Here is a 144179-nt window from a genome sequence, read left to right as displayed (position 1 = left end):
CCCTGGGTGCAAGTTTCCTTGGACCCTTAAAGCTTAGGACTGAAGAAGCAAAGTACATGCTTGAAGAAAGGGGGATGCTGGTGTGTCAGAGAAGGGCCGCCCAGTCTTTTTAATTTTATCCATTCTGATAGGCATGAAGTGATATCTCCTCACTGTGGTTTAATACAGGGTGGGGCAAAAGTAGGTTACAGTTGTTTGTATGGAAAATAATACAATAATTAATAAATAATAATACAAGAATAAACTGTTTCATGTACTCACAACTGTAAACCTACTTTTGCCACACCCAGTATGCATTCCCTTAAGAACTAATGATGGTGAACATCTTTTCTTTTTTTTTTTCTCCTCACCCGAGGACATTTTTCCATTTTTTTGTTCAGATAGAGTGGGAGGGAGAGAGAGGAAGAGAGAAAAGAGAGAGAAACATCGATGTGAAAGGGACACATCGAGTGGTTGCCACCTGCACGATCCAACCAGGGCCGGGGACAAACTGCAACTGAGGTACGTGCCCTTAGCGGGAACCGAACCCGGGTCTCTCTGGACCGCAGGCTGACGCTCTAACCGCTGAGCCAAACTGGCCAGGGCTGAACATCTTTTCATATACTTATTTGCCATTCATATATCTTCTTTGGTGAAGTGTCTGGTCAAATCTTTTGCCCATATTTGTACTGGGTTATTTGTTTTCTTATTGTTGGACATTGAGAGTTCTTATGTACTCTGGATACAAGTCCTTTACCAGGTATATTCTTTCCAGAGATTTTCTCCCAGTCTGCGGCTTGTCTGTCACAAGTGTCTTTTGAAGAACAATTCTTAATTTCAATAAAGTCTAATTTGTTTGTTTTTTAATGGATTATACTTTTGTTATCCTAGCTAAGAAATCTTCACCTAACCCATGGACACAAATATTTTCTTCTATGTTTTCTTCTAGAAGCTTTATAGTTCTGTTTTACATATTGGTATATAATCCATTTTGAATTAATTTTGGTATATAGTGAGTATGTGGTATGAGGTATGGATCCAAGTTCATTTTTTTTTTCTGCATGTAGATATCAGATTACTCCATGACCATATATAAATATGAAAAGGCTATCCATTCTCCACTGCATTGCCTTTGCAGTCATAAAAAAATAAGTGGTGGCCCGGCCGGTGTGGCTCACTAGTTGAGTGTCAACCCATGCACCAAGAGGTCGCTAGTTCGATTCCTGGTCAGGACACATGCCCAGTGGGAGGCATGCAGGAAGCGGCCAGTCGGTGTTTCCATCTCTCTCTCCCTCTCTCTAAAAATCAATAAAGAAAAAATATTAAAAATAAATAAGTTGTCTACAAATGTGTGGATTTAGTTCTGAACTCTCTATTCTGTTCATTGATCTATTTGTCAATATTTTATACAAAAAAAAATCTGCTAGGACTTTGAGATTTCATTGAGTCTATAGGTCAGTATGACAGGATGGACATTTTAATGTTGAGTTTTCCAACCCATGAATTAGGTATATCTCTCCATTTTCTTTGATCTTCTTTAATCAATCTCAGCAATATTTTGTAGTTTTCAGTGTACAGCTCTTTCACATCTTTTGGCAAGTTTAGCCCTCAGTATTTCATATCTTTATGCTATTGTAAATAAAATTGTTTTCATATTTTCAATTTCTAACTGTTCATTGCAAATATATAAAAATAAGATTGATCTGCCTTCCTATCTCTCTAAATATCAATAAACTATTCTTTAAAAAAAAAAAGCTTAATTGAGATATAATTCATGTGCCATACAATTCACCCATTTAAAGTATACAATTAAATGGTGGTTAGTATATTTATAGCGTTATGCAAACGTCACTGCAATCAATTCTAGAACATTTTCATACCCCAAAAGAAAACCTCATACCCATTGGCAGTCACTCTCCATTTACCCCTATCACTACCCCCAGCCCCTGTCCTAGGCAACCAACCATCAGTCAATTTTATGTCTCTGTAGATTTGCGTATTCTGGGCACTTTATATACATGGAGTCATGCAATATGTGGTATTTTGTGTCTGACTTCTTTCACTTAGCATAATGATTTCAAGGTTCATCAGGTTGTGTCATGTGTTAGTACTTTATTCCTTGTTTCCCCCTTTTTTTACTATGATAAAATATACATAAAATAAATTTGCCCTGATTGGGTTTGCTCAGCGGTTAGAGCGTCGGCCTGTGGTCTGGAGAGACCTGGGTTCGGTGTCCGCTAAGGGCATGTACCACAGTTGCAGTTTGTCCCCGGCCCTGGTTGGGTCGTGTGGGTGGCAACCACTTGATGTGTCCCTTTCATGTAGATGTTTCTCTCTCTTTCTCTCCTTCCCGCTCTGTCTGAACAAAATATCAAAAAAATGTCCTCGGGTGAGGATTAAATAAATAAATAAATAAATTTGCCATCCTAACCATTTTGATGGTTAAGTACAGTTCAGTGGTATTAAATACATGCTACTATCTCCAGAACTCTTTTCCGTCTTGTAAAACTATAACTCTATACCCATTAAACAGTAACTACCCATTTTCCCTTTACCCCTAGCTCCTATCAACCACCATTCTATTTTCTGTCTCTGTGATTTTGATTACTCTAAATATTTCATATAAGTGGAATCATACAGTATTTATATTTTTGTGACTGGCTTCTTTCACTTAGCAAAATGTCCTCATGTTTTATCCATGTTGTAGCATGTGTCAGAATAGCACTTCATTCCTTTTATTGTTGAATAGCATTCCATTGTATGGATATACCACATTTTATTTATTCATCAGTTGAGGTACATCTGTATAGTTTTCACTTTTTGGCTATTAAGAATAATGCTACTATGAATAGTTGTGTACAACCTTTACCCTCTACCTCTGGAAACCAATGAGCTCTGTTATGTCTTTATAGTTTTGTCCTTTTCACACAGTGTGCAGATTTTTGAGCCTAGCTTCTTACCATAATGCATTTGAGTTTCTTCCTTGTTGTTGCATGCATCGGTAGTTCATTCTTTTTCATGGTGAATATTATTCCTTTTTGTTGATGTATCACAGTTTGTTTATTCACTCCCTAGTTGAAGGATATCTGGGTTGTTTCCAGTTTTTTACAATTATGAATAAAGCTATCATACCTATTTGCATGTAGAATTTTGTCTAAGCGTATGTTTTCATTTTGCTTAGGTAAATATCTAGAAGTGGGATTGCTGAGTGGTATGGCAAGTTGAATTAGTTTCCTATTGCTGCTGTAACAATTTATCACAGATGTATGTAGCAGCTTAAAACAATACAGATTTATTCTCTTGCAGTTCTGGAGATCAGAAGTCCAAAATGAGTCAATAAGTGGCTAAAATCAAGGTGTCAGGAGGGCTGATAACTTCTGGAGGCTCTGAGGGGAGTCTTTTTCAGTCCACTATTCCTTTTTCAGGTGGAATACAGGAGAATGGATGGAGGCCCCTTCTTCCATCTTCAAAGCTCATCACTTCAATCTCTGCTTCCATAATCACATCACCTCCTTCTACCCTGACTCTTCTTGTGTCCCTCTTATAAGGACCATTGTGATTCCATCAGGCCCACCCAGATAATCCAGGATAATCTCATCATTCCACTATCCTTAATTTAATCACATCTGCAACTTGTTCCCTTTGCCATTCATATATCTTTCACAAAAGCCAAGGATTAGGATGTGGGCATATTTAGGAGGCCATTATTCACCCTACTTATGTTTCACTTTAAAAGTGTGTGTTTAACTTTATAAGAAACTGCCAAACTGTTTTCCAAAATGGCCATGACATTTTACATCCCCCCTGTCCCCAAGCAACCTATGAGAGTTCTAGTTGCTTCACATTCTGCTTTGCACCTGATATTATCCGCTTTTTAATCTTAGCCAGTCTAGAGGGAGTGGAGTGGTATTTCATTGTGGTTTTAATTTGCTTTTTGTCATCCATATCTTCTTTAGTGAATATCTGTTCATATATTTTGACCATTTTTTAGTTGGGTTGTTTGTGTTCTTATTGAATCTTGAGAGTTTATTGTGTATTCTACTTACAATTCTTTTATCAGATAGTGTTTTGAAAATATTTTTATCAGACTGTGGTTTGACTTTTTCCTTTTCTTAATTGAATTTATTGGGGTGACATTGGTTAATAAAATTATATAGGCTTCAGGTGTATAATTCTATAATACATTATCTTTTTCTTTTTCTTAACCGTGTTTTTCAAAGAGCAGAATTTTGGTGAAGTTAGTAAGAACTTAGTAAGTTCTTATGGATTGTCCTTTTAGTGTCCGATAAGAAATTTTTGTCTAACCCAAGTCACAAAGATTTCCTTCTGTGTTTTGTTCTAAAAGTTTTATTGTTTTAGATTTTACATCTAAGTTTATGGTCTATGCTTAGTTTATTTGTGTACATGATTTGAAATATACAATGAGAAAAAAAACAAAAAAGAAATATACAATGACGTTCTTTTATTTGTTTGTTTTGCATATGAATGTTCAGGGTCCCATCAATATTTGTTAAAAAGAATATTTTTCTTAAAATTGCCTATGTACTTTGGTCAAAAATCAATTGACAAGCCAAATATGTGGTGAGGGAAGATAATTTGACTTTGGGTGGTAGACACACAATACAATATGTAGATCATGTATCATAAAAATCTGCACTTGAAACCTATATAATCTTATTAACCAATGTGACCCCAATACATTTACTTTTAAAAATCGATTGACCATATATGTGTATGGATATGTGTGTGGGTTTACTTCTGGACTCCTCATTCTATTCCATGGGTCTATGGGTCTATCTTTTTGCCAATCTGTTTTGATTACTCTAGCTATCACACCTTGAAATCAGGCACTGTTTTGACTATTCTAGTTTCTTTGCTCTATTATATAAGTTTGAGGGTCAGCTTGACAATTTTTATAAAGTCTTTCTGTGATTTTGGTGGGGATGGCATGGAATTTATTGATCAATTTGGGGAGAATTAACATTATATTATCTATTACCACATAACAAATTAGCCCAAAATTAAGCAGTCTACAACATCAAATAGTTATTATCTCACAGACTATGTGAGTCAGGAATCTGGGTGCAGCTTAGTTGGGTGTCTCTGCCTCAAGAACTTTCACTAGGCTGCATCAAGTTTTCAGCCAGGGCTGAAGTGAAGGCTCAACTCAGGGAGGTTCTGCTTCCAAGCTCACTCATGGGGTTGTTGGCAAAATTCAGTTCCTTGCGGCTGTTGGCTAGAAGCATTTCTAAGTTCCTTAACCTATGGATCTCTCTGTAGAGCAGCTCACAGCATGGCAGCTAGCTTTCTTCAGAGCAAGAGAGTTGAGAGAGTGCTTAAGACAAAAGCCACAGACTCTTTGCAACGTAATCCAGGAAGCAACATTATTTTTGCTTTATCCTAGTCATTAAAAATGCATGACTGTGTAGCCCATACTCAAGGGGCGGGGGGAGGAGGGATTATACAAGGGTATGACTACCAGAAAGCAGGAATCATTAGGGGTCATCTCAAAGGCTGCCTACTAAGGACATCTTAACAATGAATCTTCTGATTTATGAAGACTGTATATCATTATGTATTTAAGTCTTTGATTTCTTTCATTGATGTTTTGTAATTTTCAGAATACAGATCTTGCACATATTTTGTCAGAATCATACCTAAGGATTTCATGTTTCTGGTGCTCCTGTAAATAGTGCTGTTTTAAAATTTCAATTTCCAATTGTTTATTGCTAGTATACAGAAATACAATTTATTTTTGTATATTAACCTCATGTTCTATGCCCTTGATCTAGTAGTTTTTTGGTAGACTCAGTTTTTCTACACGGACAAGTTGTTTGTCAATATAAACTGTTTTATTTCTTGTTTTCCAATATATATGCCCTTTATTTCTTTTTCTTGCCTTTTTTTTCACTGGCTAGGACTTTCAGTACAATGTTGAAGATTGCTCACTAATACTTCCAACATCCCAGATGTTCCTCCTAGAATCATTTTTATCCTTCTGGCATATGTTCTTTAAAAGTTATTTTAATGATATCTGTTTATATCTGAAAATATCTTTATTTCACCCACATTCATAAAAGTTTATTTTCTGGGTATAAAATTCTAAGTTGACAGTTATTTCTTGTGCCATTTCAAAGAGATTATTCCATTATCTTATTTTTTTCTTTAAATCCTCACCTGAGGATATTTTTCCATTTACCTTCAGATAGAGTGGGAGGGAGGGAGAGAGAGGAAGAATGAGAAACATCAACCTGAGAGGGATACATCAACTGATTGCCTCCCCGCACGACCCCGACCAAGGCTGGGGACTGAACAGCAACTGAGGTACATGCCCTTGACCAGAATCGAACCCGTGACTCTTTGGTCCTCCAGCTGACACTCTAACCACTGAGCAAAACTGGCCAGGGCTCCATTATCTTCTTTTTATTGATTGATTGATTTCGGGGGGGGGGGTGGGCATTGCTTTTTTTATGCGTTCATTGGTTGTTTCTTGTATGTGCCCTGACCAGGGATCAAACTCACAACCTTGGTGTATAGGGACAATGCTCTAACCAACTGAGCTACCTGGCCAGGGCTTTCATTTTCTTCTGACTACCATTATAGGAAAGTTTTCTGCTTGTCTTTGGTATTCTGCAGTTTTATTACTATGTGTTTAACTGTGGATTTATTTTAATTATTCTGTTTGGAATTCTTGGGTTTCTGCATCTGAAGTGTCTTTCATAATTTCTGAAACTTTTATCTCTTTGTTATTGCTTTTTCCTCTATTATTGTCCTCTTTTTCTGGAACTCCACTTGGAACATACAAGAGTATTTTGGACCTTCTCTATGCTCTAATTTCTCTTAACCTCTAATTAATATTTTCTATCATTCTGTCCTTTTGTCCTATATTGCCCATTTATTTAGATATATCTTCTAATTCTCGAATTTTCTCTTTAGTTCTATCTGCTGTTTATAACATCCTTTGCATTTCTAATTTAAATTACTTTTTTATTTTATAAACTCCTGTTTGATTTTCTTTCAAATCTGTGCCCTCATTCAGTCAACCCTGTCTTTAATTCTTTATCCACAATAAACATCATTATATCTGACTATCTCACTATCTATAATTTTCTGTATGTGTGACATTGTGTGCCTGATTCCGAAGTGTGATATTTCTGCTGACCCTCATGGATTTAGTGATTTATTTTTCTGAATTTATAATTCAGAAAATATGGTAATTCTATGAAGTCTATAAATGTACACTTTCAAAGAAAAAACTTTTTTTCTTCTGGCAGTTTTCTGTGGGCACTAGCAAGGACCACTTTGAACTCTGTCTTTGACATAGGGTCGATTTGGAGCTGCAGATTCCAGTTCCGATCTGGCCCACACCCATGTGAACTCGCCTGTGCCTGGTTGTTCCCATGGAGTTGACTTCTCCCAGCGCCATCCCCAGGGTGGGCTTTTCCAGTTGAACTTTTTAAGGCTGTTACTTTTTAGCTCTCCTGCCTTAATGCAAGGGTGTCCATCCTGACCTCTCACACTGCTCAAGCTCTAGGCTTTGTCTCCCATCCCCCACAGCAATTGCTCACGAAAGTCTGGCTCTAGGCCATCAGGAAATCAGCAGCTACCTCCAGAGTAAATATGATCTTTAGCTCTTGTGGATTTGTGCTTTCCTGTTATTCTGTGCCCCCTCCACCACTCTTAGAATTCCCTTTATCATGACTACTCTATGTATTAAAATATTAAAACTGATTTTTTGGCATTTAATGTGTTCTGAATTAGAAAGAGTTTCTCTAAACATCTAGTCTAGCATACTGTTGGAAACACAAGTCCTAATGTTAAAATACTAGTGTTTTCCTTTGCATTTTTACTATGCAGATATACAAGGTTGTGAGTACATGAAACAGAGTTTATTCTTATATTATTATTTAATAATAATTTTATTATTTATTTATTAATAAATAATATTAATATAATTAAATGTTTTTAAATAATTAAATTATTTAATATTTATTAACTAATTAAAATTATTTATTTATTATTATATACTTATATTATTAAGTATTATTCACTATTATTAACCTGCTCCTGCCCATGCCTGTATAATCGGTATAAGAAGAAGACACCATGATTTAGCAATATATTTTGAACACATTTTTACATGAATACATGTGTCAGTGATGCTGGGGGTAGGGTTACCCAGGAAACAGACTGAGACAAGAGATTTGAGTGCAGGAAGTTTATTAAGCAGTCCTCTTAAGAGCGACACAATCGGGAAAGGCACAAGGGGAAGTTAGGCAATGGTGCAGTAGTCAGAGGGGCCCCAGCTATGGAGCTGGGAGGGCCCCGCGGAGTTGTCCCAAATTGAAGAAAGAAGGCTGAGCCTTTATACTCCTATAGGCTGCCTCCCAGGAGGGGATGTGACATTGGGCAAGGCGGCCGACTTCAATGAATGCGATTCCTGGAGATTGCTGGCAGGTGAAAACTGTCAGCCTGTAGCACCCAGTGTCTGGAAGTCCTGGGGGGACCTGGGGAGGCACATCACAGCACCCACCATAGTTAGGGACTCTTTGGGCACCAAATACAGAAAACCTAAACAACTCTCGCTTAACAAATAGTTAATGGTTCTCACTTAATATAAGGTCCTGCAATAGATGTTTGATGGCATCGACAGCATCTTTCCCTTCGATTAGGAAAGCAAAAACTTTCTCAAAGCCGCCAGGAGACTTCTCCTTACATTCCATTGACCAGAACCGGATCACATGGCTGCTCCTGGGTGCAAGAGAAGGTTGGCAAGTTGGAATAGGACTGTCTTGATTTTGTGCCTGGAGCGGTGAACATTGCTGCCCTGAACAGTATCTGGGTTCTGTTACTATAGAAGAAGAGGGGAGACCAGCTGGTGTGGCTCAGTGGTTGAGCATCAGACCATGCACCAAGAGGCCGCTGGTTTGATTCCCGGTCAGGGCACATGCCCAGGTTGTGGGCCAAGTCCCCAGTGGGGCTCATGCAGGAGGCGGCCAATCGATGTTCTCTCTCATCAATGTTTCGATCTCTCTCTCCTTCTCCCTTCCTCTCTCTAAAAATCCATAAAGAAAAAAAAAGTTTAAAAAAAAAAGAAAGGAGAAAGTTTTAGTCATGCAACTAACAGAGCCTGCCACAAACAAACCTCTACAAAATTATTTTGAATAATTGGATATGGCTATGATTTACTGAAACAGTCCCCATGTTGCTGGACATTTTGATTGTTTCCAACGTTTTGCTATTATCCGCTGTGCTGCAATAAACATTCTTGCCTGTCCATATCCTCAGTTATTTCCTCAGGATGAAATGCCAAATATGTCCTTTCTGGGCCAAGAGAATGTACATGTTTAAGGATTTTGATCCAGATTACCAAGATGCACCTGAGAAAGATGCTACAAATTTATGTTTCCAGGAACAGTGAACAAAGAGGCCCAGTTCCCCTAGATCCTTACTGACACTGGATATGATCATTCTTATTAATTTTTATCAGACTTATAGTCTGAAAAAAAGCACCTTATTTTAATTATTATTATTTTTTAATCCTCAACCGAGGACATTTTTCCATTTTTTGTTCAGATAGAGCGGGAGGGAGAGAGAGGAAGAGAGAGAGAGAGAAACATCGACGTGAAGGAACACATCGAGTGGCTGCCACCCGCACGACCAACCAGGGCCGGGGACAAACTGCAACCGAGGTACATGCCCTTAGCGGGAACCGAACCCGGGTCTCTCTGGACCGCAGGCCGACGCTCCAACCGCTGAGCCAAACCGGCCAGGGCAAAAGCACCTTATTTTAATTTGCATGTTGATTACTTTGTATTTATCATATTTATTCATTTTTGAATCACGGTTTAAAAATACAGTTTGTATGGTTACAGCGTTTTGGAAAGTATTAAGATAGACTTTGTGCTTTGCTATGATGCGGTAAAGCTTACTCACCGCAGGTCTACAATTAACCTAAGCTGTTTGGTTAAATTAAAGCTACTGCCTGACATGACTCCTGGTCAAAGCACAAAACATTGATGTATAGTGTCTCCATGTAACTATGAGTCTAAAGAGTTTCAGGGGAGTTTGACCCAGCTTGTCAGCATTATTTATTAATAACAATGAGCTTGGAGAGTTGCACCTGGTCTGGGTATGATACTCACCAGCCCCCTGCCCCAGGTTCTGCTGGGTCTGCAGCAGGGATATGCCTAGGTAACAAGCAAAATATAAACAACCTCAGCAAAGACTTCATTTTTGTCTCCCTGGTTCTGCAGCATTCTGCGCACACACCAGGGGTTCCCCATCCACAGACATCTGGCCTGGCCCTTAGAGAAAGAGGACAATAGGAGTCTGCACGTGGCCTCTCCAGACCCCTGCTGTGAGTCACATGCTGTGATGTTTATTCTGATTTTCAGGCTCTTGCTGTAATGTGTCCTTTCCCTGTAATAAACTACACATTTGAAAACTTTGTGCATTTGGATCCCGTGATTCTTGTTCAACAATTAAACCCTGTTGAAATGCCTCTGTGAGTGCAGCTATATATTCTATTTTTATAAGTGTTCCGTGGAAAAAAGGTGTATTTGTCTAGTATGCATGTTTCTTTCCAGGAAGCTATTAAATACGGCATTAATTTTATTATTAAGTGAATCTATCCTTATTTTGGTTTTATACATTAAAATGCCATTTTATTCAGTTTATTCTACTAACTTATTTTGATCTTTGGTTTCCCTTCATTTGTGTGTTTTGCATATTTTCCCGATTCTCTTACATTGATCTTGTGCCATTTTGTGATTCTTTTAAATATCATAGAACTAATTTTTAAAAATCCAGTCTGGGAAACTTTGTTTTTAAATATGGGTGTAGTTTCCATTTATATTTATCATTATAACTAATACATTTAGCTTATCATGTTTTCTCTTTTTAAAAAAGATTTTGTATTGATTTTTAGAGAGAGGAAGGGAGAGTAAGAGAGAGGGAAACATCTGTCACCTGCCTCCTGCACGCCCCCTCACTGGAGATCGAGCCTACGTGTGTCCAAACTGGGACTCGTACCAGCAACCTTTAGGTGTACAGGACGACACCCCGCCAATTGAGCCACGTTGGCCAGGGCCATCTTTTTCTTTGTGATTTCTTTTGCTTTATGATTTCTCTGAGTATTTTCTTTTTCTTTATTGATTTTTAGAGAGGAAAGGAGAGAGAGATAGAAACATCGATGGGAGAGAACATACTGCATACCCCCCACTGGCCATCAGGCCCACAACCTGGGCGTGTGCCCTGGAATCGAACCGGCGACCTCTTGGTGCATGGGTCGACGCTTAACCTCTGAGCAACACCCACCAGGCTTATGAGTATTTTCTTTGCCTATATCTTCTTCTTTGCTTTGGAAGGCATATATACACCTTTTAGAATGTCATGGTAAAAGGACTCAGGAGCCAACTTCAAGTTCCAGCTAGTCACAGTTGGGATAATTTGACCATCAGTAAAGATAATTGCATGGATTAAACACACCAAATAAATTTGAATCCTTGAGTTCATCAATTAAAAAATCCTACTGTTTACCTTTCTTTCAAAAATACCTTATTGGCCCGGCCAGTGTGGCTCAGTGGTTGAGTGTCGACCCATGCACCAAGAGGTCGCTGGTTCGATTCCTAGTCGGGGCACATGCCCAGGTTGTGGGCCCCATCCCCAGTGGGGGGCATGCAGGAGGAGGCCAATTGATGTTCTCTCTCATTGATGTTTCTATCTTTCTCTTCCTCTCCCTCCCTTTCTCTAAAATTAATAAAGAAAAAAAAAATTTAAATACCTTATTGTTTTCCTGTAGAGGACTTTATGGCACCAGCTATATTTAGAAAACTGCTAAAAAAATATTTAAGCAGAATAAAAATTTAAAAAGCATTCATTCTGTGGCCTATATTTCTTAAATTACTAGACTTTTAAATCTGAAATGGTGCCCAGCCAGTGTGGCTCAATGGATTGAGCATGTCCCATGGACTGAGAGGTCCTGGTTCTATTCCTGGTCAGGGCACATGCCAGGGTTTTAGGCTCGAACCCCAATAGGGGGCGTGCAGGAGGCAGATGATAGATGTTTCTATCTCTCTCTCTTCCTCTCTCTAAAAAATCAATAAAAAACATTTTTAAAAAACTGAAATGGTAATTTTGTAGTTCCTCCTGATTCAGCCAAGTTGAGCTCATTTTTACTTTCCATCTTCTCTGTTAATAAAATCTTAGATTTATAATCATTGAGAGTTTTAAAAACTAACTTTGTAGTTTGCACATGATTTTCTCATTTTTTTTATCTCTTATTATTGTGGTGCATACTTTCATTAAATTTTTTTCAAGAAGTGGGTGTTGGTGGTATGCTTTTGAACCCTGGCCATATGGAAGAGCAGTTCACAGCCTGGGCGCAGATCAGACAGCCTAGGTGCCACTCTAGGTCTGAGATAAATTTTCTCTGGACTTCAGTTTTCTCATGTAAAATGAGGATAATAAAAATTCCTGCCTTACAGGGTTATTCATGGAATGGATCTCTCTCTCTCTCTCTCTCTCTCTCTCTCTCTCTCTCTCTCTCTCTCTCTCTATATATATATATATATATATATATATATATATATATATATATATCACTTAGAGCAGTGCCTGTCACATGGTGGGTGTTTAATACATGTTAGTTGTTGTTGTGAAAGACAGTCTGGTGGAGTGTATGAATCTTTGGTTACAATCTTTTTCTCTAAAAAGTCTAGCTGTTGCTCCACTTTCATCTGAAAGCTGATGTTGCAGAGAAGTCTGAAAGCAAAGTGACTTCGTGGTTAAGCACTCTGGTCAGACTGCCTTGGTGTGTATCCTGGCTCCTCAACTTACACTGGATGCATGACCTTGGGCAAGTTACTTGACCTCTCTAATCCTTACTGTCATCGTCCATGCAGTGGGGCAACTCATAGCCCTCCCCGTTGTGGATGTTTTGCATTTCTTGGTCAAACCTCTTTTATTTTTTTTCTCACTCCACACTTTTAATTCTGGTGGGATTTCTACTCATAGTACCCTCAGCCCCTGGCCAGGTATCTTACTCCATTCTCTTGGCCACTTTGATGGATCCAAAGGCGAGCACAAGGCATCAAGACAACCGGAAACCTTGTATAGTGAAACCAGGCGGGAGACTCCATCTCTTTCTTTTGGGGTTATTGAGCTGGGATAATGTGAGCCCGGAGCTGAGCTGAGCGTGCCAGGTCTGCAGGAAGCCTGTCTGCCCCCAGGGGGAATGAAAGAGAGCTCAGGCAGCTGGAGACCAAAGGGATCCTGTCAACATGGTTTGAGTTCCTGAATCTGGTTACCTTAAAGGCCAGCACCACCCTTTATTGGAATACTATCAGGTCTAAATGAGAGAATTCATGTAAAGCACCAAGTAGCGTGTAGAACAAATGATGATTTGTTTTCTCCTGTCTTGATGATGCAAGGTTGTTGTTCGTTCTTTTGTAGCTAAAAATTGATGCCAAGTGTGTGTAGATAGTTTATTCTCCCTGAAATGGGGTAAGTTCTTTCAGTCCACACATAGAGGTCTCCCTTAAGCTTAGAAAACCCTTTTTCTAAAACATCTCTCATGCCCTGACCAGGTAGCTCAGTTGGTTAGAGCATCATCCCAATCCACCAAGGTTGCAGGTTCAATCCCTGGTCAGGACACATACAAGAAGCAACCAATGAATGCATAAATAAGTGGAACAACAAATTAATCTCTCTCTCTCTCTCTGCTCTCTCTCTAAAATCAATAAATAAAAATTTTTAAAAAGCAAACACCTTTCATCATGATCTCTTGGCCAGGAACATCAGGCACCTGTGATTTGTTGTTCAGTGTCCTCATACGTGTCATCTCTCTTACTATTTTCTCTCTCCTGCACATCTGAATGTTGAGTTCCTAGGTACATGGACGTGGGTGATACAGTGTTGATACCAAGAGCTGTTGACTCCTTGTTCTTCTCTCAGCCTTCCTGGGCCATATCATGCCCACTGGAAGACTCTAAGCCACCGGCTGCCACAGGCTCAGCCCCAAATGGGTTTCTGCCTTGTCCTTGTCCCACATCTTTCCAGCAGCAGTGCAGGCAGGTATTTGCACTACAGAATTTCTCAGTGACAGACCCTGCAAAGTCCGAGTGAGAAGCAACAGTTCTGCAGGGTCCCAGAAAGCCCTGCTTCCTCAGCACTGCCCTGGAGCTCGTTGGAAATGCAGACCCTCAGGCCCCATCCTGCATCAGAAGGAGCATTTGCACAACGTCCCCAGGGGACCTGTGTGCCCATTAAAGTTTGACAAGCTCCGCTCCAGTTTAGCCTCTTATTCATGATCCATTTTTTGGTCTATTCACAAAATCATTATTTTCAGCAAAAACCTTCCCAAACCCCTCACCAGACCAGATCATGTAATGCTCTGACACTTGACTACTTGTCATGTGAATTTTCCCTCAATATAATGTTATGACCATAAAGTGGGGGTTCCACTGCTGGGGCAGCTACGAGTCATATGCACAATTCACACTTTACAGAAACCTTAACTCTACTTGCTCTAGCTGTGTCCTCAGCTTGCAAGAATTCCGGACCTTGCTGTACTTGTGTCCAGCAGCTTCTGTTTTGTTCTCTCCACAGAGCTCAATGATTTGAATTCTTTCTCCTGAGTTGATAAACTTAACTCAGTTTGTTTCCATTCCCTAACCCTGATATATTTTCCTTCTCTGATATTGGATCAATATTGCCCACCACAAAATAACAAAATATTAATGGCTAACAATGGTTACCTCCCACTGTGACATGGTTAATCTCATGTCATTCTCACCAGAACTCCATGAGGTGGGTTAGAATATTCCCATTTGTCGGATGAGAAAACTCAGATTGGCGTAGTTTGGATTTTTCTCTTTTTCTAGACTTACCATTTTCATGGCAAGATATTATTTGTACTATGATGGGGACATAAGAGATTCAGTATGCTATTTAGTCTACTTTTGTGTGTCTTTGACTATTTCCATAAGGAAAGGGTACATAAAACCCAAATAAATAAGTACTTTCTGTAATAGTGGATGTCAGTTCTGACCTCTCCCTTGAGCTTCATCCAAATTTATACGTCCAGCAATGTTTTTTACCTCTTCACTCTTGAACACCTCACAAGCATCTGAGACCTAATGAGCCTGAACCTGCGCTCCTGCTATTCCCTCCCCAAATAATCCTACCCATTTTTCCTATCATAATTAATGCCAACATCATCGGCCCTGTGTTTAAATGGACCCAGGAGCTGTTTGAGGCCTTCCGTTCTCCCATATAGTGCCTCCTATACTCAGGTTCATACCCAAGTTCTGCCAGTCTCCTGAGCATGTCCTAAGTCCTTCACTTCTCCATCTGTAGTGTCAGCCACCACTTGTGTCCAAATCATCACCCCCCTTCACACTGCCCTGGCCCCCTCAGTGAGCTTTCCAATTTCATCTTTACCCCGATTCCGGGACCAGATGACCTTTTAAAACATACATCACATCAGCCACCTACTTAGAAGCCTTCAGTAACTTTCCATTTCCCTTAGAATACAATACGAACTCCTCACCCAGCCTTAGATGGCCCTGCGATCTGGCCACCGTGGCTTTCTGGTCACACTTTGCACCGCATTCCCCACTGTCCTCACCTCAACCAGACTTTCAGTCTCTCTGCTCCAAGTGCTTTTCTGCTGTAGGCTACACACTCCTGCTCACTCTCTATAGTTTTTCTCTCACTCATCCTTTCTCTCTCCAGCTGTCTGTTCCTTCTTTAGAGAGACCTTCCCTAACCACCCAGTTGTAACTGGTTTCTCCTACATGAGCAATCCTTATTGTGCCAGTTTTCAGTTGAGGCAACCACATCGATTAGCAATTACATATTTATTTCAGTTTAAGGGTTTAATGATTGCCTCTCACACTGAGGATAATGTGAAAGCCTCTAGATCCAGCACCTAACACAGTGACTGGCACATAGTAGGTGTTCATGAAGCACGTGGTGAACTGAATCTGTCGTTTTCATCTTCACTCTGGGAAAGCATCTCAAGGATGGCTTTCACAACAACAGGTGGATTTTCTACACCATCTCTTCTATGCTTTACTGGCTGCATATGGATTTGAGTTCTGCTGCTGCCTTTGGAATGTTTTTAGTCTTCCTTTGAGTCAACTACCTTTTCGATTTTTGCTCTTCATCTACCTATGACCTTTTGCTTCTCGTGCAATCTTTTGAAGATGCCTAATGATTTATCTCTCCCTTCTGGCTCTGAAAGCAAATAATTTTCCAGAAGTACATTTCCTTTCTCTGGGTCTTCCATTTCTTTTTCCCTATAGTCTCTTTGTAGACTCCAATTTATTTATTTCTCTTAATTCATACACAAACGAGGGAAGACTCTTCCAGACTCAGTGTGTCAAAGGAACATGCGGGTTGCCTTTAGTCCCAAGTTCTATCCATTTGGGTAGCAGATCAACCCCCTTGATAAATCTGCAACTGGAAAGGGGGTGAGTTAATGGGCACAACATCCAGTCTACATTTCAGCTTCTAGTGGGCTTTCTGTTATTGAACCTCTTTGTGCTCTGGTGGTTACTGCCCTCCTCTCATTGTCTCCTTCTCTGGTTCTGAAAGCCAACAGCAGTGAAATAGCTCTTCCTATGCCTGCGGTCACCTATAGTGAGTGAGTAATGGGGGAGGATATGCTTTATACCACAGCCAGTCTGCCCTTACTTCCTGCCTAGTTGATTACTGTGGTTGTTCTTTTTCAATGTAAAAATGTAAAAAGACAGTGGATAGACTGGGGTGGGGGTCGGTGAGGGCTGCTGGAGAGAGTGGGGGAGGTATGGGGGGTGCTGTGGGGTTTCAAGATGAGGGGCAAATCTTGGGAACAAAACTGGCTCCTCACAGTAGAGCTCTTTGGGATCAAAAGAGATGAATGCCCAGTCCCCCGGCTAGTAAAGGCCTGAATCTCTGAGTCAGGCTTCGGGTGGTGGAGCAAGAGCAGTGTACCTTTAAAAAAATCTTTCTCTAATTGCTCTCTTTCATGAAGAAAGCCTGAGTATTCCATAAGGTGAGGAAGTATGGGTCTATTTTTCTCCAACTCCATTTGCCTTAAGATTATTTTCAAGGCTGTTCATAATTTTATATTATGCTGCCTGTCAATTGCTCATTATTTTTCATGGGTTTTTATTCTTTTCCTGTAAGGTCATGGGATATTTTAGTGAAAAGTTGCGAAGAGTTACACTGGAATGCTGTAAGATCCCATTTTTCTCTTACCCTCTTTCAACAAAGAAATCTGCAGATCCACAGAATATTCATGAATGATTTTTTTTTTTTTTTTTTTGCTTAACATCTGCTCCCATAGCTCTGTCAGTGAGGAATTCATCATTCCCAAAGCATTCCATATGCTTTTCCACTCTGCATTTACCCATACAATTTCCCCTGGCACAAATCCTCTTCATTTTTTGGCCTCTAGCAACTCAAGAACAGGATGTTTCGATCCTCCTCTTGTTTTGAGCCTGAGGACACTGTGACTCCATGTATGTGAGTAAAAACACCCTAATCAGAATCATGCCAGCATTGATGAAATTTTATGAAGAACACATTTTCTTGAGCAAATTCAAATAAATTTAATTCCTTGATATCAATTTTCCATGTAATTCAGCTTAAATGTATCTAGTATTTTTGCTTTTATTTTATTGAAATTATTTTCTTTTGTTTTAATTCTTATTTTTCTATTTCAGTTTACTTTCACTATTATTTTGTATTGGTTGCAGGTGGGCAGCATAGTGGTCAGACAATCATATACTTGACAAAGGGTTCCCCCTGATATTTCTAGTACCCAACTGTCCCCATACATAGTTATTAGAATATTATTGACTATATTCCCTATGCTGCACTTTACATCCCCATGACTATTCTGTAACTACCAATTTGTGAAGGGATTAAGAATTACTGAAATTATTTTCATCTGAATAATGTTTATTCATAAAAATGTCACCATGACGACTTGCTTTAAAATTAGTCCAAATAAAAATTCTTAAATTTTAACCTCTCACAAGTGAGTTTACTATTATGGCAATTATGTCTACCAATTTCCTGTGGTGCAAATTTTTTGGGCTAAATTTTGTCAAGATGTGATGTGATTCTTCCCATAGTTTTGAGTCAATAACAAATGTAGCAGGTAGCAGTGGTGGCCCACCCATGCCCTGTTGGCACGTATTCTTCAGTACATAAAAATGGTGGTTGGCTTCTGAGTGCAAAGACCTGCAACTCCCCACCTGGGCTTCCTCTCAGCCTGGACACCCTGGGCCAGAAGTGCTGGGAGTTAATGTGACAATGTCAGATGGTACTTGGAGGATAAACACCCCAGCTCCCTCATCCTCTGATGGGATTACTCTGAGGTATGTTCTATGCCTTTTTCACCCAGTTACCCAGGAAAGGGGTATTGAACCCATTCTCCCCCAATGGAAAACTGCTTGATGATGTACCCTTTACTGGCTCATCCCAGTCCCTGTCTTATTCCCCCGCCCCCTGCTGATGCTTTCTGGGATGACCTCTCAAATAAATTACTTATACTCTCAAAGGACCCGAACAGATACTTCTCCAAAGCGAACATACAGATGGCCAACAGACATATGAAAATTGCTCAACGTCACTAATCATTAGAGAAATGCAAATTAAAATTACTGTGAGGTATCACCTCACACCTGCCAGAATGGCTGCCATCAATAAATCAACAAACAAGTGTTGGTGAGGATGGGGAGAAAAGGGAACCCTACTGCACCGTTGCTGGGAATGCAGCCTGGTGCAACCACAGTGAAAAACAGCATGGAGTTTCCTCAAAAAATTAAAAATGAAACTGCCTTTTTACCTAGCAATCCCACTTCTGGGAATATATCCTAAGAACCCTGAAACACCAATCAGAAAGATTGTTCATAGCAGTGTTATTTACACAATAGCCAAGATCTGGAAACAGCCCAAGTGTCCATCAGTAGATGAGTGGATAAAAACACTGATACATATACACAATGGAGTACTACATGGCTGTGAAAAAAAAGAACCATTACCCTTTCCAACAGGATGGATGGACCAGGAGATTATTATGCTAAGCAAAATAAGCCAGTCAAAGAAATACAAATACTAATATGTGCGATCTAATGAACAAAATAAACTGATGAACAAAATAGAACCAGAGCCCTGGCCAGTTTGGCTCAGCGGTTAGAGCGTCCGCCTGCGGTCCGGAGAGACCCGGGTTCAGTTCCCGCTAAGGGCATGCACCTTGGTTGCAGTTTGTCCCCGGCCCTGGTTGGTTGTGCGGGTGGCAGCCACTCGATGTATCCCTTTCACATCGATGTTTCCCTCTCTCTTTCTCTCCCTCCCACTCTGTCTGTAAAAGGATGGAAAAATGTCCTCGGGTGAGGATTAAAAAAATAAAAAATAAAAAAAAAACAAAATAGAACCAGAGGCATAGGCACATGGAACAGACAGACAAATGTCAGAGGGGAGAGGGATGGGAGGAACTAGATAAAAGGTGAAGAGATTAGCCAAGAACATATGTGCATAGCCCATGGACACAGACAACAGTGTGGTGAAGACCTGGGGATGGAAGGTGGCAGGGGCTGGGTGGAGGTGGGGAAAATAGGGGATATCTGTAATAGTGTCAACAATAAAATAAAAAATAAAAAATAAAAATAGCCTTGGCTGGTTTGGCTCAGTAGCTAGAGCATCAGCCCATGGACTGAAGGATCACGGGTTCGATTCCCAGTCAAGGGCATGTACTTGGGTTGCAGGTTCAATCCCCGGCCCTAATCAGGGTCATGTGGGAGGCAACTAATCAATGTGTCTCTTTCACACAGACATTTCTCTCTCCCCCCTCTCTCCCTCCTCCCTTCCACTCTATCTAAAAATCAATGGAAAACTATCCTTGAATGAAAATTAACAATAAATAAATAAAATAAAAAATTACTTACACTCTCATTCTCATCTTGGAGTCAGCTTCCAGGGACCCCAACTTTGCTACTGTCAGTTTTACTTTGTTTTTATGGAGTCTAAATTTTCCATGGTCAGCATTTTCTTTTCTTTCTTTTTTTTTTTTTTTGTGGTATGTGCCCCTAGTGGGAACCGAACCCAGGACTCTCTGGTCCAAAGGCCGATGCTCAACCGCTGAGCCAAACCGGCCAGGGCTTTTGTTGTTGTTGTTGTTGTTGTTGTTGTTGTTGTTGCTGCATGGTCAGCATTTTCTTTCTTTTTTTTTTTTTATCCTCACCTGAGGACATTTTTCCATATTTTGTTCAGATAGAGTGGGAGTGGGAGAGAGAGAGAGAAACATCGACATGAAAAGGACACATCGAGTGGTTGCCACCCACACAACCTAACCTGGGCCAGGGACAAACTGCAACCGAGGTACATGCCCTTAGCAGGAACCGAACCCGGGTCTCTCTGGACCGCAGGCCAACGCTCTAACCGCTGAGCCAAACCGGTCAGGGCCATGGTCAGCATTTTCTATAAATTTTTTAATGAGTTAAAATGGGTCTTCACCCATTTTTTAAAACATTTTTTCTTTTTGATTTTAGAGAGCGAGGAAGGGGGAGGGAGAGAGAGATAGAAACATCAATGAGAGAGAATATCGATTGGCTGCCTCCTGCATGCCCCCCACTGGGGATTTGGCTCACAACCTGGGCATGTGCCCTGACTGGGGATCGAACCAGTGACCTCTTGGTGCATGGGTCGACACTCAACAACTGAGCCAACCCGGCCGGGCGGTCTTCACCCATTTTTGTCATTCATAACAAATTTTACTAGGTGCTATTTTTTGTTGATTATTTCCACTAGTACTGGAATCCACTTGAAAAGAAGACTGATAGATTGGATCTGGGTGCACACCTAGGTCAGAACCTCCTGCCTCGTATAATCTCCTGTGCTTTTTTGCACATCCTTTCTTGAGAACTCTTCTATATTCTCCACCTATAGAAATCCTATTTGATCTCTATGACCAAGTAGAAATCCCCATACCTCCATGAACCTTTTCCTGATTCTCATCAAGAGTAACTTTCTGAACTCCCGCAGCATCCTGCTTTTTCCTCTTTCTCTTGCCTTCTTTATTTTTATTTCTTGCCTTGTGATTTTGGTTACTTATGATCCTTAGACTGAGAGAATGGATCTTGCTTTTTTAATTCACTCCCACTAGTATATACAGCAGGTATTCAATAAAAGTTTGAATGCATGTTTCCATTACAAAAACCTCCCATGCCCCAGATGTAAGGATAATTCTGTTAACTTTTGAATAGGGGTTTCTTTTGACCTTGTAATGTTTACCATGCTTTTGTCAATATCTTTATCAGCCGTCTCTATCTCTTAAATATATTTGATTCTTTTAAAATGTTTTTATTGATTTTAGGTGAAAGGAGAGAAATAGAAACATCGAGAGAGAACATCAATTGGCCACCTCCTGCATGCTCCTCACCGGGGATCGGGCCCACAACCTGGGCATGTGCCCTGACCAGGAATCGAACTGGCGACCTCTTAGTGCATGGGTCGATGCTCAACCAGTGAGCTACACCAGTCAGGCAATATATTTGATTCTTAATCATTTTCCTCCATCAGTATAATTTCCACCCCTTTATTTTCTCTAAATGATTTTATTCACTTTCCACATTTAATAAAATTTAATTATACCATTTTCTAATATATCTCAATACTTAAAGATACCTAATTCATCTTTTGGGATAGTATATAGGGTGTCCCTCAAAAATGTATACATGGTGTCTGTAGATTCTATTACATTTTGAAAATAAAATGTATTTTAATAAGCACTGGCTTTATAATTATTCAAAGTTGTGTATACATTTTTGGGGGGACACTATAGTTGATGAGGAATCCTTCCAAATCCATAACAAAACACCAAAATACCATTGAAAATGCATCAATGACATGAACAGGAATTCACTGAACATATTGGCAAACAGATGTGAAAAATTACTCAATACTTATTATAATCAAAGAAATAAAAATGAAAATACAACTTTGGATATAGGTCTATTATACAACTTTCCTGGAGCTTAATCTAGCAGTATTTGTCAGGAATTTTAAATAGTTCATTTTTTATTCCATCTTTAGAAAACTACATTTAAGAAATAATCAGAAGTATAGATAATATATAATACATAAATCAAATAAAAGAATTACTTTTAAAATGAAGTTATGTCCCTACCTCTATGTCTCTGGGTTAATTTTGTTCAGCACTTTGTTTAGTTCATTATATTCTACAAATAAGTGAGATCATGTGATATTTGTCTTTCTCTGCTTGGCTTGTTTCGCTTAGCATAATACTCTCCAGGTCCTTCCATGCCATCTCAAAGGATAAGAGATCTTTCTTTCTTACAGCTGCATAGTGCAGGCTGACAAGCCTCAGAGGAGGGGGGGTTTGTGCGGGAAGAGATAAACCACAGAACTCATATGCATGTATGCATGACCAATGAACATAGACAACAAAGCTGGGGATGGGGAGGTGGGGGAGAGGAGGAGGGTGTCAATGGGGGAAAAAAGAGAAACATCTGTAACAAAAACAAATTAATAAATAAAAAATTTTTTAAATAAAAGTCAATAAATATAGTTTTAAAAAGTGAAAAAAAAATGTAGTTATGTCCCACAGTAGGGGCATGATTAGATAAATTATGATATAGCCATATTATGGAACACTAAGCAAACACTAAAAGTATTATTTTCACCTCTGGCTGGTGTGGCTCAGTTGGTTGGGTATTGTCCTGTGTACCCAAAGGTTGCCAGTTCAATTTCTGGTCAGGGCACATGCCCAGGTTGAGGGCTCGATCGCAGGTAGGAGGCATGCAGGAGGCAGCCCATCAATGTTGTGCTCTCACATTGTTGTTTCTCTCTCCCTCTTCCTTCCTCTCCCTAAAAATCAATAAAAATATTTTTAAAGTGAACCACAATTGACTTTTAGTTTTTTAATCCTCATCTGAGGACATTTTTCCATATGTTGTTCAGATAGAGTGGGAGGGAGAGGGAGAGAGAGAGAGAGAGAAACATCGATGTTAAAGGGACACATCCGAGTGGTTGCCACCCGCATGACCCAACCAGGGCCGGGGACAAACTACAACCGAGGTACTTGCCCTTAGTGGGAACCGAACCCGGATTTCTCTGGACCGCAGGCCGACACTCTAACCGCTGAGCCAAACCAGCCAGGGCTTGACTCACTTTTAAAATATATATGTGTGTGTGTGTGTGTGTGTGTGTGTGTGTGTGTGTGTGTGTGTGTATAATTTTCAAAGAAATCGTAATGACTTGTGAAATTGTTTATAATAAAATTCTATATGAAATATAGGATACTAAACTAGAACTACACTGCTCTCCATAACACTGATCCCTCAGAGGCAGCTTTCTATTGACTCCTTATTTTTCAGGGTATGGGTCACATTTTCCAGTTTCTTTTCATGTCTCAATTTTTTGAAACTTGACATTTTAGATAATATATTGTAGCAATTATAGATTCTGTGTGGTTTTTGCTATTTTTTGGTGTGGTATGTTTGTTTAGTGATTTGGCTGGAGGAATTCTGTGCAGTTTATCCTCCACTCACTTCCCTCCTCCTCCACCCTAGTATATGGCCACCGATATCTCTGCTCAGCTTGTTTTTTAAAATTCTTGTGTTTAAACTCAGATTCCAAAGCATCACCCGAGTCAGCATAGCTTAGGGGTCAGCCAGTGATTGGTCAGAAGTTACACGTAAACACCTTGAGGCAGTAAGGCTTCCTTCTACCCTTTGCTGATAAATCTGTGTGTGGTCTGGGGAATGTATTCAAAGTTCCAGGTTTACAAGTCTATTCCAGGTATTCTGTTTGTAAGACCTCACATCCAGCCAGGGACAAGTACCTTGCTATGGCCTTCTCAGCTCTTAGGTAGGTCTCCCGTTAGGTGCACACAGCCTTGTCCATGAGCACAACCTTCCAGACCCCAGGGATAAAGTACGCTGTCTCATTCCCAAGATCTCCTGTTAAATTTCTTGCTGGTCTGTCTGCCGGTCTATTACTAAACACAATCACTACTGAGACCTCAGGCAAGCCGCAATGTCAGCTTCAGTGACTTACAGGATTCACCACACTCCACTCCAAATAAAGGAAGATCCCTGCAATGGCCCTGGTAGAACTTGTGCACTACAGAGGAAGGTTGGGGTGGAAACAGCCCCAAGCAAAAATATCACAAACTCCCACAGCTCTCATTGAGGTTTAGTACATTTTCTTGAATAACACTTCTCAGATTGTTTGCATGCCTTTGGTCAATTTCCAGTCTTTATTAATTTATTTTACAAATTTGGTCAATTTTATCATTGCTTTTTAGGGAGAGGATTTACTGAGCTCCCTTGGCCATTCTGGAAGTCCTGCTCTCTTTAAACCATACAAGTTGTAGAAATAATTACACAAATTCATCTGACTTCTAGGTAGAGAAGGTGGTACCTTCCTTGGGATGTGAAATCCTCAGGGTAATGTCAAGTTGGCTAAGTGTTGACTAAGTGGACCTGCAGGAGGAAGTGTTATTTTGTAGACATGAGTACTTGAATTAGTGGTCCTCTGTACTTGTTCTCTTTTACTTACTCTTTAGCCTGGCTTTTTTAAGAACATTCATATATATTCCATGTGAAAAAGAGCTCAGGGGTCAAATGTTTGGTTTACACTGAACTAAAGAAAATCAAAATGAGTTAACATCAGGATTTCTCAGAGCCTTTAGTATACTGTTTAAAAGAAAGTTTATATAGTGTTTCTCAAAATTACTCTGACCACTGAACACTTTTTTTCTGCCACAAAGCATTTCATGGGATTAATGATGTGCTTTTGGTCTATTTCACTTGAAACTTTCAGCCTGGATCAGAAATACTGAGATGTTAAGGGAAGAAGTATCTGTTGACAACTGTGATAGCTGTATGCATCAACCTTCCAGACATGGGAGCAGTGGTAGTGAAAATGAATGGAGAGAATTCCTCAGGGAGGTCAATTTTGGCAGACAATCAAGCTCTCTAATACAGCTGCCCCTCCTCACCAGTAGCATTTCATTGGTGACCTTCCAAGTTTCTGGGTTCTATTTTTATTAAGGAGGATATACCATGTGCCAGACGTTAAGTCAGACTCTTGGAAAATAAAGATAAAAAGACAGTATCTGCCCTCAAAGAGTACAGTTAAAGGTGGGATAGAGAAGACAGTTATAGTCAAGTGTCAGAGGTGGGAGCCTCGGTATCCACAAGGTGCTATATAGTAAGACCAAGGGCACGGTTAATCTGGCCCAAAGGGTTAAAGAAGACTTGACAGAAGCCATGATGCCCAGGATGGTTCTTGAAAGCCAAGAAAGGCTTAGCTAGGAAAGGATGAGGGAAGAACATGTACAAAGGTAGAAAAGGTGGTGTGTTCAGGGAACTCTAAGTAGCTTGCATTACTAACATATGGGGTATACGAGACCAAACAGGTACAAAGGGAGTAAAACATGAAGGACCTTGTATAATAGGCTACGGAGTTTGGATCTTATTAAGATGAAGGGAGACTATTAAAAGCTGTTGAATCTCAGGATCAGATTTACGTTTTCAAAGCTCCCTCTGGCAGCAGTGTAGATCAGAAAGAAAGCTCTTAGAAGCCAGCAAGAATGACAAGGGCCTAAATGAGAGAAGTATGAATGAAGAGGGGAGGGCAAGTAAGTTTATCCTCACCTGAGGATATGTTTTTCCATTTTTTGTTCAGATAGAGCTGGAGGGAGAGAGAGGATGAGAGAGAGAAAGAAACATGGACGTGAAAGGGACGCATCGAGTGGCTGCCACCCGCACGACCAACCAGGGCCGGGGACAAACTGCCACAAGTAAGAGTTTAAACTGATAGGAATGGACGAGCCAAGATGTTGGGATGAAGGAGAGAGACATTAGTAGACAATGCCCAGGTTTTCAACTTGAACAATCCCAGGCAATGCTAGAACCACATCATAATACAGAAACTACAGGACACGGGCAGGGGTTTCGGAAGGGAATAATGTATACAGGTTTGCACTTGTTCAGTTTGAAATTCCGATAAAACATGTGAGAAATGTTCAATGGTTGGAACTCTGGGTTGAGAAATATAGATTTGACAAAATAAAAGTTGTAGGTGAAGCCACAGGTATGGATGAGACTGGGTAAGAAGTGAGTAGACAGAGAAGGAAGCAGAGACAAAACCCCTGGGGAACTAATATTAATATCTCCCTCTCCCAAATGCCTACAGCATCTATCTGGAACTCATGGAATTTGTCACATGCTGCAATAAACATTTGGAACTCGGTGCCTATTGTGTATAAAAAGTATCATGCTAGATATAAGAGTAGAAAGAATAAAAGAAGGTCCTTTCATCCAAAGAGACTATAATCTAGTTATGGAGAATGAATTATACCCAGCTATTATGCAAAATGAAATAAGAACTATAAATGTATTGAGTGTAGAAGAGGCAAGTAATTCAATAGGAGAGAACAGGTTGCAGGAGGGGAGGAGAACCTTTGAGTTGGGCTTTGAAAAAAGTGGATTTTGCAAACAGGAAAGGGGAAAGTAGGCAAGTAATTTGAGGCTGGAAATTAACACACAAAGATCATAACAGTGGAGTACAGGAAGCGACAGAGGGAGAGGCTGGAAAGGTAGCTTGAGGCCAGGATCCAAGGAATCCTGCTGAGGTGTCTCAGGAGTCCATTAAAAGAGGCCCAAACTGGCCTATGTATTATCCAAGTGTTTGTGATATAGCAGATTCATTCCTGCGTATTTCCTATTTTTAGAAATACCTTTAAGAACAATGAATCAAAAATGCTAAAGGAAATCTAAAAATTACCAAACTAAGGCTTGAGGTGTGTAAATGCTTTCTCTCAATCCTATATTTCCATTCTGCAAAACTGTTAGTGGAACTTTAATTACTTGGCTTCATTATAAAATTTCCATAGCATGTATGTGTAAATAATTTCACTCTAATGCTCTCATTTGAATCTGTGGCTGAAAGCATCAGTAGAAATCACATTTTTGTGGCATTTCCTTGGCACATTGAAGGAAAACAAAACAGATACTGCTAATCAAGTCATGAGTGACTTTGAAAGTGATGGATTATATAAAGATGGTAAATAATAAGAGATAAAGTATATTTTAAAGATGAAAAATATTTTATTTAAACTTTTCTTCATAAACACTTTTAACATTTTTTTCAATTTAAAAACAGAATGGATAGCATAAACATGTTTGAGATTATATTCACGGCTTGGGAAAAATTACCTGACAAAAATGTAAAGGCTTTCAAAACAGGTATAAAAGGCAAACTTTAAATTATTCTAAGATTTTTAAATTGGCCCTAGGATTATTTGACTGTTGGCCCAAAATGTACCTAAAGGTCAAAATATTTTTCTAATAGACAAAGTATGCCCAAGAGGTATAGGGCATATACAAGTTAGGTAGAAAATAACCTCTCCAATCACCTCACTGGAACATTCCTTCAGAAAACAAACTCCTAATCCTAATAAACTGATTAATAAGGTTTCAATGCAGTTGTTCCCAAAGATGTAAAAAGAAAATCCAAGAATATTAGGGGGAACAAACAAAGCTGATGGCATTCTCTCAATGTTATTCATGAAATATTGAAGTTATACTGGTATACTGAAAGGATATGACTTCCATGAGTTTACCTATTCTGGTCTATGTCTATTTGAGTATTTGACTTTATAAACTCTCAATAAACTAATTTTCCAGGATTTTGTATTTAAGATAAATCTCTTTTTAGAAGACATTTATTCCCAAACCAACTCTAATCCAATCAAACAGATATATGATCCCTAAAAATGTTCAGAGTACAAAAAAAATCAAAAATGTATAATAGGCAAACAAAAAAATGGCACTAGCAGTTTTACTGCTATATAGCCCTCAATTATATCTAATTTCACTATTACCTATGTTGTGTTTCACTTCAATCTAAAACTTTAAATTATGTATTCTCAAAAGAGCTAGTCTTTTTTGAGAGATAGCTTATAAACTGAAACAATTTATATTATAAACTGAAATGTTATGACCTACAACCACATATACATATATAAAAATAGTCCCACTGAACGTTTGACATGTTTAGATTATGCAGCTCAAATAATTTGTTATAAAATATTTTAAAGCTTAGTTTCTTGTAATTAAGACAAAACTCTCCATTTTTACCACTTCTCCCCATACAAATGTGTGTCCTTTACTATGACTCGAGCAGGCTTCCCAGAATGAGGTGTCCAAAGGTGCTGCTTTAGAAAAGATAAGTGAAGGGCTCAGTCAATATTTCACAAATTATAGTAACACTCACACAGAGGAGAGTAATGAGGACACAGAGAAAGCTGTCTCAAGAAAAGCTAATAATTCTATTAATTAAGCTTTGCTTTTAAAAAACCAGTAGTATTTCTTCCGATACAAAACCTTCAATGAGACAATCTTGAGTTTTATGAAAAGGTTGTAGTGCAAGAATTTTCTTTAAGCAGATTAAAGTTAAAACTTAGGTCAAAGACATGGAAGAGAACAAACATTTCTAATTAAGATGCAACTAATGAAGATCAGCTATTTTTGTAAAGTGAAAATTAACACACAAAGATCACAACAGTTGCACTGAATAGTTTCAAATCTCTTAAGGAATTTTTTAAGAACTATGATCTTGAACACATACAATGTACATAAACAAAAATGATTCCAAATGAAGCACACAAAAAATAAACTTGAAAAAAATCTATGAAAAATTTTTCCATAGTTTAGTATAACAAAAATAAATCTCTTTTAGCAATTAAACCATAACTTGAAAAGGGAATGTAAGTTATCATGGATTTAAAAGAACCTAAATTAGCGCTACATATAAACAGAAGAATTTTCTCATACATTCATAAAGAACCCAAGCAATAGCAACTATTCTTAAAGCTCAAAAGTGACCACAGCTAACATCAGGTCAGGCATGATTTACATGTGAAGGTGAACCCAGAGTTAGTTCAAGTTAAGATTTCACAAATTTTTCAAAATATGAACTCTGACCATGGCCTTCTGTCTTTAGAATGGAAGACCAATAATTTTAACTATTTGCCCAGATCTTGCCTTAACTAGGGCTATGAAGTCATATCTAAGTAATTAAAGAGAACCACCACTGGAGTGTAAAAGCCTGATGAGGGGTACCCTGTCTCGGTCTTTTCCAGCAAAAGACAACAACGAGGAAAATAATGAAGACATTATTGTCATTTTCTTTAAAGCAAGACAGCAGACATACAAAACACTAAACCAACTAATATATTAGAAAAAGAATTAAATGACTAAGCTAATCCTAGTTTTCAAAAATAAAATGATTAGAAATGATTTTTTAAATGTAGAAAAAGACTTTTACCCATGATTACCATGGGAAATGCTATTGAGTTTCATTTCTAAAAACAAAGTAAATGATAGAATCATTTAATAAAAATTTAAATCTCATATACAAAAGAACACTAATTTAATTTCTAAAACCAATGCCAATGCTTTTCTTTTTCAAACACTAACTGATTGTTTCTTAAACCCAAACACCTCCAGTTTTGGGGTATTAAAATCAGGGGTTTTACTAGTTGTCTCATTAACTGAAAAAAAAAGTCTTCACATTTCCATGACTTCACTCTTCTATCTCATGTTCAGTGGTGGCAGCAGCAAAAAAAAAAAAAACAGAGAAACTAGAAAATTTATACAACAGCCATACAGAAGGCATTGCAATATTGCACCAATATCCTAAGATCTGGCAAGTTTTGCCAGTGTAGATCTAGTCTGTATCAGCTATAGACTCTACTCAGGAGAAAATGGCATCAATTTGAATGAGCCATTCCCTGGTTATTCTTGCTTAACTTTTTCAACTTATGTTTTTCCTTCGAGTTGAAAGGTGCGGCTAATCCTAAAATACTTACTACAAATGCTTTTAAACAGTTATTCTCGATCCATTCTCAACTTTGAGGTTACCATCCTTCATGCTAGTAGCTTTCAGAAAATAAAACAAAAGCTGAGGGCTTACATCCTCAGTGCCGCTAAATAAACAAGTAGATATGACCAGTAAGATTATAATTCTATTCCTTACCTCTATGTCAAACTGAGCTCAAATTTTCCAAAAGTTGCTACTTTCCATTCAATAATAGATGCAGCAGCCTTATTGAATGTAAAGAATGGAAGTTGCACTTACTTTTAAGGGGCCTTTATTTAGAAGTCTGGTATTACCTAAATTCTCTTTAAAAGTGCTTGCACGCTGCAGGGCCAGGGCTTGTCATAAACCACTCCAATTCTCACTAAAAACAGGGTAACATTAAACAGACTGCAAAGAAAAACATGTTCAAAAAGAAGACATAAGGAACACTAATGTTTACTTTTGAAAATAAAATATAAAATGTTAGTTTTCATAAATCCATACATGTTTCAGGAATATACGGAGTTCAAATATTACTGAATCAGTATGGACTGAAGATAGGCTACTTTGACACCAAATGAGGGCTCCAGTTATTTTAACTGTCTAAAAATGTTAATACGTGAAAAGACGTTACATCTAAAATTCAACAAGTATGGCAAACCGTGTGTGTGCAAGTGCACTAGCTTAAAAATATAGAATCCTAACCACACATAAAAGAGGATGTGCCTTATATATTCATAAGATGTATGCACGTATGGGTACGCTTTCACTAACACAATGCAGATAAGAGAAGGCAGCTTAGAAATAGTGTTTTGAATATAAAAAGTTAACTTTGTAGAAAATTTATATTTTTGCATTTTCAGCAAAAAGCCATGCAAAAAGGGCAAGTTTTAAACTTAATAAAACCAAAAGGTCTAACGGACTGAAATACACTGAAATAAATGTTCAAAAAGATTTCAGATCAAGATAGGAACTGAAATTACATCAAGTGACACTTATCAGGTCTTCTCTTAGAAGATGCATGACTCCTACACTGACATCTGAGAGAAATGTTTAAAGCATAAAATCGGCTTCCCAGATAAGTGTATCATTCTATTAAACTGCTTCAGGAAGTAGTTTCAAGAGCTAGTGCTTAGAACTAACTTATTGCATGAATTTGAGGCCACTAAAAAGAAAGAAGGATGCCAGCACAGAATGAAAATTTTTACGCTATTAGACCAATGGCTTTGATAGTAAAACTGGTGAGGTTTTTCTTTATGTTTTTAATTAACTACTCTGTCACAAACAAATTTTTTGTTTGGCTTTGAAGTGAGACAGATGTCATTAGTTGCAACGTCTGACCTCGTCCAGTATATATTCTGGAAAATGCAGGTTGCATACTTGTAAACCATCCAGCTTGCAGGGCATCCGCGGGTACTCATCTTCCTTCCACTTGTTTTCGTCTGGATCAAAAGTGAGGATGGAATCGCTGTAATGACCATTGTAGCAAAGGCCTCCAAGAACCATTATTTGTTTGTCCAGCACAGTCACACCATGGCCACTTCTACCAATTGGCATGGATGCCAAGATGGTCCACTGATCAGTCTCTGGGTTGTACACTTCTGTGGAAGGGCAGCCCTGAGATTCAAAAGAGGCCCTCAAGATCACACAGACACCACCGAACACGTAAAGCTTGCCATTGTAAGAAATCATCTTGTGAAAGCATCTTGCGTAATTCATTTTGCTCTTATTCTCCCAGCAGTTGGTAACAACTTGAGTTCTTCTGGTCCGTTGTTCTATGGTCCCTTCTTTACTGGGGTCAAAAACGCACACTTGCTTGGAGGTGGATGATGAGGTGATTCCACCAGTGATATACAACTTGTTATTGAGCACTGTCCCCTCATGTCCATATTTATTAACTGGATAAGGATCCACAAATTCCCATTTATCATTGGTGATATCATATCTCTCTGTTGAATAGAAAGTCTCATCTCTGGTTCTGCCTGCTACAGCGTAAATAAACTTCCCAATAACACCAACTGCAAATTCTGAACGTGGTACAGACATGTCTGCCATCCGGAGCCAAGAGTTGTGTCTTGGGTCATACCTGAACACTTTGGAAGAAGCATGGAATTCGCCATCTGGGCCCAGTTCTTCCCCGCCCAACAAGAACACAAAGTTATTGACAATAGCAAGGCAGTCCGGGCGCAGAGGTACTTGGGGGCCCTCTAGTTCCCACCAGACTCTTGGTTTCTTTAAGAGTAGTATTTTACTGTTAACCATGCTGTGTCCAATCATTCCTCGGAATACTGTAGTTTGGGGTTTGGCAGAGCGGATACGGCTTGATTTCATGTCCAACAAAGGCTGCTGGTGAATGTTCTGAAAGTAATTCAATGCTTGGTCAACTTCATAGCGTAGCTGTCGAGAGTATCTATAAAATTCTGATGTCTTAACCTAAGAAAAAAGTAGAAGAATTTAACCAAAAAAAAAAAAAAGAAAAAGAAAAAGAAAGAACATCAATGACAAGTAAAATATCAAAGCCCACTAAGATGGCTAGTGTGAGATTTTAGGCTTATTTTACTAAAACTGCTTTTCCTGTTAAGATCACAAACTTTTTTAAAGCTTGAATCATATTTGATTTCACAATCAATAGTTGTAATAACATATGTACATTCCCAAGCTTTTTAAAGTAAACAAGTTCCTTTCTAGGCACAAGTTAAATTCCTCTAATAAAATGTATTAATCATATATTCTAGGTCAGGCCCTGGGCTACAAGTGGTGGCTATGAGGACAAATAGAGGTTTCACCGTAGGGAAAAAACATGGTTTTCTTAACCACAAGGAACAGTATAAGAACAACCATTGACTGAATAATTTGGGGAATTAAGTTAGTAAGTTAGTAAAAACGTAAATATACACAAAATTCTCAGTAGGTTTTTCACATAAAGTCTTGGTCTGATATCATCAGCTACTGTAGTAAAAATTCAGTTGACAAAAAAAGGTCAATTTTTTTTTTCATTTTATTTCTGGAGCTAGAACTACCCAATTAAGATGATTATTAAGACTTTACGAAGCACACTTTTAAGTGATTGTGCTAACACTACAGGGAGATAAAAAAAATAAGGATAAGATGTGGTCTTTTTCCACAGAGAACTTAGAAAATATCTGGGGAAATGAAAACAAATACACATTTACCAGTAAGTAAATGAGGCAGTTGACGGTTAGGTATATAGCTGTACAGCATATCTGAGAGTGCTATAGAACTTTAGATACAGAATATTATCAAACTGGCCCAAAACACCCAAAGGGGTACTTTGTAAAAGTGGTAAGAAGTTGAAGACCAAGCAGAAAAAGCCTGTATCATATTTATCAAAAGAAGAGAGTCTTGCCATTTTTTTTCAAATGATAAAAGGAAGTTTATTTAGAAAGTTACAGAGGTAATAAAAGTGAGCCATAGAAGAAATGGGCTAAGAAAACAAGTTGCAGAGGGAAAAGAGGGCCCTTGGAGTTTAGGAAAGAGAAAGGCAAAGGTAATGTGCCCCGAGGGGAAAGGGAAAGTCACAGGGAGAGCACCAAGAGTCTTGCATTTTAAAAAGGGATCCCCTAAAACCATCAAAAGTAGCTTTGGTTAGTAAAAATGAGTATTTTTTCATTTTCCATTCATTTCTTCTATGAATTGCCTAATAGTGGGCCTCACCTATTTTTCTCATCTTTCTCTTTTGATTTAAAAGGCTAAAAGGCAATAATATCCTGGAAATCAACAAAAAACAAACCTCAGATTAAATATTTAAATGCCTACTGTGCACAGCCAGTGGTCCGAGAGCTACACAGGTTTTGAAGTATTAGAATCTTGTCCAGCATAGTAATTAAGCACCACATCAAGCAGCCCAGTATGGTGACTAAGAATCTGATTTAGGAAATATCCCACTTTGGCACTCACAAGCCATGCACTCTTGGGCAAGTAATTCAACATCCTTAAGCCCATTTCTTCCCCATTTCTTCATCTGTATTACTGGGTAACAATAGTATCTACATCTCATAACCTAAGGGGACAAGCAAGATAATCTACATGAAAAGAACTTAGTATTGTGTCTACCATGTGGTACTGTACAAAAAAATAACAGCAGTTATTAGCTATTTTACTGACCAGGGTACATCTGTGGAAGTGTCATTCAGCTTAAGTCAATGCATCTGATGATGTACTTTCCGTCTGTGTAAAAATTCAGTCTTTCAGAAAGTAGAGGAGAAATGAGAGAAACTGTTACTTTGGATCTAATCCTCACCAGTAAAACATGATTAGTAACATACCAGTAGAAGGAAGCTTTAAAGAAAGCAGCCGCGTTGTTTAGAGATCAAGAAAGGAAGGAAGGGGAATGATGCACATATTGGATAGGCAGATTTCAAGTTTTTCAAAGAAAAATTAGGATCAATTCCAAGATCAGAAACTATGTAAAGGCTCTCAGAAGCTTGGAGGCTCTCAAAAGCATGATGCGGGCTGCATAATTGCAAAACATACTGATGAGAGGAAGAAAAGAATAAAGTATCTAAAAAATCTGATGTGCTACACAGAGCTTTCTGGAATTCAGATGTTAAAAAACCACTTATAACAGATGGTAAAAAAAAACAAAAAAAAAAAAACCAGGCACATAAAATAAGTATTAGTGGAATGGAGCTATAAGAAAATTGTGAACATGGCTAAAGGCCTCTGAATGAACTGTGACTTTACAGAGCCAGACATTTAATAAATGGCATTTTAGAGGTTAAAGTAAAAAGTAGAGGCAAAAGTGAAGTCTCCCCTTAGATGAGGTGGTTAATGTAATATTAACAAAGACAAACAATCTTACTCCTATTTTATTTCCATTCTCAGCTAAGAATGTTTTATTCTTTCCAATCTGAAGATCAAATACAGTGACTAAGAAGAAACTTAAATCCAAGATGGCTGAGAAAAAAAGAGAAAAACCAGGTAGATATCCTCACTGAGTTCAAGTCATTTGATCTCACAAATCACATCCTGGGATCCTGAGAGGCTTCACAGATAAGGCTGCTTAATTGCTTTCTGTAATCTGTGTGGAATCCTGAAGAATGGGAGAGGACTAGAAACCAGACAGATTTCTCAACTGCAGACTGGTTAGCTTGATGCTGACCCTGGATTGTTTAAAAAAAAAAAAAAAAAAATAGCACTTGCTTAGAAATAAGAAAGCGCTACACACTAGGAGACTCACTAAGGAATGCAAAACTGACAGTTTCTGGTTTAATTTTTGACTATGTAACAGCATTGGTAGAGGATGAGAGAACATATCAAAGTAATCAACAAAGTTTAATCATAAAGGAACAAGAAACGCTGAAGCCCATGAACCACCTGAAAGTGCAGCAATAATTGTTAATACATGTGGGTGGTAGGGTGCAGTGGTGAGAAGTCTACAGCTTTTATCAGATACTCCAGGGATCCATGAACTTCAAATGTAAAGCTTTAACTGACTCTGTCCTCAATATGAACTAACAATGTGTGATATGATAGTCTTAAGAGTTAATAAAATCATGGACAAAATTAAAAGAATAGACAATCCCACGCTCTCCATTCATGTGAAACCACAACTAAGACAGTGTTCAGTTCCATCACCACACTTTACACATCAGCAAAATAGACCATGTCTGAAGAAGATGGCAACTGTAGTTAGGAGGAAGATTTTAGGCCAGTACAAAAAAAAAAAAGCTTTGTAATCAGAACTGTCAAGATAATGAAGGTTCATTGCATTATCTATAAGAGCACAAAACTGGGAACAATTCAAATATCTACCAATAAGACATCGGTTGAATAAACTGGTATATACCACATATAGTAGTCATTAAAAAGAACGAGGTTGATCTATATGCACTAACCCAGACATTCAAAATGTCAAATGAGCCCTGGCCGGTTTGGCTCAGCGGTTAGAGCGTCGGCCTGCGGTCCTGAGAGACCCGGATTCGGTTCCCGCTAAGGGCGCGTGCCTCGGTTGCAGTTTGTCCCCGGCCCTGGTCGGTTGTGCAGGTGGCAGCCACTCGATGTGTTCCTTTCACATCGATGTTTCTCTCTCTCTCTCTCTCTCTGTTCCTCTCTCTCCCTCCCACTCTACCTGAACAAAAAATGGAAAAATGTCCTCGGGTGAGGATAAAAAACAAACAAACAAACAAACAAAAATGTCAAATGACAAAAACTTCAGGAAAATATATAGAATAGTCTATAAAAGACAAAAATGAACTGTTTTACACAGTCAACAGTATATGCAGGGGAAAACATGTATACATGGTTAACATGTATCAGTGAGCTTCTGAGGACTTGCCCTTTTTAGGTTCCATATAGATCTGTATTTAGCTTTTTTACAGGGACACATTTTTTAAAAAGTATGTGAGGGGTGGGATGGGGAGGAGGGTGTCTGGGCGGGGGGAGGAGAAACATCTGTAACAAAGTAAATTAATAAAAATTGAAGAAAAAAAAGGTATGGGGAGCTAGCCGGTTTGGTTCAGCGGTTAGAGCATCAGCCCGTGGACAAATGAGTCGCGGGTTTGATTCCGGCCAAGGGCATGTACCTTGGTTGCAGTTTGTCCCTGGCCCTGGTTAGGTCGTGCAGGAGGCAACTAGTTGATGTGTCTCTGTCACATCAATGTTTCTCTCTCCCCCTCCCTCCCTCCCACTCTATCTAATGATGAGTGGAAAAATATCCTCGGGTGAGGAAAAATAAAAAAAGAAAAAGAAAAAAAGTATGGGTACATATTTCTCAAGTCAGGGACTGTACTTCTGGTCAGTGAGCATCCTGCCACTGGAAGTAGTCCAAGTGTGACCACCTAGCAGGGGATTCTAGTGTCACACCAGGTCTAAGAGAATGGCCTCTAATGGCCTTCCACCTTCCAACCCCAGGCTCTTGCAGATCTTATCAAACTGAGCCAGTTTAATTGCTTCTCAGAGTCATTTTCCTGTCTTTCATTTTATACACAATCTTCTGGTCCCTTTCTCCTCTTCTCCATTCATTCAATCGTGCTCCTTTGAAACTGGGGTTCCAAAGAGTTTCCAAGATTCACTTCAACTCTAAGTTGAAATCCAAATCGAACCTACATATTTGTATCCAGTCTATTCTACCTCTAAGCCCCTGATAGTGGAAGTTGAATCAGTTGAGGTAGGTGCTTATGTCATAAAAAAATATCCTAAGCAAAGAAATTTAGCTCCTACTTCTCCCTCACAAGGCCAGTAGTTCTAGATCTACCTTGCCCTTTTCCCAGAGCTATGTAGTGCTGCATAGGTTTTTCCTCTAAAACCACACAATATCAATAAGCACAACTAATTTCTTCTTTCATTATAGAAAAGTAGAATTAATGCCTGTATGATAATCCTGCACAAAGTAATTACAGATATTCTCTGCTTTGAAACAAAAGACGGAGGGCTGAAAACCTTGTGTGTGAAGGGAATCACTTAAAGTGCATCAATGAAGGGAGCCATCCAAATAGAAACGTGTGGCTCATTTTTTCATAAAGAAAGCATTTCTAACATCATTCACTCTATATAACAGTTAAACTGTCTGTATATCAGGTGCTCTCAAAAGAAAGATAAGGAAAGAATTACATTTCTTTCATGTTCTGAACTACCTTTCTTCTTCTTTTCCTTTCATAGGATTAAAAAAGTTGTCTAGTTTTAAAACTTGCAAAGAATATATTCATTTTATCACTTTTCTTGCTTTGATACTTTAAAATTAAGTTATGAAAAGTATTTTTGTCTTATTCTGAATACAAAATGAAAGCACGTATTACTTCTTAAAAACAGTGATCTGAAAATTTTAAATTGGCCGTTTCCTCCTTTAATCTTCTTTTAGTTTAATGTAATTGTGTTCATGCACATATGCATGTAGTTGAAGGAGAAAATGTGAGATACTAATTTTAAATGTGGTTTCTGTAAATACATATTAAGTCAAAGAAATAACAGCTAGCCATTACCACTGAGCAAAAATCCCATGTCTCTCCCTTCACCGTCAAAATGTTACATAATTCATTTATTAAATTATTAACCTTTAAAGGTAATTTCTATATACGCTCTTAATTATGAGAGAATTAAAATGGAACTGGCAATATAATTAAAACGTGCATTTCCACAGAGCTTATTACCTTTATTTGATTAAAAATCTGCAATTTAAAAAAATCTAAAACTGGCTGTAGTCTAACATTATTTTAGGCTTGCAGTCAGCCAATTTAAGATATTATCAGCTGTTTCACCTTTCAAAATGATTTGTAATTACCCAATATACTTATATTAAACCAAAGAAACAAATGCTGAGGGTAGAAATAATCCCTCAACTCAAGATCCCAGGTCTTAGGCTGTGAACAAGTATCTAATTTAGGTATTTCCCTTTATGAAAGGAGTCAGCTGCATGAACAGACACCTCTTTGGCCCTTCCTACATCCAAAAATGCTAACCTAATTTTTGAAATGTATAAGGTGTCCATGTGGAAGACTGGGTCCTGGCTGTCGGTTTTATCACCCTTTCTCCATGATCCAATCTTCTGAAAAGAAATATCCAGAAACAAAGCAGTTACTATCATGGGGTTTTAGTGTTAAAACAAATGGTATCTTTGGTAACTACAGCTACATTTAATATAGTTTTGATACTCAGTAAAATGTGGAGCAGTCTTCAGAACTGAAGCTTACACTGATTTATGTGAAACAAAAAAGTTAAGTGCAAAGTGCTTTTAATTAATCCCTTTGTCCTAAAAAACTGAGTTAATGACCAGGGATAAGGCTATAAAAAAATCAGTTCCTGCTAAGCATAAATCCTCTCAGTAGTATTCTAATTGCAGTCAAATACCAAATGGCAGAGACAAATATTTTGTTGTTGTTAATCCTTACCCTAGGATATTTTTCCCATTGATTTTTAGAGAGAGAGGGAGGGAGGGAGAAAAACATCTATGTGATTTAAACACATCAATTGGTTGCCTCTCACACATGCCCCGAGGCCAGGAATGGAACCTGCAACCCAGGTACCCTGCTTGACCAGGAATCCTTGACCCTTCTGTGCAAAAGCCAATGCTCTAATCCACTGAGCCACACCAGCCAGGGCTAGAGACAAATTTTAGTAAGGGCTTAAATATCCTCTCTTCTCCTAGCAGGCTATAGAGTCTAAAAACTTCAGAAGTTAAGTGACCAGAGTAAATGTGGGCGAGGGGGAAGAACCCTCAAGGACAATGTTCTAATAAGAGTTTCAGCACAGTTTGATTAGTCCTCTAGCCTGGGTTGCAGGCTCCATCCTCAGCCCCAGTTGGAGCATGTACAGTGCACAGGAAGCAACCAATCTATGTGTGATTAATGTCTTTCTGTCTCTCTCTCCCCTCCACTTTCCTCTCTCTCCCTCTGCCCTTCCCTCCCTTCTTCCCTCCCACTCTCTCTAAAAATCAATGGAAAAATATCCTCAGGTGAGGACTAACGATAAATAAATACATCCATACATACAAACATTAGCTTTGCTCTTTGAAACAGGTAAATCCAATTTGGGGATGATAATGAATTACATTTAACAGATTAGGGAATAAAATCACACTACGGGTCTGGTTATTATGAGCTAGTTCATAAAACAAATTTTGGAATAAAGCAGAATATGTCTATATAATCTGCTTCCTTAATAAGTAGCCAAAATGGAAAGATTTTATGATGATGATTAATACAATTTCTAAGGGGATCACTGGTACCCTGACTCTTACCTTACCCATATTTATGATACTGAAGATGCCCTGGGTTCAAAACTATTAAAATGTCATTGTACTAAACAATCAACATATGGCTATTTTAATGAATAATCTAACAATTTTGCTAAAAACAATAAATTATATCACACACATTTTACCAAATATATATTCACAAAATATTTTTTAATAAAGCAACTGTTTTTTAAAGACCAAAAAGGTCATAGCATCAAACTATTTAAATCTCCACACCACTGAAATTCAGAATGATAAATGTCAGGCCTTATCTATGTTAACAGAGACAAAGACCATTGGAACTAGCAAAAATACATGCCACAAACATTTGCATTAAGTAGAAACTGAAACTGAAGTCTAGTTTTAAAACTAGGAATCCACTATTGATAAAACTAATCATAACTCAAACAACTATGTCAAAAGGACAAGATTCTTACATTTATTTTCAGCTTTCTTTAATTATACAGTAAAAACCTCAGAACTGTGCTTTCAGATCTTTTACCACTTTCAGTGCCATTAAATTTCTTAGTCTATGTTTTGTTCATGCAAACACCTTAGAATTTTCACAACTCCCTAACAACTTCTAAAACAACCCAAGCTAGGCCACAGGGTTAACTGCATGCTTCCTGCACCTCTGGCAGCTATAACAGGAAGTCCTTGGACTGAGAGGCAAATAGACCCGGGGGTTCCAGTCTGGGCAGTGCCACTTGTTCTGGGATAATATTCCTAACCTTTTGGAGCTTGTGTTCTTATTTATAAAATGGAGATCGCTTGTAGACTCTACTTATGAGTGTGTACAGAACTCAGGGCATGGCCTGGCATTACAAAGTGTTCAGATAAGTAGAATTACTGCCTGTAAGGAATTCGATGAGGAAATCTGGAAGTCAGTCTCTTTTGTGACAGTCCCACAAAGTATTCAGTATAAAAGTTAAGATAGTCTGTTTTTTAGCTGGGGAGAAAATCCAGAAGAAAAATAAGGGAAAAGATACTGCAGACAAATATACCCAAAGATTTCAGCATAGCTAGAGGGCATGATTCAGGTCCCAGGAATCAATGGGAGCTTTTCCTTGGGGAGAGGCAGAATGTCTCCTTCCCTCACTTTGAAGCCATTGCTCAGATGTGATAGTTACTACCCAAAGGAAGAATTAAAATCTTCATGCCGCCCTGGCCAGTTCGGCTCAGCGGTTAGAGCGTCGGCCTGCGGTCCGGAGAGACCCGGGTTCGGTTCCCGCTAAGGGCACGTACTTCGGCTGCAGTTTGTCCCTGGCCCTAGTTGGTCGTGCGGGTGGCAGCCACTCGATGTGTCCCTTCACATTGATGTCTCTCTCTCTCTCTTCCTTCCTCTCTCTCCCTCCCACTCTATCTGTACAAAAAATGGAAAAATATCCTCGGGTGAGGATAAAAAATAATAATAATAAAATAAAAAATAAAATAAAATAAAATAATCTTCATGCTTTCCTTCACCAAGCTTTTCATTTTGTTGGGCTAGGGTAAGGATCCTGACAAAGAGATGCTATGCTACACTCAAGTTATCTTCATCAGCCACTCCACAGAATAGTTAGGTAGGTAAATTCATTTAACTCTAAACTGTACAGGACATTGCTAAAGGCTTCATTCCAAGGTAGGGATATAAATACTCAGAGTTTCTAATGAACAACTCATTCATTGAACTTCTAGAGCAGCGCTGTGCAACAGAAATATCATCAGAGCCACAAATGCAAGCCAAAGATATAATTTTATAATTTTATTTGCCCCGATACATCCAAATATCATTTAAACATGTAACCAATATAAAAATTAGTAATAAAGTAATTTATCTCTATTGTTATTGTAATCTTTGAAATATCAATTCAGACTTGTCATTTCAAGTATTCAATAGCCACAGGCAGTGACCATATTGAGCAGCGTAGTTCTAGTCATAGATATATACTAATTTTTGTATAAGAATGAATAATCGAAACAAGCCAAGCAGAGAAAGACAAGTATCACATGATCTCACTTATTTGTAGAGTATAATGAACACAGTCTGAGGAACAGGGTAGACCCAGAGATGTGGAAGTAGGGTACAGACTGACAATCCTCAGAAGGGGGAATTGCGGGGAGAGGGAAGAGATAAACCACAGAACTTATATGCATATATGCATAACTGATGGACATGGACAACAAAGCTGGGGATGGGGAGGAGGGTGTCAATGGAGGAAAAAAGAGAAATATCTGTAACAAAAATAAACTTTTAAAAAAAGAATGAATAATCTTAATTTTAACACTTTAGCTAGCTTTAATCCCAATAAATTTAATGGAATAGGTCTAAATTTTTAAAAATATTTTTGTTGATTTTTAGATAGAGAGAGAGAGGTTGGGAGAGACAAAGAGGAACATCAATGTAAGAGCAGAACATCCATTGGCTGCCTCCTGCATGTCCCCTACTGGGGATAGAACCCGAAATACTGGCATGTGCCCTGACCAGAAGTCGAACCTGAAGCCCTTCAGTGCACAGGAGGATGTCCCACCAACTGAGCCACACCAGCCAGGGCTCTAAATGTTTTTTAAAAGGTAGGGAAATTTTATGAATCTAGAAGAAACACAGAATAGTGTAAATAAAATTCTGATGATTTTAGTCATAGGATTGGACTAGGTAGTCTCCTAATATAAAAAAGAACGATAGCCCTGGCCAGTCTGGCTCAGCGGTTAGAGCATCGACCTGCAGAACGAAGGTTCTCGGGTTCAATTCCTGGTCAAGGGCACATGCCTGGGTTGCAGGTTTGACCCCTGGCTCGGTGGGGGTCGTGCAGGAGCCAACCAACCGATGCATCTTTCCTCACATTGATGTTTCTCTCTTTCTCTCCCTTCTACTCTATCTAAAAATCAATGGAAAATGTCCTCAGGTGAGGATTAAAAAAACAACAATAAATTCTAAGCTTGATCAGAGTTGTTAGATGGTTTTCCAAGACTTACTCTGGCACTGCAACAATATTTTCCTGTAACTGTATTTTAAAAAACATAATTCTAAAAAGGAGCCGTGTTAACAAGAAATATAAGGAATAGAAGAACTGAGTTAACACCTACACAAGAAAATAATCGGATAAATCCAGAATGTGAAATACAGTAAGACAATCGGTGATCTTAAAAAAAAAGAGGTGAGGGACTCTTTTAGATTAAGAAAGAATAGACAGCCCAGCCACTGTGGGTCAGTGGTTGAGCACTGACCCAAGCATCAAGAGGTCGCTGGTTCGATTTCCAGTCAGGACACATGCCCAGGTTGTGGGCCAAATCCCCAGTGGGGGGCATGCAGGAGGGGGCCAATCTATGTTCTCACTCATCGATGTTTCTATCTCTCCCTTCCTCTCTCCCTAAAATCAATAAAAAAAAATTTAAAATAAGAAAGATTAGACAGATATGATAACCAAAAGCAATGCATAAACCATGACTGGATTCTAAGGCAATTTGGGACAACTGGGAAAATTTTATTATGGACTAGCTATTAGATGGTATTAGTGTCTTACTGTGAATTTTCCTAGTGTAATGATATGGAACTTGGCTAGAAAAAAAGTCCTTATTCAGAGGAGTAGCACATTAAGTATTTAGAAATAAGAGGTCATGATGTGCCCTGGCTGGTTTGGCTCAGCGGTCAGAGCGTCGGCCTGTGGTCCAGAGAGACCCGGGCTCGGTTCCCGCTAAGGGCACGTACCTCAGTTGCAGTTTGTCCCTGGATCCTGGTTGGGTCATGTGGGTGGCAACCACTCGATGTGTCCCTTTCACACTGATGTTTCTCTCTCTCTCTCCCCCTCCCACTCTATCTGAACAAAATATCGAAAAATGTCCTCCCTCGGGTGAGGATTAAAAAAAGAAAAGAAAAAGGATAAAAAAAAAGAGAGAGAGAGCGAGGTCATGATGTTTGTAACTTATTTTCAAAGATTCAGCAAAGAAAAAATCTGTATAAGGCAAATATGATAAAATGTTAAGTTTTTGAATCTAGGCGAAAGCTATACAAATATTTATTATAATATTCTTTCAACTTTTTGTATGTTTGAACATCCTCATCACAAATGAGAAAAAAGAGGGGCAATTCTATATTAAAAGAAACATAATAACCAAATACACTGTACAAACCTAGATTAAATCCTAAAAGACAGCTTTTTTAAAAAGGACATTTTGGGACAACTAAGAAAATCAGAAAATGGAATGGACATTATATGACTATGGTTAAGTAGAGAATATCCTCACTCTTGGGAGATGAGATGCTTGCTAAAGTAGTTAGGAATGAAGCATCATAATGTTTACAACTTTCTTTGAAATGGTCTACACACCCTCTACCTAATCTAGCTAGCTAAAGCCAATGTGGCAGAATAACTATTAACCTACAAGATATGTTTATGGCCCTGCCAGTGTGGCTCAGTGGATTGAGTGTCATCCCATGGACTGAGAAGTCCCGGTTCAATTCCCGGTCAGAGCACATGCCTAGGTTTCGGGCTCGGTCTCCAGTCAGGTGGGGGGGGGGGTGCAGGAGGCAGCCGATCGATGTTTCTCTCTCACATTGATGTTTCTATCTCTTTCTCCTTCTCCCTTCCTCTCTCTCTAAAAAGAAATTAATAAAAATATAAAAGAAAAAAAAGATATTTTTATAAGTGATTATTTTACTATTCTTTCAGCTTTTTTGTACGTTTAGGAAGTCTCATAATACAAAGCTTTAAAAAAATGTAAAGCTAGCCCTGGCCAGTTTGGCTCAGTAGTTACAGCACAGCTGTGGGTTCAATTCCAGTCAAGGGCATGCACCTCGGTTGTGGTTTGATCCCCGGCCCCGGCACTGGTGGAGGTTGTGCGGGAGGTAGCCAGTCGATGTGACTCTCTCACATCCATGTTCTCTCTCTTTCTCTCTCTGTCCCCCAATCTGGAAAAATATCCTCGGGTGAAGATTTTACAAAGAAATTTAAAGCTAAAAGTAAAAAGTGCGTATCAATATTCTATTTTTCTAAATTTCAGCAGATAAGATTAAAACCACAAATCAAAACTGTCTATACTTTTCCCCACACAGGTTCTCATACTAAAAAAGAATCAGCAGCAGCCCAGCCAGTGTGGCTCAGTGGATTGAGCTTTGTCCCATGGACTGAGAGGTCCTGGCTTGATTCCTGGTCAGGGCACATGCCCAGGTTTCCAGCTCGATCCCCAGTAAGGGGTGTGCAGAAGGCAGCCAATCAATGTTTCTCCCTCACATCGATGTTTCTCTCTCTCTCTCAAAGAAACAAAAAAAACCAGTAGCACAGATGTAACATGTCTTTATGAGCATACATAATGGATATTAAAATAGCCTTGTTTGAGACCTGCAATATGATTAGCAAAGGGAAAATAGAGGGACCCTATTTTCAAGCTCAAAATACAGGGTTTGGCAAAAGTAGGTTTACAGTTGTTCATATGGAAAATAACACAATAATAAATGATAATACAAGGATAAACTGTTTTGCGTACTCACAACTGTAAACCTACTTTTGCCCCATTTTGTGTTATGGTGTAAAATAGTCCAAATTCTTACTTACTTCCTAAACAAATTGTCCATTTTAGTTTGGTTTCTGAAGTTATTAGCAGAGGTAAGGTCTTTAATCTAGCTAACCTAGTGTTTTGCAACATTTAGAAAGCCATAGATTCCTTTGATAAACATTAACTCTCACACACTAAAACAAGAATCACTACCTTCCATTTATCTTACCAGTATTACTAAAATAAAACAAACATTTTTTCATCTCTGTGGCCTTATTAAGTTTTCCTAAGAAATTAACTCAAGAAGGAAGCCTGAACATTTTCATTCTAATGAGATTCCCAATACCTGGCCAATGGGTAATAACCACCTCCTACGCTGTATATGCAAACAATCCATCAGAAGGTATAACTGATGTTTTACATGATTTACAAAACTACCCGATGGTATTAATTTGCAGCCACTGTCACTCTTGAACAGCTTGAACTGATAATTGGAATATAAAAAGGTTCTGCACCTCAGCACTTAAAAATCATTTACTGCTATCAATTATCCATCATATTGTCCCACAAGAGGGGAAATTTTATTTTCTATTTCACAAGTACTTCCATCTAGTAGGAGGGTTTTTATTTGTTTTAGTAGTGAGAAAGCATTTGTATTTAATGTATAAAGACAAAATAGGATTCCCCAGGGAAAGAGAGCAATAAAAACAGTAGAAGGAAAAAAAATCAAAACAGAGACAAATGACTTACATAGTTGGTGTAGGGCTGATTATCACTGAACAAAAATAATTCAGAGATGTATTCTTTAGTTTTAATTATTTCTGCCTTATCAGTATATTCTGAGAATAAAGGTAAAGTACCATAAAATTGAGTTCTCTATTAAAAGTATAAGTTAATGATATTTCAGAGGGAAAAGAACATGCCAAGCTATTGAGTGTTATTCAAAAGCACAATTTTGTTTATTTTTCAAATTGTGCAAATGGCCTTCTTTTGCAAATATTGTATTTTTATCACAAGGTTTGGTAACTAAAGCTTAAGAACTATTTAACATGAAGGGTGTCCACCAAAGCTTTACTAGAAAGAAGAAAAGATGCAAGAGATAAACAGAGGCCCAAAGGTAACCATGTGATTAGAAACCAATTAAGTTAAGCAATTACTGAAACTGCTTTCTCTCCTTTGGGCAAGAAAGGATCACAAGTGAGACTCTGATATAAAAATGAAAAGTGCTTATATGCAAAAAAGGCCAAGGCTATTTTGAAGAAAGACTATTTTTAAGATAGCATAACTATTACATGGTAAAATGTGCAGTTTGATCAATAGATAAAGTATTTATAATCTATTTGTTTAGAAATGCCAAAACAACAGTTTTAGACATAAACATCATTTTCATGGTTAAATTTAGTTAGTATGCACAGTGAAATGGGGAAAAACAGAACTAAGTAAGAGCAGGGGAGAAAAATCACTACTAGGGCCTATTGGTTTCCAAGAGCTATTTAATGTTTCCTTACTATATTTTAAAGCAGTGGTTCTCAACCTTCCTAATGCCGTGACCCTTTAATACAGTTCCTCATGTTGAGGTGATCCCCAACCCTAAAATTATTTTTGTTGCTACTTCATAACTGTAATTTTGCTATTGTTATATCTTAGGCAACCCCTGTGAAAGGGTTGTTCGACCCCCAAAGGGGTTGCAACCCACAGGTTGAGAACCGCTGTTTTAGAGGAATATGAAGTTGTATTAATGCATCATTCAGAATTATAAAACAACTCTAATTTCAGTGTGTATTACTTAAATTAATTTTTAAATAGAGAACTAGCCTCACACGGTTCAGATTTAATTACTTTGTGAAGAAAGAAAAGCTAAAGCAAGCTTGTAATATTTGGGGCTAAATAATTATGCTTCAACTTTAAAAGTACTTTTAAAATGAAACCACTCCACTACTTACCTGATTCTTCTTTCACCCACAAAATGTGTTTTTAAAAACCTAAATGCACAAGTTAAAACAAATTAGACTTCTTATACATAAAACTATTCTTATCAACTATTCATTCTTTTTGGCTCCTGACCAAGCCTGGGAATCTTATCTAAGACAACATACTGCCTTAACTAAATGAGTACCATCTATTGTTTTCAAATGCACTAACCTTCTCAAAAACACTGGATGGGGTCATCAAACAAAACCTGATGTTCTGAATAATGGTATCGGTATGTCTCCAGCGTCTTCTATCATGCCGCAGCCAAGACTGCACAGCCTCGTACAGCTCTATCTCTGGAAACCTGCTCAGATGATCATTATCCAAATAAGACATGAGCTTCTCAAAACTCAGATAAGACAGGAAGTCAGGCCTGGACATGAGTGGCACAAAGTTGTCTAGCAGAAAGGATTCCAGCTTCTCCCTAACTCCCTCGATGTTTACACCGAAATCATCTAAGAGTCTCATGATTTCTGCACAGTTTTCTAAGCAGATTTTTGCTAAGAGGAAAGAACAGCAGAACTTCACCACTTCTATAAGTTGAACATACATGGCAGCCTGAAGAATCTCATGAACAGTATTCATACTCAGTTCTATAGTTCCATAGTACATAAACTGAAGGACATGGCTGAAACCAGTAGCAGTTAGACCTTTTAAATGAATTTTGTCCTGATCACGCTCCCTCATGTCTGCAGTAAACATAATTCTGAAGTAATCACTCTGGGTGGCCAAGAGTGCTTTATGGGCCTGGAACTGATGATCTTCAATAACCAGAGTGACATCAAGAAGCAGTCCCTCTTCATACAGTGCTCTGAACCCAGCAGAGACACTGGTGTCATGGATGGAGGAACAGAATCCTTCCATGTCCCCTGCCATGAATCACCTGGAAAAAAAGTAATCAAAGAAAACTGTGTTAATCATTTCCATGCATTCTGAAAACGTTATTAACTTTGAGCTTAAACAATTTTTTATAATTATCTCAATTCCACTGCCTAAGTCCTAAATGTACAAGCCCTTTGGGAGAAGGTAACCTAAAGATTTTCAGGCTGTTTTTGGCTTCCCTGCCTGGGGGGAAAAATGCATTAAATATCTACCAAAAATGGTAAATTGTTAACTTACAAACAATAATATGCCTGTAACATTGATTTTACACTGTTCACCAAATATATCTAAATATGTCCCCAAATTAACATTACAGAGGATTTCTCAAATACTAAATTATGAGAAAGAGACAGAAAAGAAATTAAACCAAAAGTACACTGCTGACCTTGAAAACTCCTAGAACAGTACCCAAAGGAAAGAATCAAATATGCCAAGCTGTACACACACAGTTTTTCTTTCTAGCCTTATTTGTAATAAAAAATTGGAAAGTATTCAAAAGCCCAATAATAGATTAAATATGGTACAGTCCTATAATAGATTACTATAACAACTAAAAATGATGGCAGCAATCTACCTATTCTGACAAAGGGTATTTATTAGGTATTGTTATGTAGAAAAAAAGCAGGCAACTGCAATCTACATTGTATACTTTCAAAAATTAAATACACATGTATGTGTAGATGAGAAAAAGTCCAGAGGAATATATACCAAAATGATGTCCCTGGGTAGTGGGAGTTCAAGAATTATTGAGGTTTAACTTTTCCTTTTTACTTACCTCATTAACCTTATTTTTTAAAAATAATCATTGCTCATATATTTAAAATATGAATATATAATTTTAAAGAAAATTATAACCATATTTTTGCATATCAGAGAATTGAAGCCAAGATAGTGACATTATAATAGATCTCTTAAGTAAAGCCAAATAAACTAATTCAGTCTATTAGAGACTGTTTATGAAGTAATTTTCTCCTTTTCACACAACCCCACCCCAGGCCATCATCTATCCTCTCAACTCTCATCCTCACACAGCTCTGAGCTTCCTCCCCAATGACCCATCTTCCCATCATCCCCTAATTCCCTCCCAACCCTTTCCACTGTGCCCAGTGGAACTTTGCTTCAGTGTAAACAAATTCCCCTATAGGCTCATGCTGGTCACATAAGTTTTCTCTACAGTCTGATTTAAATGAGAAAAATACTTTTCTATATTCTTCATAGAACAAAATGCTTTCCTACAGCTTAAAAATCTACCTTCTAAACCTTCTCTTATTTTTCTACTGTCCTTTTTTAAAACATGGCCTTTCATTCAGATAAAAAATAAATCCATCATCTATTTCTCCTTGTCACTTCTCAATCACTCTGATCAATCTCTCCCACATTTCCTGATGACTTTGGCACCTGGTTAAGAGCCATTTTCTACACCTCTTCAATGTTCACATAAGATCACTCATCCAGCCCTGGCTGGTTAGGCTCAGCAGTTAGAGTGTTGACCTGCAGTCCAGAGAGACCCGGGTTCGGTTCCCGCTGAGGGCACATATCTCAGTTGCGGTTTGTCCACGGCCTTGGATGGATCATGCGGGTGGCAGCCACTCGCTGTGTACCTTTTGCATGGGTGTTTCTCTCTCTCCCTCCCACTCTATCTGAACAAAAAAATGGAAAAATGTCCTCAGGTGAGGATTTCAAAAAAAAGATCATTCATCTAAAAACCAAGAATCAAAGTTCCCTGACCACTTCATCCTACAACCTCCCCGCTTCCTCCATTTGAAAACCTTATTCCCAAACCTGTTCAACCTCTCACCACAATCCAGAAGGGGTCCACATCTGAAATCTTAACTGTTAATTTCCCAACTCTTCTTAACTTTTCCTCTCTTTTCACTTGATCATTAATCTCCAAACTTGACCTCTGTCCTCCTCCTCCACCTTAGATCTTCTGGCATGAGACCCAACTTCCCAAGCTCTTTCCTTTTTTCCCTGGTTGGTTATTTGGACCATGAGCCCTCTAGTGAAGCAAGTGGTACCACAGTCACCTGCTCTACCTCCTTCTTGAGGGGAAACCTCATTGCCAATCTCACCACTCTACCAATGCCTCCCCCTTTATTTACTAAAAGGAAGAGCATCTCTGTATGCCAGGCGCAATGTTATGTATGGAGATATGTGCATTTCAGAAATCATCTCTACACCTTGGATTTGGCAAAGCCTTCAGTTGCTTAGAGTGAAAAGGCAAGCTTCCATGAAAATGCTAAAGGCACTACTTCTCCACTCTTGTGAGCAGGCTATCACTAGACTACTGCTTTGCTTCATCAGTATGTTGTCTGTGACACCCTGTATTTAACTTCTTGACATATCAACCCATGTATTCAGTAGTTATCGTAGTCTAGTGTCATCTGAAAAATAACCAATAAACAAAAGTCTGACAGAAGTCCGGCTGGTGTGGCTCAGTGGTTGAGCATCGACCCATGCACCAAGAGGTCACCGGTTCGAATCCTGGTCAGGGCACATGCCCAGGTTGTGGGCCAAATGTCCAGTAGAGGGCATGCAGGAGGCGGCCAATCGACATCCTCTCCCATTGATGTTTTTCTCTCTCTCTCTCTCTCTCCCTCTTCCTTACTCTCTCTCTAAAATCAATAAAGAAGAAAAAAGTCTGACAGGATCTTACACAAAAATGTTAAAAATGGTTATCTTAAGGTGGTAGAGTATCAGGAAGTTTTACCTTTTTCTCCCCTTTTTGCTAATTTGTTTTCCTTTCTTATATTTTTATTGTTGAGAGTATTACATCTATCTGCATTGAACGTGTATTATTGTTTTGTAAAAGTTCATTTTTTTAAAATCTTTTTTAAAATCCTTAATTGCCACCCTGGCCAGTTTGGTTCAGTGGTAGAGCGTCAGCCCATGGACCAATGAGTTGTGGGTTCAATTCCAACTAAGGGCATGGCATATTCCTCAGTTGCGGTTCATCCCTGGCCCTGGTTGGGGTCGTGCAAGAGGCAACCAGTCAATGTGGCCTGCTCACATCGATGTTTCTCTCTCTCTCCCTTTTTCTCCCTCTCTCCCTCCTACTCTATCTGAAGATAAGGGAAAAATATCCTTGGGTGAGGATTGAAAAAAAAATCCTTAATTGCCAAATCCAATAGTTATGTCCTAGTCCTTATTTCTTAATCCTTCTGCAGCGTAGCATAACATACTCCCTCAGCTCATCACTCTTTCAGTTTCACGACACTATTTTCCTGATTCTCTATTCTTTTTTCTTTATTGATTTTTTAGAGAGAAAGGAAGGAGGAGAGAGACAGAAACATCAATGAGAGAGAACATCGATTGGTCACCACCTATATGCCCCCCACTGGGGATCAGGCCCACAACCTGGACATGTGTCCTGACCAGGAATCAAACCAGCGACCACTTGGTGCATGGGTTGACGCTCAACCACTGAGCCCTATCAGCCTGGCCCTCTTTGTATTCTAGCGCTGCTTGTTTCTCAGTCTCCTTCCTAAGCTCATTTTCCCTAAGCTATTCCTTAAAAACACCGGTGTTCCCCTGGATTCTGGTCTTGCACCTTTTTCTTGTTTTATCTAAGCACTGTGTCTCCCTAAATGATCTCATCTAAACCCATGGTTTTCGCTAATACTTACCTTTACCATTATCTTGACAATGTCTATCCTTGTACCAGTACTCTATTTACAAATCACCTGTTAGATACTTTTGGGTACCCCACAGGGATCCCAAAATTATCATGTCTAATCAGAATCATAATTCTATCCTCCCCCAATCATGTCTTTCTTTTGTATTTACCATCTTATCAAGAGGCATTCTAGGTGCATCTTTCTCCCCATTTGTCCCTAATGTACCTATAAGTTTTACTGACTGTACCACATAATATGTTCCCTTACCAAAGACAGCAAAGTATTCACAAGATGAAATTAGTATCAGTATTCTTGTAAATACTCCATTAATCCAAAAGCTATATAGTTCCATTCTAGAAAGAAAGCACAAGAGAGCTGTCTATAATTTGAAAAAAAGATATGATATATTCTAGACACTGTACTAAATTCTTGGCAGAACTACTTTACTAACACAATCAAGATTAAAGTAAGCTATCAGATTTTTCCCCCTGAATTGGTATTTTTAAATTTTTATTTTTCTTTATTGATTTTTAGAGGTAGAAGAATGGAGAAGTAAGAGAGATAGAAACATCAATGAGCGAGAACATCAACTGGCCGCCTCCTGCATGCCCCCCCACTGGGGATCTGGCCCACAACCTGGGCATGTGCCCTGACCAGGAATCAGGGATCGAACCAGTGACTTCTTGGTGCATGGGTTGATGCTCAACCACTGAACCTCACCAGCTGGGCCCCTGAATTGTTTTTAAGGATAACATTAATGAGGTTAGAATTTTCCAAGTAATCCGAGGCATGTGTACACAAATGAGTACTGGAAAACAAAAGGACCACCATACAGTGTGGTGTCTGAATAATCACATTCTTAGTTAGTGGAGGACTATCAACATCACACTAATTATCAATTTTCAAAATAATTAGAATAAAGCAACAAATTAAACTGGATGAAAAATTTGATATTTCATTATCTTTCTCAGCATCATTATGGATACCAATTATCACTCTGACTCTTCAAGATGTATTGTGGTCACATTTAATGGAGATTTAATAATAGAAGGCTGCACATCAGCGTTCATATACTTGAGAGTAGACTGCTTTGTATTTCATTAATCTGTTATTTCGACAGCGCCTAATACCATATATTTCACTTCTTGTCAAAGTAACCCTCTCTATTTAACCATTATCACTATCTCATAAGATCTCAAACAGCTAATACTCACTTTTCTGAAAAAAAGGTTCTAGCTAAAGAAAATTTTTAAGAAGAGATACTATGTTTTCTCAAAAAAAAAAAAAGCAATTCAGCCCTGGCTGGTGTGGCTTAGCAGGTAGAGCATCCCCCGTCACACTGAAGGGTCTCAGGTTCGATTCCCGGTCAAGGACCCATACTGAGGTTGCAGGTTCATCCCCACCCGGGTAGGGGTACTGTGGGAGGCAACAGATCGATGTCTCTCTCTCCCTCCCTTCCTCCCTTTCACTAGCTCTAGAAATCAATGGGAAAAAATGTCCTGGGGTGAGGATTAACAACAACAACAACAACAACAACAAAAGTCCAATTTCGAGATACTTACTATGGTAAATGCACAGGGCAAAGAAGCAAGAAGAAAAAAGAGGAGGAGGATTGGTAATATGTGAGTCAAAAAATCATAAATATGTAAACACAGTATCTGCTGTCCTCTGGGCACCCACAGCCACGGGCGTGGAGAGGGGTGTCAGGGTTCACCATCAGGCAGGTTTCCATCCTGGGATCCTGTCCCCAATCACATATGGTCAGACCCAAGTGGGAAATACGAATCAAGACAAATGCTCTTTTGTCAAAAATTTAGAAGAGAGAGAAATTAAGGGGAAAAGGAGAGAGGCATGCACTGACTGTGTAACTGGAACTGAAGCATCGAAGAGCAACTGTGGATAAAAACTTCTGCTTGCCACGTGAACTGAGTATCACAGAAAGTTAGCCCCTGCCCACCCCCCAAGTCACCACTGTACCCCCTACCCCTGCACTCTGGGTCTTCTTCCCTGGAGATTTCGAGTTGTGGGTTCTCCAGGCCTGACTCACCACGAGGATGAAGGGAGCAATGTCTCCGCCACCTAGCTTAGTGATGTGTGTCTCCAACAGTCAGGGGCTCCACACAAAATGGTTTCCGCATAAAATGGCGGACGCACAAGGTGATAGATGCACAAGATGGTGGATGCACAAGGTGATGGATGCACAAGGTGATAGGTGCACAAGATGGCGGATGCACAAGGTGATGGACGCACAAGGTGATAGGTGCACAAGATGGCGGATGCACAAGGTGATGGACGCACAAGGTGATAGGTGCACAAGATGGCGGATGCACGAGATGGCGGATACACGAGATGACGGATACACAAGGTGATAGATGCACAAGATGGCGGACACACAAGGTGATAGATGCACAAGGTGACGGACGCACAAGGTGATAGATGCACAAGATGGCGGATGCACGAGATGACGGATACACAAGGTGATAGGTGCACAAGATGGCGGATGCACGAGATGACAGATACACAAGGTGATAGATGCACAAGATGGCGGATGCGCGAGATGACGGATACACAAGGTGATAGATGCACAAGATGGCGGATGCGCAAGATGACGGATACACAAGGTGATAGATGCACAAGATGGCGGATGCACGAGATGACGGATACACAAGGTGATAGATGCACAAGATGGCGGATGCACTAGATGACGGATACACAAGGTGATAGATGCACAAGATGGCGGATGCACAAGATGACGGATACACAAGGTGATAGATGCACAAGATGGCGGATGCACAAGATGACGGATACACAAGGTGATAGATGCACAAGATGGCGGATGCACAAGATGACGGATACACAAGGTGATAGATGCACAAGATGGCGGATGCACGAGATGACAGATACACAAGGTGATAGATGCACAAGATGGCGGATGCACAAAGACGGCAGATGCACAAGATGATGGATGCACATGATAATGGATGTACAAGATGGCAGAAATAAAGAAAAGAAAGGCAGTCTTAAAACCAGGCATTTCTTCAGAGTGCTAATTCCTTCTATTGGAGAACCAAGATCTGTGTGATACCACTTTTGCACCATTATAAAGTTGAAAAAAAATACACTGAAATATCATAGGTTGGAAAGTACCGCGTGCGTGCGTTGAGAATGCCTATTTAAAAACCTGGGTTTCTTCTTGTTCATAATTTTTAATAGAAAAAGTCAGTCAACTCAGAAAGAAGAATAAAGCCGAGTTGAGAGACTAGGGAATGCTCCCTAACACCTTCATTTTTAAAGTCCCTAGGCCTAGCTCTATTTCTGCCTTTGGATTCTGAAAGAAATTCTTACATTCTTCCTTTTTACTACCTTAGGTAGGTTTTCCCTAATACAGTTTTAGAACAGAAATAACTATACTTTCTTGGTTCTATCTTTAAAATTGTTTATCATAAAATTCTCATTTTTATATGGTTTTACAGGTGTATAACATATATTCAGAGTAAATTATAGCTGTTTTTCAAGTCTTAGCAGTGCATTTGTGAAGTTTTTCTGATCTAAACTGACTTCTAAAACTAATTTTTTATATTTTTTAATTGACTTGAGAGAGGAAGAAGGGGGAGAGAGAGAGAGAGAGACACATCAGTGTGAGAGAGAAACATCAATGAGTTGCCGCCCTCATGCACCCAGACCAGAATCAAACCCACAACCTGGGTATGTGCCCTGACCAGGAATCAAAGGGCCAGCTGGGACATATGCAGTAACTTCTTTTCTATATGAAAAAGCTTGGTGTATCTATCAATAAGACTAACAGCTTTAGAGCAGCAGCAGTATTTTACATTTTTATGGGAAGCATGTGTTCAAGTAGAAAGTGATAAAATACTCAGTGATTAACTGACCAACATGATATAAGTCTCTGAATGGAAGTAGTAAGTTAAAAGTACAGGTCTGGCCCTTGCAGTTTTGGCTCAGCAGTTAGAGCATCAGCTCACAGACCAAAGAATGGCAGGTTTGATTCTGGTCAAGGGCACCTACCTGGGTTGTGATTCAATTCCCGACCCTGGTTGGGGTACTACAGGGGGCAACCAATCGATGTGTCTCTTTCATATTGATGTTTTTCTTTCTCTCTCTCTCTATCTCTTTCTCCCCCTCCCCCCCCCCACTCTATCTGAAAATCAATGGAAAAATATCCTCGGGTGAAGATTAAAATAATAATAATAAAGCACAGGTCTGGAGTCAGTTATGTTTGAACTCCAGGTCCTACCTCTTATCAGCTCTGTGGCCTTAGGGCAAACTACTTACTTAGACTCTCTGTGTTCTGCTGCCCTCATCTGTAAAAAGGGAATACTAATATTAGTAGACACTACCTCACAGGTAGCTGTGAGGATTAACTAGTTAATATATGCAAAGACTTACAACAGTATACTGGCCCTTAAGTATACCATAACATTACAGCTTATTATTAGACTCCTTCATGGTGCTGCTGAAACCAATATAATAAATCTGACCCTTTAACAATTCAGTTAACTCTGGAGAAACCATTTTCCCTATAGCAAGTGCACTTAGAACCTGAGCTCACCTTCTCAGTAAAGTCTCTCAGGGACCCAGGTTAACTTTAACAAGACGAATGAAGATACTAAGGTGAAATTAGTATCTGATTTCTGTACCTATAGAGGTGAAATTTTTCTCCAAGGTCATACAACTAGTTAGAGAAAGACTTAAGACTAGCATCTGATTTGCAAAAGAGACACAAAATACTGAGGTTAGAAAGAGCAAAACCTCTGAAATCAGAGAGCTTACTAGTATGTGCCACCTCTGTGACCTGGAGAAATTTAGTTAACTTCCTGACCTCAGTTTCCATCCATTTATTAGAAAAAATCATCATCATCTTGAGTTTGAGTGGTAATTAAATGAATTAACATAAGTTAAATGTCTAGCCCAGAGCAAGGTACCCCACCGGAGGTACCTTTGTCCAATTCTCGCCAAATGCTCCTTGTCACCCTCAAGACCATAGGAACTTGGCACACCTCCAATTCCCCTCTATAGACCCCATACCTCCCTAGGGTTTATCACACTGCAAGTCTATAAGAGATTAGAAAATGTACTGGTAGTCAAAACACAACCTCATTTTGCAGTGACATTGTTTTCCATTTTTTAAAAAAATGTTATTGATTTTTTTTAGAAATTTTTTTAGGAAGAGAGAGCGCGAAACATTAATGTGAGAGAGATACATCGATTGGCTGCCTCCTGCATGCCTCCTACTAGGGATCAAGCCCACAACCTGGGCATGTGCCCCGACCAGGAATCGAACTGGGACCTCTCAGTCCATGAGATGATGCTCAATCCACTGAGCCACTCCGGCCGGGCTGTTTTCAATTTTTTTTTTCATCACAAGTGTAATTTTCTAGGTTTTCTGGGCTCCTTAGGCTTCTCTGCTCTAACCAGAATAGCTACTCTCCTCAATATCTGTGGTGTTCAACATGGAAGCCAATATAGCTAGTCTAAATTGAAATGTGCTGTAAGTATAAAATGGACAACAGATTTTGAAGACTTAGTCCAAAAAAAAAATGTAAAATACAAATTTTATATTGAAAACATGTTGAATATTTTTGATATATTGGGTTAAACAGAATGTATTAAAGTGAAGCTCACTTTTTTCATTTTTTAAAAAACTGTGGCTATGAGAAAATGTAAAATTACATATGTGGCTTGCATTATATTCTGTTGGACAGCACAGATCTATAACATCAAACAACCAAACTTACAAATGAACACATGAAACAAACCAACTTGTTCACAATACACACCCTGGAAGCTACAAAGAAAAGAAAAAGAGTGAAGCTTAAGTTAAAATAACACAAAACGCACATATAAGCAAATAAAATAGCTAGGAAAAGGAAAGTGTAAGAAGAACACAAAAAGAAAAATATATAAAACCTTATGCATAAGAATTCTCTAAATAAAGAGCTAAAGCAATTTAAGAAATAATTATATATAAAAGCTAATTGTAAAATGAAACAAAACTCAAATAAGAACTCTATAAAATCAATGAGGGCCGAGGGGGGAATCCATTAAGGGACTTTGAGAAAAGATATTTACCAACATAGAAAGCATTCAATGTACAGAAATTCTGTAGGCTCACCTTTCAAAATAGATGATCGGATTAAGAGAAATCACAGTTTATAAACCTGTATATGTATGTATTCTATACTTGGCCTTCAGAATTTTAAATGGTAGGTTTTTTAAAGGGGTAACTAAATCAAATTAAACTAAATGACAAGGCATACTTACACTACTAGGAAAGAAATACAGAAGAGTTTGTCTTCATAAACTTGGAACTGACTAGAGAAAAAAGAAAGTTTCACATTTTCTATGCATAAGAACAATTAATATAGTGATTCTCAAAGTGTGGTCTAGGGACAACTGAGGTCCTAGTCCCCTAAAAAGGACTTTGCAGGTCAAAACTATTTTGATAATAATTTTAGAAGTTATTTGTCTTTTTCACTTATTCTGTCTGTTTTCCAGAGGCTATATGTGTGATACCATAACAGATTGAATGCAGAAGCGGTAAGAAGCCCATTGTCTTTTATTAAGCCAGACGCTAAAGAGATTTGCAAAAAATGTAAAATAATGCCACTCTTCTCACCAAGTTTTTCATTCTTTTGGAGAACAGTTATTTTTCATTAAAAAAAAAATGTTATTCAGATAAGTGAGTAGGGTTTTAAAAAATGAATTACAAGTAAGATTATTTTAGCTTTCCAGTTGAAATTTCTATTATAATAAATACAGATAGATACAACCCATACACAAAAGTTCTTTGGGATCCCAATAATTTTTTTTTTCTACATCCTAACCCAAGGATATTCCTCCATTTATCTTTAGGTAGAGTGGGAGAGAGGGAGAGAGGGAGAGGAGGAGAGAGAGAAACATCAATGTGAGAGAGACACATCGACCAGCCACCTCCCACAGGACCTAGACCCAAACACAACCAAGGTATGTGCCCTTGACTGAAATCAAACCCATGACTCTTTGGTCCTCCGGCTGACACTCTAACTATTGAGCTAAACCGGTCAGGGCTAGGATCCCGATAATTTTTAAGAGTATAACAAGGTCCTAAGACCAAAAGGTTTGAGTACCACTGACAGTTACAATAATAAGGGATAAATGACAACACACACACTTACACATCAAACTACCTCTGCCCTGGAAGACTATTACTGCTATTTATATCACAGAAATTTCTAACAGTTCAAACTCTCTAGTGACCAGTAAAGAAAAAAGTCTGGTGGGGGTAAAATTGAACAGGAAACTAAAGGCAAAGAAATTAAATGTTTCCTTTTCATTTAGGAAGTTACCATTCTGATTTGAAGGCAAAATTCTAGAATTAAATAGAAGATGTTTCAAAATTACTAACCTCCATGTTTATGCCATAAGCAATAATTTAACGCTTTCACAGTCCCCTACAGCTGCTTGAAAATTCATTCAAAATTCTAAGTTATCCAGTACAAAAGCTAGACTTTCAGAGGTTGATAGACTTATCTTCAGTGAAGAATTTAAATTATTTCATACTACCTTCATCCTCAAACTTGTTAGCCTATCCAAGTTGATGCCTATGATAAAATGCCATAGTTGCATACTAAAATAAATATGCAAGAATTACTATGGACAAAAACCAGAATTAATTTCTGAGTCATAACATTTCTCACAATTTCTGTAATCTATATAGTAAAAATTTTAAATTCAACAATTTCAAAAAGGCCAATTTCTCAATCTAAAAGGAAAGAAAAATCTGAAACTAGACTAACTTTACTAGCTCTGTTAGCAGTCATTTTACCCTCAGATACACTACTCAAATTGAGAAATATGTTTAATATGGGGGGAAAGGCTGTGTACATTAACTTTAATTTGTTTAATACTAGAAATTCTTCCTTGTCCATCTAAATGCTTTTAAAACTCAAGACCAAATTGCAAATAACCATTTAACTAAGCTTTGAGTAAGGCTCTGGGCCCTTCAGACTCCAGGTTGGCACCTATTATCCAAATTACTTCACTTTTCAGGTATGTTTAGCATTTAGTCATCCTATAATACATGTAACCTTGTAAGAAAAAAACCACTCCTGCTTCAATGCTATTTTTTCATCAGAAGAGTTTAATTTAATGCTCCTCTGCTCATTCCTCACTACAAGTAGAAGTAATCCAAGGGTGATGTCATGGAAAACAGCTTCCCTAGCCTTTAGAGATTGGATCCAGTGAGAATTCTAGGAAAAACCTCTATTGGGGAATAAAACTCCAAATCTTCTAAGTTATATCCTAACTTGAAATCATCAATACCGTAATGTTAACATTTTAGTTCTCCACAAGAATTAAATCTTTCGGAAGGTAGCGACATTATGATATAGATATCCTGCAAATCTTTAATTTAGCCAGATAAGTTTTAGAGGTCTTATACTAAAAAGAGAACATCTGAGGAAATATCTTGCCTTTTCTAGTTTCTTTATTCCAAAGTTGAATTTCCTAATTCTGAAAAGGCCTTTCACTTTTGGACCAGCAACAGCACAACATATACTACGGCAAAGAGGAATTATGAGAGCCCCTCCAATAAATGATTCCTAAAACATCAATAATAATTATCTCCTATTACTCTCCCCCTTGGTTCACCACCCTGCTCTAGATACACTGGCCTCTTTGTTGTTTCTTGAAAACCAGCCACACACCCACCTTAAGGCTTCTGCACTTGCCATTCCCCTTGCCTGGATCACTCCATCCCCAGACACACATGGCTCTCTTCAGGTCTTTCCTTCAGTGTCATCTCAGTGAAGCCTTCCTCAAAACCTCCCTTTAAAATAAAAAACCTCCTAGCATTGGCTGGTGGGGCTCATTTGGTTGAGCCTCGTCCTGTACACTGAAAGGTGGTGGGTTCAGTTCCCGGTGAGGACACATACCCAGGTTGTGGGTTTGATCCCAGTTGGGGTTCCTCAGTAGGCAACCAGTGATGTGTCTCTCTCTCCCCATCTCCCTTCCTCTCCCTATAATCAATAAAAACATATAAAAAAGAAAAAACCTCCTATATACCCCATCAACCAGAAAACTCCCACTTTCTTTTTCTGCTTAATTTTTCCTCTTAGTACATTAAATGAAAATATAGGCTTATTTTCCTTAGTTTACTTTTTTGCTGTTTAGTTTTCCCTTTATTATTATTTTTTGAATATGTTTTTATTGAATTTTTTAGAGAGAGGAAGGGAGAGAGATAGAAATATCAATGTGAGAGAGAAACATCAATAGGCTGCCTCCTGCACGCCCCCTACTTGGGGATGGAGCCTGAAACTAAACAGGGGCAAGTACCCTGACCAGGAATCAAAGTGGGACCTCCCAGTCCATGGCTCTACACTCAATCCAATGAGCCACACCAGCCGGGCTAGTTTTCCCTTTTTAAAAAATTTTGTTTTGTTTCATTGACTGCTGTATCCCTAGAACCTAGAAAGAACAGCACTTAGCACATAATAAGTGCTTAATAAGTATTTGTTGGAGGAATAGATAAATTGAAGCCTCACAACCCTCCATGTTCCATAACTATCCCTAATTTAAAGATGAGAAAAATCAAAGCTCAGAGGTTAAGTTGCCCAAGGCTATAATTCTTAATAAGTGATAGAGTTGGGGCCTGCCTGACTTCAGAGCCTTCGAATTTAACCAACTATTCTACAATGCTTTACCAATGACTATCTTTCATTTCTCTTCAATAAAAAAAACCTTGTCACAAGGTACAGCGTTCCAATTCAGAGGAGATAAATGCTAATACATTAATTCAACCCCTCATAAGCTAAAGAGTCATTCTCCTCACAGTTAATGTTATTCACTCTCTAAACATTTACAAAGGGAAAGAGCAACCTTGACAACAGGCCAGCTACATAATTTTAGGGGCCCAGGGCAAAATGAAAATGTGGGGCCCCTTGTTCAAGGCAGGAAGAAAGTATCATTAAAGGTACTAAGGCATAAAGCTTTCTCCCCTCTTCTAAGGTCTCTCTCGACTTGTCATGGTGTTTTTATATTTGCTGTTTAATTCGTTCTAAGAAAAACTAAAAATTTAAATTGTTAGCATGAATTTTATCATTTACCTTAATATTGTACAATGCCAATTTTACCCAGATTAGTAAACCAAGTTTGGGGCCCATCTGAACACCCATGAAGCCAAGCTAGCCCTGGTTCCAAGATTTTAGCCCCAGATAACACAAATCAAAGCAGAGAGGTCAAACCTTAAAATTCCCAATGAAGCAGTGATTTTCCAAAATTTTACCTTGAGGACAAGCAATCAGTCCAACGTATAAAACTAACATTTTAAAGTAGGCTTTTCCTTTGGCAAATTTAATCCTGCCCGCCTTTTATTATTCTGTCTTTTTACAAAACACAAAAAGCATACTCTGAAAGACAACTGGTATTGGATTATAAATTGAATAAAGCATCTCAGACAAAAACTCAGAAAACCATTTGTTAGCTAAAAATAATATACTAAAAAAATGCTTCTTTCACTTTTTGTGGACCATTTTTAAAGCCAAACCATACATTTTTGATATGTCGAGTAAGAATGATCCCATACTGATCTATTATATATATTAATATAGTTTATGTATCATAAAATCTGACATATAAGTGCAATTTTCAAACCACGAACGTTTACTATCCTATTATTTCTCCAAGTTAATCAGCAATAAAGAGTGCAAATTAACATCCTTTACCACTGGAAAAACTGTTTCTATGCACCCAAATGTTGTGGTGATTGAAAAAGAGAATTAAACTATATAAGTATTATTATTGTCAAAAAGTTGGGATTTTCTATACATTTCTAGATATATTAAGCATTACAGAAATCTGAATGCATTTAGAAGCTCTCCAAAAGCAATTTTCACATTAGTAGAGATATTCAGGCATCATATTCCCTAGATATGAAACATAGATATTAAAATTAGAGTATTTGTGACAAAAGCATTTTCTGAATTACAACTTAATCATATTAACAAAAGAAAATATCAATTCGGAAAATATGCAAGAGTCAATAAATGTAAGGTGACAAATGAATGTTGCGAGTAAGAAAAAGGAAATAAGCGGCCTAGAAAAATGAAAAGCAAAGCATTACAATAACGTTAAATTTGAATTAAAGAATACCGTTATTTAAATAAGCAGTTAGCATTTCGTAGGAAGAAGGCCAAGCAACGTGACTATTATATATCTAGTCGATTCACAGCACTGCTTCAACATTCCGGACTTATTGCTTATACTCATAATATAGAAATAAAGAGGCAGCAACAGTTAGCCACTACAACATTAACCACTCTGGCAAAGGTGACTGAAAAAATTGCCTTGCATTTTGATTTTTACACTTTACAGCTACAGATTATTTTCATATATATGGCCTCGTAGTCCTCACTACCCTGTGATGTGACTAGATTTCATAGATAAGAAACCAAAGCTCGGTAAGCGATTTTCTCAGTCACCCAGTCGAACCCAGACCTTCTGATTCCACGTTTTATACCTCGCATTTCGTCTAGTTCTATTTCAGGCATAAATAGGATTTTTAAAGGGAAAGAACGGGTTAGGGAAAAAATAATCATGGTACCTGCAGCTGTGTGCTGCAAAATATGGCTGAATTATGCTTCTTCCTTTTTTTCCCCCTCTCTGGAAAAAAATTAAAATTCAAACAATTTAAGTAAACTCAAAGACAAATTCGGTCCGGGCGTCCACCCCCTGTTTGACTCGGGTCTGTGCAGAAAGGGCTACCGAGTGGGTGCCGAGCGCGGAGCCGGCCGAAGCCCGGGCTCCCGCAGGCCGAAGGGCCAGGGGCGGCTACGTACCTCGGGGGTCCGTCCAGCCTCTAGTAGACGGCAGTTTGCATCAGGAAGAAGCGGGCCGGCGGCCGGACGGTGGGCGGTCGGGCACCGGGACGGCACTCGGCAGGCTCCTCGAACGTCTAGAAGGGGCCGCTCCCGGGCCGGGCCGGGGCGCTCCGGCGGGGGGCGAGTCTGCGCGCCTGCTGCCCCCTCGGAACCAGTCCTGGGAGAGAAGACAGCGCTGAGTCGCAAGTCGAGACAGTCGAGTTCGTCGGGAGGCGGCGCGGCGTCGGGGCCGGACCCGGCCTTGCCAATGCCTGGGGCACACGGCACCTGGCGGGGCTCGGCGAAAGGACCGACTCGGGACAGCGGGCGGGGAAAGGGGTTGAGGGGCCGCGGGTAGCGGCAGAAGCACTGGAGGTGGCGGCGTCGACGACGGCGTCTCCGGGCTTCTGCCCCGAAGCGCGCCGAGCCTCAGGATCACCCACGCCGGGGGTGGAGGAAGGCGGGCGAGGGGCGGGAAAGGGGCGGGGCGTGTGGGGCCACCAGCCAGGGGCCGCTCCTGGCCGCGCGCCCCCTGCGGGCGGCGAGAGCCGCCCGGGGCCCGCCCAGGAAGGCGGGGCCCGCCGGCTGGGGCTCTATGCGCTGTCGTTGCAACGCGGAAGCCTGCCACGTGGGTAGGGAGGTCGAAGGGTGGGAAGCCGAGAGATGGACAGGAGGCCCTGGAGGCGCCCCCGGTCCCCGCCGGTGCCTCAAGGGGGCCCGCGTGCGGGCGGCGGCCCGGAGGGTGTTTACCTTCCCCCTGGTAGAGCGCCAATGCCGCCATCTTTCAGCCAGCGCGCGTCACTTCCGGCGCCGCGGGAGCGGGTGTGGGAGCAGGGTGGGGGCAGGGCTGTCCCACGCTCGCGGGGCCCCACGTTCCGGCTGGCCACGCCAGCGGGCCCCACTGAAGGGATCGGGCGGCCCCGCGCTGCGGCCGCGAGCCCTGCCAGACGCGGCTTCCCTCGCCGTCGGGGCTGGGAACACTTGGCTGTGCCAGTCGCCGCGCAGCGGTCCCTCTTCGTCTGCGCGAGCGGTGGGCTGGAGCCACTGCGGTGCGCCCACTCTCGACAAGTTGAGGGTTAGGAAGCCCGGAAAATGTCTTTGCATCTTGCATTCAGTGGGGGTGGGGGAATCGGGAACGACGTGGAGGGAGCTTTACGATGTCTACCTGTGTTATAAAAGTGACTACATCTGCACCAAATGACATCATTTTTTTTTAGTAAGGCAACTTGCAGGGGACAATTGCGTCATAGTTCCACTTGGCTATAACACAACAATTACACGTTTCAGAAGTACATCTCCCAGAGGTGGGAAAATTCTTAGAAAACGGCATGTCTGCACCACACAGAGAAATGCCGGATCTAAAAACGCTGTTCTGTTTCTATTTGCGTCAAAATAAGATGGCAAGAAGAAACAGAGGGCGGTGATTTTTTAAAATTTTATTTTAAACAAATCAGCTATAGAACTCTACCTTAATATGTTTTTTAAATAGCGCCTCTTCTTGATTTAGAATATAAAACTACATTATAGGACTTTTATAAATTTAGTGTTGTGAAATCTTCTGGGAAAAGTGTAGGTGACAGAAATACACAGTTGGAGGCCAGTGGTTCTACAACTAGCATTAAATTGTCATCCATTGCCCATTTCTGATCCTAAACTAAGGAATTTCTCGTCCCCCCCATCCCCACCCCACCCCCCCGCCGCCATTTTATCTCTAGACCAATATCCCGATGTACTTTCAGTGAGATACATATATTGCTAAAATGATTAGTATCTCTTTGTAGCAAACTTAAACACGTCCTGTTCCCAAGAGGACAAAATAGCACACGGTGTACTATTTAGCTGAAGTAGACAGACTACTTCGTGGGGGGAAAAAAGAGAACGAAGCACCTTAATCTTCTGGAAATAGGGGAAATAAACTTCCCTTTTCCCATTTAAACTGTAAAACAAGCTTTAAAAAACTATAAGCCATAAAATGAACTTTAAATGGCATACTTTCAACTTTGAACATTTGAGTTTTCATACATTATTCTTGAATATCTAAAAGCATTGAATTTTTTTTACATTAGCTAAGAGACATACATTTTGAGCTATACATTACATAGTGTGGCACTAAACTGTCTAGAAAGAGACTTATGTTCTTGATTCAGTCGGGAGCTGAAATCATTCTCTTTTGTACAGCAGGGATATACCTACGGTGATGTCATGAGCCTTATTATGACATTATATGGTCTCCTGTGATATTTCATTATGTCCAAATGTACATTTTAAATATATTTTACTGTTTCTGAAACCGGGCTGCATCTTTCCACCAATCTATATATTTACTATGTAGTGCCCACCCCTGAAAAAGAGTGATCTTTAATCAATGATAACTCTCTCATTCAAAAAAAACAAGGAGTGTTTTATAGAAGGGTCTGGTACAATAAGAAGCATTTTGCTTCTCCAACACCAAGCAAAGTTAAACCAAATCATTTAAATAAAGAACTCCTCCAGGTAATTCCTGTCTTCAGTGACTTTTCCCACCAATTACTGGAACAACAGAGCTTGAGAACATTTTTTCACATTAGTAGAGCCCCTCTTAGGGCAGATAGAAGCTGTCTTCTCCTAGCCCTCTAACTTAAGTATAGAGTCCTCAAATCCGATATCCAGCAGTCTCAGATGTCCTGAGGCTGGTTAGAGGCTTGGGACTGGGAGTGGTAGTGGAGTTGGAAGCTCCTTCCCAAGAGTTCTGAGGATTTAGGATACTGTATACCCTCCCCCACTTTTTAAAAAACGTTGAGGCTTTTCAGAAATCCAGTCTGTGGTAATTATATTGGTAATCACTTTTCATGTAACTAGCCCCCACCCCACACTCTGGGAATCTAAGAGTTACATCTTCAGCAAACTCTAATAAAGCTGTATATACACTCTCTTTCCTCTTGAAAACTGTTTGCCAAGCGCTCTATTGCTTGAAGCTTTTTAAGGCGTCTTGTGGAGTCTAGTCTATCTCAATCCCTCAGGGTCCACCGGTATCTTCCAAATCAGTACTAACTTCTGTGGGTCCAAACCAAGACCTGTACACGGAAACATTCCAACAGGATGGTGGCTATTGTCTTGAGCATTATTTCCTGGTCCCTAACCCAGATGGGGCCTTCAGAATGCAATCTGGGGGTCCCTACATTTTCCAGGTTTTCAAGTTTATTGTTTTAACAGCCAAATAGAATAACTTGAAGTTTTATAATTTTTTATTTACTGATATTAAAGAGAGAGAAACAGAAACACTGATTTCTTGCCCCACTTACTTATGCATTCATTGCTCAATTCTTGTATGTGCCCTGACTGGGGGTCGAACCCGAAACCTTCAAGTATGGGGGCGATGCTCTACCAACTGAGCTACCTGACCAGGGCCACTTGAGCTTTTATGTTGCACGACTAATAGGAAATTGGTGTCTTCGTGAATGTTGGAGGACTCCTGGCTAATGCTCACACATCTTGGTCATTGATGGTCACCTGTCACTTATAGAGGCTCCTCTTAGCTTGTTTCATTACCTCTGGCCTTCTGGTCTTTCACCACCTTTCCACATTTCTCCAACTCTCTCTCTCTCTCTCTCTCTCTCTCTCTCTCTCTCTCTCTCTCTCTCTCTCCACTTCCTGACTAATAAACTTGACTCTCCCTTCACTTACCTAGCAAAGCAAAAACCTAAAGCTATCACCAGGAAACTTCAATCTCTTTAAACAGGTCATGGCTTCTAGAGATCCCTACACAGGGATGTCTTCAGTGGTTATCTCTGTCAGCTCTGTAGTCATTTGGTGAGAACTCTTTCCTGAGCATACCACCTGTTTCTCTCTTTCCCAGTGTCATGAACCCTCAAACCCAACCCTGGGCCCAGCTAGAAGAATACCAAATTCCTAAATATCCAAAAGTGATGTAAGTGCAAAAATAAATAAACAGCCCTGGCCGGTTTGGCTCAGTGGTTGGAGTGTCAGCCTGCGGACCAGAGAGTTCTGGGTTCGGTTCCTGCTAGGGGCACGTACCAAGAAAAAAAATAAACAAACAAAACACTTCAAAGGGCACTCCCCCCACCCATGAAACAGTGCATCTGAAGTATTACATTTGTGTTATTTCACTAATGAGCAGAGCTACCTCAAGGAAAATGAATTGATCACATCACTTATATGTACGTGGCCAAGAGGACTCAACAGTGTGATTCTTCCTAGAACCAAGTGCTTCTTCCTATTTCACTTCCATTCTTAAAAGCCCTAGCAAACAGTTCTCTGTTGGCTGTTAGAATAACCACTTTGACCCAGGGCCAGTCGACAAGGGTTCAGAAACACTCAGGTTCCATCTCAGAGTTCCACATACACTGTGATAGATTTAGACAATATGGGGTGCCATGTGAGCAAGGACAGGGAAGGGGGGGATGTAATCGGAGCTTGAGAGAGTCAAGCACGGCTTCTCAGAGACATTATTCTCTAAGCTCAGTCCAAAGGGAAGAAAGCAAGGAGGAGGGTAAAAGATAGCCACAGGGCAGTGTGTTCCAGGCCTGGGAGAGGCAGCAAGGCACCTTTATCTCTTAGAGAACCACTGATAGTTTAGTAGGGTTACAATGTAGGACACAAGAAAGACAGAGGGAAAAGAAGCCAAAAATTCAGGAAGGCTACGGAATATAGACCGTGGCAGTTAGGGCTTCTCCCCTCCTGTGTTGCCTCTCACTCCATGCTCTTTCCATTGTACCATGTTATACTGATTAAAATACCAAATGATCTTCACACTGCTGCATGTTTTACTCCTACTTAATTCCAGAAATTGTTCATTTGTAATCTACTATACTAATATACTCACTCATGCCATAAATATTTATGAGTGCCTACTATGTGCCAAGTCTTTTTCTAAGCACTGGGAATCTACCAGTGACCAAACATATAAAAATCCATGCTTTCTGCCGGTTGGTGTACCTCAGTGGTTGAGTGTTGACCCATGCACCAGGAGGTTGCCGGTTCAATTCCCAGTTAGGGCACATGCCCAGGTTGTGGGCCCAATCCCCAGTGGGGGGCATGCAGGAGGAGGCCAATTGATGCTCTCTCTCACCGATGTTTCTATCTCTACTTCTCCATCTCTAAAAATCAATAAAGAAAAAAAATGTTAATAAAATAAAAATCCATGCCTTCTTACAAATTACATAAATCAGCCAGCCCTGACCAGTTTGGCTCAGCAGTTAGAGCATTGGCCCTCGGACCAAATAATCTCGGGTTTGATTCTGGTCAAGGGCACATACCTCGGTTGCGGTTCTGTCCCTGGCTCTGGTCAGGGTCTTGTGGGAGGCAGCTACTCAATGTGTCTCTCTCACATTGATGTTTCTCTCTCTCTCTCTCTCTCTCTCTCTCTCTCTCTCTCTCTCTCTCTCTCTTCCCCTCCCACTCTATCTGAAGATAAATGGAAAAATATCCTTGGGTAAGTATTTTTAATAATTAATTAATTAATTAAAATATAGATAATCCTTTAAAAATTACATAAATCAGGCAATAACCAAAATAAATTATATGGCCTATTAGAATGTGACAAATGCTATGGGAAATAATAGAGCAAGATGATAAAAGAAATGAGTGTCGAGGAGGATGGGTGTTCCGATTCTAACTGGGAAGATTTGGGTAGGAGTTAGCCTTTGAGCTTTGACTTGAAGAAGATAAAGGGCCAGACTGTGTTAAACCTTGTAGGCTATTGTAAAGTCTTTGGCCTTTTTTCCCCTTTATTTTATTTTTCCATCACCATTTACTTCCCCTATACCCTCTTCCACCTCCACCCACTCCCTCCCTCCCAAGTCTTTGGCCTTTGAGAAATTGGAACCATTGAAAGGTTTTGAGAAGAGGAGCAATATGATTAACACTTAGGCTGCTGCCCTGGCCGGTTTGGCTCAGCAGTTAGAGCGTCAGCCTGCAGTCCAGAGAGACCCGGGTTCAGTTCCCGCTAAGGGCATGTACTGCGGTTGCAGTTTGTCCCCAGCCCTGGTTGGGTCGTGTGGGAGGCAGCCACTCGATGTGTCCCTTTCACATCAATGTTTCTCTTCCTCCCCCCTCCCCCCACTCTATCTGAACAAAAAATGGAAAAATGTCCTCGGGTGAGGATAAAAATAAAAAAACACTTAGGCTGCTGTGTGAATAATAGAATTTAGGCATAATATAATGTACAATATGATGGCTGTAGTTAACACTGCTGTATGGTATATTTGAAAGTTGCTAGAAGTTCTCATCACAAGGAAAAAAATTTTTTTTCTTGTATCTGTATGAGATGACAGATGTTAACTAGATTTGCTGTGGCAATAATTTCACAATATATGTAAGTCAAATTATGCTGTATACCTTAAATGTATACAGTGCTGTATGTCAATTATATCTCAACAAAACCGAAAGAAAAAGAAAAAAAAACATTGGAAAGATTATACAAAAAATATAGGCTGTTTAAAAAAAAAGAATTTAAGCAGATGTGGGTGAAATGGAGACGGTAAGAAATGCCCAGACACTGCAAATATTTTGAAGGAAGAGCCAACAGGATTTCCTGAATGTAGGGAGAAAGGAAAGAGAGGTGTCAAGGATGTCACCCAGGTTTCTGGCCTGAGCAACTGGAAGGATGGACTTGTCACTTCCTGCAATCTGGAAGACTTCAAGAGGAGCAGGTTTGAAGGGGTAGGTGGAAAGGAGAAGATGCAAGGACTGGGCCCTGGGCTGTGCCTTGGGTAGGAAGCTATCCAGGAGAACACAGGGGACTGGTCTAGGAGACCAGAGTGCCATGTGCTGTACCCTGGAGAGGCAGGTAATAAATATCCATCATCAATAAAAGATGCAGTGTCCTGGGTGGTTTGCTCAGTGGTTAGAGCGTCGGCCCATGGACCAAAGAGTCACGGATTCAATTGCAGTCAAGAGCACGTCCCTGGCCCTGGTTGGGGTCGTGCAGGAGGCAACCAGTCGATGTGTACCTCTTTTTTTTTTTTTTAATCCTCACCCGGGGACATTTTCCCATATTTTGTTCAGATAGAGTGGGAGGAGAGAGAGAGAGAGAAACATTGACGTGAAAGGGACACATCGAGTGGTTGCCACCAGCACTACCCAACCAGGGCCGGACACAAACTGCAACCGAGGTACATGCCCTTAGTGGGAACCGAATCGGGGTCTCTCTGGACCATAGGCCGACGCTCTAACCACTGAGCCAAACCGGCGATGTGTACCTCTTACATCGATGTTTCTCTCTCTCTCCCTCACTCCCACTCTATCTGAAGATAAATAGAAAAATGGTCTTGGGTGAGAATTAAAATAATAATAATAATAATAATAAATAAAATAATAAAAGATGCAGTGAATATCACAATTTTAACTAAATATATTTACCTTGAAATACAGTGTATACAAAGCCCCTTTAAAATGAAAACATTAAAAAGAACAAAATTTTAAAAATGTATATTGACTTTATTGGGGTGACATTGATTAATAAAATTATATAGGTTTCAGGTGTATAATTCTATAATACATCATCTGTATATTGTATTGTGTGTTCACCACCCAAAGTCAAGTCTCCTTCCATCACCATTTATCCCCCCTTTACCCTCTTCTACCTGCCCCCAAGCCCTTTCCCTCTGGTAATCACCATACTGTTGTCTGTGTCTATGAGGTCTTTTTTATTTTTTATTTTTGCTTAATTCCTTCACCTGTTTAACCCAGCCCCCATCCCTCTTCCCTGTGACAGCTGTCAGTCTGTTGTCTGTATCTATGAACAAATTCTTTTTTGTTTGTTTGGGTTTTTTTTATTAATTAATTTTTGTTACAGATGTTTCTCCTTTTTCCCCCACTGATTCCCCCCTCCCTCTCCCTCCCTGCCCTTTCCCCAGTTTGTTGTCCATGTCCACTGTTCTATGAACAAATTCTTAAAAAATCGTTTAATGAAAAATAATGAAAAATAATACTATGCTTCAGAAGCCTCAACATGCAAGTTACATATTCATGAGGTGTTGATGAGACTTCCAAGGGGCTGGGTGTAAGTAGAGGAAGGACTGGGCACTGGGGCGCACCAAAGGTAGGGAGTCACCCGGAGAACACACAGAACTATCAAGGAGATAGAAGGAGTAGCCAGTGAGATAAGAGTAAAACTAAGAGTGTGGTATGCTAAACGAGATAGAAAAGTATAGTAAGTTGTTAAATGTTCACTATCAAAGATGAAATTAATATCACTACTATATTTATTTGGAAACATGATGTAGACAATGCCCCCTTGTAAATGAAAATGCTAAAAACAACGCTTTCTCTCAGTTAATAATTTTTATGTTCTTTCGGAACCAGTAAAAAGCAACACTATGCTTTAGAAGCCTCAAGATACAAGCCACATATTCATAAGTACTGCATTTCAGTAGATGTGCATGCAAACACACACACATCCTAAGTGTGAGCGCCAGAGTTGAGGTGAGTGGGAGCAGTGAAGAGCTACTATATGGTGTTTGCACCATGAAGGAAGTGAAGAAAAAAAAAAGCCTCCAGTAATTAGCGTTGCCAGAACACAGCTTTAGAGCTTGGGGACTGTGGTTAAGGACAGAAACGGGACTGAATCTAGGCTCTGAAGTTATTTATTCTAAAACTAAATTCTTAAAAAAACAGTAATCGCATACCTCTCGGGACAAAATGCCTTTGTCCTGACACAGGGCGGAGACAGACTTTAGGTAAGTCAGTTCTGGCAGCCTCAGCTTGGGGCAGGGTAGTGTTAGTGGGAGCAGGGGAAGCGCACGTGAACAGCAGGGGCCCAGGCCTGGCTTCAAGGACGCTGAACTTCACCCTGTCCAGAGACCTGGGAGAAGAGCAGCACAGTCACGGTGAGGGGGCGTTGGAATGCTAAGCCCGGGTGAGACAGAATGCCCTTCTGGGACCAGAAGTCTCAATATTGTCAAGATGGTGATTCTCCTCAAACTGATCTATAGATTCAAAACAATCCTAAGCAAAAACTCAGCAGGCTTTTATGCAGAAATTCACAAGCTGATCCTAAAATTTATATAGAAATGCAAAGGCTCTAGAAAAGCCAAAACAACTTTGAAAAAGAACATAGTTAAAGGACTTACATTTTCTCACTTCAATCTGGGCATGTGCCCTGAGCAGGAATCAAACCAGTGGCCTCTAGATGCATGGGTCAATGCTCAACCACTGAGTCACACCAGCTGGGTGCATTTTCTGACTTCAAAATGCACTATATAAAATGACAGAAATCGGCCCTGGCCGGTTTGACTCAGCGGTTGGAGCGTCGGCCTGTGGCCCAGAGAGTCCTGGGTTCGGTTTCCGCTAAGGGCATGTACCAAAAAATAACATAACGTAACATAACATAACATAACATAACATAACATAACATAACATAACATAACATAACATAACATAAAATATGACAGAAATCAGCCCTAGTGGTTTTGCTCAGCGGTTAGAGCATTAGCCCACAGACCGAAGAGTCTCAGGTTTGACTCCCGGTCAAGGGCACATACCTGGGTTGCAGGTTTGATCCCTGGCCCCGGTAGGGGTGTGTGCAGGCGGTAACCAATCAATGTGTCTCTCTCACATCGATGTTTCTCTCTCTCTCCCTCCCTCCCTTCCACTTTATCTAAAAATAAATGGGAAAATGTCCTCAGGTGAGGATTAATAAAAAAATAAATAAATAAAATACAACTACAAAAATCAAGACAGTGTGGTACTGGCATAAGGACAGAGATATAGATCAATGGAACAGAGTCCAGAAATAAATCCTTTCTTTTTTTTTTTTAATCCTCACCCAAGGACACTTTTCCATTTTTTGTACAGATAGAGTGGGAGGGAGAGGAAGAGAGAGAGAGAGAAACATCGACGTGAAAGGGACACATCGAGTGGCCGCCACCCGCACGACCAACCAGGGCCGGGGACAAACTGCAACCGAGGTACATGCCCTTAGCGGGAACCGAACCTGGGTCTCTCCGGACCGCAGGCCGATGCTCTAACCGCTGAGCCAAACTGGCCAGGGCCAGAAATAAATCCTTTTATGGTCAAGTTATTTTCAAGAAAGTGCCAAGGCAATTCAATAGGGAAAGGATGGTCTTTTCAACAAGCAGTGCTGGGACAACTGGATAGCCACATGTAAAAAGATGGAGTTAAACCCTTACCTCACACTATGTACAAAAGTTAAACTCAAAATAGATCATAGACCTAAATGTTAGAGCTAAAACTAGAAACCTTTCAGAAGAAAACACAGGAGTAAATCTTTGTGACCTTGGGTTAGGCAAAGTGTTCTTAAATGTGATACCAAAAGCATGACTCATAGCCCATGCCAGTGTGGCTCAGTTGGTTGAGCATTGTCCTGGGCACTGAAAGATTGCCAGTTCAATTCCCAGTTGGGGCACATACCCAGCAGTTGGTGTGCATACTGGAGACAATCAGTTGATGTTTCTCTCTCATATCGGTGTTTCCTCCCTCTCTAAAATCGATAAAAATGTATTTCTTTAAAAAGCACAACTCTAAAAATCAATACGAATCTTCTTTAAAAAATTTAAAAAGCATGATTCATAAAGAACAAATTGAACTTCAAAGTTTAAAACTTTTGCTCTTTGTTCAAAGATACCATTAAGAAAATGAAAAGAAAAGCTACAGACTGGGAGAAAAAATTTACAAATCATGTATCTGATAAAGACTTGTGTCCAGAATATTTAAAAACTTTTGCACCTCAATAAAATAAACAACCTAATTTAAAAATGAGTTTGAGCCTGGCTGGTTTGGCTCAGCGATTAGAATATCAGTCAGTGGAACAAAGCATCATGGGTTCGATTCCAGTCAAGGGCACATACCTCGGTTGCGGTTCGGTCCTGGCCCTGGTTGTGCGGGAGACAACCAGTCAGTGTGTCTCTCTCACATCGATGTCCCTCCCTCACACTCTATCTAGATGAATGGGAAAATATCCTCAGGTGAGGATTAAAAAAAAAAAAAAATTGAGCCCTGATGCTCAGTGGTTAGAGCGTCAGCCTGAGCATCGAAGAGTGAAGAGTTAGATTCTGGGTTAAGGGCACGTACCTGGGCTTCAGGTTCAATCCTCATCCCTGTCAGGGCACATGCAGGAGGCAATCAGTCTATGTGTCTCTCATATTGATGTTTCTCTCTCTCTCTGTCTCTCTCTCCCTCCCTCTCTTGCAGTCTCTCTAAAAATCAATGGAAAAAAATTTCTCAGGTGAGGGTTAACAAATAAATAAAATAAAACAAACATAAAAATGAGTGTTAATAGATATTTTACCAAAAAAGAGATATGAATGACTGATAAGCACATGAAAAGGTGCTCGACATCATTAGTCATTAGAGAAAAGCAAATAAAACCACATCTACTAGAGTGTCTATAATAAAAAGAAGAGACAATATCAAGTTGTGATATTGTGATAGTGTGAAATCAAATTGGTGAGGCTGTGGAGCAACTGCAGCCTTCATACATTGTTGGTAGGAATGTAAAATAACGCAGCCACTTTGGAAAAGTTTGGCTATTCCTCAAAAATGTCATAGATTTACCATGGGACTCAGCAATTGCACAACTTGATACTTACCAAGAGAAATGAAAACAAGTTTTCATAAAAACTTGTACACAAATGTTCATAGCAGCATTACTCACAATAACAAAAAACATGTACACAAATGTTTATAGCACTAGTATTCACAATAGCTAAAAAGTGGTATGTCCATAAAATGGAATTATATTCAACAATAAAAAGGAATGAACTACTGCTGATAGATACTACAACATGAGTGAACCTCAAAATCATTATGCTGAGAGAAACCAGAAGCAAAAGACCACATATTGTATGATTCCAGTTATATAAAATGTCCAGAAAAGGCAAATCTATAGAGCCAGGAAGACCATTAATGGTAACCTGGGGCCAGAGATAGAAATGGGGATCGACTGAAAATGGATACTTGGGGTCTCTTTGGGAGTGATGGAAATGTTCAAAATCTGGATTGTGGTGATAGTTGCACAACTCTGTAAATTTACTAAAAACCACTTAATTGTATACTTAAAATGGGTGAATTTTATGGTATGTCAATTTTACTTCAATAAAGCCCATTTTCTAAAAAGAGCATGCTTGTAATTAATTGCCTATGAATTCCAGCTCTGCTACTTACTAACTGTGGAATCATGGGCATGTTTACCTAATCTTTTTATGACTCAAGTTTCTTCACCTGTCAAATGGTAATAATAGTATATCTCTCTCCCTGGCCAGTTTGGCTTAGCAGTTAGAGCATCAGCCTGTGGACCGTGGACCAAAGAGTTGCAAGTTTGATTCTGGTCCTGGGCACGTACTTCGGTTGTGGTTTGTCCCCGGCCCTGGTCGGGGTCGTGCGGGAGGCAACCAATTGATGTGTCTCTCACATTGATATTTCTCTCTCTCTCTCTCTCTCTCTCTCTCTCTCCCTCCCTCCCTCCCACTCTATCTGAAGATAAATGGAAAAATATCCGCGAGTGAGAATTTTTTTAAAAGTATATATCAAAAAAATAGCATATGCCTCATCAGATTGTTGTAAGGATTAAATAAAGTTAATGCTTGTTAAGTTGGTGCCAATGTTTGTTTACTACTATTATTCGTATTAATAACATTATTTCCTGTGACATTTCTACTTCCAAAAGTTTCTGACAATGAAGCATATATTTTATTCAATGAATTCTATATGTATTTAAGTGATTTTATTGATTTTTAGAGAAAGAAAGGAAGAGGGAGAGAGAGAAACATCCAGGTGAAAAAGAAACATCAATCAGTTGCCTCCCCCATGTACCCTGACTAGGGATGGAACTTGCAACCTAGGTATGTGCCCTGACCATGAATCAAACCTGTGACCTTTCGGTGCACTGGACAATTGAGCCACACCAGTCACGGCATAAATTTTATATATTACTTATATAATTCACATACTGTAAGTTTCACCCTTTTAATTGTACAATTCACTGGTTTTTAGTATATTCACAAAGTAGTGTAACCATCTCTAATTCCACATTTTTATCACCTCAATGGGTTTTCTGAATTGGCTGGTACAACTTACAGTGTAAGATAAATTCTAAATTTACAAACTTGTAAGTTCCTAAATTTAGAACTAAATGCCTCCACCCACATACAATATATTGTACAGTTTCTACCATCACTTAACCAATGAATGCATTTATTGAAACATATCTTCCTGTTTTAGGTAAGTTGTTGTACCTAAAACTTATGAAAACATATTCATTTTCATTTTTTTTTCTTTATTGCTTTTAGAGGGAGAGAAACATCCATGAGAGAGAACATCGATTGGCCCCCTCCTGCATGCCCCCCACTGGGGATCGGGCCCACAACCTGAGCATGTGCCCTGACCAGGAATTGAACTGGCGACCTCCTAGCGCATGGGTCCATGCTCAACCACTGAGCCACACCGGCTGGGTGAAAACATACATATTCATTTTAGTCTTTATTAAGTATTCAATGAACATAGGTAACCTAAATTCTTATTCTTCTCTCCTTACACTTTTTTCTGACTGGAAATGAATACCTGTTCGTGATAGAAAACTTGTAAGCAGAAATGCATGGAGGAGAAAGAAAACTTGCATTCTTTTTAACACTGGGTGAAAAAGGAGTTGTCTCAACAATCTTTACATTTTAAAATATCGATTTATTGGTAATTTTTCCATTAAATAAGTGGGTTTTCTTGGATAAGCTTTTTAAAAAACCTCTTTGAGCGCTCTTACTGACATCCAGTTTCTCCTCTTTGCTAGCGCCACCACGGACCACCTCCCTAGCTCCAGAAACCTCTGTGAGAACAAGTTGGACTTGGCTTTTCCCATCCCTGGGCTGCGGAACGTCCGCGCGAGGGCGCCCTCCCCACCGTCTGCCAGGTGACGCGCGGCGCCGTGAACGTGGCCAGTTCAGCGCAAGGCCTCCTCCCGGCCAATAGCCCCGTCACAGGTGGGCTGGACCCCAAGCCGACCTCGCCTTATTAAATTACGGAAATCGGTAAAGAAGTACATTCCCACAGTCTGCCCTCACATCCTAGCTAAGGTTCCCAGGTTTCGGGAAACCCTTCCGGCCATCCCCACAGGAAACGGAAATGGTTTCTCCCAAGCCAGCCCGCGCGATGTTAATTTCACCCGCCTAGCAAGGGGCCTTTGCGGGGGCTGCCTTCGGCTTTGCCTGCACAAATAACCAAAAGGTGTGCAACGAATAGGCCCCGAAACGTTGCCTGGTGTTTTCTAGTCAACGTGCCAGCAAGTATTATATGAACTTAAGCGGAAAGAAATCCAAGGAGTGAGACCCTGCCGCACAGGTCAGCTCCTTTCCCAGGCCTGGGCCCCAGCCTGCCTTCCCGCCTTCGCTCCGCCCCTCGTCTCCGCGCAGCTTACAGTCAGGCGGTTGCCGCGGCGATTTCCTTCCTCTCCCGACAAGATGGCCGGGGGCGAGGCAGGAGTGACTCTTGGCCAGCCGCATCTTTCGCGCCAGGATCTCGCTACTTTGGTAAGTTTTCGATCTGGGAGGATGCGAAGTGAACTTGGGAGTGGGGAAGACAGGGCCTCCAGGGTAGCTTTGAGAGGAGGCAGTGCCCGGCATGGGTAGCCCCGGAGCCAGACGTCTTAAGCCACGCAGGCGCCGCCGCCTGCAACTCGGGAGTCCCCGAGCTGGGCTGGGGAGCGTGAGGTCGTGGAACCTAAATATCATTAAGGTTTTCACTTTTGAAAGTCGTGGAAGGGGGTGTCTGCATTGTCCTCAGTGCTAATGCTGTCGACGTTGGGCGGCTTCGGGCTTCTACATTTCTAATGAATGGAGGTGTATAGTCTTGTGTAACGATGAAAGACTTTTAGAGCTTCCCAGTCATCAGAGTACACGATTGCTTACACAGGAAAAGCGTTTTAGAAGTAGGAGAGAGCTAGTCACTTGGTGACGAGCTGTAGGTCAAATGTAAGCTGAAGGGAATGTTGTGATTTGCCTTATGTACAGTGATTAAAAATAAAAGTAAAATGTTTGATTGCAGGATGTTACCAAATTGACGCCACTTTCACACGAAGTTATCAGCAGACAAGCCACAATTAATATAGGTAAGATAAGAATAACTTCTTCGAGATCTGAGTTGCTTGATCTCTGGCAAGTTTTTTTAACCTCTTCATTTGTGTGATTACCTGAATTATATGAGGATGCAGATGTTCAAATAGACGTTGAGTGCTAGTGAGCAAAGCACCTAGATTTCTTTGGGAAGCACATGTTGTCCATGCCTAGCTTACAGACTAGGTGAGAAAAAAAGATACAGATATATGAGAAGTTTAACAGCATAAGGGGATATGTAGTCATGCAGCACTTTAAGGAAGAAATAAAACTGTGGCTGTACTTGCCATACAAGGTTATTGCAAGGACAGAGTTTTTGAAAGTTTTATTTGATATCTAAGCTATTATTAAGTAGAGTATTTTTTTTTCTTAATTGACACCTAGAACTTTAGAGGAGAAGTTATGTTGACTGAGTGTAAATTTGGGGTATTTGAGAGTCTGTACAAACAGCACAGTAAAACCTAGTTAAAAGTAAGGCTCTACCATCAGGCTATTAGTGAGTTATAAGATATATGTTACTCTTGACATCATTACCATAATTAAACCTGGGTTGTTTTCTCATTTTCATGGATTCCTTTTGGTTAGGCTCATCATACCTATTTATTTCACTCTGGGAATGCTGGAAAGGTTCTGAATATATAAGATACTATATATTTTTTATTGAGGGTTTACTTTAAATTGGAGTCATTGTTGGTTTTACTTTGATAGTGAGTTATGGATTTGGGTTTTCTACTCTTAACACGTTTAAAAAATATTTGGTGCAATTGTGTACAGGTGAATTATTTTTTTGAATTTTGTAGGTACAATTGGTCATGTAGCTCATGGGAAATCTACAGTTGTAAAAGCTATTTCTGGAGTTCACACTGTCAGATTCAAAAATGAACTAGAAAGAAATATTACAATCAAGCTTGGATATGCTAATGCTAAGGTGAGCTGTGTATTGTGGACCTAGAAATTAACATTAATTGGAATGTGCAGATAACAAATCCAAATCTTCTTCTCATTGAAACTTTTAGATTTATAAACTTGATGACCCAAGTTGTCCTCGGCCAGAATGTTATAGATCCTGTGGAAGTAGTACACCTGATGAATTTCCGACAGACATTCCAGGGACCAAAGGGAACTTCAAATTAGTCAGGTGACCTCTTTGGTGCTAAAAAATACTTCATATTTTATTGTCTTGTGGTTGGTGCTCTTTGAAATATGTAACTGGGATATCAAAGGGTAAACCTAATTGCTGAATGGTTTTGTTATTTTTCCATTATTTTATGTTTTTGTTTTTGTTTTGTCCTCACCCGAGAACATTTTTTTGGTTCAGATAGAGTGGGAGGGAGAGAGACGAAGAGAGAGCGAGAGAGGGAAACATCAACATGAAAGGGACACATCGAGTGGTTGCCACCCCACACGTCCCAACCAGGTCCGGGGTAAACTGCAACCGAGGTACATGCCCTTAGCAGGAACCGAACCCAGGTTTCTCTGGACCACAGGTCAACGCTTTAACCACTGAGCCAAACCGGCCAGAGCTGTTTTTGTTTTTGTTAATCCTCACCTGAGGATATTTTTCCATTGATTTTTTTTTTTTTTTTTTTTTTTTTAGAGTGGGAGGGAGCGGAAGGAGAGAGAGAGAGAAAGAAAGAAATATCGATGTGAGAGAGACACATCAATCCGTTGCCTCCTGCACAATGCCGGGGCCAGGGATTGAACCTGCAACCCAGGTACATGCCCTTGACTGGAATTGAACCCAGAAGCCTTTGGTCCTTGGGCCAATGCTCTAATCACTGAGCAAAACTGGCCAGGGCACCATTATTTCATATTTTTATTGTCATTATTGACAATAATTTGAAAAGTCAAGTATTTAAAACTAAGATACTTATATGTAAATTCTCCAAAGGAAAAGTATTATATAAGCAGAATGGAATGGAGGGAAATAGCCTATTGGATTTAAGGGATTGTTTTTGTTGGGCTGCCTAAATTTTTTATTGTTGTTAATTCTAACTCGATATTTTTTCCATGGATTTTTATTTATTTTTAAATTTTGATTTGTATTTTTTCTTTTATTGATTTGAGAGAGAGAGACAGGGAGAGAAAGAGAGAGAAACATCGTTGAGAGAGAACATCGATGAGAGAGAACATTGATTGGCCTCCTCCTGCATGCTCCCCACTGGGGATTGGGCCCACAACCTGGACATTGAACCCACGACCTCTTGGTGCATGAGTCAACATTCAATCACTGAGCTATGCAGGCCGGGCGCCATAGATTTTTTAAGAGGGAGTGCAAGGGAGGGAGGAGGGGAAGAGAGACAGAAACATAGGGTCGAGTATGGAACCTACAGCCCAGGTATGTGCCCTTGACCAGGAATTGAATGCACAACCCTTCCGTGCAAGGGCTGACACTCAGCCAACTGAGCCACATTGGCCAGGGCCACTTAAAATTTTGATATTTTGTTTATCATGGATTTTTTGCATTAATTTTGTTATGTTTAATATTAAATTTAAATATTATTTCTCTTGATTACTAAGATTTTTGTTACCCCCCTAAATTTTGCACCCAAGGCAAGTGCTTCACTTGCCTCACCCTACTTTGGGCCCTGATCAGAGATCAGCAAACTGTTTCTCTAAAGGGCCAGATAGTAAATATTTTTTTGCTTTGCAAGTCATAGGTTCTCTGTTTTAGCCACTCAGCTCTGCTCTTGTGTTATGGCAGCAGACATAGGTAGTGTGTGCTTGAGTGTATATGGCAGTGGGCCAAATTTGGCCTAAGGGCCATAGTTTGTTGACCTCTGTTTTAGATAATGACATGTGAGCATACACTTATTTATTTACTTACTTGTTTATTTTAAATTATTTTTGCTGTTGATCCTCACCGGAGGATATATTTTTTCCATTGTTTTTTTTTTTTTTTAAAGAGAGAGTGGAAGGGAAGAGGGAGAGAGAGAGAGAGAGAGAGAGAGAGAAATATACATCCATGTGGGAGAGACACATCGATTGGTTGCCTCTCACATGCCCCCAACCAGGCATTGAACCTGCAACCCTGGTACATGCCCTTGACTGGGAATTGAACTCCTGACCCTGGTCTGCGGGCTGATTCTCTAACCACTGAGCAAAACTAGCCAAGGATATACTTTTTTGAAATAATGGTTCCGGCCCTAGCCGGTTTGGCTCAGTGATTAAAGCGCCGGCCTGCGGTCCAGAGAGACCCAGGTTTGGTTCCTGCTGGGGGCATGTACCTTGGTTGCAGTTTGTCCCCAGCCCTGGTTGGTTGTGCAGGTGGCGGCCACTTGATGTGACCCTTTCACGTCGATGTTTCTCTCTCTCTCTCTCTTCCTCTCTGTCCCTCCCACTCTATCTGAACAAAAAATGAGAAAATGTCCTCGGGTGAGGATAAAAAAAATAAGAAAAATAATAATAATGGTTCTGAATGAGTAGCATTTTTTTTAATTTTAATTTTTTATTTTTCGGAGGAAAAAAGGAAAAAGAGAAGTTGTGTATGAAGGGAGAGGTAGAGAGAGGAAGAGGAGAGATGCTGGGAGAAAGGAAGGGGACACGAAGGGTTTGGAGGAGAGGTGGAGGGAGAGGCCATGAGAAGGAAGAAGAGGAAGAGGAGGGGGCAGAGGTGCAGAAGAGGAGAGAGGAGAGGAAGGAGAAACTCGTGTGTTTTAAATTCCAGCTTTTAAAGGTGCTAGAGAAATTTTTGCCAAATTAGTTTTTAAGATGGCAGTGCCTATTTTATTAACACTGTTAGCTTTCAAATAGATGCCATTCCCTGTATACACTCTATACCATAGTTACTTTTATTGGACTTGGGAGTTTCTGGCTCTTCAGTTATTTCTAGCTATCACATAGCTAGTGTCATTTGCTTTTTAATGATCTGCTGTGATTTGACTCTCAGCGAGTAGGTAATCTTATTTCCAAGGTCTAGAAACACCAAGTCCTGTAACCACTTGACTTTATAGAAGTAAGAATTATTCTTATATTTTTATTCCTTATTCATATGTAATATTCATATTCCACATTTAAAGTGACTTAATTTGGGGGTAACTTGGCATCTTGAAGTATTGTTTAATCTTAGGACTGATTGTTGTTTCTGCATTGGTAGGCATGTTTCCTTTGTTGATTGTCCTGGCCATGATATTTTGATGGCTACTATGCTGAACGGTGCAGCAGTGATGGATGCAGCTCTTCTGTTGATTGGTAAATAATATCAGTATTGGTTTGGACAAATCCAAGATGAACTATTTAAAGGGGAACTAAGGCGAGCCATCCATTACCTAAAGGTAACATGAATGGAAACTAACATGAAATCCTGGATGACATTCCTGCCTACCAGCTATCACACAATATTAAACAAGGTAGACCTAGGGCTGATGTCTTGTGAGAATTCATATGGTAGTACATATTTTTAATAGTCAATAATTCATTTCCCATTCAGATGACATGAAATTATTATTTTAATTTAAAATCTATATATAAAAGTATGTGTATTTTTTTGTCTCTGAGCTGTCTACTGCAACGTTGATCTATAATGTTTTTATTTAGATGAGAGATAAATCTTATTCTTAGTAAATGAATTGGGGTTTTCTTTTTTCTTTTTTTTCAATATGTTTTATTGATTTTTTTTTTAGAGAGAGAGGAAAGGAGCGATAGAAACGTCAATCGGCTGCCTCCTGCATGCCCCCTACGGGGGCTCGAACCCGCAAGCTGGGCATGTGTCCAGACTGGGAATTGAACTGGGATCTTTCAGTCCATGGGATGATGCTCAATCCACTGAGCCACACCAGCCAGACTGAATTGGGGGTTTTCAAGGCTAGGGTTGTTCTGTCTTCCTTATGTGAGCTGTTAAGAGATTTTTTGTTATGGGATATAAGTCTTTTTTTTTTTAATTGATTTTTAGAGGGAGAGGAAGGGAGAGGGAGGGAAAGAAACACTGAGGGTGAAACATTGATCGGCTGCCTCCTGTACATTCCCTACTGGGAATCGAGCCTGAAACCCAGGCACGTGCCCTGAATGGGAATCCAACTGGCAACCTTTCCGTGCATGGGATGATGCCCAACCAACTGAGCCACACCAGTCAGGGTTGGGTATAATTTTTTTAAAGTATGCCAAGTGGATATAGTATAGGACACCTGAAAATAATACTCTGTTGGTTGTCTTCACAATTAGTGTTCTTCCTTCCCTTTGTTAGGAAGGAGTCTCTGATAGTTGAACTTCATAGACTCTATTAAGTGTCTTTCCCTCTTAATTACTCTCTGCCTCTCAAGAGCTTGACTAGGCTGGAATTTTTCTTTTTTTTTTTTCTTTATTGATTTTAGAGAGGAAGGGAGAGGGAGAGAGAGAGATAGAAACATTGAGAGACAACATCAACTAGCCGCCTCCTGCATATCCCCCACTGGGAGTTAGGCCCACAACTTGGGCATGTGCCCTGACCAGGAATCGAACGGGCGACCTCTTGGTGCATGGGTCGATGCTCAACCTCTGAGCCACACCTGCCGGGCAGTCTGGAACATTTCTAATACTGGATAGAGCCTTATGCCTGAGCAAAAGCTGAGGGCAGACCCCAAGATGCCAAACTTGTTGATTCCAAACTCTTTGCTTAGGACCAGCAATGGAAGCCAAGCGATGTGATATCCAGGACTTTTGCCTTGAATAGAGCTAGGGCATTCAGATGTTTTCTTTGTTGGATGCCAGCTAATTTTTTTTTTTGGTAGTAGAATACACATAACAAAATTTAATATTTTAGCCATTTAAAGTGTACAATTCGGTGGCATTAAGTACACTGACAGTATTGTACAAGCATTACCACTGTCTATTTCCAGAAAGTCTTCATTACCCCAAAAGGAAACCCTATACCCATTAAGCAGTCACTGTATTCGCCCTTCCCCCAGCCCAGCCCAGCCCAGCCCCTGGCAACCACTAATCTGCTTTCTGTCTCTTACGGATTTGTCTCTTCTGGCAAACATTTCTAGCTAATTCTTACACATTTTTTTTTTAACTCTTCATCCTTTAGCTGGCAATGAGTCTTGTCCTCAACCTCAGACTTCTGAACACCTAGCTGCTATAGAAATCATGAAACTGAAGCATATTTTGATTCTACAAAATAAAATTGATTTGGTAAAAGAAAGCCAGGCTAAAGAACAGTACGAACAGATCCTTGCATTTGTACAAGGTAAGAAGCCATAATATCTAATATATCTATGGATCACTTTGAAAACCAGGCTTAAGAACAGTACGAACATATTCTTGCATTTGTATAAGGTAAAAAGCCATAGTGTCTAATACATCTATGGATCACTCTGAGAGCCATTTAATCCAGATAACAGATGTTAAATTAACTCTTAATATAATAGATTATCTAAAACAGGGTAAACTTAGGGGTCTTAAGCCTACCTACCACTAGTGAAATCAGTGTTTCTGAATTTGATAGACGAAAGTATATTTTTACTAGCTGAAAGTTAGAAGTGAAGTTGTATTCTGGAAACTATCAATTTAAAAAGAAATCCTCCTCAGTGATAATAAAATGAACAAAAGCATTTTAAAAATAAAATAGGCCTTAAAGTATTCTTACTGAGTAGCTACTTTGAGAATTGGAACTGACAGTCATTTATTTAATGTTCATAGTCCCTTTCTCTACCAGCATAGTGTGTTTCATTTCAGGGAAGGCATGATATAATTATTGACATTCGATTCTCTCTCAGCCTTGTTTTTGTTAGAAAGGTTGACTTCTCATGAACCCAGTTCTATCATAATGAAAAAGAATAAGTCATATTGATTAAAATCTAATTCTGTTTGTTCCATTTCTTTGACCAGCCTGTTCGACACATAATTAATAAGGAGCAAATATTATATGGGCAGCAGTCTTTGATTGGCAAAGAGTCTGTAATTTTATCTTGACATTTATTGGAAAGTTAATTACATATTATTAGAAGTCTTTCAACTAGTAATATGCTCTTTCCCAGGAGTGTTACTATTTTATTCCTTTAAACAGTTTTATCATTTTAGTGTATTAAATATATTAGTATATTTTAACATTTTTTCCCTTAAAGGGAATAGTATTCATTTTTAGGAGTAAAAGCAAACAATACTGCCACCTTTCTAAACAGAATTATCACTTTCTGCCATTTGTGTGGGGATGTATACATATCTATTTTAGTAATCTTGACAGTTTCATGTAACAGGTATAGAACAAGTTTTGTAAAATTGCAGAATTCTGATTTTTTCTGAATTTGGTCATGTAGGTACAGTAGCAGAAGGTGCTCCTATTATTCCGATTTCTGCTCAGCTGAAATACAATATTGAAGTTGTCTGTGAGTACATAGTAAAGAAAATTCCAGTACCCCCAAGAGATTTTACTTCAGAACCCCGACTTATTGGTAAGTGATAGGATTTGTCTTTAACTCTTAATGTTTATATTGATTTTTTTTTAAGAGAGGAAAGGAGAGAGAGAGAATCATCGATGTGAGAGAGAAACATTGATCAGCTGCCTCCTGCACACCCCCTGCTGGGGATCGAGCCCACAGCCCGGTCATGTGCCCTGACCGGGAATTGAACTGGGACCTCTCAGTCCATGGGGCAGTGCTCAATCCATGAGCCACACTGGCTCAGCAGTCTTTGACTTTTAAATTGGATCTTTTGTACATTGGTGATTCCCGATTAAGAGTGTTTATTAGTATGTGTTTATTACTATAAATTAATGAACTTAGAGATTATATTGGCAATACTAGATTGCATTACTGGATGAGGGACAGAGTCCTGAATACAAAAGGAATTTATTTTTTTGTTAATACCCGAGGATATTTTTCCATTGATTTTTTTTTTTTTTCTTTTCCAAGAGAGTGGGAGGAAGGGAGGGAGAGAGAGAAACATCAATGTGAGAGAGACACATCTATTGGTTGCCTCCTGGACAACCCCTACTGGGGCTGGGGATCAAACCTGCAACCCAAGTACATGTTGTTGATCAGGAATCGAACCTGCAACCCTGTGGTCAATATTGGTATAATTTGATCATCTAAGCTTGTGATTTCTACACAGAGATGTAGGAGTCTTAAAAACAGACATTTGAGCCCTTTTGGGCCTTCACCCAGGACCCACCTGTGTGTTGTAGAAAGTGTTCTCTTGGGTGATTATGATTCGTACCCATTGTTAAGGAACACTGCTCTCAGAACCTAAGTGCAGGTCATGTAGTCTTAGAGTTTTGTAGTTTAAAAAATTTTTATTTCAGAAGTTGTATAATATGGAGGTATATAAAGAAAATGAAAAGAGTCTGAAATCTCCCTGTTCGGGAATTGAACTTGAGACCCTTCAGTCCATGGGCTGACGCTCTAACCACTGAGAAAACTGGCCAGGGCAATGAATTTTTAAGTTATTTCCATTTTTCCATCCAAAGTAAGGCTGTAATAAACTTAATTGGAGTAATATTAGATTTTGTCACAAAGTCACCCCTATGGTGTAAATCTTGCGTGTTTGCTATTTTAGGGAAGTTAACGTAGAAAGTAATATTTCATCTAAAGTTAAAATATACAAAATTGGCTTTAATTTGTTTTTTTTTTAGTTATTAGATCCTTTGATGTCAACAAACCTGGCTGTGAAGTCGATGACCTAAAGGGGGGTGTAGCTGGTGGTAGTATTCTAAAAGGAGTGTTAAAGGTAAATTGGATTTTGGTTGTGTTTTGCTTTGTTTTTTTAATTGGGATAATACTGGTTAATAACATTATTTAAATTTCAGGTTTTTACAACTTTATAATACAACATCTGTATACTTACTCCATTGTGTGCTTACCACCCAAAGTCTATAGGTTGTTGTGTTTTGGTTTTGTTTGGTTTTTCCCTGGTCTTTTTTCCTTTTTAGTTTTTTTTTTTTTCAATTACAGTTTATGTTCAATATTATTCTGTATTAGTTTCAAATGTACAGCAAAGCGGTTAGAAAACCATGTACTTGTCTTAATCAGGAAAACAATATGGATATTTCAAATTGAAAAATAATTTTTTTTTCTAAAACATGAAACTTAAAAAATTTTATTGATTGATTTTAGAGGGAAAAAGAGAGAGACAGACATCAGTTTGTTGTTTCACTTATTTATGCGTTGATTATTCATTGGTTGATTTCTATGTGTCCTGACCAGGAATCAAACCTGCAACATTGGTGTATTGGGATGACTCTCTAACCAAGTGAGCTACCTGGTTAGGGCAAAATTTTTTCATGGTATCTAGTACTTGATATGTCTTTTTTAAATATGTTTTTATCGATTTTTTTGTTAAGAGAGAAAGGAAGGGAGAGAGACATAGAAACATAGATGTGAGAGAGAAACATCTATCAGCTGCCTCCTGCATGCCCCGTACTGGGGATCAAGCCTGCAACCCGGGCATGTGCCCTGACCGGGAATCAAATCGGGTCCTCACAGTCTGTGGATGATGCTTAATCCACTGAGCCACATTGGCTGGGCTAGATGTCTTTTTTAAATCCTCACCTGAGGACATTTTTCCATTTTTTGTTCAGATAGAGTGGGAGGGAGGGGGAGAGAGAGAGAGAGAGAGAGAGAGAGAGAGAGAGAGAGAGAGACATCGACGTGAAAGGGACACATTGAGTGGCTGCCACCCGCACAACCCAACCAGGGCCGGGGACAAACTGCAACCGAGGTACGTGCCCTTAGTGGGAACCGAACCCAGGTCTCTCTGGACCGCAGGCCGATGCTCTAACCACTGAGCAAAACTTTTTATATTAGGTTTTTTGAGTGTGTCTGACCTCTTAACTTTATAGGTACCTGGTAAGGATGGAGCACATTTTTTATGGGGATGGGCTTATGTGGTAGGTGGTTCGAAACAGTTGGATAGGACTTTTTATGTGTAAATAGGAATTGTGTTGTCCCTAATTCTAATTGCAGTAATTCTAATTACTAATTTATCTTTTACAGGTGGGCCAGGAGATTGAAGTCAGACCTGGTATTGTTTCCAAAGATAGTGAAGGAAAACTCATGTGTAAACCAATCTTTTCCAAAATTGTATCACTGTTTGCGGAACATAATGATCTTCAGTATGCTGCTCCAGGAGGTCTTATTGGTAAAGATTTTCCTCTCATTGCTATGCTTTTCTTTAAGATTTTTAAAATTAATATTTAGAGAGACAGGAAGGGAGAGGGAGAGAGAAACCTTGATGTGAGAGTGAAACATCAATTGGCTGCATCCTGCATTCCCCCTACCAGGGATAGAGACCACAACCCTGGCATGTGCCCTGACTAGGAGTCTAACTGGCAGCCTTTCAGTGCACGAGATGACACCCAATCAGCTGAGCCACACCAGCCAGGGCACATCCCTACACTTTTTATTTGTGTATATTCATGGTACTTTTCATGGGAAATAGATTACCCAGAAAGATATATTATAGATTTTTCTCTTTTTTTAATCCTCACCCAAGGACATTTTTCCATTTTTTGTTCAGATAGAGTGGGAGGGAGAGAGAGAAAGAGAGAGAAACATCGATGCGAAAGGGACACATCGAGTGGCTGCCACCCGCACGACCCAACCAGAGCCGGGGACAAACTGCAACCAAGGCAAGTGCCCCTAGTGGGAACCGAACCCGGGTCTCTCCAGACCATAGGCCGACGCTCTAACCGCTGAGCCAAACTGGCCAGGGCTAGATATTTCTTTTTTTAATCCTCACCTGAGGATATGTTTTTCATTGATTTTAGAGAAAGAGGAAGGGAGAGGGAGAGAGAGAAACATTGATATGAGAGAGAAACATTAATCTGTTGACTCCTGTACTCACCCTGACCAGGATTGAACCCATAACCTGGGTATGTGCCCTGACCAGTTATCAAATCCATGACTCTTCAGTACATGGAATGACGCTCTAACCAACCAAGCCAAACTGGCCAGGGCAGTATGTTATGGATTTTTAATTGGATATTTAAATAATTTAATGGGGTGGGAGCAACACACATGTAGTTAAAGTGTTGATTTAGGTCTTAAGGTGAGTTCATGTTTTTTCAAAAAATTATTTTTAAGCATAAAAAAAATACATTTTGGCCCTGGCCTGTTTGGCTCAGTGGTTAGAATATTGGCCCTCTGACCAAAGAGTCTCAGGTTCGATTCCCAGTCAAGGGCACGTACCTTGGTTACAGATTTGATCCCTGGCCCCAGTCAGGGCTGTGCAGGAGGCAACCAATCGATGTGTCTCTATCTCATTGATGTTTCTCTCTACCTCCTTTCATCCGTCCCACTCTATCTAAATGTCAATGGGAAAATATCCTATAAATAAATAATAAATAAAAATTTTGTACAAAAAGAACACATATTGACATAGTATATAAAGCAGCTCATTTTTATCAATAACAAAATAAGTTTTATGACCTGGTATTTTAAAATACCTAACTATACCTGGGGTGGGGTGTGCATCTACACAGTTTGGAAAGTAGCGAGCAGTTGTTTTGGGGTTTTTTTTTGTTTTGTTTTTTTGTTCTTTTTTTTTTTTATCCTCACCCGAGGACATTTTTCCATTTTTTTGTTCAGATAGAGTGGGAGGGAGAGAGAGAGAGAAACATCGACGTGAAAGGGACACATTGAGTGGCTGCCACCCGCGTGACCAACCAGGGCCGGGGACAAACTGCAACCGAGGTACATGTTCCTAGCGGGAACCGAACCCGGGTCTCCCTGGACCACAGGCCGATGCTCTTACCGCTGAGCCAGACTGGTTTGGGTATGAGCAGTTGTTTTTAATGTATGTTTTACAAATGGAAAGTCACCTACAAATGTCAGTTGAATCATATTTACACTGAGGTGGAATTAGAAGATAACTTTCATCCTGGCTGGTTTGGCTCAGCACTTAAGAGCATCAGCCTTTGGACCAAAGAGTCACAGCTTCAATTCTGGTCAAGGGCACATACCTCGGTTGCAGTTTGGTCCGGTCCCTGGCCGGTATCATGCAGGAGACAGCCAGTTGATGTGTCTCTCTCTCCTCCTCCCTCCCTCCTTCCCACTCTAGCTGAAGATAAAAGGGAAAATATCCTCTGGTGAGGATTTGAAAAAAAAATCTTTTTTTAAAAAGGAAGATAACTTCCATTGTGTGCTAATTACTGAGATAATTTATGGATTTTCTGGTTCCTTACAATTTAGTGTATTACCAGATATCCATAAAAAGGCAAGGTTAAGTGAGAATTAGAAATATTGTGCCTTTGGATTAAAGAAGAAAATGTTTGGTGAAGAAGGAATTTGACTTTTGGGTCTGTGGATTTTGGCTGTATAATTCACTTTTCTACTTTATCCTATAACTAAGAATTTACTGTATATGATATTTTATAAACAAGGAAACTCCAGAAACGTTTTTTAAAATTTAACTTATGGAACCTTCAAACCCAAAAATAGAGAGAATGATCTAATGATAACTCTCATATAGCCACCACCCAGCTTCAACAATTACCAATACTTTCCCATCTTGCTTCCTCTTTATATATCTTTCCCTCTCCTCCTCGGAAAATACACTGCTAAAATATTTTGAAGTGGATCCTAGGAATCATATATGAAATCTTTAAGCTATCGTTCTCATTGTTGTTAATCCTCACTTGAGGATACTTTTCCATTGATTTTTTTAGAGAGAGTGAAAGAGAGAGAGAAACATCAATGTGAGAGATACACATCCATTGGTGGTCTCCCACACGACCCAGACTGAGGCCAGGGATCATACCTGCAATGCAGGTACATGCCCTTGACTTGGAATTGAACCCAAGACCCTTAGGTTATCGAGCTGATGCTCTAAACTGGTGAGCCAAACCAGCTAGGGCTTTAAGCTATCTTTTTGATCAGCCTTCCAGGGGAGAAATGGCAGGCAGATATTCTGCACACTATTCATTAATTTTGTATCTTCAACCTTTATTAAGAATAGTCAGCCCTGCCCTGGCCGGTTTGGCTCAGCGGTTGGAGCGTCGGCCTGCGGTACAGAGAGACCCGGGTTCGGTTCCCGCTAAGGGCACGTACCTCGGTTGCAGTTTGTCCCCGGCCCTGGTTGGTCGTGAGGGTGGCAGCCACTCGATGTGTCCCTTCACATCGATGTTTCTCTCTCTCTCTCTTCCTCTCTTTCCCTCCCACTCTATCAGAACAAAAAATGGAAAAATGTCCTCGGGTGAGGATTAAAAAAAAGAATAGTCAGCCCTGGCTAGTTTGACTCAGCGGTACAGCGTCAGCCTGCGGTCCAGAGAGACCCGGGTTCGGTTCCCGCTAAGGGCATGTACCTCAGTTGCAGTTTGTCCCTGGTCCTGTTTGGTTGTGCAGGTGGCAGCCAGTCGATGTGTCCCTTTCACGTCAATGTTTCTCTCTCTCTCTCTCTCTCTCTCTCTCTCTCTCTCTCTCCTCCTCCTCCTCCTCCTCCTCCTCTCTCTCTCCCTCCCTCTCTCTCCCTCTCTCTCCCTCTCTCCCTCTCTCTCCCTTTCTCCCTCTCTCCCTCTCTCTCTTCCTCTCTCTTCCTCCCTCTCTCCCTCCCCATTCTATCTGAACAAAAAATGGAAAAATGTCCTCGGGTGAAGATTTAAAAAAAAAAAGAATAGTCAGACGTGCCCTGGCTCAGTAGTTAGAGCGTCGGCCTGTGGACCAAAGAGTCCCGGGTTCGATTCCAGCTAAGGGTACGTACCTCGGTTGTGGTTCATCCCTGGCCCCAGTTGGTGCTGTGCGGTGGCAACCAGTCGATGTGTCTCTCTCATATCGATGTTTCTCTTTCTCTCTGCCTCCCACTCTGTCCGAAGATAAATGTAAAAATATCCTCAGGTGAGGATAAAAAAAAAAAAAAGAATCGTCAGATGCGCCCAGCAGGTGTGGCTCAGTGGATTGAGTGTTGTCGTCCCTTGGACTAAGAGAACCCGGTTTGATTCCCAGTCAGGGCACATGCCCAGGTTGCAGGATTGATCCCCAGTAGGAGGTGTGCAGGAGGCAGCTGATCAATGTTTCTCACTCGCATCGATGTTTCTATCTCCCTTCCTCCCTCTGTAAAAAAAAATCAATAAAACCATATTTGGGGGAAAAAAAAGAATAATCAGACGCATTTTTTAGTTAGGCCATTATCTCTTTGCCTTTCGTTTGGAATTTAAATCAAGAGAGTCTTTCTGTTTTCAAATGCTCAACTAACCTGTGAGTTTACAATTGTTCCTTTTGACAAAACAAGTACATTGTCCCACCTATGTAGTTGTTTCATGACTATGAAACTATGTGTGTATTAAAATGTATAGGTATGTGCTGTACCTGTTTGAGTAAGTTTTGGGGTAAACAGCTTTGTAGGGAAAAAATTGGAATATATATATCTGTGTGTATATATGTATAAATATATATAATCTTATTTTATATATACATGTAAAATTTTATACATATTTATTTATACATATAAAATGTAATCTTATTTTATATCAGGAGTTGGAACAAAGATCGACCCTACTTTGTGCCGGGCCGACAGAATGGTGGGGCAGGTACTTGGTGCAGTTGGAGCTTTACCTGAGATCTTCACAGAACTGGAAATCTCCTATTTCCTGCTTAGACGGCTTCTAGGTGTACGCACTGAAGGAGACAAAAAAGCAGCAAAAGTAAGTGCTTTCTGTAATTCCTATTTCAAAAAAAAAATGACAATGATGTGAAGACCAGTTTTGCAGTTAGCATAGGATTAAAAAAATAAAAGATGAATACATTTAACTTCTTGAAAATTGAGAATTTTGCTATGGCAGTCAGTTTAAAGTGAAACCAAACAAAACAGGGAAAAATATGTCACATATGAAAATAATTTAGTCTTATTATCCGTTTGAACTTTTTTTTTTAATTCTCACCCGAGGACATTTTTGCATTTATCATCAGATAGGGAGGAAGAGAGAGAGAAACGTCAATGTGAGAGAAACACATCGACTGGTTGCCACCCACCCGACCCCAACTGGGGCTGGGGACAAACTGCAACCGGGGTACGTGCCCTCAGTGGGAACTGAACCTGGGTCTTTCTGGTCTGCAGGCCGATGCTCTAACCACTGATCCAAACTGGCCAGGGCCATTTGATTTTTTAAAAACTCTCGGTAAGATTACATTGGCAGAGATGGAAAGTTGTTGACATCTGTTGGTAAGGATGTAAGAAAATAAGCAGTAATTTTTGGAAAACATTTATCACAATTTTGGGGGTTATTTTTCCCCAATTTATTTCCCTAGGTGCAAAAGTTGTCTAAGAATGAAGTGCTCATGGTGAACATAGGATCCCTGTCAACTGGAGGAAGAGTTAGTGCAGTCAAGGCCGATTTGGGCAAAATTGTTTTGACTAATCCTGTGTGCACAGAAGTAGGAGAAAAAATTGCTCTTAGCCGAAGAGTTGAGAAACACTGGCGGTAAGTTTTTTTGTTTTTTATTCTCAACTGAGGACATTTATGCATTTTATCTTCAGATAGAGTGGGAGGGAGAGGGGGGTGGAGAAGAGAGAGAGAAACATCGGTGTGAGAGAGATACACTGAGTGGTACTGGCGGTAAGTTTATTAGCCTTTGTCACTGTCTCATAAAGAAGACACAATCAGTTTCCTTAAGTTCTTGGTGGTATACATGCACACTTTTCCTTGAACACATTTATTGCGGCTTTAACTCTCAACTATTTAGATGCCTTTGAAATCTGTATTTCTAGCCCTGATTTGTGGTAGACACCAATGAATTTGGTTCAGTATTTCCCTTGTCTATGGCTTTTTCAAACTTTCATTTGGAAATCAAACTTAACAGAAAAATTACAAGAGTTGTCCACAGAACTCCTGTATTCCCTTTACTTTTTTTTTTTTTTTTTGTACGTGCCCCTAGCGGGAACTGAACTCGGGACTCTCCGGTCCGCAGGCCGACGCTCCAACCGCTGAGCCAAACCGGCCAGGGCTTGTATTCCCTTTTCTTAAACGCACATTTTATTTGCATATATACACATAAACTTTTCCGAACCATTTGAGGAGTAGGTTGTATATAATCATGCCCCTTGATCTCTTAATACTTAAGTGTATATTTCCTGAAAACAAAGATATTCTCTCATATAACCACTTAAACTTACCATGAATAAAATACTGAAATCTATAATCCATATTCCAGTTTTATTGCTTGTCTCAATAATACCCGTTATGTCCCTCAAGTCTGGGATCATGCATTGCATTTAGTTTTCATGTCTCTTTGATCTCTAATCTGGAACTTCCTCAGCCTTTCTTTGTCTTGACATTGACAGCTTTGAAGAATACAAGCTAGTTACTTTATAGACTTCCTCAGTTTGGGTTTATTTGATGTTTCCTAAGATTAGATTCAGGTTTTGTATTCTTGGCTAGAATACTTATATAGGTGGTGATGTCTCCTCAGGGAATCACTAAAATTGTTCCAAGAAATTAGAACATTTGAATGTTCTAAATTAGAACCTACGTGTAGGTGGGTTTTCTAGGAGCTACTGTTGAGGTAGTTATCCAGCCTTGTCATTGATTTTAGCAGACATTGGAAGAGTGAGCAGAGGTCCCTCTGCTGTTGAGAGTAATCTGCCAATAGACTATCTAGTCCTTTACTTCTCTTAATTTCCTTAACCAGCTAAGGTGATGGTAAAGCCATTGTGATGTGCTGAGGCGCCATGAATGATTTTAAAAAAAAAAAAGCTTTTTTTTTTTTCCCATGGAGAAAAGGATAGAGAATGAGATTTTTTATCCTCACCCGAGGACATTTTTCCATATTTTGTTCAGGTAGAGTGGGAGGGGGAGAGAGGAAGAGAGAGAAACGAGAATGAGATTTTTAAAAAATAGCAGGCTGAGGAGGGGTTTTGTGTTAGCATGATTCCTTAGGTGGGTGGTTCTTGGTGGCTCTGAAGGAATAGGTATATTTTGATATAGTGAAGATGAGCATATTTATAGTAGCAACGGTCTTTTGGGGTTTTTTTTTCTGTCATTGATTCTGACTAGAGCCCATCTCTCTGGGTCTAAGAATCTAAGACAATGGTGTGCGCTTTCTTTATGGAGGAGCAGGTTTCGGAAACATTCAGATCGAGCAGATAGGCAAGTAAAACCAGTTATGTCAAATGATTGTGTGGTAATGATATTGAAAAGATGAAAACTCACAGTTTCTTTTCTTTTCAATTTGCAGTTTAATTGGTTGGGGTCAAATAAGAAGAGGAGTGACAATCAAACCAACAGTAGATGATGACTGAAGAATTTCAATCAAGTCAGATTTTCTATTATCAATTTAGCGATATATTTTCAGAGCAGTGCTACAGTGAATTTCATCTTAGTAGCAGTTATTCTAATTTTTTGGTGATGCATATGTAACCTCTAGTACTGAAATGGGGTCTATAATAATTGAAAATATTATTGGATTGAACCTATCAGAAATTAATCATTCCTGAATAATGTCTAATTTCTACATCACTGCTGATTTGAAATGAAACTGCTATAATTAGATTTTGCTGTAACACATGTACTACCAAACCTGTTTGAAATAAAATTTTTCTTCTTATTTTCATGATTCATCTTTGAGTAGCTCCAGGCTTGAAAGGATTATTACATCAGTATAAACTTGGAGATATAAATTCTTGAGGACCAGCTTCCCTTTGCCTCATATTTTATGGTGCTTTATCTTAGCAATTTTGCGTAAAAAGAAATGAATAGGTTCAAATAAAATTATCTTTTAGAGCATGAGTGCTGTTTCCATGGACACCTTTCTCTCCTCTCTATTTTCCTGGACTGGAACACAGGAAACTAGAGCCAGAAGTTCTCACTCTCTCCCTATGAAACCCGGCAGTTGTTTCTGTGTTGGTTGACACCTGAAATCCAACAGCCTTCTCCCATTGGAAAATACTGTTACATGAGGTGATTCTAGATAAGTAACAAAGATCTTTCCAGGCCTTATTTTATAAAATTCTAATATTAGTAATTTAAAAAAATATATTAGTAATCATTGGACCTTTCAAGAGATAAAAGATGTTTGAAAGCAGTGAGTGTGCCCTTTGATTTTTAACTTATTTTCCATGTTCATGCACTTTTCCTGTGCTGTGCTTTTTTATTTTCACTTATTTTTTGTTTCATAAGATTTTTTTAGAGCAGTGGTTCTCAACTCTGACCGACATTAGAATTGCTAGAGAAACTTTAAAAAAAGATAGATGTCCCACAGAGATTCTGATTTAATTGGCTTGGGGTGGAGCCCAGGCATTGACGTTTTTAAAAACTCCCCAGTGTTGAGAAACAAGTTTAGAGTTGAGAAGTAGATGTATCAGATTACACAGAATCTGAGTGTTGGTAGTTTGATAATACTCTCATTTGCTTTTCTTAAATTTGCATTTTATGTGGGACTTGATGCTGTAGTCATAATAGTTTGCTCTTTTGGGCATTGAAGCTGGTGATTTGTAGATGCTTAGAAGCTGTGGCTATGAGTTGTGTAAGTTGATACGTTTTGAGGAAGCATATTAATGTTACATACTTGACTTTGAAGGGTTGTGTTGTCATGTGGAACACATTTAAATAAAGGTTCTAATCCAAACACTAATTTTATTTTATTGTTTTATCCTCACCCGAGGACATTCTTCCATTTTTTGTTCAGATAGAGTGGGGGTGGGGGAGACAGAGAGAAACATCAACGCGAAAGGGACACATCGAGTGGCTGCCACCTGCATGACCCAACCAGGGCCGGGGACAAACTGTAACTGAGGTACATGCCCTTAGCGGGAACCGAACCTGGGTCTCTCTGGACCGCAGGCCGACACTCTAACCTCTGAGCCCAACTGGCCAGGGCCAAACATTAATTTAATTTATTTTATTTTATTTATTATTTTTTTTAATCCTCACCCGAGGACATTTTTTTCATTTTTTGTTCAGATAGAGCGGAGGGAGAGAGAGAAAGAAACATTGACGTGAAAGGTACACATCAAGTGGCTGCCACCCACACAACCCAACCAGGGTGGGGAACAAACTGCAACCGAGGTATATGCCCTTAGCGGAAACCGAACCTGGGTCTCTCTGGACCACAGGCTGACGCTCTAACCCCTGAGCCAAACCGGCCAAGGCCCAAACATTAATTTTATATCTAACATGTCCCCTTGTGTTTTCTAAGCACCTTCTACCAGAAATTTTAGAGTAACATAAAATCCAGAGCTTTGCAATAGTTGACTAATTTATTTTATTATTATTATTTTAATTCTCACCCGAGGACATTTTTCCATTTTTTGTTCAGATAGAGTGGGAGGGAGAGAGAGGAAGAGAGAGAGAGAAAGAGAAACATCGACGTGAAAGGGACACATCGAGTGGCTGCCACCCGCACAACCAACCATGGCTGGGGACTAACTGCAACCGAGGTACGCGCCCTTAGCAGGAACCGAATCCGGGTCTCTCTGAACCACAGGCCGACGCTCTAACCGCTGAGCCACATCGGCCAGGGCTTTGTTATTATTTTTTATTATTATTTTATTTTTTTAATCCTCACCTGAGGATATTCTTTTGCATTTATCTTCAGATAGAGTGGAAGGGAGAGAGGGAGGAAGAGGGAGAGAGAAACATCGATGTGAGAGAGACACATTGACTGGTTGCCACCTACACGACCCCAACCAGGGCCGGGGACAAACTGCAACCAAAGTACATGCCTTTAGTGGGAACCGAACCCAGGACTCTCCAGTCCATGGGCCAACGCTCTAACCGCTGAGCCAAACCAGCCCAGGGCTTATTTTATTATTATTTTTTTTATCCTCACCTGAGGACATTTTTGCATTTATCTTCAAAAAGAGCGGGAGGGAGAGAGGGGGAAGAGAGAGAGAAACATCGACATGAGACACATCGACTGGTTGCCACCCACACGATCCCAACTGGGACCGGGGATAAACTGCAACCGAGGTATGTGCCCTTAGCTGGAACTGAACCCGGGCCTCTTCGGTCCACGGGCCAACGCTCTAACCGCTGAGCCAAACCAGCCAGGGCTTATTATTTTTTTAAAAATATTTCTTTTGATGTTTAGAGAGAAACACTGATGTGAGAGTGAAATATCGATCAGCTGCCTCCTGCATGCCCCCCTACCGGGGATCAAGCCCAAAACCCGGGCAGATGCCCTGACCAGAAACAATCGGCGGCCTTTGCACAGGACAATGCCCAACCAACTGAGCCACACTAGCCAGAGCAACTAATTTATTTTAATTACATGTCGGAACTGAAACCAAAAGTCTCACTTGAATTTCAACAAATTTGCAAAGCACTGTGCTTCATGTAAATAAAAAAATAATGGGCCTTATTTTCGTAGAACCTGAAGTCAGTGCAGTGTCTCAGCAAAAGCCATACCTAGTTGAGAATCTGCTTGTAATGTGATGTTGCTGATGAAAATACATTGCTCTCTCATCAAGATATTTTCACAATCTGACCAATTCTTACCACCTCCACTGCTACCATCCTAGTCAACGTTAACCAGTGGCTCTCACCAGAGGCAATAATAACACTGTAACCTCTTCCTGCTTCTATACTTTCACCACTGCAGTCTTATCAGCATAGGTAGTTACCCTTTTTAAAAAAATATGTCTTTATTGATTTTTTTTAGAGAGAAAGGAAGGGAGAGAGAGAGAAACATAGATCAGCTACCTCCTGCATGTCCCCTACTGGGGATTGAGCCCAAAACCCGGGCATGTGCCCTGACTGGGAAATGAACTGGGACCTCAGTCCATGGGATGATGCTCAATCCAATGAGCCACACCTGCCAGGCAGCAATTACCCATTTTGTAAGAGAATGCTATGCACAACTCTCTAAATTATAAAGTTAGTCTCACAGAAATGGGGGGCATGAACCAGGTTCAGCTGTAACATCACCCAAATGATTTCCAGGCTGACCTAGAAAGCTATCTCCACTATTTCACTCTGTAACCTCCCAAGATGTATGTGTTTGGCTTTTGCAGAGGAAAAATAACTTCTTTTAATAAGAGCGTGCAAATGACTGCACTCGCATAAAACTTCTGAAATCCCATTTCTAGAAAAAAATATGGTAAAGCTTCCAGTGAAATGGATGCTTTTCTAGAAATACACAAAAAATATTTTAACTTAGCAAAAATGAAGCAGGTGCCTTTAAAATATTGATAATCAAGAAATTGAGGTTAAAAAATTACTTTTATAAAAGTTTTTACATTCTGCCAAATTTTAAGGAATAGGTAATTCTGATACTTAAATTGTTCCAGAAAATAGAAAATGAAAAGGGGGTGGAAAAGAGACATCCTGTCCTGGCCGGTTTGGCTTAGTGGTTAGAATGTTGGCCCGCGGAACAAAGGGTCTTGGGTTCGATTCCTGTCTAGGAAACATACCTGGGTTGCAGGTTTGATCCCCATCCCAGCTGGGGTCATGGGGAAGGCAACCAGTTGATGTGACTGTCACATCAATGTTTCTCTCTCCCTCCCTCCCTTCCACTCTCTAAAAAATCAATGGAAAAATATCCTTGAGTGACGATTAACCAAAAAAAAAAACAAACCAGAGACACCCTAACTCATTGTTCAAAATTATATCACTGCTGCCCAAACCTGGAAAGAATACTACCAAAAACAACAAAATCACTAGAGACCTCACAAAGTTATACAACTCATACTAAAATATTAGTAAATTAAGTCCAGCAATATATTAAAAAATAATGCACTCTGGTACACACCTGGATGTTTTTATGGGTTGGGAAAAAAGCATACCTTGAAGATGTATTTGCTACAATTCAAAATTTTAAAAACGTAGGTGATGTAGGGAAGAAAACAACTTGATGTAGTGTACTTAGGGAACTATCAGAATTATTATTTTTAATGATGAAAAAAATTTCATCTTGGTAAAAAGTTTACTTGGGTAGAAAGGGGGTAGCCCGGCCCATGTGGCTTAGTGGATTGAGCATTGTCCCATGGACTGAGAGGTCCTGGTTCGATTCCCAGTCAGGGCACATAGAGTTGTGGGCTCTATCCCCAGTTGGCATGCAGGAGGCAGCTGATCGATGTATCTCACATCAATGTTTCTATCCCTTTCTCTCTCAAAATCAATAAAAGCATTTGAAAAAAGAAGGGGGTTGTGGGGTTGAAACCCTGGCCAGTTTGGCTCAGCGGTTGAGCATCGGCCTGCGGATCAGAGAGTCCTGGGTTCGGTTCCCGCTAGGGGCACGTACCACCAAAAATAATAATAATAATAATAACTAGGGTGAAATTTAGAGGGTGGGAAGCAGTCATCCATTGCATTCCACCAGAATTCATGTTATTGTTTGGTTTCTGTATTCTCAAAGCTTGGAACGAGTCAAGAATGCTAGCTGCCACTTCAGTTTTACAACATGGTTCTCTGGGGCTTAGCAAATGAGAGATAAATATTGGGAGTGGAAGCGACAGAATATTATTTACAAGGTCTAAAATTGTCTACCTAAAAATAAAACCCAGAAACTGAAAAACCTGAAATGCTAAGAGAATTCAGTGAGGTGATAAACATGCAAAAGTTATTAGTTTACTAAATAATTTACTAATTTGTTTACAACACACACAAATACACAAATCAGAAAATGCAATCGGGCCCTGGCCGGTTTGGCTCAGCGGTTAGAGCGTCGCCGAAGACCAGAGAGACCCAGATTCAGGTTCCGCTAAGGGCACGTACCTCAGCTGCAGTGTGTCCCCGACCCCGGTTGGGGTCGTGTGGGTGGCAACCACTCAATGTGTCTCTCTCATGTCGATGTTTCTCTCTCCCTCCCTCCCCATTATCTGAAGATAAATGCTAAAAAAGAAAAAGAAAATGCAATCTGTATAAACTATCCAGGTGTAAATTTGACAATAATATGCAAGGTATATATGAATGCAGCTAACATTTGAAGGAGAAAAAAGGAAATATGAGTAATGAAAAAATAGGCAATATTCTTGGATGGGAATACTCAATATTGTGCAGATGACTGCCATTTTTTCTATAAATTCAATGCAGTCCGAATAAAAGTTTCAATAAGACTTTTTTTTTTATCCTCACCTGAGGACATTTTTGCATTTATTCTCAGAGTGGGGGGGGGAAGGGGGAAGAGAGAGAGAAACATTGATATGAGAGAGACACATCGACTGGTAGCCACCCACACAACCCCAACCGGGGACAGGGACAAACTGCAACTGAGGTATGTGCCCTTAGCGGGAACCGAACTGAACCTGGGTCTCTCTGGTGCGCGGGCCGACACTCAAACCGCTGAGCCAAACCGGCCAGGGCTCAATAAGACTTTTTATTTTATTTTATTTATTTATTTTTTAATCCTCACCTGAGAACATTTTTCCATTTTTTGTTCAGGTAGAGTGGGGGGGGGGAGAGGAACAGAGAGAGAGAGAGAGAAACATGGATGCGAAAGGGACACATCGAGTGGCTGCCACCCGCACAACCGACCAGGACCGGGGACAAACTGCAACCGAGGTACATGCCCTTAGCGGGAACCGAACCCAGGTCTCTCAGGACCGCAGGCCGACGCTCCAACCGCTGAGCCAAACTGGCCAGGGCTCAATAAAACTTTTTAAAGAACCTATTCAGCTGATGTTAAAGATTTGGAAAAGTAAATTCACAAAAATAGTAAGTAAACTTTGAAAAGGAATTATGATGAGTTGACATACTACACTTTAGAACATATAAATCCACAATATAAGAAGCATGGTATTAAGGCAGAAATAGATCAATTATTAGAATAAACTATAACCAGATATAAAATTTTAATAATACATATTATCAGTAGCATTTAATGTCAGTGAGGAAAAAGATAGACTGTTTTTTAGTCCAAATGGCTAGCCATTTGGGGATAAACATTTTATTGAAAATCTTATGTAAGATTTCATTTCATTGAGACAAAATTATGAACAAAGAAGATGTAGGAGGTTATTTTAGTAACTTGGATGAGGAAGGCAAAACAAACCCACAAGTCATAAAGGAAAAGTTGACAGAGCCAATACATAAAAGTTAAAAACTTACGGCCAAAGATATTACAAATTTAAAAGATGAAAGATTGAGAGAAAATACTTAAAACTTACATGGAATGTGAAAAATTAATATTCCTAGTACAAATCAGTAATATAAGAATAGAATAGAAATGGGGCAAAATGTATATTGCGTCACTTTAGGTGGCTAAAGACTAGCAGGAAGAGAACTCGGGTAGACTTGAGCGCACCCTGAATGCCACTGATTTGACTTCGGCAAATACAGAAGTTAGTGGCAGTGAAATGGTCCCACAGGCAGGAACAGATGTAGCATCTCATCTCCATGGAGTTTTCTTAGTGCCTCAGCCTCTACAACAGGGAAGGGCTGTGCTGCTGCCAGTGACTTATAAGATAGGGTCTTATTGGATCAAGAAAATGAATTTCATGCTGGGCCACTGTACTTTTATACCCAGAGATCATAACATTGTTCAGAAAGAACTTAGATAAATACTCCTCTTAATGCTTGCATTTAAGGGAATGTTTACAACATTTGGCACCAGGGTAATCACACTGTATTCTGGGGGATAAGGCACCATTATTGAACAATGTGTCTGACTTCAGCTTTTTGGCAACTGAGACATTCCATCTCACAAATATGTATAGGCTATTTATAGAAGAAATACAAATACGCAATACACATTTGTGAAGTGCTCAGCCTATCTAGTAATAAGGAATGTGAAAACGAACAGTGTGATTCATTTTCACTTATTAAAATTGGCAAAACGAAAATGATTTATAGCAGCGTTGGTGAGGATATATTGTTGATGAGAAGTATAAACTGGTGCATTCTTTCAAGTGGGCAGTTTGATTATATCGAGATTTAAAATATCTCACACTTTAATCCAAAATCCCATATCTGGGAATGTATAATAAAGAAATATTTGCTCATGTTCATAAAGGTTTACGTGGAAGGATGTTTATTCCAGTATTGTTTATTATAGAAACAATTGTAACACACTAAAATGTTAGTCAAAAGGGAATGATTAATCCCGGCTGGTGTGGCTCAGTGGTTGAGCGTTGACCCATGCACCAAGAGGTTGCTAGTTCGATTCCTGGTCAGGGCACATGCCCAGGTTGTGGGCCCGATCCTCAGTGGGGCATGCAGGAGCCAGCCAATCGATGTTCTCTCTCATCGATGTTTTTATCTCTCTCTCTCTTCTTTCCTCTCTCTCTAAAATCAATAAAGAAAAAAAAATTTTTTAATTAAAAATAAAAGGGAATGATTAAGTACATTTCGTGGTACATTTTTTCTGTTATGATATAAGCCACCTTTGATTCAGCCCTGGATAAAATTAAAGGTGAAAATATTGGTCCCAAAAGTATTTTATGAAAATCACTGAGAGGGAATAATCTCTTTGACTTAAAGTGCTTTGAGAATTCATACTATAGTATTTGTTGCTCACCTCAGCAAAAAAAAAAAAGAGGAGTAGCAAAGGAACAAGCTGTCGGCATTAGCCTTGAATCTATTAGAAATCACTAGTTTATTTTCTCAAACAAGTTTATAAGGAGAAAGCTAAGACCAGCAAGTGAATTCACGCTACTTACATAGTAGTGAAATTATACATTAAAGTTTACTACTATTGGGCTGGTATATCCATTACTATCTATACTCCTACAATAAATACTTTCTATTCAATATAATTTCCTGTTACAAACATACAGTGAGTAATGTATTTTCTACAACAAACAAAAAGTTAGCAGGAATCATAACTTTGGGTATTATACTCCCAAAGAGTTAATAGTAAGTTCTTTATAAATAATATGTGTATCAAGAATATTATTATAGCCCTGGCCGGTTTGGCTCAGCGGTTAGAGCGTCAGCCTGCAGTCCAGAAAGACCTGGGTTCAGTTCCTGCTAAGGGCATGTACCTCGGTTGTAGTTTGTCCCCTGCCCTGGTTGGTTGTGCGGGTGGCATCCACTCGATGTGTCTCTTTCACGTCGATGTTTCTCTCTCTCTCTCTCTCTTCCTCTCCCTCCCTCCCACTCTATCTGAACAAAAAATGGAAAAATGTCCTTGGGTGAGGATAAAAAAAAAAAAGAATATTATTATAGCCCAGCCAGTGTGGCTCAGTGGTTGAGCATCGACCCATGCACCAAGAGCTCACCGGTTTGATTTCCTGTCAGGGCACATGCCCAGGTTGTGGGCCCGATCCCCAGTGTGGGGTATTCAGGAGGTGGCCAATCAGTGTTCTCTTTCATAGATATTTCCATCTCTCTCCCCCTTTCTCTTCCTCTCTCTCTAAAATCAATAAAGGTAAAAAAAGAATATTATTATAGGAGGTTCAACTAACCAGGAACACATTCTAGTGATGGCATGATACAGACTATGTATAGCTCAAACTTAAACAAGACCTTTTCCCCTTGTGAATTCTCTTGACTCTTGGGGGCTGTCTTATGATTTGTAAATCATCCTCAACCTTCTCCAAAGGGCTGTAAAAATACAACAAAACCCATTAGTCTAGTGGTTTACATCCTCAAAAGTACTAATTCAGCAATCTTTTGTTTGTCTCAAAAAGTTTCTCATCAACTGCTATTATGACTCATGGCCTATTGTTTCAAAAATTTATTAGTCTTTTTAAAAGACTAATTTCTGGCTTTAATGAGTCTCTATTGTACTTTTTAACTCATAGATTTCCTATCTTTATTATTTCCTTCTACTTTATTACTTATTGTGCTAATTTTTACTAGTTAACTTGTTAATTTTATTTTAGCCTTTCTTCTGTCTAATATAAACATTGAAGGCCAACCACTTGGGACTTTTATAGCAGAATCAAACAAGGTTTTGTGTACTTATTTATTTAAGTATAACATATATTCAAAAACATGTACAGATCTCGTGTGTTCATTTAACAAGTTTTGATTATTTCATACACCCATGTATCCATCAGCTCAAAAAAGATATAGAACATTTCCATCACCCCCGAACATTTCCTCATGCTCCTACAATATGTAATGTTTTGGCATCTGAATTCTTCCACATAGGATGTTTTTGAGATTCTTCCATGTTGTAGCATGTATCAATAGTTTGTTTCTTTTTATTGCTGAATAGTGTCCCACTGTAAAGATATACCACATTTTGTTTATCCATTCACTAATTGATGGACATTAGGATTGTTTTTTGACTGTTGATGCTATTAATGCTGCTATGAACATTAGCATTCAAGTCTATGTAGACATATGTTTTCATTTCTCTTTGAGTAGATTCTAGGAGTGGAATGTTAGGTTGTATGGTAAGTCTATGTTCTACTTTTTTAAGAAACTGTCTACCAAAGTGGCTGAACCACTTCATATTCCCATCAGTAATGTATAAGAGTTCCAGTTACTCCATATCCTTTCCAAAACTTGGTATTGTCTATTTTCTTTTAGTATACTAATTTTAGTGGATATGTAATGGTATCTCATTGTGGTTTTAATTTGCATTTTCCTAATGACTAATGATGTTGAGCATCTTTGTTGTTGTTGTTAATCCTCACCTGAGGATATTTTTCCATTGATCTTTTAGAGAGAGGAAGGGAGGTTGGGAGGGAGGGAGAGAGAGAGAGAGAGAGAGAAAGAGAAACATCAATGTGAGAGAGACACATCAATTGGTTGCCTCTCGCCCGACTCCGACCAGGGCCTGGGATTGAACCTACAACCCAGGTATACGCCCTTGACCACAATTGAACCGGAGACCCTCAGTTCTTGGGCTGACGCTCTAACACCTGAGCCAAACCAGCCAGGGCTAAGCATCTTTTTCATGGGCTTATTAGCCATTCATATTTTTTTGGTGAAATATGTATTCAAATATTTTGCCCATTTCTAACTGGGTTCCTTGTTTTATTGTTGAGTTGTAAGAATTCTTTATGTATTCTCAATAGAAGTCCCTTATCCAGATATATGATTTGCAAATATTTTCTCCTGTTCTGTGGCTTGGCTTTTATTTTCTCAATGGTATCGTTCTATTATTATTATTATTAAATTTGTTTTTGTTACAGATGTTTCTCCTTTTTCCCCCATTGACACCCTCCTCCCCATCCCCCCACCCCATCCCCAGCTTTGTTGTCTATGTCCATTGGTTATGCATACATGCATATAAGTTCTGTGGTTTATCTCCCCTCCCCCAATATCCCCTTTTCTGAGGTTTGTCAGTCTGTACTCTACCTCTATGTCTCTGGGTCAGTTTTGTTCATCAGTTTGTTTAGTTCATTATATTCCACAAATAAGTGAGATCATGTGATATTTGTCTTTCTCTGCTTGGCTTGTTTCACTTACCATAATACTCTCCAGGTCCCTCCATGTCATCTCATTTCTAGGAATATACCCTAAGAAGCCTGAAATACCAATCAGAAAGAATATATGTACCCCTATGTTCATAGCAGCACTATTTACAATAGCTAAGATCTGGAAACAACCCAAGTGTCCATCAGTAGATGAGTGGATAAAAAAGCTGTGATACATGTATACAATGGAGTACTATGCAGCTGTAAGAAAGAAATATCTCTTATCCTTTGAGATGTCAATGGTATCTTTTGAAGTGCAGCTTTTAATTTTGATGAAGTCTAACTTACTTTTTTTTTTTTTGGATAATGATTTTGGTGCTGTATCTAAGAACTTTCTGCTTACCCCAAGGTCATAAAGATTTTCTCCTATGTTTTTGTCTAGAAGTTTTATCATTTTAGCTCTTATATTTAGGTCTATGATCTACTTTGAGTTACTTTTTTAATGGTGTAAGGTAAAAGTCTAAGTTCATTTTTTTCTGTATGGATATCCAATTGACCCAAGCCACTCATTGGAAAGACTATCCTTTCTCCAGTGGATTATTTTGGTACCTTTGTCGAAAATCAATTGACATGGGTGTAAAGATTGATTTCTTGAATTCTTTTCTACTGATCTGTATGCCACATTATCTTGATTACCATGGCTTTAAAGTAAGATTTTATTTATGTATTTGTCCACACAATGTGTTCATTTTTATTTAACTATAAGCAAACAGCAGAATGAACAACATTCAACAACTCCAGATCAGCTTTTCTTTTTTTAATGTTTTTATTGAATTTTTAGAAACAGAGGAAGGGAAAAAGAGATAGAAACATCAATGTGAGAGCAAAACATTAATCAGCTGCCTCCTGCACGCCCCCTACTGGGGATCCAGCCACAACCCGGGCATGTGCCCTGACCCCGGAATGCGGACCTCTCAATCCACGGAACCACACGGGGCCAGATCAGTTTTACTTACACCAATGAAGAGTGATCAGCCTGGTTGGTATGGCTCAGTGGACTGGGCATCTCCCATGCACCAAGAGGTCACTGGTTCAATTTCCGGTCAGGGCACATGCCCAGGTTTTGGCCTGTGAGGCATGGAGGAGGCAGCTGATGGATATTTTTTTCTCTCTCTAAAAAAAAATTAAAAATAAATAAAAATATATTTTTTACAAGTGATCAATTTCACAGGCACAAATTTGGGGATTTCTGATAACCTCTCACCCAGCCCTGTAATTCATCTAGACAACTGTGCTTCAACAGGAAAGTGACTCTCCCTATTGCTTTTTCCGGTACTGATCTTTAAAGGAGCCAGAGCAGGATACTGACACCTCCTAACCAATCCAAGATGTACCATTTTGGGGGTTAGTGGACATGCCAGCCTCTGATTGTCTGGTGAGAAACAGGGCAGTGAAAACACATCTCAGAATATGCCACCATGCACAATTCTGCACTCTGGCTCATAAAGGCAGAGGCAATGAATCTTTTTTTTTTTTTTTTTTAAGTCTCCCTTAAAGATTTTTTGATGTTCTGTTCTATTACTGTAGACCTATTTTTCTTACCTACATCTTTTCTCCTTTAAATTCTGGGTTGCTATTCTTATATTAACAATCGGATGATCCCATCATAGTGCCAAAATATCCCCCAAAATGGAATTCAAATTTTATCAAAACATAAACCAGGATGTGTGACCCTGTACAATTATAAAGAACAGGCAGAAGGAAAAGTCATCCTACACCACTATCTGCTCAGGTCTCCTCTATAAGAATGGGAACAGGGAAGAGGAGAAATCTACGTGCATTGCTGAATTTGAGAACACTGCTTGGGGCCCCCAGGGCGATTTCTGTTTCCTGGCTTTCCCCTACTTCCCAGACAGCTGCTCATAGAGCTTGGGCACATAATCATCCCATTCTGCCTGGTAACACGTGCCAGCCACTGGGGATCGAGCTCCTACTTTTCGTGGAAAGATGCCACCTTGAATTTGCCACTGTGGTCCCCAGATCGGTTGCTGAGAATGGGCTCGTCACACCTCAGCGGCCTGCCCTACTCATAGACCAGCCAGAGGTAGCAGTGAGGTCCTGTGCCCTTTGGAGGCCCAGAGCCCACATAATCAGAGAGGACTGTGCCACTGCTGATGTCGTTGCCCTTCATTTTGTCCACCAGGAAATAGTGCCATTCCCTATATCTGGGGTCCTTTCTGCTGGGAGCATCCGGGTCTGTCAAGACCAAGGTGTAGAGTTTACCTGGATCAAGGCCATCCCATGCAATACTGGTGGGCCGGTTCCTAACCTGGGTGGGCGTCAGCACTTCGCCCAGCACGTCTACCTCCACCCCGGCGTATTTGACCTGCAGCGGGTGCTGCGGCGGCTTATCCACCTCCTGCAGGCTCAAGGGCCGGGACCACTTGCTGAGGTCCATCGGCACACGGGGCGGAGCGGGCGGACAGCCGGGAGAGCCGCGGGAGACCAGGAGCAGTAAAGTAAGATTTTAAATCGGTTAATATAAATCCTCCAACTTTTCTTGCTTCAAAATTGTTTTTACTATTCTGAGTGCTTTGAATTTCCATATAAATTTGAGGTTCAGCTTGTCAGTTTCTTCCCCAAAAAGCCTGCTGGCATTTTGACAGGGATCGCGTTGAATTTATAGATCCAGGCGGCGGCCTGGGCCCGGGCGGCGGTGGCGGGGCCTGGAGCCGGATCTAAGATGGCAGCGGCGGTGGCGGCGGCGGGGCCGGGCGCGGGCGTGTGGGGGCGGGGGACCGGGGCGTCGCGGGGCCCTGCGGGGCCGTGTTGGGGTTCCCGGGCGCCTTCCTCCTCACCATGGGCGACGCGAACGGCGGGATCCGGGGGCGCGCGCCGGCCCGGCCGCAGCAGGCATCGCCCTCTACGGCCGTTTCGGGGTGTGTGTGTGTGTGTGTGTGTGTGTGTGTGTGTGTGTGCACGCGCGCGCGCAGTGATCGGTGTCCCGCGAGACGGAGGGCAGCAGCCTGGGCCAGCAGTCCTTCATCGTCACCCTGGACTGCAGCGTCGGTGTCCAGTCCGCCACACCCAATGATCTGTTCCTTCTAAAACATCCTGAGGACCTGCCGGGGCCGTGCCCTGCAGCGGTCCGTGTTCAGCGAGGGAGGGAGGAGTCGTCCTCCGTGCAGTATTTCCAGTTTTATGGCTACCTGTCCCAGCAGCAGAACAGGATGCAGGACTACGTGTGGACCGGCACCTACCAGCGTGACATACTGCACAACCACACGGACTTCAAGGACAAGAGCGTTCTTGATGTTGGTTGTGGCTCTGGGATCCTGTCGCTTTTCGCCGCCCAAGCTGGAGCAAGCTGTATACAGTGGAGGCCAGCACCAGGGCACAGCACTCTGAGGTCTTCGTGAATAGTAACGGCCTCATCTACTGCACTCACCGACCGCATCGTGGTCACCCCGGGGAAGGTAGAAAAGGGCTTGCTCCCTGAGCAGGTGGACATCATCATCTCGGATCCCATAGGCTACATGGTCTTCAGTGAGCATGTGCTCCTGAGCTACCAACACGCCAAAATGTATCCGAGGCCTGGTGGAGACATGTTCCCTACCACTGGTGATGCCCACCTCGTGGGGTTCACAGATGAACAGCTCTACACAGAGCAGTTCACTAAGGTCAATTTCTGGTACCAGCCATCCTTCCGTGGAATGGACCTGCCGGCCCTCCGAGGCACTGCTGTGGATGAGTATTTCCAGAAGCCTGTAGTGGACACATTTGACATCCAGATCCTGATGGACAAGTCTGTCAAGTACGTGATGAACTTTTTAGAAGCCAAATAAGGAAATTCACACAGGATAGAAATCCCAGTCAAATTCCACATGCTGCATTCCAGGCTGGTTCACGGTCTGGCTTTCTGGTTTGATGTCACGTTCAGTGGCTCCATAATGACTGTGTGGCTGTACACAGCCTCGACGGAGGCTCTAACTCACTGGTACCAGGTCTGGTGACTGTTCCAGTTACCACTGTTTGCCAAGGTTAGGGACACAATGTCAGGGATATGTCTGCTTATCCAATAAATGACATCAGTACTGTAGCCCAGGTAACCAGACAGGTTCCAAATCCAGTAACCTACTGGATCTGAAAAAATCCTTCAGATACACAGGCATGATGCCCTCATCCCCGCCTGGCTCCCACTACAAACCTCCCTCCGAGAACACATGGAACACGGGCAGCACCTACAACCTCAGCGGTGGGATGGCTGAGCTGGGATGCTGACTGCCTACAACCTGAGTAGCGTTATCGCCTGTGGCTCCAGTGTGGGCCACAACAACCTAATTCCTTTAGGGTTGTCTGGCACCCAGGGAAGCAGTGGCAGCAGCTCCAACGCCCACTATAAGGTCAACAGCCAGTTCTTCATGGGCGGCCCTGCCATTTCAATGGCTTCACCCACGTCCATCCCAGCCAACACCATGCACTACGGGAGCCAGGCCCCTCCAGGGGGGAGCAGACTGACAGTACCAAGAAACCAAGCGAGGACTCTGCCCACCCACCCCCCTGTCCAGATGGCTTTTAGCCCTGTATTGGAGAAGCCCAAACACTGGTCATGGTCCTCTTTGCTATGGGAACCTGGACACTTTTTTACACAATGTTGCTGCTGCTACCCCCACCCCACTGCCCATTCACATCTTGGCCCTGAGTGCCGCTCACTGCCATATTTTACACAAGATGATGCCATGAGAGCCCTGTTCCCCCCTCCTGCCCTCTCCACCCTGACCTGGGCTTGACATCTAATGAAATGGATATGTCCAGGCCTGACAGCTGCAAGCCCTGTGGGTGGGTGGCAGGGACTAACTGTGGCCCTGCCCAGTTCCCCAGCACAGGCGCCCCTTGCCTGTCTCTAGTGGGAAGGCAGTCCTAGCCGGGCAGGGCCTCCCCAGGCCTTGATCACAATGGGTGTAACATGCTGCTTTTTTAATTTAATTTTTTTATGAAAAAAAACAACCCAGTATCAATCCACAGACTCTCTGAGAAACCAGGTTGGCCAGGCCAAGCCAGCAGCCCCTGTCCTCAATTCGGAAGCTCAGTGGTGAAGGGTGGCCCTGCCAGGACTTCAGGACAGGGTGGGGCCAGGCCTGTGCAGCCCCACAGCCTCCTCTCACAAAAGAGTTTATCTCACACTTGAATGTACAACCCTCTCCAGCTGTTGGGAAGGCCCTCTGTCCGGGCCCTGCCTCTTGCTACTGTCCTGTCCCTGAGCCTCTCTGGGTCCCCTTCCCCAACCCCTGCCAAGAGCTGGAACTGGAGGCCCTGGGGTCTGGAGGGGAAGAGGGTCACTGTCAGCCACTGAGGGCAGGCACAGAGAAACCTCAAGCATCTGTCATGTAGCTAACATTAGGCCTGTGTATTTCCCTCGGTATTTGTAGATGCTCCAGTCCCTACTATGATGAATTGATGATGGCATTTTGGTCCCTTTCCAGTGTGGGAAGGGGCTCAGCGGTTAGTGCGTCAGCCTGCAGACCAAAGGGTATCAGGTTTGATTCCTGGACAAGGGCACATACTTACCTGGGTTGCAGGTTCGAACCCCGGCCCTGGACAGTCTGGACAGGGTTGTTTGGGAGGCACCTAATCCATGTGGCTCTCTCATGTCGATGTCTCTTTCTCTCTCTTTTTCTCCCCTTTCCCCCCACTCTCTCCCACTCTCTCTAAAAAAAAGCAAGTGGAAAAAAAGAAAATAAAAAACAAAATAAACAAGGAAATGTGAAAATAAATTCATCTAGTTTTGAGGGAATTACTATCTTGAACAATATTGATTCTTGCAATTCATAAATATGGAATGTCTCTTCATTCATTTAGATTTTCTTTAGTTTCTCTCAGCAATGTTTTGTTAGCTTTCATGTGAACAAGTCTTATTACAATTCTTTTGTTAAATTTATTTGCATTTAGTTCTTTTTGATGCTATTATGAATATAATTATTTTCTTAATTTTATTTTTGGATTGTTTTTTTTGCTCGTATATAAAAATATAGTTGATTTTCATATATTGATTTTATATTTTGTGGCCTTGATAAACTCATTTATTGGTTCTAATCATTTTCGTGAATTCCTTGGGATTTTCTACAAATAGGTTCATGTCTGCAAATAAAGACAGTTTTACTTCTTCCTTTCCAATTTGGTTGCCTTTAACTTTTTTCTTTTTCTTTATTATACTGGATAGAACCTCCAGAACAATGTTCAATAAAAATGGCAATAGTAGCCCTGGCCGGTTTGGCTCAGCAGTAAGAGTGTCGGCCTGCAGACCAGAGAGTCCCGGGTTCAGTTCCTGCTAAGGGCACTTGATGTGTCTCTCTCATGCCGATGTTTCTCTTTTTCTCTTCTTCCCTCTCTCCCTCCTGCTCTATCTGAAGATAAATGCAAAAATATCCTGGGTGAGGATAAAAAAAAAAAGGCAATAGTAGACATCTTTGTTTTGTTTGTGATCTTAAGGGAGAAAGCATTCATTCTGTCACCATTAAGTATGATGTTAGCTGGGGGTTTTTTAGGTTGAGGATGTTCTCTTCAATTCCTTGTTCTGTGAGAGTTTTTATCATGGAAGGGTAGTGGATTCTGTGAAAAAATTTTTCTGCATCTATTGAGATGAACATGTATTATTTCTCATTTTTTCTTTTTAAACACAGTGTATTACTATAATGGATTTTTGGGTGCTGTATCAACCTTGTATTCCCAGCATAAATCCCATTTGGTCATGGTGTATGATTCTTTTTATATGCTGCTTAATTCATTTGGTTTATATTTTGTTAAAGATTCTTGCATTTATGTTAATGAGGTATATTGATTTGTAGTTTTCTTTTGATGGCTTTGTTTGGTATTGGTATGAGGTAATGCTAGCCTCACAGAATTAATTAAGCAGTGTTCTATCTTCTTATATTTCCTGAGTTTGTGAAGTATTGGTAATATTTCTTCTTTAAATATTTGATAGAATTCACCAGTTTACCAATGAAGCCACCTGGAATTGAGCTATTCTTTTGGAGAAGATTTCTTTTTAAAAAATATTTATTTATTTATTTATTATTTTTTTAAATTAATTAATTAATTTTTGTTACAGATGTTTCTCCTCTTTCCCCCACTGATTCCCCCCACCCCCGCCCTCCCCACCCTGTCCCCAGCTTTGTTGTCCATGTCCTTTGTTCATGCATACATGCATACAAGTTCTGTGGTTTATCTCTCCCCCACCACCCCCTTTTCTGGGGATTGTCTGTCTGTATCCCACTTCCACGTCTCTGGGACTACCCCATTCCTCAGACTGTTATGTCCATTATATTCCACAAGTAAGTGAGATCATATGATACTTGTCTTTCTCTGTTTTGCTTGTTTTGCTTAGGATAATACTTTCCAGGTCCCTCCATGTCGTCTCAAAGGATAAGAGATCTTTCTTTCTTACAGCTGCGTAGTACTCCATTGTGTATATGTACCACTGCTTTTTTATCCATTTATCTACTGCTGGACACTTGGGCTGTTTCCAGATCTTAGCTATTGTAAATAGTGCTGCTACGAAATTGGGGGTACATATATTCTTTCTGATTGGTGTTTCAGGCTTCTTAGGGTATATTCCTAGAAGTGGGATCAATGGGTCAAATGGCAGTTCAATTTTTAATTTCTTTTTTTTTTTTTATCCTCACCCGAGGATATTTTTCCATTTTTTGTACAGATAGAGTGGGAGGGAGAGAGAGGAAGGGAGAGAGAGTGAGAAACATCGACGTGAAGGGACACATCGAGTGGCTGCCACCCGCACGACCAACCAGGGCCAGGAACAAACCGCAACCGAAGTACGTGCCCTTAGCGGGAACTGAACCCGGGTCTCTCCGGACCACAGGACGACGCTCTAACCGCTGAGCCAAACTGGCCAGGGCTCAATTTTTAATTTCTTGAGGTAACACTATATTGTTTTCCATAGTGGCTGCACCAGTCTGCATTCCCATCAGCAGTGTACTTGAGTCCCCTTTTATCCACACCCTCAACAACACTTGTTGTTTGATGATTTGTTGATGGCAGCCATTCTGACAGGTGTGAGGTGATATCTCATTGTTGTTTTAATTTGCATCTCTCTGATGATTAATGATATTGAGCATTTCTTTATATGTCTCTTGGCCATTTGTATGTCCTGTTTGGAGAGGTGTCCATTTAGTTCCTCTGCCCATTTTTTAATTGGGTTCTTTCTCTTCTTTTTGTGGAGTTGTATGAGCACTCTATATATATTGGAAATTAACCCCTTATCTGATATATCATTGGCATTTATGCTCTCCCATACAGTGGGTTGCCTTTCCATTTTGATGATTGTATCTTTTGCTGTGCAGAAGCTTTTGAGTTTGATATAGTCCCATGTGTTCATTTTCTCCTTTGTTTCTGTTGTCTTAGGTAATGTATCAGTGAAAATTCTGCTGTGTATGATGTCGGAAATTTTATTGCCTACATTTTATTCTAGGATTTTTATGGATTCATGAGTCACATTTAAGTCTTTTACCCATTTTGAGTTTATTCTTGTGTACGGTGTAAGTTGATGGTCTAGTTTCATTTTTTTGCATGTAGCTGTCCAATTTTCCCAATACCATTTATTAAACAGGCTGTCCTTACTCCACTTTGTGCCCTTGCCACCATTGTCAAATATTAATTGAGCATATTACCTTGGGTTCATTTCTGTGTTCTCTGTTCTGTTCCACTGGCCTATATGCTTGTTCTTGTGCCAGTACCAGGCTGTTTTGATTACAGTGGCTTTGTAGTATAATCTGAAATCTGGTAATGTGATCCCTCCAACTTTGTTCTTCTTTTCAAGATTACTGTGGCTATTCGAGGTCTTTTTTGGTTGCATATGAACTTTTGAAGTATTCTAGTTCTGTGAAGTATGTCGTTGGTATTTTGATGGAGATTGCATTGAATCTATAGATTGCTTTGGGTTGTATGGACATTTTAATGATGTTGATTCTTCCAATCCATGAACAAGGTATGTGCTTCTACTTTTTTCTATCTTCCTCTATTTCTTTTTTCAATGACCTGTAGTTTTCTGCGAATAGGTCCTTTATTTCTTTGGTTAAGTTTATTCCTAGGGCCCTGGCCGATTTGGCTCAGCGGTTGGAGTGTCGGCCTGCGGTCCTGAGAGACCGGGGTTCGGTTCCCGCTAAGGGCCTGTACCTCGGTTGCAGTTTGTCCCCGGCTCTGGTCAGTCGTGCGGGTGGCAGCCACTGGATGTGTTTCTTTCACATCGATGTTTCTCTCTCTCTCTCTCTGTTCCCCTCTCTCTCCCTCCCACTCTACCTGAACAAAAAATGGAAAAATGTCCTCAGGTGATAAAAAAAAAAATTATTCCTAGGTATCTTAATTTTTTTGCCACGATGGTAAATGGGATTGTTTTCTTAGTTTCTCTTTCTGTGAGTTCATCATTGGTGTATAAGAATGCCATCGATTTCTTGACGTTAATTTTGTATCCTCCTACTTTGCCAAATTCATTTATTAAGTCTAGTAGATTTTTGATGGAGTCTTTGGAATTTTCTATGTATAATATCATGTCATCTGCAAATAATGACAGTTTCACTTCCTCCTTTCCAATTTGGATCCCTTTTATTTTTTCTTTCTGTCTGATTGCTGTGGCTAAGACTTCCAATACTATGTTAAATTAAATAAGAGTGGCGAAAGTGGGCAACCTTGCCTTGTTCCTGTTCTTAAGGGAAATGTTTTTAATTTTTGCTCATTGAGTATGATGTTGGCTGTAGGTCTTTCATACATGGTCTTTATTATGTTGAGATATGATCCCTCTATTCCCACATTGCTGAGCGTTTTTATCAGAAATGGGTGCTGGATTTTGTCGAATGCTTTTTCAGAGTCTATTGATATGTTCATATGATTTTTATCTTTCATTTTGTTTATATGGTGTATCACATTTATTGATTTGCCAATGTTGTACCAGCCTTGCATCCCTGGGATGAATCCTACTTGGTCATAGTGAATAATTTTTTTTTTTTTTTTTTATCCTCACCCGAGGACATTTTTCCATTTTTTGTTCAGATAGAACGGGAGGGAGAGAGAGGAAGAGAGAGAGAGAGAAACATCGATGTGAAGGGACACATCGAGTGGCTGCCACCCGCACGACCAACCAGGGCCAGGGACAAACTGCAACCGAGGTACGTGCCCTTAGCGGGAACCGAACCCGGGTCTCTCTGGACCGCGGGCCGACGCTCCAATTGCTGAGCCAAACCGGCCAGGGCAAGATCTTTCTTTCTTTTTTTTTTTTTATCCTCACCCGAGGACATTTCTCCATTTTTTGTTCAGATAGAGCGGGAGGGAGAGAGAGGAAGAGAGAGAGAAACACCGATGTGAAAGTTTTTTTGATGTATTGCTGGATTCGATTTGCTAGTATTTTGTTCAGGATTTTGGCATCTATGTTCATCAGAGATATTGGTCTGTAGTTTTCTTTCTTTGTAGTGTCTTTTTCTGGTTTTGGAATTAGAATTATGCTGGTCTCATAAAACGAGTTTGGAAGTCTTCCTTCTTCTTGAATTTTTTTGAGGAGAATGGGTATTATTTCTTATTTGAATGTTCGATAAAATTTCCCCGTGAAGCTGTCCGGGCCTGGGTTTTTGATTGCTGGGAGAGTCTTGATTACATCTTCAATTTCTTCTGTTGTTATTGGTCTGTTCAAGTTTTCTATTTCTTCCCGGTTCAATTTTGGGAGACTATGTGTTTCAAGAAATTTGTCCATTTCGCTTAGATTGTCGAATTTGTTGCCGTATAATTGTTCATAATATTTGTTCACAATCCGTTGTATTTCTGTGGTGTCAGTTATTATTTCTCTTATTTCATTTCTGATTTTGTGTATTTGGGTTCTCTTTGTTTCTTGGTGAGTCTAGCTAAGGGTCCATCAATTTTGTTTATCTTTTCAAAGAACCAGCTCTTTGTTTCATTGATCCTTTGAATTGTTTTCTTGGTCTCCATGTCATTTATTTCTGCTCTGATCTTTACTATTTCCTTCCTTCTACTTGCTCTGGGGTTTTCTTTTTGTTTGCTTTCTAGTTCTTTAAGTTGTGAGGTTAGATAGTCTGTTAGAAAATTTTCTTGCTTCTTGAGGTAGGCCTGTAGTGCTATGAACTTCCCTCTCAGAACTGCTTTCGCTGCATCCCATAGATTTTGTGTTGTTGTGTGTCCATGTTCATTGGTTTCCAGGAAGTTTTTAATTTCTTCCTTTTTCTCCATGGTAACCCATTCATTGTTCAATAACATACTATTTAGCCTCCATGTTTTCAAATGTCTTTGCATGTTATTGTCATAGTTGATTTCTAGTTGCATGCCATCGTGATCGGAGAAGATGCTTGATATGATTTCAATCTTCTTGAACTTGTAGAGACTTAGTTTGTGCCCTAACATGTGGTCTATCTTTGAGAATGTCCCATGTGCACTTGAGAAGAATGTGAATTCTGCAGTTTTGGGGTGTAATTCTCTGTGGATATCTATTAAATCCATTTGACCTAGTGCTTCATTTAGAGTCTGTTTCCTTGTTAATTTTTTGTCTAGAAGATCTATCCAGTGATGTCAGCGGGGTGTTGAAGTCCCCTGCTATGATTGCATTGCTGTTGATTTTTCCTTTAAAGTCCTCCCAACGATATTTAATATATGTTGGTGCTCCTGTATTGGGTGCATATATGTTTACCAAGGTTACATCTTCCTGTTGAATAGATCCTTTCAATATTATATAGTGGCCTTCTTTGTCTCTAGTTATGGTCTTCATTTGGAAATCTACTTTATCTGTTATATGTATTGCTACCCCAGCTTTTGTTTGCTTTCCATTTGCTTGAAAGATTTTTTTCCGTCTCTTCACTTTCAACCTATGTGAGTCTTTTGTTGTAAGGTGGGTCTCTTGTAAACAACATATATGTGAGTCATGCTTTCTTATCCTGACAGCTACTCTGTGTCTTTTCATCGAAGCATTCAAACCATTCACATTTAAGATGATAATTGATATGTAGTTATTTATTGCCATTTTTGTTAAGTGTGGTTCTATTTTCCTTCCTATTTCTTCTACTAATTACAGCAGTCCTTTTAACATTTCTTGCAGTGCTGGTTTGGTGTTAATATATTCCCTTAGCCTTTTTTTGGGGGGGGGGAGGGGGTCTGGAAAGCTCTTTATTTGACCTTCTATTTTGAATGATAGCCTTGTTGGATAGAGTTGTCTTAGATTCAGGTCCTTGTTTTTCATGACCTTGATTACTTCATGCCACTCCCTTCTGGCCTGTAGTGTTTCTGTTGAGAAGTCAGCTGAGAGCCTTATGGGGTTTCCTTTGTAGGTAACCTGTTGCTTATCTCTTGCTGCCTTTAGGATTCTCTCTTTGTCTTTAATTTTTGGCATTTTAATTACTATGTGTCTTGGTGTGGGCCTGTTCGGGTTCTTCTTACTTGGGGCTCTCTGTGCTTCTTGAACTTGAATGCCTTCTTTCATCACCAAGTTAGGAAAGTTTTCTGTCACTATTTCTTCAAATATATTCTCTAACCCTTGCCCAATTTTTTCCTCTTCGGGGACTCCTATGATGTGAATGTTATTACATTTCCAGTTGTCCCACAGTTCTCTTAAGCTGTCTTCCTGTTTTTTAATTGTGTTTTCCTTTTGGTTTTCTGATTGGTTGATTTTTTCTACCCTGTCTTCTAATTCACTGATCTGATCCTCAGCTTCCTCTACTCTGCTGGTTAGTCCTTCCAATGTGTTCTTTTTTTTTTGTTGTTCAGATAGAGCGGGAGGGAGATAGAGGAAGAGAGAGAGAGAGAAACATCGATGTGAAGGGACACATCGAGTGGCTGCCACCCGCACGACCAACCAGGGCCGGGGACAAACTGCAACCAAGGTACGCGCCCTTAGTGGGAACTGAACCCGGGTCTCTCTGTACCGCAGGCCGACGCTCCAACCGCTGAGCCAAACCGGCCAGGGCTCAATGTGTTCTTAATTTCTGCTATGTCATTCTTCATTTCCACTTGGTTGGTTTTCAATGTTTCTATATCTTTACTCATGATGCTGATGTTCTTGCTCATGCTGTTGAGCTTCCTCAAGATCATGGCTCTGAAGTCTACCTCTGATAATTTGCTTAGCTGCATTTCATTGATCTCATCTTCGATAGAGTGCTCTTGTCCTTTCACTTGGGATTTGTTTCTTTGTTTCACCATTTTGGCTATCTCAGTGTGTTTTGGAGGCTGCCAAATTTTTCCTGTGGGTGTTGGTGTTCTGCTGTTTGTGGCTCCCTCTACTGGGTTTGGATGAGACTGGGTTGGCCCACGTTAAACACCACTGTCAAGTCTTGCTTTCCTGGGTCTATTTGTAAGCCCAGGAAAGGTTTAGTTATCCTCTAGCTTTTTCCTGGTGGCTAGTAGTCTCAGTTACTCAGTGCCTTGGAATGTAGCCCTGGTATTCGCCTAAGAGGATTTCCAGAGGGTGGCATAGATGCTGGTTGTTAATTAGCCTCAATTTTCATTTCTTTGCCTCACTTGAGAAAGGCTGAATCTCCGAAGGGGGGTGCTGCTGCTTTTCCCTATAGCTCGGGGAAGGAGCACACTGGTCACTGTCCTTTGTGGCCTGAACTCAGCAAATCGTTTGGGGAAGATTTCAAATTAGTAATTCAATTTCATGCTATAAGTGTATTCAGATTTTCTATTGTTTATTGGGTTAATATTGATAATTTGTGTATTTTCAGGAATTTTCCCATTTCCTCTAAGTTGTCTAATGTGTGGGTAAAAAGTTGTTCATACAAACTCTTTTTAATTCTTTTAATTTCTGTAGTGTGGGTAGTGATGTCTCCTCTTTCATTCCTGATTTTGGTAATTTGTGTCTTGTCTTTTTTTGTTGTGGCCCATCTAGCTAACAGTTTGTGAATTCTAGTAATCTTTTCAAAGAACCAACTTTTAGTTTTTTATTTTCTCTGTTTTTCTGTTTTCTGTTTCATTGATTTCATTTCTGATCTTTATTGTGTCTTATGCTTGTTTTGGGTATAGTTTGCTCCTCTTTCTAGTTTCCTAAAGTATAAGCATAGGTTATTGATTTGATATTTTCTTTTGTCATCTAGATATTTAAAGCTATAAATGTCCATCTAAGTACCATTTTCTCTGTATTCCATCTTGTTTAAAAAGTTAAATTTTTATTATGAGATAATTGTGAATTCACATGCTTTGCTAAGAAAGTATACAGAGAGATTCCATGTACCCTTTACACAGTGTCCCTTAATGGTAACATCTTACAAAACTATAATACCTGTCATAACCAGGATACTGACACTGATGCAGTCAAGATACAGGACTTTTCCATCACCGAAGATTCCTCTTGTTTTCCTTATGTAGTCACACCTGCTTTCCTCCTGCTTCCCCTCCCCCCTCAGTCCTTAACCCCTGGCAACCACTAATATGTTTTTCACTTCTATAATTTTGTCATTTCAAGAATGTTATATAAATGGCATCTTACCTTTTGGGATTGGCTTTTTCTCCACTCAGCATAATTCTCTGGAGATTCATCCAACTTCTTTTGTGTTTTTTTTACTGAGTAGTATTCTTTGGCATGGATGTACCATAGTATGTTTAACTGTTTACTCATTGAAGGGCATCTTGGTTGTTTCCAGTTACTGCCTATTACAGTTAAAACTGCTATAAACATTATGTACAGGTCTTTGTGTGAAGTTAAGTTTTCATTTCACTAGAGTAACTGCCTAGGAGTGCAAATGCTGAGTCATGTGGCAGTTGCATGTTTAGTTTTTCAAGAAACTGCTAAGTATTTTTCAGAATAGCTGTACTGTTTTACACTCCACCAGGAATGTATTCGTTTTTCCACATCCTTGCCAGCATTTGATGTTGTCACTGTTTTTTATTTAGCCATTGTGAGAGGTGTGTGGTGATATCTCATTGTGGTTTAATTTGCATCTCTAATGGCTAATGATATTCATGGGCTCTTTAATAAAATGTCTGTTCATGTCTTTTCCTCAAATTGTAATTGGATTATTTGCTTTCTTACAGGTGAGTTTTAAGATGTTAATCCTTTGTCAGATATATGGTTTGCAAATATTTTCTCCCAGTCTGTAGCTTGGCTTTTCATCCTCTAAATAAGGTATTTCATAGAACAAAGTTTCACATTTTGATGTTCAACTTACCTATTTTTCCTTTTATGGTGTTTTTTTTTTTCAAATTTTTTCTCTTTATTTTTAAAAAAATTTATTATTATTTATTTATTTATTTTTATCCTCACCTGAGGACATTTTCCCATTTTTTGTTCAGATAGAATGGGAGGGAGAGAGAGGAAGAGAGAGAGAAACATCGACGTGAAAGGGACACATCGAGTGGCTGCCACCCATATGACCAACCAGGGCCAGGGACAAACTGTAACCGAGGTACACGCCCTTAGTGGGAACTGAACCCGGGTCTCTCTGGACCGCAGGCCGACACTCTAACCGCTGAGCCAAACCCACCAGGGCTTTCTTTATTGATTTTAGAGAGAGAGGAAGGGAGAGGGAGAGAGAGAGAGAGAAACATTGATGAGAGAGAACATTGACTGGCCACCTTCTGCATGTCCCACCTGGACATGTGCCCTGACTGGGAATTGAACCGGCGACCTCTTCGTGCATGGGTCGACGCTCAATGACTGAGTCACACTAGCCGGACTCTATGCCCTTTTTAATGCTTACTATCTCTTTGTTAAAGTTCTCACTAAGTTCCTTGTACATCCTCATAATCATTGTTTTGAACTCTGTAACCGGTAGATTGCTTGTCTCAGTTTCATTTAGTTATTTTTCTGGGGACTTGTCTTCTTCTTTCATTTGGGACATGTTTCTTTGTCTCCCCGTTTTAGCTGCCTCTCTGTAGTTGTTTCTGTGTATTAGGTAGACCTGCTATGTCTGCTTGTCTTCATATGGAGGCCTTATTTAGTAAGTATGTTGTGGGGCTCAGTGGCACAGTCTCCCTGGTCACCTGAGCTAGGTGCTCCAGGAATGTCCCTTGTGTGGGGTATGTGAGCCTCCTGTTGTACTTGAATCTTTTATTTATTTATTTATTTATTTATTTATTTATTTATTTATTTTATTTTTGTTACAGATGTTTCTCCTTTTTTACCCCATTGACACCCTCCTCCCCATTCCCCCCGCCCCGTCTCCAGCTTTGTTGTCCATGTCCATTGGTTATGCATACATGCATATAAGTTCTGTGGTTTATCTCTTCACTCTCCCCACCACCCCCTCTTCTGGGAATTGTCAGTCTGTACCCTACTTCCATGTCTACCCTGTTCCTCAGACTGTTATGTTCATTATATTCCATAAATAAGTGAGATCATGTGGTATTTGTCTTTTTCTGCTTGGCTTGTTTCACTTAGGATAATACTTTCCAGGTCCCTCCATGTCATCTCAAAGGATAAGAGATCTTTCTTTCTTACAGCTGCATAGTACTGTACTTGAGTCTTGATTGCTGTTGGGCCATCTGTGGGTAGGGTCGACTCTTAGGCTGGCTGACATTGACGATTGACCCCAATCACAGGGTACAAGCTGCTGTGCGGAGGCTGACTCCATAAAGTGAAATTTGCCCCAACAAGGTCTTGTGCCTGCTGAGATCTCCCTTTGGGTATGCTGCTTGTGGAGCTAATTGGGTGGTGCTCTGATGTGGTCTGAAGCTTGCCACCAGGTGTATTGGTTCTGGGGCCTCTTGGGAGGGACTCCATTGCAGCAGGTCAATGTTAGGCATTGCCTATGACTGGCCCTAGGCCACCTGTTTAGAACTACAAAGGAATCTATAGTTTGTGGCTACCTCTGCTGGACCTAGGTGTGCATGGGAGGGGCCAAGCTGTGTACCAAGGCCGCTTCTACTAGCACCAAGCCTGGGGGCAGGTCAGCAAATGGCCCAAGGCACCCTGAAATCCTCCTCCACTTGTGGCTTCCTTTTAGTCTCAGTGAAATAGCTTCTGGTGATATGGGAGTTGCATGAAGTAGGTTCTCAGTAAGTCACCAAGCAGGGGCAAGTGTTATTCACCAGAATGATACATATTCAAACTTGGCACCAGTGCTGGGTCTGAGGCCACTCAGCAAAAGTCCCAGAGTACACCAAGGTCAGCAGCCAACCTCCAGGTCCCCGCAGACCTTTGTAGTGGGGTAGGGTCTCATAGAGTTATCAGGGTGAGGCCAGGAGAGTTCATTAGGCCCAAACTGACCAAGATTTGGCCATGTGAATGGTGGTGCTGGTTGGGCATGTGAGGGAAAAATGGCACCCGCCCTAAAGCCACACAATTCAGTCTTTCCTTAATTCTGCCCAGACCTCCTTGAGAGCTTTTCTAGAAACTCTGCACTGCAAGTCCAGGCTGACCACAACCAGATAACAATTCTGCAGGGCATAAGGTTGGCAAGGTGGGACCACTGGGAGTTGAGAGGGTGGAGCTCTTGGATTTCCGGTGGGGAGTAAGTTCCAGTCAGGTGCATAGTGGGGGGAATGGTCCCCACCCCAGAGCCATACAACTCAGTCTTTGACACCCCCTGATTTTTCTGTCAAGGGCCCTCCAAGAAATTCTACACCAGGAGCCCAGGCAGCTGACTCCTCTTCAAGGCTTGAGCTTGGCAAGTTGGGGCAACTGGGAGTTGGGAGGGTGGGCCTATTACATTCCACCAGGCTGATGCCACATGGAAGGGAGTGCTCAACCCAGGAAAGATTGGGCCTGTGGGTAGTGTGGGAAAGGGACTCAGCACAGGGCCCCTGGCAGCTGTCCTTTCAGCTCTCTCCCTGGAGCCATACAACCCAGTCTCTCCTAGCATGACTCCAGTCTTCTTTGAGCCACTTTTCCACCTCTGGAGCCCAAGGTGACTGGCTACAAGTAAGATTTTGTGCCCTGGTCCTTTAAGAGGGTGCCTGAGTTTCTATTTATTTATTTATTTATTTATTTATTTATTTATTTATTTATATTTATTTATTTATTTATTTATTTATTTATTTATTTTTTATTTTTATCCTCACCCGAGGACATTTTTTCATTTTTTGTTCAGATAGAGTGGGAGGGAGAGAGAGGAACGGAGAGAGAGAGAGAAACATCGATGCGAAAGGAAGAGGGTGCCTGAGTTTCTAGCAGATTCCCATCTCTCCCTGGTGTTCAGAATCCCCACTGATTTTCACAGCCGGATGTTATGTGGGCTCTGCTTCCCGGTCTGGTGCTTTGGGCTGGGGAGCTCTGCTGGGATTGAAACTCCACGCTCCTGGCAGGGGGAACCTTTGCAGTTGAGATATCCCTCTGAATTCTTAGCCACTGCATGTGGGTGTGGGGCTAGTCCTCTTCATGACTCCACTTTTCCTACCAGTCTCGATGTGGCTTCTTCTGTAAATCCTTGGTTATAAGACTTTTGTTCAGTTAGTCTTCAGTTGGTTATTTAGGTTGATTTTTCTATATTTTAGCTGTACTTTCAGTTTGGTCCTAGGAGGAGGTGAGTGTGACTTCCATCCACTCTGCTGCCATCTTAGATCATCTGTGAAAGTATTTTTTAATTGTGATTAACATTTAAGTCAACGATAAAGTAGATTGACTTCAATAATGTGGATGGGCCTTATTCAATTAGATGAAGGCTTTAAGTGAAAAAACTGACCTCCCCTGAGGAAGGAAGAATTCTGCCTTTGGACTTAACACTGAAGTTTTTCCAGGGTCTCTAGCCTGCTGGCCTGCCCTGAAGAATTTAGACTTTCCAGCCCCATAATTGTGTGTGTGTGTGTGTGTGTGTGTGTGTGTGTGTGTTTCTCTTTATCATTGATGTTTTGCAGTTTCCAAAAATACCCACAAACTTCCAGAATGCTTCCTAGAGGGAAGTATTGTTCCTATTGAGCCCATAGCACTTTTGAGACAATTGCTGTCTCTCCTGAGGTTGCTTTTTGGCCAAAGACTTGAGTGGGTTGTGAAATCTGGGCTGTAAAGCTCCAGTTTCTTGTGGTCTTAAAGGCTAGATGAATCCCCTTTTATAGACAAAATGACATAGATTCAAAAATTTTAAAATATGTTTTTATTGATTTTTTTTTTTTTTTTTAGAGAGAGATAGAAACATCCATGTGAAAGGGAAACATTGATCGGCTGCCTCCTGCACACCCCCTACTGGGGATTGAGACTGCAACCTGGGCATGTGCCTTGACCAGGAATTGAATTAGGACCTCTTAGTCCATGGGACTACGCTCAATCCACTGAGCCACACTGGCCTGGCTGAATTCCAAAATTTTAAAGTAGGGGTTGTACCCACAGTCTACATAATCCTAATTTTTTGTATATAAAAGATAATATTTATATGTCACATAAATATCTTATATGTGATATTTAATGTTATACATAAAATAAGTTATATATATATTATTTTCTTTTTTTTAATCCTCACTCGAGGATACTTTTTCCATTTATCTTCAGATAGAGTGGGAGGGAGGGAGAGAGAGAGACAGAGAGACATCAACATGAGAGAGGCACATTGATTGATTGCCTCCTGCACGACCCCGACCAGGGCCGAGGTACGTGCTTTTGACCAGAATCGAACTCGCGACTCTTTGGTTCAAGGGCCAACGCTCTAACCACTGAGCCAAACCAGCCAGGGTGGTTTTATATATATTAACACTTCTATTCAGTATATCTGGTGACTTTTTATTTTATATATTATATCTTTATCCTCTAACATTTCCATTTGGTTATTTTCATAGTTTATTTTTACTCTGCTGAGAACCATATTTTCATTTATCTGAAGGGTGTTTACCTCACAGAGCATAGTTATAACAGCTTTAAAGTCTGTCTCTTAATTTCAACATCCGAGTTATCTTGGATTTGTCATCTATAGAATGTCTTTTCCCTTGGGAATTAGTCACATGTTCTTGATTCTTTGTATGTCAAGTAATTTTGGATTTTGTACTGGATATTTTGAATCTTATAAGAGTCTAGGTCCTGTTAAAGTCCTCTGGTGAATGAGTTTTTTTTAAAGCAAGCATTCAACATGGTTAGGTTCAGACTACAAGCTGTAACTTACCTTAAGTGTGCAGTGGTCCCAATGTTAGTTCAAAGCCTTTACTCTGATACTCTGAGCTTATCCCATATATGCTCTACTCAGGGGCTAGGTTGAGGGGTGTTTTATACAACAGTTTAGTTCTCAAATTCTTTGCTATGTTGCTTTGGGTCTGTCCCATGCATGCTCAGCTCAGAGGTGAGCCTGAGACTTGTGCTAGTTTGTACACAGAATTAACCCCTTCTCCACAAAATCCTTTTTTGTGATTCCTTCCACACTTCCAGCTCTCAGGGGCACCTCTTCTCAGTTGTCTGGCCAGAATTACAGGGTTCCTTGGAGGCTTTCTCATTGTACTGTCTAAGCAAGCTCTGCTGGAGCTTTCTCCTCTGATCAATGTTGGGAGAGAAAGTAGCTTAAATATATGGGTAACTCACACCTGTATGAGTCACTTCTTTGAATTTTTACTTCCCTTCTCAATCCACCTGATTTTGCTTACATTTCAGAGTTCTCAGGTAGTTGCTTTTGTGCAACCCCCCCCCCCCCCCCAAGATTATAGTTGTTCTATTCAAGAGATAGACTGTAGTGGGTTTATTCCATCTTGACTGACACCAGAAGTCAGCACATCTACAGTATTTCTATTAGTGAGAGTCTGTGAGTGGTAAACTACTCCTTTGTATATCTGTAAATGTCTCTATTTTGCCTTTATAATGGTAATTTACCTAGGTATAAAATGCTATGTTGGTAATAATTTCCCCTTTTCACTTTGAAAATATCATTCCACTGTCTTCTGGCATCAGTTGGTGTCTGATGCAAAGTCTGTTGTTAATCTAATTTCCATTTCTTAGTAGTAATGCCTTTTTTCTCTTGTGGCTTTTAAGATTCCCTGTATCAGTAATGTTTTAGTTTCATTCCAACGTGTCAAAGGAAAAGAAAGTATCCACAAACTTCCATAATGCTCCCTAGAGGGCAGTATTGTCCCTGTTGAGCCCAGTAGCACTTCAGTGACAATTGCTGTCTCTCTTGACGCACTCAGGTTACTGTTTGGCCAAAGACTGAGTGGGTTGTGAGATCTGGGTGTAGATCTCCAGTTTCTCATAATCTCAAAAGTTAGACTAATCCTTTCATAAACAAAATGACATGGATTCCAAAATTTTAAAGTAGGGGTTTTACCCACAGTCTACGTAATCCTCATTTCTGGATTTATAACCCATTTCTTTCATTGATTCATGGAAATCAACCTTCACTAAGGTTTTGGTTAACTTCCTTCAGTCCTTTATTTCTTTATTACTTTTAGGATATTTAAATATATTTTAGAGTAACTTAAAGCCACTTAATGTCATTCATTAGATCCTTTGCACCTCTTCCTTCCTTCTGTCCTTCCTTCCACCAATTATCAGCTTATTTATTTAATATTAATGGAGTTGATATGCCAGGCTCTATACTAGACCTGAGAACAGAGATAAATAAAACCCAGACTTTTTTCTCAAGGTTCCCTCAACCTCTTCAATGCATTAATAATCCAGAAAAAAAATTTCATGACAGAACAGAGTTTTAAGGAACATGTGAAGTTGTGCCAGAAAATTCTTTGACTTACATAACATAATCTCTTCCTTAGTGGGTGTGATATATTTGGTCAGGAGAACTTAACCATTGTTTCTTAAGCTTCTATAGAACCTGCCCTACTACTTTCTGTAACTACGTTACAGTAATATTTATTAATTCATGTGCAGGGTGGTTGTGAGATATTTTACAATATTTATTATCAAGTCCCATTCAATAAAGAAAAATTGTTACTGAAAATAGTACTTTTGGGAAACGTTATTTGTCAGGTTGAGTTATTTATTCTATAATACTTTGTGTTAAAGCTGAAAGTGATAAACAAGTATTCAAAATGAATCTGAGTATTTTTTCTTTTATCAGTATTAATGACATCATTTCAAGTGGATGTTTGAAGACATTTAGTTTTTGAGCAGAAATAATATCAATATCAATGTACTTGTATAATTTTAAAGATTAAATAAATATTTGTTACTGAATATTTTAAAAAGAAGTGGTTGGTTTGGATTAGAGATATCTTTGTTCATCATAAGTGGTTGTCCAGTGCTTGGACTTTGAATTTCTATTTCATATATTTATTAAAAATGCAAAAAATCAAACTATGTATTTAACTGTTTTTTAAAAAACATTTTAAAAGAATAGCCCTGGCTGGTTTGGCTCAGCGGTTAGAGAATCGGCCTGTGGTCCAGAAAGACCCGGGTTTGGTTCCCACTAAGGGCACGTACCTCGGTTGCAGTTTGTCCCTGGCCCTGGTTGGGTCGTGTGGGAGGCAGCTACTCAATGTGTCCCTTTCACATCGATGTTTCTCTCTCTCTCTCTCTCCCTCCCACTCTATCTGAACAAAAAATGAAAAAAATGTCCTCGGGTGAGGATAAAAAAAAAATTTTTTTTGGATAAAAGAATAGGTGTACCTTGTTTTGGGAAATAAACATTGTTACTGAGAAGCTAATAATTTGTATGGTAATTTCGCCTAAATAAAATGTCTACTAATTGAATGTCGTTCCAAAACTTATTAAAGAAACATACATGAAAAAATTTGCTTTAGCCCTGGCTGATTTGGCTCAGCAGTTAGAGTGTTGGCCCACGGACCCAGGTTTGGTTCCCGCTAAAGGTACATACCTCGGTTGCAGTTTGTCCCCGCCCCGGTTGGGGTCATGTGGGTGGCAATCAGTCTATGTGTTTCTCTCACATCAATGTTTCTCTCTCTCTCTTCCCCCCTCTCTCCCTCCTGCTCTATCTGAAGATAAATGCAAAAAAAATGTCCTTGGGTGAGGATAAAAAAGAAAAAAATTTGCTTTAAATCATGAAGTACTATATTAACAAGAAATATTACAATAATCATTTAAAGGAATCCTAGAGCTAAAATTATTATGAAGCGATTTCATAGACTTAGTTTACTTAAATGAGCAAGGCCATAGGAGGAAAAATAGTGATGAATAAATGTTCCCCTTCAAAGAGAGGAAGAATGAGAAAATAGAAAGGAAAGGAGATCCCTCATTTTCAGTTTTTTATTCACAATTTGGTGTGCAGTTCTCCAGGGGATAGAACCAATAGTTCCATTATTTGTAAAAATATTAGGATAAAATCCAAAAAATTTAAAAAAACACTATAATATTAAAATTGAATTGAAAATATTCATATAAACCCATGATTAAATAATACATTAGTTAGCCCTGGCCAGTTTGGCTCAGCGGTTAGAGCGTCGACCTGCGGTCCCGAGAGGCCCGGGTTCGGTTCCCGCTAAGGGCATGTACCTCAGTTACAGTTTGTCCCCGGCTCTGGTTGGTCGTGCGGGTGGCAGCCACTCGATGTGTCCCTTTCACATCGATGTTTCTCTCTCTCTCTCTCTCTGTTCCTGTCTCTCCCTCCCACTCTACCAGAACAAAAAAAAAAAAGGAAAAATGTCCTCGGGTGAGGATAAAAAATAATAATAATAATACATTAGTTATTTATCACTATATAACAATGTCAACACAAACTTAGAGGCTTAACACAAGACACGTTTATTATCTCTCTCTTTTTTTTATCCTCACTCGAGGACATTTTTCTATTTTTTGTTCAGATAGAGTGGGAGGGAGAGAGAGGAAGAAAGAGAAAAAGCTCAACGTTAAAGGGACACATCGAGTGGCTACCACCCGCATGACCCAACCAGGGCCGGGGACAAACTGCAACCGAGGTACGTGCCCTTAGCGGGAACTGAACCCGGGTCTCTCTGGACTGCAGGCCGACGCTCTAACCGCTGAGCCAAACCGGCCAGGGAATATTATCTCTCTTTTTCTGTGGGTCAGGAGTCTGGGCACGGCTTAGCTAGATGCTCTGCTTCAGGGATTAACAAAGCTTCAATCAAGGTGTCCTCCCAGGCTCCAGTTGCATCTGCTTCCAACAACGTGGTTGTTGGCAGCTTTTCTTTCCTTGCAGGCTGCTGGACTGAGGGCCTCAGTTTTTTGCTGGCTGAGAGCCAGAGGCTGCCCTCAGTTCCTTGCCAAGTGGCCCTCTCTATAGGCAGCTCACAGCATGGCAGATGGCTTCTTTAAAGCCAGCAAGGGACATAGTCTCCTTGCAAGGCTGGCAATAGTCATACATACTCGCATCATATATTATATGTGATCATGTGCATCCTGACACCTTTGCCATATACTAATGACTAGAAGCAAGTCATGGTTCCTCTCACTTTCAGGAGGAGGGGGCATACAGAAAGAAGCATGAACGCCAGGAGGCAGGGATCATGGGGGCCTCCCTAGAGTCTGTTTGACACAATATGTGTATTTTTCTAGTTCTGTCTATTGAAATGGTCTAAAAGCAATGTCACCATTCATTGTAATGTTCAGCTAATGAACACCCCTAGTACTCAGGTTGTGGTATCTGAAAACCATTCCCAAGTAAAGGGAAGCTGGGTCTTCTGGAGAAATAGCTTATTCTAGATCTGGGACAGGAAAGTACAAGGAAAGCCAGGGATATTTTGTCGTGCTAGAAGTCAGTCAAGTTCTCAAAGATCAACAGGGTCATGTTCCACTGGCTGGAGTCATGAGATTTAGAGCATTATAAAGTCTCATGGTGGCAATGAATTGAAACAGATGGAATCTATGAAAATCCATGATTTAGTAATGATGTTCAAAATAAAGAACATCTGAAAATGTTTGTCACCATTTGAGGCAACTATTGAATTGACTACTTACTATGTAATTTGGCGATTAATAGTAAAGAATTAAGCATTTTTTTCTGCCTTTTCAGTAGAATCTGTATTTCATGTAACCAAAGTTCCCCAATGGATAAGGGGAGCTCTGCTTCACAGATGAATGCCAATGAGTAAATATAGAGAAATGATAGAGTTTAAATCATCATAAACTTTAATGAAATTACCATGATCATTATCATCATCATAATGATTATCACCTATTGTTAAATGTGTGAATGGCATTGGATATTTTAAATAAATAAATACATAAATAAATAAATATCACTGTGATTACATGGGGTCCACAGGGATAATCCAGAATAATCTCCCTATCTCAATATCCTAGCCCTGGCCGGGTAGCTCAGTTGGTTAGGGCATCGTGCTGATATGTCAAGGTTATGAGTTCGATCTCCAGTCAGGGCACATACAAGAATCAACCAATGAATGAATAAATAAGTGGAACAACAAATCCATGTTTCTCTCTCTCTCTAAAATAATAATAAGATCCTTCTTAAATCACATCTGCAGAGTTCCTTTTGCCATGTAGAAGGTTCAGGGGATTAGATCCTGGATATCTTTGCGGGGGGGGGGGGGCGCTATTATTCTGTGTACCACAGTATGTGATGTTTTTACTTTTATTTTTGTTTATATTTTGTGATTTTATGTAATGTGTACATATTACTTAAAATGTATAAGTTAACAGTAGAAAAATGTTATAGGTTAATACCAAGTGACATGAAATATGGGTTTTTTTTTGTTTTTTTTTTAATCCTCACCCGAGGACATTCTTCCATTTTTTGTTCAGATAGAGTGGGAGGGAGAGAGAGGAAGAGAGAGAGAGAGAGAGAAACATCGATGTGAAAGGGACACATCGAGTGGCCGCCACCCACACGACCAACCAGGGCCGGGGACAAACTGCAACCGAGGTACACGCCCTTAGCGGGAACCGAACCCGGGTCTCCCCGGAACGCAGGCCAATGCTGTAACTGCTGAGCCAAACCGGCCAGGGCTGGTTATTTATTTTTAAAAATTTCTGGCAGGCTCATCTTTTTTTATTATTAATATTTTTTCGTTATTTATTTAGAGAGAGAGAAAGGGAGAGGGAGAGAGAGGGATAGAAACATCAATGTGAGAGAGAATATCAACTGGCCGCCTCCTGCATGCCCCACCTGGGCATGTGCCCTGACCGGGAATCGAACCGGCGACCTCTTGGTGCATGGGTTGACGCTCAACCACTGAGCTACACTGGCTGGGCAAAATATGGTTATTTAAAAACTTTTATCTGGCTCCATATGAAGCTTGAGTTTCACATCCCATTATTTTCTTGGTTTTTATTTATACTAAATCAGAAAATTCAAATTCACAAGTATATGTTGCCAGAAATGGCAGCCAGCATTCGGTAACTGGGTCAGAGACTTTAGTATATTGGATTGAACAATTGAGAAGTCATTTCTTCCGTTTTAGTTACCCCCAGACACTAAGTGGATGAAATATCAAGCTCAAATTCTGCAAGGAAGAATGTTTCACCTTAGGAGACTGGGTCTCACTGAGGGTAGTACCACCCAGGGTTATGCTCTGAAAACACGTGGGGCTATTTCAGTTGTTATAGTGATTGACAGGAATCCCCTGGCAGGGATTTCCTGGCAGTTAATGGGCAGGAGCCAAGAATGTCATATGTTCTTCAATGCATGTGACATTCTTACAAGGACAGATTTTCCTACCTCTTACATAATTTTCAAATGTCTCCCTAGACATTCACATATAAGGAAAACCTATTTGTCTGAGCCTAAACCTAACCTCATTTTGCACATAAACTCTAAGTACTTTCTTCTTTTTCTAAAATTAAAAAAGATATGGAATGCTTTCACAAACTTGCATGTCATTCTAGCACAGGGGCCATGCTTATCTTCTCTGTATAATTCCAATTTTAGTATATTGCAGCTGAAGCGAGCATAATTCACAGTATTTTTTGCACAGTTTTAACATCCTGGAATTTTCCAGGAATGGATCTACTGTATAAATTGAAAGGAGTGTGTGTTATTTTGTTTGGAACTTTACCAAGAATGGTTTAATGGTTTAGAAAATCACAGCAATGACATCAATGCCATTTATGGGCTGCGCTGGATATCTTCCATTTGCCCTTCCAAATTCACTCCATTCCTCTCTACCTGCTCTGTGCCCTGGGAAGAAACTGTATCAACAGGTCTCTTTGCCCTCCAGCTTCTAGGTGGGTTCACTCCGAAAGCAAACGCAGGAGATCTGGAACATAAAAGGAGAGGGGTATAGCCACTTGAAATGACCATCAGGTAATAGGTGTTTTCTGATCCATGGAAATATGAAATTGGATGTGACAACAGTGTCCCATTAGAAAAAGATAACACTATATATGTGATTGAGTCCCAGTTGGTCAGAAGGCACAAGTAAACTGTATGAAGAAGTGTTTTAAACTTCCACGGTCTCAACTGTGACAAGCTAAAGATAAGTTTGAATTTCTTTAAAACATTTATCATTGTTTTGTGCCATTGCTATAAGATTTATTTTGCTTATGTTAGACTAATATTATTAAAACCCTATGAAAAGAACCCAGCTGGTGTGGCTCTGTGGTTGAGCATCGACCCATGCACTAAGAGGTCACTGGTTTGACTCCTGGTCAGGGCACATGCCCAGGTTGTGGGTCAAACCCCCAGTGGGGGGCATGCAGGAGACAGCCAATTGATGTTCTCTCTCGTTGATGTTTCTATCTCTCTCTTCCTCTCCCTTTCTCTTTAAAAATAAATGAAGTAAAAAAAAAAAAACCCTATGAAAAGATAAGCATAGTCGAAAGGGAACCACCATCTTAAGAAATACATAAAAGACATGAATACTTTTCTATAGAATTTTCATTTGAAAAACCCTTTCTCATGTGATATTTCCATTAATAATGGGCAAATAAAGTTGAATAAATATTGAAGAAACCCTCCCATGGTACTTGCTCCCTCCAATTTATTTTTTCTTTAACCCACATTTATGGCTTCCAGAGAGTTCTCTATGATTGGTCAACAGAAAAACACAGGCCAGGTATATGCACAGTTTGCTGGCACTGGCTAAAAGCGGATGGGTACCTTCTAGCCCCTGAAAGGCAGTGAGGAAGGAAAATATTCCTAGGGGCAAAACTTTGAGCAGTACATCTTACTGCTCACTTCATGTGGAAGGAGAATTGACCTATTTTCTCGCCAGGCATAATATGGTTGGGAGATGCAATCTGTCACAGCCCAGAGTGTCCCTGTTGTTCTTGTTTTGTATGCCAAGAATGCAAAGCCCTGACCCTCTTTACCGGGGCCATCATCTCTCAAGGCTGTATTAGTAGGGAGCTGCCTTAAGAGACGAGGTGCTGTCTCCTTCTGGGACAGAGATCAGGCTTGATATAAAAGTTGGGAATTCAGCCCTGGCTGGTGTGGCTCAGTTGGTTGGGCATTGTCTCATGCACTAAAAGGTTGCCGGTTGTGGGCTCCATCCATGTTTTGCTCTCACATCAATGTTTCTCTCTCCCTTTCCCTTCCTCTCTCTAAAAATTAAAAAAATATATTTTTAAAGAAATATGTGAATTCCCCAAGGCCAGTATTCCTCAGCTGTGATGCAGACTCACATTGGGTACATACTGTGCCTTCCTGGGCCCCTGTACATAGCCCCTGTGGGATTTGGGGCAGTGGGGAACCCATGCAGATATGCTGATGATGCTCATACCGCTTACTGTGCTGTTGGCTTCCAGGGAATCAAAACAGGCTAACTTGTTAGCTTGTAAGTAAGAGAAAGTCCCATATCCCGACAAATATTTGTTATACACTTTGCAGTTGGTTTTATTACAAGCCATTTGGATATTATGTGACACGTACCCAATTTTGCCTTGAGGAGTGCAACTCAGACTAATTCCTCTGTAGTTTTGGTCCCTTAGAGAAATTTTTTTTGCCATTTTTATGTTTGACTTACTTTTTTCTTTGTTCAGGCAAAACTCCACAGGTGTCATTGCACATCTGTTTGAAAAAGCAGATAAGTTTTAATGACTTCATGAAACTATTTGACAAGTTTTGTAGCAAACAGTACTAAGGACCAGGGGTGAATGGATTGCCAGTATAATAAATTAGAAATTCAAATATTCATTGTCAGTTTTTCCTATTCACACTGTAGATGGATAACATTACATGGTAATTTTCCATTGTTTATAATTCTATTTTGCCCTTTTCCTTTCCATAGTAAGTTTTAATCTTTTTAGATCTGTCTTTATTTCTCTCAGTTCTAAATAATGACCCGGAAACCCACAGACCCTCCTAACTGCTGGGGTAAAAAATCCCAGCAACAGCCCGGCTGGTGTGGCTCAGTGGATTGAGCGCAGTCCCTTGGACTGAGAGGTCCCGGTTCCATCCCAGGTCAGAGCGCATGCCCAGGTTGCAGGCTTGATCCCCAGTAGGGGGCGTGCAGGAGGCAGCTGATCCCTGTTTCTCTCTCACATCAATGTTTCTATCTCTCTCTTTCTAAAAAAATCAATAAAAATATTTTTAAAAAATCTTAGCAACAGCCCTGGCTGAGTGGCTCAGTTGGTTGGAACATCGCTGATCCTGGTCGGGGCACGTACAAGAGGGAACTGATTGATGTTTATTTCTCATATTGATGATTCATTCCCTCTCTCAAAAAAAAAAAGAAAGAAAGAAAGGAAAGAAAAGAAATCCCAGCAACAGAATGAGATGATTTTCTTGTTTCTTAAAATGTCCTTGAAAATTTTATGTCTGACAAAGCGAGCTTGTAAGACACCCAGAAATGAAAACTTATGGCTTGTTCTGTAAATGTAACCTTGGCCTTAAAAAGCCAGTGATTCTTTTTGTTTGTATTACTTAATAATGTGTTTCCTGGGTAACGATACTTAAATTGTCATCTCCATGTCCTAAAAGCTATGAATCCCTATGAATTTTAATAGCTAAGTTAATTGAAAATTTATGTGCACACGAAAACGTGTATGCAAATGTTTATAGCAGCTTTATTCATTATCAGAAGCTGGAAACGACCAGATGTCCTTCAGCAGGTGAATGCTAAACAAACTGGTACATGCATACTAGTCAGTGATAAGAAGGAAAGATCTACTGATTCACTCAACAACATGAATGAATCTTTTTTTAGTGATAAAATATACATAACATAAACATGGATGAATGTTAAATGCATGTTGTCAAATGAAAGAAGCCAGACTCCAAAGACCCAAAATTTTTGTGTGATTCCATTCATGTGAAATTTTGGAAAAGGCAAAACTATAAGGATGTGGATCAGTTTCCTATCGCTGCTGTAAAAAAATTTTCACAAACTTCGTATTCTCTTACAGTTCTGGAAGGCAGGAGGCTGAAATCAATTTCACTAGGCTAAAGTCAAGGCGTTGTAGGGCTGGTTCCTTCTGGAAGTTCTAGGGGAAAAGTTCATTTCCTTGACTTTTCTAGCTTCTGGAAGCCGCCTGTATTCCTTACCTTGCGATTCCTTCCTCACATCACTCCAACCTCTTGCTTCCATCCTCATGTTTACCCCTACTTCCTTTGACTTTCTTGCAGCCCTCTCTTAAGGACCCTTGTGATTATAATTAAGACCCACCTGGATAATCCAAGCTACTCTCCCCATCATGAGATCCTTAACTGAATCATACTGCAGACTCCCTTTTGCCATGTGATGTAATATTTGTCAGTTTCGGGGATTAGGACATGGATATCTTTTTGGGTTATTATTCAGTCTACCACAGGACACAAGATGGAAACTGGATCAGTGGTTGCTAGGGATTGGGGAAGAGAGAAGTGTTGATGAGTACATAATGGGTTGCACAAGGGTGGTGGTGGATACATGTCTCTACAATTGTCAAAACCCATAAGATGGTACACCACCAAGGTTGAACTTTACTGTATGCCAGTTATAAAAAAAATCAACCTGGTTGTCAGTGATACCAAGATGGAATGCAGAGTATGACAAATGAATCTAATTGTGTTAAAAATGTATACCATAATTTCACTGAAGAGAGTAGGAAACTTTGAGAAAGTGTTTTCAAGCTCTTAGATACAGAGAACAGATTGATGGTTGCCAGAGGGGGTGGGTGAAAATGGTGTGGGGGGTCAAAGGTACAAACTTTCAGTTATAAAATAAGTCATGGGATGTAATGTGCAGCATGGCAACTACAGTTAATGATAGTATATTGCATATGTGAAAGTTGCTAAGAGAATCCCAAAGCACCAATCAGAAAGAATATATGTACCCCTATGTTCATAGCAGCATTATTTACAATAGTCAAGATGGAAACAGCCCAAGTGTTCATCAGTAGATGAGTGGATAAAAAAGCTGTGGTACATTTACACAATGGAATACTGCACAGCTGTAAAAAAGAAGTATCTCTTACCATTTGCAACAGCATGGATGGACCTGGAGAGCATTATGCTAAATGAAATAAGCCAGTCAGAGAAGGATAAATATATAATCTCACTAATATTTAGAATCTAATCAACAAAAAAACTGATGAACAAAACAGAACCAGAAGCATGGATACATGGAACAGATTGCCAGGTGCCAGAGGGGAGGGAAGTTGGGGTGACTGGATAAAGAAGGTGAAGGGCCCGGCTGGTGTGGCTCACTGGTTGAGCATCCACCCATGCACCAAGAGGTCGCCAGTTCAATTCCCAGGTTTTGGGCCAAATCCCCAGTGTGCGGCATGCTGGAGGCGGCCAGTTGATGTTCTCTCTCATCGATGTTTCTCTCTCTCTCCCTCTCTCTTCCCCTTTCTCTCTCTCTCAAATCAACAAAGAAAAAAATCTAAAAAAAAAGAAGGGGAAGGGATTAGCTGAAGAACATATATACATATCCCATGGACACTGACAATAGTTTGGTGAAGGCCAATAGAGGGGGAGGTGGGGATGGGGGAAGGGGGTCAAAGGAGAGGGGGAATAAGGGACATCTGCAATAATGTCAACATTAAATATATATATTTTTATCCTCACCCGAGGGCATTTTTGCATTTATCTTCAGATAGAGCAGGAAGGAGAGAGGGAGGAAGAGAGGGAAACATCGATGTGTAATAGCCCTGGCCGGGTGTGGCTCAGCGGTTAGAGCATCAGCCTGCGGTCCAGAGAGACCCGTGTTCAGTTCCTGCTAAGGGCACGTACCTCTGTTGCAGTTTGTCCCCGCCCCGGTTGGGGTTGTGTGGGTGGCAACCAGTCGATGTGTCTCTCTCACATCGCTGTTTCTTTCTCTCTCTTCCACTCTTTCTCCCTCTCATTCTATGCAAAAATGTTCTCAGGTGAGGATAAAACAAATATATATATTTAATAAAAAATTCTGTAACTCTGTTCAGTGACGGATGTTAAATAGACGTGGTGATCATTTCACAATATGTACAACTATTAAACCGTTATGTTGTACACATGACACTAATATATCAATCATACCTAAATATAAAAGAGAGATGGTGCTTTGACCAGATAATGTAAGGCTAATGACAAAAAGAACTGTACATAAATACTGTACTCTTGTTGGCAGATACAGAAATATAGATATGTATGTATATGTGGGGTAGTATATGTAGATATATTTCCTGGCTCCGACTGCCGAGATGGCCTAGGAGCAGTGACACCTCAGCAGCAATGAGCACACATCCAGATCTTTGTTTCTAAATATCATTCTCCAATAAATGGAACCAGGGCCCCATGAAGACATGGCTGATTCTAGGGCTGGGGCAGGGAAGAGACAAGGAGCCTACACATGGCCTCTCCACCCCTGCTGAGAGTCACATGCTATGATGTTTATTCTGATTTTCAGGGTCTTGCTGTAGTGTGTCTTTTCCCTGTTATTACACATTTGAAAACTTTGTGCATTTGGGTCCCATCAGTCTTCTTCAGCAATTGAACCCTGTTGAAATGCCTCTGTGAGTGCAGCTATATATTCTATTCTTGTAAATGTTGCATGGGAACTAGGGAAAAAAGAAAGCTATTTATGCCTGGCTGGTGTGGCTTAGTGGATTGAGTGTCGTCCCGTGGACTGAGAGGTCCTGGTTAGGTTCCCAGTCAGGGCACATGCCCAGGTTTCAGGCTCAGTCCCCAGTAGGGGGCGTGCAGGAGGCAGCCAATCAATGTCTCTCTCTCACATTGATGTTTCTATCTCTCTTTCCCTTCCTCTCTCTCTAAAAAATCAATAAAAATATATTTAAAACAAAGAAAGCTATTAATCATATTGTTTTGTTTCTTTTTAATCCTCACCCGAGGATATATATATTTTTTTACATTTATCTTCAGACAGAGTGGGAGGGAGAGAGAGAGAAAGAAACATCGATTTGAGAGAGACACATCAATTGGTTGCCACCCGCAGGACCCCAATCTGGGCTGGGGATGAACCGCAACCAAGGTATGTGCCCTTGGCCAGCATTGAACTCGGGACTCTTTGGTCCGCAGGCTGACGCTCTAACCGCTGAGCCAAACCAGCCAGGGCATTAGTCATATTGTTAAATAATTCTCTATCCTTCATATTTTGGCTTTATAAATTTCAATGTCCCTTTTTAATGTCAAATTTGACTAATGTATATATTTTTATTTTTGATTTCTCTTAATATGCATTTGTTTTATAGATTTCCCCTTTCTTTACCATAATTCTGTGATCATTTAAATAATATAAAATTCAAATTTTAAAATTCAATTTTTAAAGTTATTATTATTATTTTTTAAAATTTTTTTATCCTCACCCGAGGATATTTTTCCATTTTTTGTACAGATAGAGTGGGAGGGAGAGAGAGAGAGAAAGATTGATGTGAGAGAGACACATCGACTGGTTGCCACCCACATGACCCCAACAGGGTTGGAGACAAACTGCAACCGAGGTACGTACCCTTAGCAGGAACCGAACCCAAGACTCTCTGGTCTGCGGGCCGATACTCTAACCGCTGAGCCAAACTGGCCAGGGTGACATTTGTACTTCTTAATCCCTCTCCCTTTTTCTGCAGAAACACCCATCTTCCCTCCCCTCTGTCAACCATCATTTTGTTCTCTGTATCTATGAGTTTGTTTCTGTTTTGTTTGTTCATTTGTCTTTTAGATTACACTCTATGAGAGAAATTATATGGTATTTGTCTTTCTTTATTTTTTATTTATTTCTTGAATTAATTAATTTATTTTTGTTACAGATGTTTCCCCCCTTTCCCCCCACTGATTCCCCCCTCCCCCACCCTCCCCACAATGTCCCCAGCTTTGTTGTCCATTGTTCATGCATACATGCATATAAGTTCTGTGGTTTATCACTCCCCCACGACCCCCTCTTCTGGGGATTATCAGTCTGTACCCCACTTCCACGTCTCCAGGACTACCCCATTCCTCAGTTATGTTCATTATATTCCACAAATAAGTGAGATCATATGATACTTGTCTTTCTCTGTTTGGCTTGTTTCGCTTAGGATACTTTCCAGGTCCCTCCGTGTCATCTCAAAGGATAAGAGATCCTTCTTTCTTACAGCTGCATAGTACTCCATTGTGTATATGTACCACCACTTTTTTATCCATTTCTCTACTGATGGACATTTGGGCTGTTTCCAGATCTTAGCTATTGTAAATAGAGCTGCTACGAACGTGGGGTTACATATATTCTTTCTGATTGGTGTTTCAGGCTTCTTAGGGTATATTCCTAGAAGTGGGATCACTGGGTCAAATGGAAGTTCAATTTTTAATTTCTTGAGGTAACACTATATTGTTTTCCATAGTGGCTGCACCAGTCTGCATTCCCATCAGCAGTGTACTTGAGTCCCCTTTTATCCACACCCTCACCAACACTTGTTGTTTGATGATTTGTTGATGGCGGCCATTCTGACAGATGTGAGTTGATACCTCATTGTTGTTTTAATATGCATCTCTCTGATGATTAGTGATGTTGAGCATTTCTTCATATGTCTCTTGGCCATTTGTATGTCCTGTTTGGAGAGGTGTCTATTTAGTTCCTCTGCCTATTTTCTAATTGGGTTCTTTGTCTTCCTTTTGTTGAGTTGTATGAGAACTCTCTATATTTTGGAAATTAACCCCTTATCTGATATATCTTTGGCATTTATGCTCTCCCATACAGTGGGTTGCCTTTCCATTTTGATGATTGTATCTTTTGCTGTGCAGAAGCTTTTGAGTTTGATATAGTCCCATGTGTTCATTTTCTCCTTAGTTTCTGTTGTCTTAGGTAATGTATCAGTGAAAATTCTGCTGTGTATGATGTCTGAAATTTTATTGCCTGCATTTTCTTCTAGGATTTTTATGGATTCATGAGTCACATTTAAGTCTTTTATCCATTTTGAGTTTATTCTTGTGTATGGTGTAAGTTGATGGTCTAGTTTCATTTTTTTGCATGTAGCTGTCCAATTTTCCCAACACCATTTATTAAACAGGCTGTCCTTACTCCACGGTATGCTCTTGCCACCGTTGTCAAATATTAATTGAGCATATTGCCTTGGGTCCATTTCTGTGTTCTCTGTTCTGTTCCACAGTTCTATATGCCTGTTCTTGTACCAGTACCAGGCTGTTTTGATTATAGCGGCTTTGTAGTATAACCTGAAATCTGGTAATGTGATGCCTCCACATTTGTTCTTCTTTTTCAAGATTGCTGTGGCTATTCGAGGTCTTTTTTTGGTTGCATATGAACTTTTGAAGTATTTGTTCTAGTTCTGTGAAGTATGTCGTTGGTATTTTGATGGGGATTGCATGCAATCTATAGATTGCTTTGGGTAGTATGGACATTTTAATGATGTTGATTCCTCCAATCCATGAACAAGGTATGTGCTTCCACTTTTTTATATCTTCCTCTATTTCTTTTTTCAACGATCTGTAGTTTTCTGCGAATAGGTCCTTTATTTGTTTGGTTAAGTTTATTCCTAGGTATCTTAATTTTTTGCCACGATGGTAAATGGGATTGTTTTTTTAGTTTCTCTTTCTGTGAGTTCATCACTGGTGTATAAGAATGCCATCGATTTCTTGACATTAATTTTGTATCCTGCTACTTTGCCCCAATTCATTTATTAAGTCTAGTGGATTTTTGATGGTGTCCTTGAGGTTTTCTACGTATAGTATCATGTCATCTGTGAATAATGACAGTTTCACTTCCTCCTTTCCAATTTGGATCCCTTTTATTTTTTCTTTCTGTCTGATTGCTGTGGCTAAGACTTCCAGTACTATGTTAAATAAGAGTGGCGAAAGTAGGCATCCTTGTCTTGTTACTGTTCTTAAGGGAAATGCTTTTAGTTTTTTCCCATTGAGTATGATGCTGGCTGTAGGTCTTTCATATATGGCCTTTATTATGTCAAGATATGATCCCTCTATTTCCAGGTTGCTGAGCGTTTTTATCAGAAATGGGGGCTGGGTTTTGTCTAATGCTTTTTCAGTATCTGTTGATATGATCATATGATTTTTATATTTCATTTTGTTTATGTGGTGTATCACATTTATTGATTTGCCTTGCATCCCTGGGATGAATCCCACTTGGTCATGGTGAATAATTTTTTTGATGTATTGCTGAGTTCGATTTGCTAGTATTTGGTCAGGATTTTGGCATCTATGTTCATCAGGGATATTGGTCTGTAGTTTTCTTTCTTTGTAGTGTCTTTTTCTGGTTTGGGAATTAGAATTATGCTGGCCTCATAAAATGAGTTTGAAAGTCTTCCTTCTTGAATTTATTGAAATAGTTTGAGGAGAATGGTGTTAGTTCTTCTTTGAATATTCGGTAAAATTCCCTTGTGAAACTGTCCAGGCCTGGGCTTTTGTTTACTGGAAGAGTCTTGATTACATCTTCAATTTCTTCTGTTGTTATTGTTCTGTTCAAGTTTTCTATCTCTTCCCGGTTCAGTTTTGGGACACTATGTGTTTCTAGAAATTTGTCCATTTCGCTTAGATTGTTGAATTTGTTGCCGTATAATTGTTCATAATATTTGTTCACAATCCGTTGTATTTCTGTGGTGTCAGTTATTATTTCTCCTATTTCATTTCTGATTTTGTGTATTTGGGTTCTCTTTGTTTCTTGGTGAGTCTAGCTAAGGGTCCATCAATCTTGTTTATCTTTTCAAAGAACCAGCTCTTTGTTTCATTGATCCTTTGAATTGTTTTCTTGGTCTCCATGTCATTTATTTCTGCTCTGATCTTTACTATTTCCTTCTTTCTACTTGCTCTGGGGTTTTCTTTTTGTTTGCTTTCTAGTTCTTTAAGTTGTGAGGTTAGATAGTCTGTTAGAAATTTTTCTTGCTTCTTGAGGTAGGCCTGTAGTGCTATGAACTTCCCTCTCAGAACTGCTTTCGCTGCATCCCATAGATTTTGTGTTGTTGTGTGTCCATGTTCATTGGTTTCTAGGAAGTTTTTAATTTCTTCCTTTTTCTCCATGGTAACCCATTCATTGTTCAATAACATACTATTTAGCCTCCACGTTTTCAAATGTCTTTGCATATTATTGTCGTAGTTGATTTCTAGTTGCATGCCATTGTGATCTGAGAAGATGCTTGATATCATTTCAGTCTTCTTGAACTTGTAGAGACTTAGTTTGTGCCCTAACATGTGGTCTATCTTTGAGAATGTCCCATGTGCACTTGAGAAGAATGTGAATTCTGCAGTTTTGGGGTGTAATTCTCTGTGGATATCTATTAAATCCATTTGATCTGGCACTTCATTTAGAGTCTGTGTTTCCTTGTTAGTTTTTTGTCTAGATGATCTATCCAGTGATGTCAGCGGGGTGTTGAAGTCCCATGCTATGATTGTAGTGCTGTTGACTTCTTCTTTGAAGTCCTCCAAGAGATTTTTAATATATGTCAGTGCTCTTATGTTGGGTGCCTATGTTTACCAAGCTTATATCATCCTGTTGGATAGATCCTTTCAATGTTATGTAGTGGCCTTCTTTGTCTCTAGTTATGGCCTTCATTTTGAAATCTACTTTATCAGATATGAGTATTGCT

General features: G+C 40.1%; 2 protein-coding genes, 1 non-coding gene and 2 pseudogenes across 8 annotated transcripts; 2 read left to right on the top strand and 3 right to left on the bottom strand.

The window, feature by feature from the left end:
• Positions 1-27093: 27093 nt before the first annotated feature.
• Positions 27094-63386, bottom strand: KLHL15 (kelch like family member 15). 6 transcript variants are annotated; one of them, XM_036270774.1, is made up of 4 exons: positions 63336-63386; positions 47174-47885; positions 31210-32301; positions 29464-30276 (listed from the first exon to the last, which is right to left on the bottom strand). In XM_036270774.1, exons 2-4 carry the CDS (start codon positions 47876-47878, stop codon positions 30268-30270), a joined length of 1806 nt encoding a protein of 601 aa, XP_036126667.1. In that variant the 5' UTR covers positions 47879-47885; positions 63336-63386; the 3' UTR covers positions 29464-30267. The 6 variants fall into 6 exon arrangements, 5 of the variants coding, with proteins under 5 accessions (XP_036126663.1, XP_036126666.1, XP_036126664.1 ...); XM_036270775.1 differs by having other exon boundaries at positions 31249-32301; positions 63336-63385; XM_036270770.1 differs by having other exon boundaries at positions 27094-32301.
• Positions 63387-77712: 14326 nt separating this feature from the next.
• On the top strand, positions 77713-96722 carry EIF2S3 (eukaryotic translation initiation factor 2 subunit gamma). The gene is made up of 12 exons (XM_036271348.1): positions 77713-77833; positions 78348-78411; positions 79216-79343; positions 79432-79553; positions 82512-82606; positions 84420-84578; positions 85648-85782; positions 86961-87055; positions 88321-88465; positions 92794-92963; positions 93568-93740; positions 95494-96722. Exons 1-12 carry the CDS (start codon positions 77765-77767, stop codon positions 95555-95557), a joined length of 1419 nt encoding a protein of 472 aa, XP_036127241.1. The 5' UTR covers positions 77713-77764; the 3' UTR covers positions 95558-96722.
• Positions 96723-108408: 11686 nt separating this feature from the next.
• LOC118636619 lies at positions 108409-108965 on the bottom strand (annotated as a pseudogene).
• Positions 108966-109503: 538 nt separating this feature from the next.
• Positions 109504-111297, top strand: LOC118635533 (annotated as a pseudogene).
• A 21786-nt stretch (positions 111298-133083) lies between these two features.
• Positions 133084-133189, bottom strand: LOC118636769. The gene has a single exon (XR_004960753.1). It is a non-coding gene; the product is annotated as a U6 spliceosomal RNA (small nuclear RNA).
• Between the last annotated feature and the right edge of the window lie 10990 nt (positions 133190-144179).

This window comes from Molossus molossus, unplaced genomic scaffold (genome assembly GCF_014108415.1).
Source record: "Molossus molossus isolate mMolMol1 unplaced genomic scaffold, mMolMol1.p scaffold_m16_p_2, whole genome shotgun sequence".
NCBI lineage: Eukaryota > Metazoa > Chordata > Mammalia > Chiroptera > Molossidae > Molossus > Molossus molossus.
Note: the sequence above shows the minus strand (reverse complement) of the source record. Positions and strands in the feature narration are given on the sequence as shown.

What these genes read in the sequence shown, in the direction of transcription:
- KLHL15 (XM_036270770.1), bottom strand. Translation starts at nt 47,878, where the DNA reads ATGGCAGGGGACATGGAAGGATTCTGTTCCTCCATCCATGACACCAGT. An exon ending in CATCCAGTGTTTTTGAGAAG is followed by an intron (nt 32,302 to 47,173) that starts GTTAGTGCATTT and finishes CTTTTTTCTTAG; the next exon opens with GTTAAGACATCAGAATTTTA.
- EIF2S3 (XM_036271348.1), top strand. Translation starts at nt 77,765, where the DNA reads ATGGCCGGGGGCGAGGCAGGAGTGACTCTTGGCCAGCCGCATCTTTCG. An exon ending in ACAAGCCACAATTAATATAG is followed by an intron (nt 78,412 to 79,215) that starts GTAAGATAAGAA and finishes TGAATTTTGTAG; the next exon opens with GTACAATTGGTCATGTAGCT. An exon ending in GGGAACTTCAAATTAGTCAG is followed by an intron (nt 79,554 to 82,511) that starts GTGACCTCTTTG and finishes CTGCATTGGTAG; the next exon opens with GCATGTTTCCTTTGTTGATT.